The 144,179-nt window shown below is 34.7% G+C and overlaps 10 protein-coding genes and 1 long non-coding RNA gene across 15 annotated transcripts; 4 read left to right on the top strand and 7 right to left on the bottom strand.

Moving 5' to 3' along the window:
* Window positions 1-19,202: 19,202 nt before the first annotated feature.
* On the top strand, window positions 19,203-24,591 carry LOC122281442 (endoglucanase 6-like). 2 transcript variants are annotated; one of them, XR_006230221.1, is made up of 10 exons: window positions 19,203-19,676; window positions 19,839-20,051; window positions 20,359-20,559; window positions 21,714-21,803; window positions 21,915-22,079; window positions 22,579-22,863; window positions 23,040-23,388; window positions 23,497-23,568; window positions 23,743-24,097; window positions 24,190-24,591. XR_006230221.1 is itself a non-coding variant. In XM_043092913.1 (9 exons), the coding sequence occupies exons 1-9, from the start codon at window positions 19,452-19,454 to the stop codon at window positions 24,039-24,041; spliced, it is 1,899 nt and encodes a 632-aa protein (XP_042948847.1). In that variant the 5' UTR covers window positions 19,203-19,451; the 3' UTR covers window positions 24,042-24,591. The 2 variants fall into 2 exon arrangements, 1 of the variants encoding a protein (XP_042948847.1); XM_043092913.1 differs by having other exon boundaries at window positions 23,743-24,591.
* A 2,530-nt stretch (window positions 24,592-27,121) lies between these two features.
* Window positions 27,122-34,987, bottom strand: LOC122281604 (long chain acyl-CoA synthetase 4-like). The gene is made up of 19 exons (XM_043093252.1): window positions 34,637-34,987; window positions 33,859-33,922; window positions 33,668-33,757; window positions 33,484-33,540; window positions 33,026-33,074; window positions 32,731-32,807; window positions 32,470-32,509; window positions 32,234-32,328; window positions 31,791-31,958; window positions 31,528-31,638; window positions 31,344-31,431; window positions 30,713-30,779; window positions 30,186-30,261; window positions 29,833-29,950; window positions 29,474-29,719; window positions 29,238-29,377; window positions 28,526-28,708; window positions 28,312-28,431; window positions 27,122-27,419 (listed from the first exon to the last, which is right to left on the bottom strand). Exons 1-19 carry the CDS (start codon window positions 34,786-34,788, stop codon window positions 27,372-27,374), a joined length of 1,989 nt encoding a protein of 662 aa, XP_042949186.1. The 5' UTR covers window positions 34,789-34,987; the 3' UTR covers window positions 27,122-27,371.
* A 15,404-nt stretch (window positions 34,988-50,391) lies between these two features.
* LOC122281500 (mitochondrial inner membrane protein OXA1-like) lies at window positions 50,392-65,491 on the bottom strand. 3 transcript variants are annotated; one of them, XM_043093021.1, is made up of 11 exons: window positions 65,239-65,491; window positions 62,367-62,855; window positions 55,345-55,435; window positions 54,860-54,907; window positions 54,240-54,298; window positions 53,706-53,781; window positions 53,494-53,625; window positions 52,659-52,766; window positions 51,758-51,812; window positions 51,286-51,541; window positions 50,392-50,993 (listed from the first exon to the last, which is right to left on the bottom strand). In XM_043093021.1, exons 2-11 carry the CDS (start codon window positions 62,843-62,845, stop codon window positions 50,864-50,866), a joined length of 1,434 nt encoding a protein of 477 aa, XP_042948955.1. In that variant the 5' UTR covers window positions 62,846-62,855; window positions 65,239-65,491; the 3' UTR covers window positions 50,392-50,863. The 3 variants fall into 3 exon arrangements, with proteins under 3 accessions (XP_042948955.1, XP_042948956.1, XP_042948957.1); XM_043093022.1 differs by having other exon boundaries at window positions 50,392-50,943; XM_043093023.1 differs by lacking the exon at window positions 50,392-50,993 and having other exon boundaries at window positions 51,074-51,541; window positions 65,239-65,490.
* Window positions 65,492-72,284: 6,793 nt separating this feature from the next.
* Window positions 72,285-75,388, bottom strand: LOC122280741 (putative RING-H2 finger protein ATL21B). The gene is made up of 2 exons (XM_043091750.1): window positions 74,585-75,388; window positions 72,285-72,829 (listed from the first exon to the last, which is right to left on the bottom strand). The coding sequence occupies exons 1-2, from the start codon at window positions 75,258-75,260 to the stop codon at window positions 72,354-72,356; spliced, it is 1,152 nt and encodes a 383-aa protein (XP_042947684.1). The 5' UTR covers window positions 75,261-75,388; the 3' UTR covers window positions 72,285-72,353.
* An 8,895-nt stretch (window positions 75,389-84,283) lies between these two features.
* Window positions 84,284-86,427, bottom strand: LOC122282428 (zinc finger BED domain-containing protein RICESLEEPER 2-like). The gene is made up of 4 exons (XM_043094381.1): window positions 86,121-86,427; window positions 85,504-85,716; window positions 84,431-85,386; window positions 84,284-84,319 (listed from the first exon to the last, which is right to left on the bottom strand). Exons 1-4 carry the CDS (start codon window positions 86,425-86,427, stop codon window positions 84,284-84,286), a joined length of 1,512 nt encoding a protein of 503 aa, XP_042950315.1.
* A 5,054-nt stretch (window positions 86,428-91,481) lies between these two features.
* On the top strand, window positions 91,482-96,565 carry LOC122282007 (putative E3 ubiquitin-protein ligase UBR7). Of its 2 annotated transcripts, XR_006230362.1 has the most exons (7): window positions 91,482-91,725; window positions 91,835-91,996; window positions 93,152-93,310; window positions 93,896-94,156; window positions 95,320-95,988; window positions 96,051-96,124; window positions 96,227-96,565. XR_006230362.1 is itself a non-coding variant. In XM_043093915.1 (6 exons), exons 2-6 carry the CDS (start codon window positions 91,916-91,918, stop codon window positions 96,314-96,316), a joined length of 1,260 nt encoding a protein of 419 aa, XP_042949849.1. In that variant the 5' UTR covers window positions 91,485-91,725; window positions 91,835-91,915; the 3' UTR covers window positions 96,317-96,565. The 2 variants fall into 2 exon arrangements, 1 of the variants encoding a protein (XP_042949849.1); XM_043093915.1 differs by lacking the exon at window positions 96,051-96,124 and having other exon boundaries at window positions 91,485-91,725.
* A 6,193-nt stretch (window positions 96,566-102,758) lies between these two features.
* Window positions 102,759-103,345, top strand: LOC122281021. Its single transcript, XR_006230120.1, has 2 exons — window positions 102,759-102,914; window positions 103,002-103,345. It is a non-coding gene; the product is annotated as an uncharacterized LOC122281021 (long non-coding RNA).
* A 10,154-nt stretch (window positions 103,346-113,499) lies between these two features.
* Window positions 113,500-114,286, top strand: LOC122280745. The gene has a single exon (XM_043091752.1). It carries the CDS (start codon window positions 113,671-113,673, stop codon window positions 113,992-113,994), a length of 324 nt encoding a protein of 107 aa, XP_042947686.1. The 5' UTR covers window positions 113,500-113,670; the 3' UTR covers window positions 113,995-114,286.
* Window positions 114,287-137,620: 23,334 nt separating this feature from the next.
* Window positions 137,621-140,446, bottom strand: LOC122282427. Its single transcript, XM_043094380.1, has 3 exons — window positions 139,486-140,446; window positions 138,347-139,011; window positions 137,621-138,124 (listed from the first exon to the last, which is right to left on the bottom strand). The coding sequence occupies exons 1-3, from the start codon at window positions 140,444-140,446 to the stop codon at window positions 137,621-137,623; spliced, it is 2,130 nt and encodes a 709-aa protein (XP_042950314.1).
* Window positions 140,447-140,497: 51 nt separating this feature from the next.
* Window positions 140,498-141,721, bottom strand: LOC122282426. The gene has a single exon (XM_043094379.1). The coding sequence runs from the start codon at window positions 141,719-141,721 to the stop codon at window positions 140,498-140,500; it is 1,224 nt and encodes a 407-aa protein (XP_042950313.1).
* LOC122282425 lies at window positions 141,718-143,067 on the bottom strand. The gene has a single exon (XM_043094378.1). It carries the CDS (start codon window positions 143,065-143,067, stop codon window positions 141,718-141,720), a length of 1,350 nt encoding a protein of 449 aa, XP_042950312.1.
* Between the last annotated feature and the right edge of the window lie 1,112 nt (window positions 143,068-144,179).

Raw genomic sequence — 144,179 nt, 5'->3', positions numbered from 1 at the left:
AGGACAGTAAAACCTATACCCTTTGGATCTCTCTGGGTAGCCAATAAAGTACCCACTTACTGTTCTAGGATCCAATTTCTTTTCATGTGGGTTGTAAAGTCTCGCTTCTGCTGGGCAACCCCAAACATGCATGTGTCTTAAACTTGGTTTCCTACCAGTCCATAGCTCGAAAGGAGTTTTTGGAACTGACTTACTAGGAACCCGGTTTAAGATATAAGTTGCCGTCTTAATGGCTTCACCCCACAATGATTTGGGTAAGGTAGAATTACTTACCATACTTCTGACCATATCCAATAAAGTCCGATTACGCCTTTCAGCAACACCGTTCTGCTGTGGCGTCCCTGGCATCGTGTACTGTGCAACAATGCCACGTTGTTCTAGAAGTTTGGCGAATGGGCCAGGGTTACGACCCGATTCGTCATACTTTCCATAGTATTCTCCACCTCGATCCGACCTGATGATTTTCACCTTTCTATCTAACTGCCTTTCCACCTCCATGAGAAATACCTCAAGTACTGAAACAGCTTGAGATTTCTCATGTAGCAGATAGATATATCCAAACCGTGAAAAATCATCTATAAAGGTGATAAAATACTTTTCTCCACCAAAACATTCAGTGGAGAATGGTCCACATATATCTGTGTGAATTATTTCAAGAAGCTCTTTACTTCTTGTGGCACCTTTCTTAGTATGTTTGGTTTGCTTTCCTTTAATGCAATCCACACATACTTCAAGATTAGTAAAATCTAAATGCGGAAGTATCTCTTCTTTTACTAATCTCTCTAACCTTTCTTTGGAGATGTGCCCCAATCTCTTATGCCACAAGTCATAAGAATGTTCATTCATCATGTTTCTTTTAGTTCCAATACACATTTCATGGTTATGGGTATAGGTATTATGAATAAATGTATTATCGAGACAAAGTCGATAAAGACCATCGGAAAGAAACCCAGAACCAATAGATAAAGAGTCTCTGAACAAATTGAAACTACCGTTGTGAAATGAAAAGGAATAACCATCAGAGTCCAGTCTAGAAAGGGAAATTAAATTACGCCTCACAGAAGGCACAAAAACTGTGTTATGAAGGTCTAAACAATGACCAGTACTCAACACTAAACGAAAAGTCCCTATGGCCAAAACTTCAGCCTTATTCTCATTTCCCATAAAAATGAATCGCTCACTGGGGCTTGGTGTTTGGCTTGTAAGGTATCCCTGCATGGTTATAGAAACATGAACATTAGCACCTGAATCTAGCCACCAAGAATTAGTAGGAACATTTACAAGGTTTGATTCAAAACATACAAGGGCAAGAGGCTTACCCTTCTTTTCAAACCAAGCCTTACGTTTCTGACACTCAGATTTCATGTGTCCATTTTTCCCACACCAGTAGCATTTGGTACTACGATGTTGAACCTGGTTAACATTTCCAGGGTCCTTTCCTCTTGGTGGTCCAATTCGTTTCTTTTTACTATAATGGTGCTTTTTCTTTCCAGCTTCTTTGGTCACAAAATTAGCAGAGTAATGCCCTTGTTGTTTCAGTCTTACTTCCTCCTGAACTACCATACTTGCCAGCTCATTCACATTCCATTTATCTTTAATAGAATTATAATGCATCTGGAATGGACCATACTGAGGTGGCAATGAGTTCAGAATAAACTGAACAATAAAGGACTCCTCTACCTTCATTCCCAGGGTTTGTAATCTAGCAGCAAGATTTGTCATTTCAAGGATATGCTCTTGCATTCCTTTGGCTCCATCATATTTCATGGTGGTAAGTCTAGCCATCAGTGTTCCTGCTAAAGACTTATCTGCAGACTTAAATCTCTCCTCAGTATTTTTCAAAAAACTTTGGGCATCCTCAACACTAGGGAGTGAATTTTTAATATTTTCAGATATGGTCATTTTCATGAACATTAGACTCAGCCTGTTTGATCTCTCCCACTGTTTAAATGACTCTTTCTCATCCCTGTTACTCTCTTCAGTGATGGGTGGTGGTTTTGGACTTGTAAGGGATGAGTCCAGGTCAAGGACCCCTAAGGTGAATCTGACTCGCTCAACCCACTCAGAAAAATTAGAGCCATTCAAAACAGGAACTGATGAAGTTTGTGAATGTAATGAAGTCGGTACATTTACTGCAAGAAAATATTCGTCACATAATGCTTTGAGTTAGACACTTATAAACAATAATCAGAATTTAAATAATTATGGATGAACTAGTAGTGTCATTAAAACCCTCCTTTGGGAGTAGATCTTAATACACAAAGTGTTCTCACCAATATTAAATTCTGTGGATGAACTAAGCGTATCATCAGAATTCTCCTTTGGGAGTAAACTCTGACATACAATTGTTCCCTCCAACCTTTATTTTGATGGATGAACTAGTAGTGTCATCAAAACCCTCCTTTGGGAGTAGATCTTGACACACAAAATTGTTCACTCTATCATATCCACCTTACTATGGAATTTAATGATTGTGCACCAAAATTGAAGAAAATCTTGTACCTTTGGGCAACCAAGTTTTTCTGTAATTTTAATGAAAATCATTTGTCCACATTGGATAAATAATTAAATATATAACATGATAATAAGAGTCAATTCATACATGTATTTTTATGTATGTAATAATAACATGCACATGACATTTAATAAAATGTAATACATGTATTTAACAATAATATCATGCAAATAACATTTAATAAAATTTAATGCATGTATGTAACAATAATAACATGCATATAACATTTAATCAAACTTTTCATACATGTAAATAACAATAATAACATGTATAAATAAATAAATAAAATGCGGAATTTTTTTTTTTTATTTTATTTATTTATTTATTAATAAATACAAATATTTTAATCTGACCGGTCCGGGTCTGAACCGGACCGGTTCAGCAAATCGGTCTGGGACCCGGTTTATGGTCAATTGAAAGAGTTGACCTGGGCCGGGCCTAGTGTTCAGGCCCGATCCCATTCTCTCTTCTTTTTTTTTTTTTTTTTTTTGGTTCTTTTATTGAGCTGGGCCGTAGCCCACTTAACCCATTTGTTTTGCTCTTTCTTTCTTACTGGGCCAGCGCTCACAGCCCGGCCCAACAGCCCTTTTTTTTTTTTTATCTTAAACTGGGCCAGAGCCCACGACCCGGCCCATAAGCCCTTCCTTATGAGCTGAAAGGAAAGGAAACCCTAGTTTCCTTTTCTTCAACCTCCAGCCGCCGCTCATCAAGCCTCAGCAGCAACTTCCAGCTCAAGTACAGGCGTCGCTGATGAGGAGAGGCCGGCAAGGTTTTTCCGTCCACCCCCTACCTTCAACCTCCAGGTCATGTTGTTCCCCTATATATATATATATATATATATATATATATATATATTTTTTTTAGGGAACTGCCGCGGCAGTGGGCTTTAGAGCCCTCTGCCGCCGTTACAGAAACTCCGACGAGGAGGTTCTCAGCCTCCTCGAGACGCTGACATCCCTTCAGCCGATGGGAAGCTTGAACAGGTAGGGGCGGCACCCATTCGGGAATTTTCAGCCCCACTGTGCCGCCCAGCGACCTCCTTTACACCGTTGAATGTGGAACCACCGGCCACCATACACGGTGATCTGCCTCACACCCAGCAGCTGCCCCTACAGCTCACTGTTACAAGGCTCTTTTCTCCAACACAGAACCTCTAAACTTCCATACAACGCAGCCTCGGCGACTCATGGTTTCTCAATTCACAATAATGTTAAACAATACGCAGGAAAGTAAAATAAAACCCAATCAAGGAGTTGGAATCGTGAACAACTATGAGAGTTTTTCTCTTTCTCAGCACAGGCACAACACGGCAAAAGCAGAAATAAGAACACCGAAATGCATAAAAAAAAAACTCTCAGATCGTAAAACCAAAAGTTTTTAGTCTTTCGTAACACAGTAAAAACACAGTATACGAAAGCATATATTTACTGCATATTTTATTGAGATCATAAAATATCTATAACCTGTCTCTGATACCACATGTTAAATATTTTAACATGAACATTAATAAATGGATCTTCGATTTCATATGATCCACAATAATAAACAGTAATAAATAAATGCGTACCTTTCTCCATCAGTTTGATGAAGAATTAAATCTGGCTATGAGAGAAGGATCACCCTAGCAACTTCGCCTCACAAGTGTCTCACGATGGCAAAAGGCACTCTAATGTTGTAGGTGAGAACCCTTTAATCCCTCAGTGCTATTTATAGATTTCTGACCATCAAGAAATCTAAGAGTTTGTATCTGACTATAACTAGAGATAGAGTTTTAATCTTATCTCTTAGGATTTCTCTTATCCCGTTATCACCCATCTTGAATCTGATAGACTTGAGCTATTTCAAATTCTATTAAGATTGGTGTGTGGGACATAGAGTTTAAATAAAACTCTTACACTTTTGTCAGCTTAGATCTTCATGGTGGGGTAATATCAATACGTGCATTTGTTTTTAGCCAACATCAGTTAGCTAGACAACCAACATGCATGAAACATCAATGAGCTAGCTAATTACCACATTCTTTTTAGGTAATGGGCAAAGATCGATGGAAGTGACAGGTTGGATATTGACTCTGCAAGTTCTAATCATGTTACAGTAAAAGTTCTCAGGGAAACCATCTTCTCTAAATAATAAGAGCTTATTATAAGGGTAATGGCAGCTTCGACAAAAAGAAAAAGACACATAACTTGATTAATTATTGCCAGTATTAAGATGGATAGTTGAAACCAAGTTCAGCAAAAGGACGTGCACTTTTGTTTGCGTCATGCATGTCGTGGGGCAACGGACAAGCATGTTATTTTGAATATTTCATTTACAGCTTGCTGCAAAGTCAATAGGTTCGAGTTTTGTTCGAAATTTGAATATGACTAGCATGCATGCAAGTTATTATATATATGCTAACAAAAAGAGATGTTTAATTAGACAAATGTCGCTCATGTGAATGATCTTAATTACTAAATAGACACATCATGTGAATCTTATTAATAATTTATTGCTGTTCGAGCATGCAATTGCATAAGCATTTCAAAACAATCCCATATATCAGATCATGAGATGAATTTATGAACCAAAATCATGCAAACAGTGAGTGTAGGTAGTGGATTTTAGCAATTATTGGGCACCAGCTCGATCATAATTGACAATGCAAATAATGGAAAGATAACATGCATGGAAAACGAATTATTAGCAGTAGAGATAATTCATGGTTACAACCTGGGTGCATATATGCAGAATCGAAACTAAAAATTAAAGTCGTGATCGATCTATTATCCATCAAGGGAGAAAAGTAAACAGCGCCAAGCCCTCCCCTTATCCCCACCATATTCCTCCTTGATTGGCTCACTGATCGACTCACTGTGTAGGGCCCAGCCTGTACCATGCCCGTATATTATATGAATCTCATGCCTTGATTTACGCCTATATATAATTAAAAAAAGTCGTCCAGTCAATAATTAATTATCAAAGTAACGTGGAAAACCTGTTTTTTTTTTTTTTTTTGGGTCTTCAATTTAGTCGAGGTATATTGTCTTTGCCTCGGTTTTTCTTCTCGCGGATATTGATTTCTTTTTTCAGAACTCAGCTATGATCTGCTGTTCAACTGACAACTAATACGTAACCCCTTTCGCTTGCGCATAGACTTTTCATTTTCATGTTCATGTCAACTCTATATAATATGATATGGGAATCGGGATGAAGATATTAGAAAAGAATATGCATGAATAGGAAGCTGGATTTTTGGAATAAATTGATCAATAGCAGGCTAGGAATATTAGTCTGTCTGTAGGGCAAACACATGGACGTACTCATTTTAGGATGAATGCTATTGATGCAAAAAATTTCTTCGTAATTAAAAATATAATATAAACAATTAAAGAAAAATGATAGCTTGTACTCTCATTTTGTCACTTCATTTTGATGGTTCATATATTAATTTTTTTTTATTTAATGGTTAAGGAAATTATTATAATTAATATATTAATTTTTTATTCTTTTAAAAAAAATATTTAAAGATATTTAAAAAATGTGGAAAAGAGAAAGAATTAAAAAAGTGAGATTTAGCCTAGGAGCTAGGCACACCCAATGCTAGCGGTCACTACCATGCTAGTGGTCACTACTGAGCAACACCCTAGCAGTACCCATAATTAAATCTATTTATTTCCATAGATTTAATCTTGCGATTTCACATATTATCGTATTCTCGTTTTATGTTTGAACATGACTTTATATTGTTTTCCATTTAACTAAATATTTCATATGTTGGATCCACTAGTCATTGAGTGGGAGATTGACTAGCCGACACGTAAAAATGAGCATTGAGAATATAATACAAATAATTAAATTTACATATTTTCATTTACTTAAATTTTTAGGATAAGTAGTGATTTAATAATAATATCATTTTTCTCACTTGTAGAACACTATGGTAATCTCATAAAATATTAAAATAATTCCATTTTTAAAGTTTAAAATTCTTAGAAAATGCAACTCTAGCTAGCTAATATTTAAAGGTGATCTGCAATAGAAAACGTGGTGCTCACCCCATTATACATTTACCAGTTGCATTTTTGGAGCAAGGGAGCTAGGGAATAATTAAGGGTCCCCAATTTCTGCCATTCTAAATAAAATACGCTTTTTTTTTTTTTTTTTTTTTTTTTTTTTTTAAATTTTGTGCGCCCTTTTGCCCCCTTTTGTCACTTTAATACGTTGAAGCTTCAGTGGTTTGAGCACGCCTTGCCTTAATGGCAAAGGCTTCTCTTTCCGCTCTGTTGCATGCTGATAAAAGATACCTAGGTAGGGAGTAAGATAACTGGCACAAAGCTACACAATTATACTGTGGGATCTCAAACTTACACGCGATCTATCTTTGCTTTAATTAATGCCATAACTCAAAAGAGAGTTCTTCGCCAACGCCCCTACTTCACCCGCCAAAAGAAAAAAAGTTTCCGGTCTCTTCCTTTTATTTTTCCTGCACCCTACATTTGGGGTTAGAAAAAGGAAAACCCCAAGAGAAGAAAACAGGAACTTTTTTTTGATGAAATGGTAATTAGATCCTATTTCGCTGACAAAATTAATGTTACTTTGAAATAACAGAGAAAAACAATGTACGAACAAGTAGACATGCAGTGTAAATATATAATTAGGTGATTCTGCTCTTACCCAATTAAAAAACCGCCTACTTTGTATTATCTATATCTATTCCATTCGGATGTGGATGACAAGTTGAATCCAATGAAAATATATATATATATATATATATATATATATTAAAGATATGGCCCCAAGTATATAAATCACAATCTAAACCACCCGTACTGGCCTTCGATATAATGAGTGGAAGCTAGGCCCTTGATCTGAAATCCATGACATTAGGCAAACAAGCAAGGCAATCTCATTACCAACAGGCAACTACCACACCATTTGTGGAAGTACTTACATATTTTTAAAGCACAGTACTGAAAAGAGTGTCCCATGGCATCCAAAACCAAAGAGTCTCCCTGGCAAATCTCAACCACCATAATGTGGCCTTCTTAACTACTAGTCTGGAGTTCACAAGAAAAAGAGTGAGTTTCTGACCTTAGGTACGTACACATGAGTTCATCCCAAAAAGCAAAAGCTTAAAGTTTGTTAAATAAACGAAAGGAGAGCTAGCTAGGTAGCCGGGCGTTCAAGTTGATCATATTATGTCTAAAGCAGGAGACAATTTTGATCTTCTTTGTAAACAACCTAATCAGCCAGTTCCGTATTAAGATATCTTGCTTCGGTGATTTTGAAAGTTGCTTAGGATGTCGGCCCTTCTCAAGATTCAAGAAAGAGACCTTGGCTAGAGGATATGAAACATGATTTATGCCAAAGCAAGTGTTACCAGTCATTTGCCTATCGTTTCTTGTACTTTCCTAAATTTGTATGGCCCCCCGTCCTTATTTTGGTGTCCCATTCTTACTTTCTTTCTCCCATTTGCTTGCAATTTGCCGGTAAAGTGAACTAATTTCCCACTTTTAGTTGGGATCGAGATTGATACATGCTTCCATGTCTATGTAATGTATGTATGTGGTTGTGGGTAAATTTGTTCAGTTTGCACAAATACAAAAATATTAGAGTCCTTGAATAAAATAACATAGTCAAATCGGTTGAGATCACAACCTATGCTGAATGTTTGGCAGCATATATATATCTCTACCTTGTTCAAACCTAACACTTTTTAAGAGTGCAATTGGATCTAACACACTACCACTCAAATTCTAAATTCCCATCTACAAATCAAAATCAAGTAGCCAAACCAGGCAAATTAATGTCATCCTAATGTAAAATTCCAAATTCCATAGGCTCAAATCCACTAAGCCTCATGCAAATTCTTGTCTTAAGTGTGAACAAAGGGCTGTGAAGTAGAATTGGTTTAAATCAACCCTCGCCTAATAATTTTAGCCCACCTACTCTGAATGCTCCAAAATTTCAAAGAATAAAACGGAACAAAGAGCCTAACTCATAGAAAAGCTAGATATATGAGTTGTGCAACTGCCATACATTTTATGGGCAGGTTGTTTTGTTGAAGGTGCTATGCGGGAGCTCTTAAAATAATATCCGACAATCCGTGACTGCGCTACTGGGAATTTGTTTCCGACCTGCCGTGGCCGTGACAAAACCGGCGCCAACCGCCTATTCCGGAGCTTTGCCTCTTTGACTTGTCTGACGTGTCAGGCCATCCTGTTTTTCGACTTTATTATATGCCATATTTTACTAGGAAAAAAAAATGAAGGTTTTAAGATAATAAAGTAGTTTTATTTATCGTTTTAGGCGGAAACCGTTGATTGCGGTTGAGAATAAAAGCGCTCTGACACCAAGACCCCTATCTTTTCGACCACATCTTCTTCCTTTGCCATTTTTTTGCCCTTTTCTCTTTGTTAAAACTTTAAAGTATATGATAATAAAATAAGGAAAAAAGCTTGTTTGACGCCTGGGACCGCTCGCTGATTATAAAAATAATAATAATTTAATAATTAAGAAAATAATTTTAAATGTATTAATATATTTTTTTTATTTTATATAAATATTTAAATATATTAAAAATATATAAAATAAAATGAACTAAACGGCACGTTCAACGGTAAGAATCTAACTGTAAGAACTGAGCCGCACAATAACCCGACTAATAAAATAATTTCAAAACGTTTAGGCAGATATTACAGCTGAAAACCAAAACACCGTCCATGCCATTTGACATTATGTGACAATATATTCTTTTCTTTAACAAGCTCTGTCGGTGGACATAGACTATGAAGGATGAATGCCATTCCATCCAGTTAGGAGAAATTTAATGTTGGTGCGTGTTATCTGTCGGGTTGTCTCGCTTTGGAATCCTTATTACGTGTCAAATCTTATGTGACCTAGCTGTGAGTTGTTTTACTTTTATTTTTGAGAATTACCTAACTGTGAGTTTTGATCATCTTCCAGGACCCGAGAAAAACCAATACCAAGTACCAACACCTGTTAACGTACCCTTTTCTGGAAACAGGAAAAGAAAATCGATTTGCTTTCCTGCAGTTGAATGGAAAATACAATGTTAAAAAATATTAAATTAAAATTTTTGTCGAAAAACTAACGTAAATAATGTTATATTTTTTTTAAAAAAATTTATTTAATTTTAAAGGCATTTTAGAGAAATATTTATTAAACAATAAACAGTTTTTTAATAGTAAAATTTTTAAATAAATCTGTGCAATTAAAAGCATCGCTACTCTATTCCTACCACAATTACAAACAGGAGCTAAGAATTTTTCTTTAACTGCTGTGGATGCTCTAGCTGCAGTAATGACAAACTTTTTATTTTTTAAGCAGCCCGATTACTCCTTTTCAACTTTGTTTAGGACTAGTTTGGATATAGTTTATCTATTTTTAATAAATGAAAGGATAAACTAGTTTGGAACTAGTTTGATTATCATACTATCATTTCATTTCTTCATTTCTTAGTTTATTTTTCTTTCTTTAAGACCAAAAAAGTCATATTTACAGTTTTTCAACAACTTTTACGAGACACACATAGCACAAAAAGACTCATAAGCCGCAAATCGCTTAGAGGATAGTGGATGTTTTGTGGAAATCACCAAGCATAGTGCTCACGCACCGCTTATAACTATGCGTGGTCCTCACATGCTACTCATTTCAGCAGCTTTTCTTGCCACACACATTGGATCATCGGAATCGTCACTACCAAAATTTTCATATCTTACTTTTGTGGCTGAAAAGAGATAAATTTGTTACTTTCATGTGCCGTCAAAATCTACTGGAGTTGGTCTAAACTATAATCTATCATTTTTTATTTTTGTTTTCCGGCCATATTGTATAATAAAAATAAAAATAAAAGTTCGTCTCTTAGATGGTTTGTCCATAGAGGTTGAGTTCTCTCTTTCTATGAAGGGTGAGGTTAAGTCTCTGTTTAGGCAGAATGTTATTTCTTGAACATTTTTCTGTAGAAAGTATCAGTAGTAATGAAGTGCAGACTAGTTCGATAGTATATTGGTAAAGTTTCAATAGTTGATCTAAAATATTTTTACATGTATCTAGTTATGGATATAAATTTTTTTATACGAATGAATGAATAATTACAATTTTTTATTTTTAAAAAGATAAAAAAATAAAAATAAACTTTTAAGGTTAAAACGTGTCCTTATATCATATAGGTAAAAAGGTTTCAAATTTTGTTGAAATCTAATCAATCAAGTGATGTGTCGTACGTAGTTTGTTAGATAGATCGATCAGGTTCTTAAATCAAGTCGGAGCTGCTTGCTATACAGCGCGCTATTACATTTTCTAAATTATGTTAATGCTGTCGTTTAACGAGTTTATTTGACGTGAGTAACTAAAAGTTTGGCACAAAAATTTTAAAGGAAGGAGAAGTGCTATGATCATACGCTACAAGAAATTCGATCTTTTGCAACGATTTTTATAGTGTTGCAAATAAATTCGCTGCCAAAGGGGATTAATTACAACGAGCTTCTATTTCGCTGCAGCTTTTAATGTCAACTTTTTTGAAAATCCTTTTGCAGCGATTGTAACTCCTAATGTGACAGAAAAATGCGCTGCAAAAAGTAAAAAACTTGTTGCGACGTTTACAATCGCTGTAATTGCGTTTAAATACTTGAGTTGGCGCGTCAAAACGCTCGAAAATAAAAATTGCGCCTTCGATTTTGCCCCGTACTCTTCCAAATGCATACTTCTTCCCCATTTTCTCTCCACGTACCTGCACATTAAGCAAAACCCACCCAAAAATGTTGCTACACGGCTGTCCTCTTCCACCGAAAACCACCACTAACAACAATGCCCCCATCGATTTGGCGCCCGCAGAAGGTATTGTGCTATATTTCCTCTTAGCGCGATAAATACCAATTTCCTGGGAAAAGTAAACGGTGCAACCTTTTCCAGTTCAAAAATCCATCTTGAAGACATTTCCTAAGCCGCTAGTCGGCATCGAGTAAGCCCCTTTTCTTTTCTGATTGCAAACGGTTTTCCAACTGGCCCATATGAAGCTGTCCTCTCCTCCACTCGATTGTAGCCGATTAAAATGGGTAAGATACTCTGTTTTTTTTTCTTCTTAATGAAACCGTGCAGCATGCATCATTTCAATGCCCCATGTATGTTTAATTTTTTAATTTTTTTATTTGGTGGGAGTTTGTTATGATCCTTGCTATGAGTCACGGTATTGTAACTAAAGAAGGGAATGGAAATGGAATGATGGATATGGCTGTGAAAACAGATAATGAAACTGAAGTGTTTGTGAAAATGCAAATGAGAACCACAAGTTTCTATTGACCACGGGAATGCTTGATAATCTTCCAGTTTTTCCCTTTCTTCCTTGTGTTTTTCTTATATACATAAATACTACCCTGTAACTATGCTTTTGATAGGGTAAAATGACATCACCGATTGTAATTGTGATGACTCTTGGACTTTAGAAATGATTTGTTATGTCATTGTGATGAAGCTCTATTTTGCTCATCTTGTTGGTCATTTATTTTGCTTCCAGTTTTTGCCTCATGTTTTGCTCATCTTGTTAGAAATGATTAGCCTCATGTTTTGCTCATCTTTTTTTGTATGTAAGCTCTGTTTTCAGTTGTAGGATTTAGTTAATTGTTAACAGTTGAAGGTATAAAGCTCTATGTTTTTTTTGTTTGTTTAAGGGCTGTGTTGGTATACTTTCTTGCTCAAGATGTTTCATTGTACCATGCATTGTGGTTTTTTGTGCATATATATATCTATATATTACTGATGTTGTACTACTTATATTAGATTAGGATGGACACAAGCAGTATGTTGCATTCCTAAGATGCTTATTGTATTTCTAGCTTTCCATCAACTTAGTTGCACTCACTGTCAAAATTATAAGATGCTCATTATCCTTATCTTCAGAGAATTTAGTATAGGAAGTTGACATGAATAAATAGATCATATATATGAAGCTATATTATTAAAGATATTTTTTGGTCTTATATAAAACCTTTTTAATGGAAATTAGTTAAAATTTCCAAAACCCCAAGAATTAATTAGGCATTATTTTATAATTATTTAAGACATTTCATTCTGTTTTTTTTTTTTTTTCTTTTCACTCATTATCACTTTAATTATTATATATGGGGCACGGAGTGATTTGCATGCAGCTCTAATCTCTCAAACTACTTTAAAGATGATCACTTGAAAAGTGAGGGGTTAAAGTTATCCAACAAAGGCACATTTTTAGAAGGTTATTTTGACTATGTTTTTTTTCTTCCATGTGTTGTCTTATTTTATATCCTTTTTGTCACTTCTCATGGATGGAATAATATTTCACTTTATGCTTTAAGCAGAATCCTTCAACAATTGAACGAGTATTCTCATCACTCAGTTTGTTTATCTATTCTTCTTTTTTCTTATAAATTTCACTTTATGCTTTAATGAAATGCTCTTTTATATCAAAATTGAGTTTCCCTACTGTTAACACTTGATTTAAAGGATATGGAAATCTGTATCTACAAAGGTTATAACACTTAAAATGATTTGCTAGCATAAGCCTCTAGACGGAGGACATTAATTTCCACATGGTTTAATTGTGGATTATAAGTATATGAAACATAATAATGTTTGGGAAATTTTTGGATAAGATGTTCTGATAGATGTCAGAGGGCTGGGTGTTCCATTGACTGTTTTGTGGTACCAGGTGATTTTAGTCCTCTCTTTTTAGTCCATATCAGAACTTCATTTTTGTGTGTCGAATTCTTAAAAATCAGTTTGTAATTGTGAGCTATGTCCTGGAGCAAATAAGAAAAGTGAACAGCCAAGGATTTCTCCCAAACTTGTAAGTCTCTCTTTCATAATTTTCTGATTTTCCCACTAGTCCATCTCATTCTCTCTTTCATAATTTTCTAGTTTTTAAGCTAGTCAATCTCATTCTTTCTAACCATATTTGTACAACTTAGAACTATGTTTTCCTTTTCTTTTCCTTAATTATTGATCATAGGTAGTAGCATAAATTAGATAATTGGTGCTGCATTTCATTCATTTCCACCATTGAGACTATGTTAGGCACATAGAACACAACCACCCTGGAGACTAGGTAGTAGCATAAATTAGATAATTGGTGAGGCTTGCATGAGATGCATGGCCCAATCAGCACTTAGTCCAACCACCAGAAAAGCCATTGCTCTCTTAAGCAGGGTAACATAAATTATACTAATGGTAGTTTTTCCTTGTTAAGTTCAAATAGGATCATAGAAGGTACTTGGCCGAGCTAGAGTTTGAAGCACTAAAAGAACGTGTAGCTGGGAAGAGTAGGGTAACATTATCAAGCTTTTCAGATGACCTATGTGCTGCATGTAAGGTTTGTTTGCCTTTTCCTTTGTTTGTTCTGGCAAGAACTTTCTTTCTTTCGACTGTTCTTTTAGTTTTTTGGTGGTTTTGCATGCTCTTTGTATGCTTTTTATTGAGTAAAGTAGTATGCCCTGAGTTGAATCTCTCTACAAATGATGCTTATAAAATTCTGAGTCTAATATTGGCTACACATATTGGTATTAATAAATGTTGTACTTATAAGAAAAAAACATTTCAATGCCGATGGCACATTTCAATTCCAATGCTGAGGGTCTGTGCACCCTGGGAGATTGGTCGAGACTTTGTTCTGGACACCTGGTGCAATCCAAGAAAAAAAAAAACAGAATCTTAAGACATATTCAACCATGCTGGGCTGTAGCCATGTGTGATTTGTTTTTAAGTATCTGCAGTTCCTAGATCAGTTCCTTGGTGTCTTTACAAATAGGGATTTTTAGAACGACAGTGTCTTCTGTATTCTACATGCTGGGTAGCAAAGGGACCAACTCCAGGTTATATTTTGTCTCTTTTGATAAAAATATGTTATAAGAGTACAAATGGGGGTGCCACCTAAATGAAAATGGGGATTGTACAAGAGCAACACTAAAAGGAAAACTAAAACAAAGGAAGTACACAGGATGTATACAAAGGAAATACCTACTACTTTCCAAGAACAAAAGGAAAACTAAAACAGAAACTGAAAAATATCTTCCATTACAAAAACTTTATCCCACAATCTCAAAGTGCTAAAGAAAAAATCCCTAAGTTCTCCCAATGATTGTTCCTGCTATTTCCTGCTACTAATATGAATCAGTTGATCACAAGCTCAGGTCATTGTCATTCTGTCTGAGTTGTGTTGGTTTGCCACTGATCATTCTAATTATAAAAGTTTGTTTTTCATTGTGATGCTTTCCTTTTTGTTTCACTGGATTTTGCCTCATCTTCTTTAAGTTATCCTGGTAAAGATTGTTCCTTAAGCTATGAGTATTTGATGCAGGTATACAGACGAAAAATGATTAATTTACTGTAAGGAAAGCTTCACAACGAATAATAAAGATATGGCTAACTAGGGAGATCTACTTTTTGATAGTCATGGGTCCCCTACTGGATGTGTGAGCTGTATTTGCTTATTAGAGTAAAATACGATATATAACCAGTTAATAAAGTTGCAATCATAAAATGGAAACTTTTAATCAAGCTGATAATAAGAACCATACATCTGTCTGGTCATTATTTGTCCATGTGCTTATCAAATACCTTGTTTTGTGCTTTGATAAGACTGTGTATCCCTCTAAAAGTATAGCTAACACATCTAAAATTTCAGAGTTCAAATCCGCCATTCACATCAGTTGAATTGGATTACAATGATTCTGGAAGGGAAGGATGCATGTCACTACTCTTACAGTAACTGCAGAACCAAAGAATTGGCAGAGTGCAATTAGAGTTGCTGTCCAAGAGGTTCAATATTTCTATTAATCCCACTCTACTTTCTTGTTCTCTTCCATTTCTAAGTAAATTCCTATCATTTCTACATTCTTAACCCATGATCTTTATATATCTTTCATGTAGAAAACTGAATGGCCTTTATTGGACAACAAGCACGTTATAGTTGGAGGTGGCTTTGCTGGAACATCTTATTCATTTTTGCAAAGAATAGGTGCAATAAGGGTTGGATGATTAGAGAAATTTTAGCAGTACTTTAAAATGTATCAAGCTACCCCTCCGTCTATATAAATTATAATGTAAATGAATTTATAATTTGATTTGGGTAAGGATCCTTGAGTACTTTGTTGTTATTTTCTATGTAGTCATTGTATTATTAAGTAAAGGGAATTAAATCCTAGCTGATCTACTAACTTTGCTTCTAATACAATGAAAAAAATTACTGAAACTGTATGTTTATTAATGATAATTTTTTTTTTATTTTGTAATTAAGTATTTGCAGCGATTTTTTGTCGATGCAAATAGGCCAAAATTCGTTGCAAATCATCAGTTTCAGCGATTTTAGTCCTTGAAAAAAATGTAAAATGTAACAAAAGAAGCAAGCGTTGCTTTTGGGTTTTTGCAGCGCTTTTTGATTTTTTACAGCGATTTTAGTCCTTGCAAAAAGTATCAAAAGCAGCGCTAGAATGGTATGTTGCTTTTGACGTACACAAATTGCAGTGCTTATAAATCAATTAATTTTATGAGATTTCTTTCAGACTAAAGTATTAACTAAACTAAATTTAAAATATACAATAATTTTAAAAATATGAGTCACTCATTATGGATTTATACAATGTATTTTAGGTATACGAGTGAGAAACTGGCTGGCTTGGCTCCAAATAGTACTCAATAGAATCCATCGAGTAATTTCCGTTTTTTCATAACTCATGAAGATATACAACGCAACACAGAATAAAAGGACATGCGCAATACTTATAATATATTTAAAACTTCCATGATTGTTGGATGGGAGTAACAAAATATATAATAATGGTACGTCGATAGACCAGAATATTCGAAAATGAAAAAACGAAGGCACAGGCACAGGCACTTATATCTAACCCAAATAAATCGTTTCTGCTGGGTAGCGAGAAATTAATGCAATATACCTAAAAGAACAGACATTAACTATAAATGCGAGAAAGATATCTTGGATCAGCAATTAACAACAATGGGCTCTACCCTTCTGATGATAATGCACTCATTTCACATGCATCATGCATCATGTTCACGTTGGTATCTTAATTGCCACATGTCACTGCGGCCTGCATATTACGTTAGTCATGTCCAACTCTTTTCACATAAATTTTTATATATCATCAATGTGGACGTGCGAGAAATAAATATACGAAAATTAAAACCCTTACGCCTCAAGGTTACTTCTACAGACTAAGTACTCGTGTTGGTGTCCCTCATTATGATCGAGTAGCGATCGAATAACAAAAATAAATATCAATAATGTACGTGTGAATGCAGGACATTAAAAAAGTTATATTTATTTTAGCATAAAATATAAGGCACTTTAATTATTACATTTGCCAATGACAAACCGTCCATATTTATTTTAAAAATGATATATAGAATTTATTTATATTTATTGAATATATCATCTCGCTTGTGTTCTGTACAATATTTTCTGCGAAATCAGAAATTTATATCCAATAGTTTACCGTAGAGGCACGAGAATGTTGGCCAAAACGTCAAGAAAAGTGCAAAACGCGTCTAGAGTAGTGGATGAAAACCATGCAAGCGTGGTAAGGTAAAGTAAATTAAGTGAAAAAAAGATTGCGCAGCTCCCAAGATCTATGTACCATGGAACTTTAACTTTCACATTCATAGAAGCCTAGAAGGTCCAAAGGTACAAGCACGTACATATGTGTTGTGATCTTGGGAAGCGAAGTTTCAAAAAATGCTACTTCCCAACAATTTATATGGTACAGTCACATGGAGGAAAGATCCCCAAGATCCTTTAGACTGGGATTGGAATTTTGGGTGTATGTCTGATCACGAATAGAACAATGATAAACACAAACTCTTTACAATATTTTTCATAACATATGAGATAAAATGAGAGTATTTGTATACAGTGGTATTAATTTTATATAATATTTTACAATAATACTCCTCATTTTAAAATCATTTTTCATCAGAAATAATGCATGTAAATCAATATCTTGCAAGGTATTTATATATATATATATATATATATATATTTTTTTTTTTTTTTTGGGAGGAAGATTTCAAACTCTATACCTCTATTTTGAAAGTTAGGGATTATATCAATTAGACTACAGACCATTTTACATGGTATTGGTTGATAGTTTAAGAATCGATTTGAATTTTATACAGTTTGACCTATTAAAGTGAAACATAGGCACATAAAATATATAGTATAATATTAATTGAACATTTGATGTTGCTTCACAATCAACTATAAATATTATGAAAAAGTCTAGTTACAAGCACACTTATGTACTAATATGTGTATCAATTTATTGTGATTGGTCAAAAAGTAGATTTTATTAAAAATAGTGTTAATTTAAATTTTAAGTATGAAAGAATCAGTATTGATATACAGATTTGTATGCAACTTTACTTGTATGTAGCTAAACTCAAATATTATATGATTTATTTAACGTGTTTATGTTTTTGGCAAGCTAGGCTCTAAAAGTTTGGATAGAAAAGTTAAATAAAAAACTTAATTATATTTAAATATCTTTACAGTACACAACATCCACGTTAATAGTAAATTCCTAATATAATCTGGAGAGATATTAACGAGCACGTAAATTTTATTACATAGTTTGGTTCAATGTTTGAAACTCCATTATCTTAAAATATTTAAAAGATTATGTAATATTCAATCGAGCTACCTAAATTTTACTCATGCTCGGAGTGGTTGAGAACAAAGACATCATTAATTTAATCATAAACATGCGAGTCATCAAAAGTCATCTAATTACTTCATAAATTGTCGAAACCTTTTCTCTAAACTGCTTTTTGCAAGACATCCATCCTCCAACAATTTGCTAATGATTGCCAGTAAGACATTTTTTAGGCCCACCTTCTGATATTAACGTATATATGTTAATTTAAATGAAACTTAAATTTTCACATAACTATATATAAAAGAAAAATTATGGTAAGAATGTTATATATTTTTTTAATAGTTAAAGAAGTGATTATTAGTGAATTTTTATTTTTTATTTCTAAATAATTAAGGACATTTAAAAATAATTTTAAAAAAATTTCTTTATATTAGTGTGCATATTTGACAGATATATTTAATAATAACCCTATCATTATCCTAAATAAAATTATAGAAATTCCACGATACTATGAATAAGTTACCTCAAGAAGCTACGTTTCAAAATAAATATAAAAGTTTGATAAAAATAATAAGGAACCTAAGAATCTCCCTCAGTCTAAAGGGAAATGTGGAATGCACAGATGACCCAAGAGACGGGGGGGCCGGTCTGGGCACAGCATAGGTAATTCCTAGTGGGAACACCCGAAAGACAGTTTCTCCCGTCTCTGTCAATTTCTTCATTGACCCAAAAGAATGTGGAATGCATTTAACCTTTCACTTTCTTGTTTATTTATAATTTTATGGGCAGTAGTATTTTCTTTTTCTTTTTCTTAAGTACATAAATCCGCACCGACCCTTCCGATTTAGAGCCAGGGACACCCACATGTGACATGATCGTGTTCTTTTCTCAACCGTTTCCGGCCCTCAAAAAGATAAATATTTGGAAATAACAAATTAATATAAAGTTTTAATTTGATTTTTTATTTTTTATTTTTAATGTTTGGCCGATTTCTGTGCAGATAGCAGTACCCCTATTCCTCAATAAATAGACCCTTCGAGCTCCTCCTCTTCTCCCACCTCCTCCTTTCTCCCACCCTCTCTCAAAGCCTCTGTTCCTATAGCAGTCCTGTATCTGGGTGGGGTTTATCAGAAATTTAAGCTCTGATAAATCATATAACATTGCCATTTTATTCTCGAATTTATCCACATTTCTGCGTGGGGGGCTAGTGAAGAGCGAAAGTTTCCTCCTTTTCTTTTGTTTCACAACATAGCATTTCCATTTGGGTTTATCTTTGCTGAAATCCTTCGTGTATGTGTTCTAATACTGTTGTTATGGAGAGCTTTGTGAGATTCGTATCCATGGCTCCTCTGCTTCTGCTTCTTTCTCTTCCTTTTGCTTTGGCGGGCCATGACTATGGCCAAGCTCTAAGCAAAAGCATTATCTTCTTTGAAGCTCAGAGATCTGGTTACCTTCCCAGCACCCAGAGAGTCTCATGGAGAGCTGATTCTGGCTTGCATGATGGCAAGGCTAGTGGGGTAAGCTCTTTCTCTCACTAATATCGTTTTTCCATTCCACTTCGAAACTTGGGCATTGAATTCATAATATTTCAACTTCAAATTCAAGTTTAAAGCTTAGTTCTTGAAAATAATATCTATTTATCATTGGTTTGTTGTACTTTGTGTTGCATATACATGAAGGTGGATCTGGTGGGAGGGTACTATGATGCCGGAGACAATGTGAAGTTTGGGCTGCCCATGGCATTCACCATAACAATGATGTCATGGAGTATAGTGGAGTACGGAAAGCAAATGGCTTCAAGTGGAGAGCTCGGTCATGCCATGGATGCTGTTAAGTGGGGCACCGACTACCTCATTAAAGCACACCCAGAGCCTAATGTCTTCTACGGAGAGGTCTTTCCCTTTCAAACACTCTCTCCCTCCCTCTAACCCCTATATTTTTAATGAAGTACTTCTACTTATCTATCAAATTTTTTAAATTTCCAACTCTCGACTCTAATCAGATGATTCCACCATGAAATCACCCTTACGAAATTATTGCATAATCTGTGGAACTGTATAAAACTGTATTGTTATTATATTTCCATTTATTCAGAAATTGGACTTAAACCCATTTACCGAGCGTGCCTTTTCTGCGTAACACCCAAATGATTAAAAATGTTACTGAATCACTGATTATTTGGTGTCTGGATTGTGTTAGGTGGGGGATGGAAACAGTGACCACAACTGCTGGCAAAGACCGGAGGACATGTCCACCGACAGGCGTGCTTACCGGATTGACCCTAGCAGCCCAGGGTCGGATCTCGCTGGTGAAAGCGCAGCAGCCATGGCCGCCGCCTCCCTCGTATTTCGCCACTCCAACCCCGGCTACGCAAGCGAGCTACTCACCCACGCCACCCAGGTTTTTAACTAATCCTTCTCTCTAATTTTACGACGGCGTTTTTCGTTGTTTCCAATGAACAAAAAAGAACAAAAAGATAAAGCTGGAGAAGCTTCAAGGAAAGTACGAAAGGGAGCTACTTCCGACCTGCGTGAACAGATTAACAGAACAGCGTTTAAGACGGTGGGACCACTAATGACTCAGCGGCGAATATGCCTGTTTTGCGCGGCGCATGTTAGCAACATGAGGTGTCATGGGCTAAACTGATGGATTCAGTTTCGGCCAATGCTGCACGACGGTCGTAGTTAATTGAGGTGGTTACGCCGGTAAGTTTACGTCAGAAGTTTGGTCCCGAGTAACAACTGCGCATCTATGGCACGACACGAATCTGACACTCGAGCTCCATTTTTTTTCTCTTTCCGCAATCTTAAACTAACGACTCAATTTATTTAATTATTTTTATGAAATTATATCCGTTTCAATGATTACTTTTAGTATTATTAAATTATTTATTTTTAAATTTAAAAAATTAGAAGTGATTATGAACAGTAAGAGTTTCTGGTTAGTAAATATAGCAAAATAAATATATAAAGTGAGTTTTATAATATTATACATAAATTAATCGTTAGTATAAAATATAAAGAAAAATGATATTTCTTATTAATATTTGTGAACTTTGATTGGAAGAAAAAGAAAAAGAAAAAGAAAATAATTGTTATTAATGGTAGTAAAAAATGGTTTTAAAATGGGCTGGGAAGGTAATTAGGGTGGGTTCTGAAGAAGGCCTCCTTAATTTAAAAATGATAGGTCCGTGCGCACCATAAAAGAACTCCGAATGGGGAAACTGGACCTACTCCAGACGACGTCGTTGATTAGATAGGTTAAATTTTCGACATGCATTTTCGATCAGGGGGACACTGTTTCGCTTGTCGTCTGACCGTACAGCTTTGTCGTACCTTCAGATCTTAACCGACCACATGTAACGATCCGTGAAAAGCGCCAGAGTCATTGCCTTGACACGTGAGAACAACCGTCGGTGTACCCGTGCAGCGTAACAGCCGCACTTTCACACATTTATCTCCAAAGTGCCCTCTCGCTTTTCGCAATATTGCATGTATGTATTACCATATTGCATTCGAATTCTAATTTCCCAAGTTTATGTTTTGGGTGTTCAGCTATTCGATTTTGCCGACAAATACAGAGGCAAATATGACAGCAGCATTAGCGTGGCCCAGAAGTACTACCGTTCTGTCAGTGGCTATAATGTATGTTGACAGAACTCTTTCTTAGCTAACTTGTTTTTTTTTTTTTTTTTTTAGGTGTTTGGTAATATATGTTTTGTTTTCTGTATGTTAATTCGATTTGTGGGTTTATAGGACGAGTTGCTTTGGGCAGCTGCATGGTTGTATCAGGCAACCGACAACCAGTACTACTTGAACTATCTCGGGAAAAATGGTGATTCCATGGGAGGGACTGGATGGGGTATGACTCAGTTTGGTTGGGATGTCAAGTATGCTGGTGTTCAGACTCTCGTAGCCAAGGTAATCGACCATTAAACTGAACTTCGGCTACGCGATTTAGTTTTAAAATGGTAATTAGAAATGATGTTCTTCATCCCAGAGTTTGGTTTAGTTTTAATCTGCCAGTCTAGCTGATATATGACAGATTTTAAGTGGTTATATAAAAATGCTGAAAAATCATTTGAACTATGCCACAGCAAATGGTGTAGCTGGAGATCACAAATTCATGATGAAAAATTAGCATTGTTCAAATGTACATTTCAGTTTGGAATCATGTTATGTTTGACATGTTAAGGCTATGTCATTCCTTGTAGTTTAGCGGTTTAGGTGTTATGGTTACAGGACTTCATTATCTAATAATTCGGTAGTCAAACACCTCAATCATGTGACCATAGTCAATTTTTGAACTCCCACCAAAAGTGAAATGACATTCTGGTTCCTATCAAAGGTTGAGGTCCTTTAACAAGTTAGATGATTTAGTTGGGGAGCTGATTTGTTGGTCTTATCTCTTCCCTTGCAGTTCCTAATGCAAGGCAAAGCCGGTCGCTATGCATCAGTATTTGAGAGTTACCAGCAGAAGGCAGAATACTTCTTGTGTTCGTGCCTTGGGAAAGGGAATCGCAATCTTCAGAAGACTCCTGGTGGCCTTATCTTCCTCCAGCGGTGGAACAACATGCAGTTTGTGACAAGTGCCTCCTTCCTGTCCACTGTGTACTCCGACTATCTTGCTTCTGCTGGAAAATACATTAAGTGTGCTTCTGGCAATGTTTCACCAACGGAGCTTCTCTCCTTTGCCAAATCACAGGTAATGCAACTATACATATTTCTCCTCAAAGCAGTGGTTCTCAAGTACTATGGAAATTCGACTCTGTTTTATCAAACTGGCCTTGTTTAGTTATATGACATGGATTTGTACATATTTTCTTTTTAATCGAGGCAACCAAGCATACAACTGACGTTGTGCAATGCCAAAACACTCAGGTTGACTACCTTCTTGGGGACAATCCAAGAGCCACAAGTTATATGGTTGGATATGGTAACAATTTCCCACGACAAGTTCACCACAGGGCTTCCTCAATTGTTTCCATCAAGGTTGATTCCTCATTTGTCAGCTGTCGAGGGGGTTATGCCACTTGGTTCAGCAGGAAAGCAAGTGATCCCAACGTCCTTGTTGGCGCTGTTGTCGGTGGACCTGATGCCTATGACAACTTTGCTGATGAAAGAGATAATTATGAGCAAACTGAGCCTGCAACCTATAACAATGCTCCACTTTTCGGTATATTGGCACGACTAAGTGGTGGTCACAGCGGATATAACCAACTCCTTCCAGGTAAATGCTCTGAAAAAGAATCGTCAATTTTCTAAAATTTAGCATCTTAACTGAATTGAGTTTGTTATGAGCATTCGATCGGATCGTTGAAAACAAATTTTCTTACAGTGATTCCTCCAGCACCTAAACCCGTTACCCAACCAAAGCCATCTCCGCAACCTAAAGTCACTCCAGCTCCAGGTATCCCCTGGCCTCTTTTTTAGGATTTGTCTCTGTCATCATAATTTGCAGTTGAAGGAAGTCAAGTTTACTGTTACACATTGACCAAAAACTGAGGCACATTCACCAGTCAAGCTTTTACTTGTTAAAGTGCCTACTAGAAAATAGGGCCTAACTTAGATCATGTTTTTGTAGCATCATCTTCAAGCCCAATTGCCATAGAGCACAAGTTGACAACATCGTGGAATGCTAAGGGAAACACATACTACCGATATTCCACAACAGTGACCAACAAGTCTGCTAAGACACTGAAATCTCTCAATCTTTCCATATCCAAGCTGTATGGTCCTCTATGGGGCCTCACAAAGTCTGGTGATTCGTATGTTTTTCCATCATGGCTCAACTCTTTACCTGCTGGAAAGAGCCTCGAATTTGTCTACATCCATTCTGCATCACCAGCAGAAGTATCGGTCTCAAGCTACACATTGGCCTAAGAGAAGCAGCAGCCGAGATACACAGAAGAGGTTCACACAGTTTCTGGGGTTGTAATGTAAGAATTGTGCAGCTATACGAAATGCAGTCCAGAAAGGTCTTTTTTTTTTCGCCCTTTCAAATTTCCCATTTTCACTTCTTGTTTTTTAGGTGAAAGTAGCTAGTTAAATAAGGCTGAAAGTTGGAGGAAGAAAGGTGTGAAGAGACGGTTTAAAAAGTGTGCTCATCCTCTTTCACCTCCACTTCCTTTCTATATAGTGATTTGAGAAGGATATGGACAGAGGCAAGTAGTGGACGATTGAGAGTTGAAGAAAATGGCTTCACAACATATTTCAAGGAGTTTTCTTTCTTTTTTGTACTTTGAAGAAGCTTTGCATGTTCTGTCTTTTTCCTTTTTTTTTTGGTGATGTTGTAAACTTTGCAACATTTCTTGTTTGTCATTCGAATATAGTTGGAGTAATGACATTATATCTATATTTGCTTCTTGTCTGAGAAATTGCACCAACTTTGTGTATGGCTCTTGTTCAATGAAAACATCTGTTTGTAAGCTTATTTCTGTTTTGTTTTGTTTTTTTTTTTTTTTAACACATCCTAACCCCCCAACACACACGGGAGTGGATCCAACCTTTACCAAAGGTATTGGATTGGCTTTGTTGCAGATTGCTGCATCTCCGGTGCCTGTTCATTCCATGTGGAGAGTCATTGACGTGCAAATGCGTATGCTGATTCATAAATTGCTGGAACCACAGCCAAAAAAGGGGATCGATCATATAGCTTGTTCAGAGAATAAAAGCAAAATAACAGTTCAGTTTTTTTTTTTTGGTTTCATATACTCGGATTTTAGAAAAAATTTACAAATCCCCTAAAACTATCATGTAATTTACAGTGGCCCTCAAACTTTTAATTTTACTAATGTATCCCAGAATTATCAAACAATGATAATTAATGTACCCGTTTATAGATTCAAAAAAAATGTACCCATTTATCCTTAAAAATACCCCTACTATTTTTTTTTTCTTTAAAAAGCTAGTAAACTAAAAGCTATAAAAAATGAAAATAATATATATATATATATATTTCACACATTAAAAAAATATCATTGAACTCACTATAAACCTACAATTTTTGATGTATAAATTTAAAATTAAAAGTTGATTTCAACAACCAAGCCTTGGGACATGAATGTGGTTGGAGGTAACCAGAGTATTACACAGGTGAGAGATGATGTGGTTCCACTCAACTAGTGCGTTAATCATCGACGTCAAACCTGGAAATTCACCAACGGGTGTTTTGAGGATGTTGAAGGGCTGGATTTGTGTAAATTGTGTGAACTCTTAAATAATCATAAGATTTAAACGACATGTTTCCCACTGATAATTCCCTATGTACTATTATCTCGTTCATTCTCCTACGGGCAACCGAACTGCGCAACCATGGGGGAATCGGCTGACGTCAACTGATGTATTAAAAAAAAAACAAAACAAAACAGATGAAAGGGGAAGGAGGGAAGAAAAATCAAACATTTCATAAGCCAACCCTGACATCGTCTTCACGTCTGGAAGAAGGGAGAGTTCTGCGTGGGGTGTCTCCATGGAAGATCTCCATGGTACTATTACTAATTTATATACATATTTCTTATCTTCCTCTTAAGTATATAACATGGAGAGGTCTTGGGTTAGATGGCATTAAACTCAACCTTCATAAGAATGGTCTAGGTTAGATCCCGCTCCAAATCCTCAGAAGAAAAAAAAAAAGTGTATAACATGGGGTCGCCATGTTCATTAGTTGGATCAAAGTTACATGCATGTTGTATTTTTTTAAACGTTTTGAATTTAAATTTTTTTTTTAAAAAAAAATGGTTGAGAGTGTGGGAGAGACGCTAGAAGGTCTCTGTCCATGGGAGGATCCAGCCCGAAACCATATTTGTTTGCATGGCCTACCTTGGCTAGGAGGCCCATCTGACTTCGTATGGGCTGGTCTCTGTCCATGGGAGGATCCAGCCCGAAACCATATTTGTATGCATGGCCTACCTTGGCTAGATGGCCCATCTGATTACGTATCAATTGGGCTTTTGACCCAGCCCCGTGGAGGATGGGCTACACTTTAAACCCAAGGTGAGCCTACCCATGTGGGACTTGTGTTGGCTCGTCAAGTGCTTACTGTGCACCATTGCACCTGTTTATAGGGGCTCAAGCTCCGGCATCCATTGCAATTGAGAATCCGGCGATGATGCCGTGTTTAGCCGGAAAGCCCATTATTTGGGTATCCAATTGCTTCATCTCTATATATCTAGCTCTAAACTTCAAGGGGAGTGGCTTATTGGAATTGAGCTTTTAGATAAGATTTTGGAAGAAAACTTTCTTTGAGAATTAGCAAGCACCGTTGCAGTGGAAAGTTTGTTCGAAAACGAATTACTTGATAATATATCAAGAAAGAATGATAGTTAAAAAGATGAATATAAATAATATTTTTTCTATATATTCTTTATGTAGCGTTTCACTGCAAACTGCAATAAACATATTCTCTATCGTGTAGTTGAATGTAAAAGACAGAACCAGCATAAGATGTATCGTCGATCATTTGTCATCTCTGTCGTGTACCGTATGAGTTCTTGTAGTTTGGACATATCTCAAAGTCGTGTAATCTCATCGAACAGGACACAAGCCTAACAAATATCTTTTTCTCCTCACACGTGCCCTGAGAAACCATGCACTCGAGCAATACTACATACAGTTGTAAAATTACAAACGCCACATAATTACTTTAAAAAATAGTAAAATCCACAATTAAAAAGTTAATTTTTTTCATGTAAATCCCATATTAATTCATTTTTTTTAAAGTGACTGCACACCACTTGCACAATCACGACTGTAAATATCTTTTCTCTTTTCCTAAAACCTTTGCACCGCAGGAAAGGCATCCACTGAAAAAGCTCTCAACAGAGGTTAATTTGAGACATTTATGTCCTTTATAAGAACATTTTTCACAAAACTTGTCATCCCATCTGATCATTACTTCTTAAATTTTCACACAAAATAAAATAAACAATTTAACTTTTTCAAATCCCAATACAAAAATAATATTAAAAAAATATTTTCTAATAATATTTTATTTAACTTTCAATTTTAATCAACTTAAATTCATTTATACAGTATTTCCTACCCGTCATTTCCTGCAATGACCTCAAAGAAAGTGCTCAACATAAATTTTGATTTGAACTCATAAGCTGGTTTATGGATAAGTTATGTACAGTCAACAAGAATAAAATGACCAAACATAATGCAATGTCATTGCAAAATGAGGGAAAATTAGAGCTCCAGAAGTGATTCGCCTCACGCACCGGGCTTGTTTGCGCTCTTGTACATGCTGTCGATGACATTCTGTGCAACAAAGAGATCATGTCAGTAGCTTACCACCAAGAATTTTTTCTTTTATCATCAAATATAAATAAACAATCTCAACAATGATCCCTCCTTTACTGTGACTCGGCATACAATATATATTGATTGAAGAAGTAATGCATAGGCTAAACAACTAAACAGATAATCGGCAGGAAACTTTAATACTGCCAAGACTTTGGGTATATTGGCAGGAATGAGTCAAAACGGCCACAACCAAGTGGGAAAAGATAATGAATAGAAATTCTAATATTTGGTTTCTAGAGGCATCATGCTGACTTCTTGCTTGATGATAGCTATCATAAATGTAACCAAACTTCCAACCTTCTGATTGGACAGCCCATGCAAGAATGACAACAATTTTCAGCCTTCACCTTTCAAGTCACTACATTGAATAAGTCAAAGGACCCACATATAGGTGGGTCATCACCACATCAACATCTTTTTTTTTTTTTTTTTTTATTGGCACCAGGTGTCCAGGAACAACATTCCGATTAATTCCGGGGGTGCACAGGCCCTCGGCAAGGAGTTTCTCGCAAGTGCACTTCAGATAATTCAAAGGAAAAATCCCCCAGTCCGATGGCCTCTAGAAATTGTTTGCACCCAAGGGGATTTCTACATCAACACCTTGAATCATGAATTTGTTACAAGGGCTACATCTATGACATACAGCTCAGCCTATGGCCACAACATTCTAATGTAAGCCATGTCTGCTACTTTTATTGAGACTGTATATAAGATGGGTCATTCTTTGCAGCACCAATGTAAAATAGATCATCGTAACAGGATTTAGCCGGTAAAAAAAATACTCCGTTAGTGAATGGGAAGTTCACACAAAGCATGTCGCAGAGAGAGAGAGAGAGAGAGGAAAGACCTGATAATATTTAAGCAACTGGGGCCTCCTCTTCTTAAAGGTTGGAGTGATAAGGTCACGTTCCATGTCAAATGGCTCAGGATCAAGGTGAACGGCTTTAATATACTCAAAACCTTTCAACTGGCAAGGCACAAATTAAGATCACAGAGAGCTTAGTCATTGCAAGTCAGAAATTTAATAATTGGACAGGTTCTCAAAAAAAGTAAGCAGCAACCTTTTTTTCTTTAGAAATCTTTGCAAGCTCCCCAAGAATGTATTCTTTTGCCCTGGGATTTTCACAGACAGAATTGAAATCCCCATTGACACCATTTTCTTCAGCCCAACGCTCAAGTGCTTCCTTGTTGGGGTTCACAACAGCCACAAGGAAGGACTCAAAGCTGTTTCCATAGACCCATATCTAAAAATGCAAAGGATAATACAGTGTCAAACTAATATAAGATTTCACTGGGTAGATCAGAGCTGGAATGATGAACTGAGCCATTCCATGTGTGCTAAATAAAACTTTCGAAAACATATAGCCATAATAAGAAAAGAATAAGCATGCAACTAAATTGTTACAATAATTGCTGTCACTTATTCTGAATTGTCTCCACCAGAAGAGGTGACAAGAGAGCCTGCAAGTCAAAAACCCAAGAGCTAGCAGATAGACTTGTATGTCTGATGTGGTTCGATGTTGCATGGATATGGAAATCATAAGTAAAACTCAGCATCATACAGACATAATGACACTAACAAATTCTTTCAATTAGAACCATTTTTTGCTGTATTAAAAAACAAGTGTGCTACTTCGATTTGCACATGTTCTGAAGGGCCACAGCCATACAGCATGTATAGAAGAAGTATCTATGTTACCTACAGGCAACTGAAGAAAAAGGAAACCAGTATCATGAAAAAACAAATTATAGTTTGTTCACTGGAAAGTATACCGAATCTATAGCTGTTACAAGACCATAAATGTTCTCCAAGTTTTCAACGGCAACATATTCTCCTTGAGAAAGCTTGAATATATTCTTCTTGCGGTCAATGATTTTCAAGCTTCCATCTGGTTGCCACTCACCAATATCCCCTGATGCAAACATCATCATCAACAATGTTAAATGAGAAGACAATTAATGACCAGGGACTAATCTTAAATCTAAAAAACAGCATGGTTTAAACAAACCTGTATGGCACCACCCATCAACCATGACCTCTTTGGTGAGGTCTTCACGTTTATAGTACCCTGAAAACAATGTTTTTCCTTTTACACATACTTCTCCTCGTGGTGTGCTTGAACAGGCATCATATCCCATTTCAGGAACAGATTCTAGGCACACATCCACATTGGGTACCGGAGGGCCCACTGTGCCAAGCATAGACAGTTCATTTGGCAGTGAGACAAATGTCCCCGCACAAGTTTCCGTCAGACCTACAAAAGAATTGGTACAAAATAACATGGTCATCATGTAATTGCAACACAAGCATTAATGTAAGCTCAGAAGAGAAGGCATCTTAAGCAGAATCTTCTGAAGATTGGCATACCATATCCTTGTATAACATGAGCACATGCCACCACTCTTAGGAAAGTTTCTACATGAGTAGAAAGAGGTGCTGCTCCAGAAAGGATAAGGCGTACCTTACCTCCAAGCCCTTGCTTCACCTGAGGCAAATGAAAAACTAATGAGATTAAAAAGCAAACAGGATGTAGACACAGTCAATGCTTATTCACCTGAGTCAATGTTTTTTTTTTTTTTCTTTTTGATAAGTAAGAAATTAATCTGTGTAGACACAGTCAATGTTAATAACGTCTAGAGGCGAACCGGGGGTAGACGAACATATAAAATATGAATTTCTATTTGTTTATAAGTATGTATTAGAATGTGTATGTCCATCACCTGGCTAAAGACAAATTTGTCAAAAATTGGAGATGCCTGTTCATGTTTGCTTCCCTTCTTCATGTTACGAAACTTACTGCAGCAATCAAAGACATTAAAAGGTTACACTCAGATTAAGAAACAGCAATGAGTAATCAACCCAGAATGAAGAGCATTCTAGTGTCTGAATTTTAGCAATAGATTAAAATAAGTGACAATCAATGCATAACTGTCAAATAAAAAATAACAATAGCAGAAGTATGATTGTCATAAAAACAGCATTTAACAAGTAGAATATATTAAGGTGATTATATTGGTGAAACATCTCAAGGTCAGTTACAAAGTTATGCAATGACTTGATACTACAACCATTTTTTTCTTGGAAAGTACGGTTATTGAGTATATTTTACTGCTAAAACTATTATTTTTTTTTTAATGCAGGTGTAACATATTTTATCTTGATCTTAAGTAATTTCAATTCTGGTTGAAAATAAGTCCTCAAGATGGAAAGAAGATGGGGAGAAAATAGACATTTGGGTATAACTCACTGTTGATAGGCAAAATTGAAAATTGTCTTCTTCAAGAAGCCCCCAGAGGAAACCTTCTGATTTAAACCTGTACATAAGCAGGTCAATAATTATACATTTGCAATTGCAGATGAATAAAATTGCACTGGACTAAGAAGGTAAAAGATGAAATTCAGTGCCCCACTAAAACAACATACATAGAAGAAAAACATTTTCCTCATATGCCAAACTTCATCTGATTAGATTCCACACGTGCACAAAAAGATGCAAATAATTTTTTTTTTATAGGTAAGAGAAAAGTAAAATTATGTACGAGCATCTGAATGCAAAAGCCGTAGAGAAGAAAACGGCAAGTGCAAGCATAGGCTGCTTGCAGAGAACAACGATTTCGGCAACGAAAAGGGCTGAATACACTATCTATCACTCTGATTGATTAAAGCGCATCAGTGACGCAACTAATTGCCTTCTTTCGTTTCAATCAAAGAGAAAAGAAACAAACTTGAAATTTTATTTGATATCTGATCAACGAAGAAGAAACCCATTTGAAGGAAACGAGAGAGAATTTCCAGACATTTGAGGAAGAAAGAGGAGGATAGTAGGTCAGATGCAAATAATTAAAACATTACACATTCCGCCAAAAGAGGAAGTTTACCTGAGTAAATTCTATCTAACACACGTGGGACGGCACAGAAAATAGTTGGTTTTAGCTCCCCAATGTCTTCAATCAAAAGCTTGACATCCTTCAGAAATTAAAAAAAATAAAATAAAATAAAATAAAACAAACTGTTATGATATTGAATTTTCACCGGATGAAGAAAATTTTTATTCATGCTCACCCCACGCCAGAATCCAATCGAGGCACCATGTAAAATAAATAGCTCCTCAATCACCCGATCAAAGATATGTGCAAGAGGAAGATACGACAGATATACATCATTCTCATCCAACTGTAAGAAGATACAAAAATGTATGTGAGAGTTCAGTATTATAAGATAAAATAATAAATCAAATTTGATGGCCATATGGGGCCATTGTACCGTGCCAGAAACAAATGGAGTTCTATTCTATAGATAACAAGTTAAAATGAGCAGGAAATCACTTTTTCATTGACACTCTCTAGCAGGCGCTTCACCCCAGCTAAAAGAGCAATGATGCTTTCATTGGATATCATTACACCCTTAGGATCCCCAGTAGTTCCACTAGTATACATTATAGTACACACGTCACTTTTCTTCTTCACTGGAAGATCAAACTGCTTACCATCACCCTGCAAATAAGAGGCATCCAAATATTGTATAAAAATCAATACCTATGAACAAATAACAAGTAGATATTTCTCTGCAGTCATGATTAACAATGACTACTAGATAAAGAAATTGAATAGTGTTTGGTACATTTCAAAATATATATATATAAAACCAGACTAATCACAGAATATGCGATTTCCAGCTTGATGTCTTTGCCTCGAGTACTATAAAAAACTCACAAAATAGTAAAAGGATAATTCTTTTAGTAGACAAAACACCAAATAAAAAAACCTACCAGTCGCAAAAATTCATCCCACGAATATATTGCCAACCCAAACTTCTCAACTTCCTTTCTTTGTTCAGGTGTAACCTTGCCAAAGCTCACAAGCGCTACAAAATAATATATATACACACTTTCTGAATAAATAATATATGCACATATCTATCTATCTATCTATCTATCTATCTATATATATATGATTCTTATTAGCATATCAAGAACAAGAAATCCTAACAAGAAGTCTAACTTACTTTTGAGGTACTCTGTTGTTTTAGGAAAGGTTTTCAACACCTGAAAGGCCAAAGCATAAGCTAATAAGAAAGAATCTCCTCAACATATGAATTAGTAAAAACTCCGAGAATGCCAACTTTTCACTATTATAGCAACTCGTCAACTGAAAGGTGGCCTTTCCTGGTAATACTCTAGTACAGAATGACTACAATATCTTTCTGAAATGCACCCACAATAACTTTAGTCAGAACCATACACATAACACACAAAAAAATGTTTACCTCAGAAATCTTTTTCTCTTCAGAAAAAACAATAGAAACCTCTGCATGGCATATAACAAATTCTACGGCCCCAGCACCTAACCAACAAATCATTAGAATAAAAAAGCCATTTACATATTTCACATGATGCTTAAGATTTTAATGTTAATGCATATAGGTATCAAACATCTTACATAGAACAGACTAAAAGCCATATATTCTAACTGTACAAATCTTTAGAACCCACAGAAATTTCATGGGTTTGTATTTTAGTGAAGGTAATGTTGAGACATGCTGTTGTAATGGATATGCATACCTAGAGTGTCATATAACGGGACACAATATAGCCCATGCGCGTTGCAGGCCTGCATTAGATTTTCAGTGTTAAATCAAAATTTTACAGAGACAAAGCACACTGTTCAAGGAAGAATGAAAGCCATGACCATGGAAGTTAATAATGTAAATTTTTTAAATGTTCTATAACAATTTAAAACTGAATGGAGATTGAAGAGGGCATTGCATAACAACTTACAAAGAGAAATTGAAGAAATAGGTGAATTAAAGGATAGAACCTATGTGCATAAACAAATATTATTGTGGACCGAAAAAAAAAAATGATTTTAATAAGGAGGATAAATTTGGAACAACTATAGAACAACATAGGAGCTAAAGTCCACATCCCAAGCTTTTCCCCTTAAATTTGGTCATTATTAAAAGATACATCTTCCGTTGTGAGTGATATGAGGGAAATATCAAAGAAAATAATAGAGGCACCTCCATGCTTATAATCCACTCTGGAGAATTGACACCATAAATACCACATTTTGCTCCCTACAATTCAGCAATAGAGAAAGTTAAGGCGTCATGCACACATAAGTTGTTTAGGATGATACTTCAGGAAAAGCATTGGGTAGAAAAGTATATTTCAGGGAGAATAGATGGTATAATGTAGACTTACTTCCCCAAGACCACAACTTCGCATTGCATTTCCAACTTTAATTACTAAGTCATATACTTCTTTATAAGTTTGCCATACGTAATTGCCGGGCTGCAAAGATATGGACCACGATAGTACAGTGTACTACAGAATTAACAGATTATAGAACATAGACGATCAGAAACACAAACCATACACAAAGATTTACTTACCTTTCCATTCAAAATTTCACGACGACCAAGCATCGGATTTTCTGGATATCTCTCGACAGTCATGCTGTTACAAGTGTACAAAAAAGAATCGAGGGGCTATCATTTTTCTAAAGAAATATATGTATTCTCTATCAGCTTTCCAGTGTTAAAAACAGCTGTTGTGGTATCTTCTAAAAAATCTGAACCAACAAAACCCCGGGGAAAAATATTTTTCAAGGAAAGTAAAGAGTTTTGGAAAATAAACACAAAAGCTGAAGCTGAAGCACAAACAAACAGCTCATTTTAGCTTCTGCTTCTTCTTATTATTATTATTATTTTAATTTCAAACACTATGATCCGAATCAGTTAGAAGTGATCAAAGTCTCTAAAATCCTCTGCTCAACAGTTACAAAAATAATAAATTTGATTAAATACGAAATTGAAATCCTCGGAAATAAAAGTTGAGCAATCAGATTCTGATATACTCGAAAATTCCCAAACAGCAAAAGCACCAAACTCTAAAGCGACAAAAGGAAAATAAATCCAACATATCAAAATCCTAACGAAATAGTACAATTGGAGATGAAGTAAATTATCCTTGTTTTTGCTTTAGATTCTTCGTTACTATAATCGTATAAAAACAAACTAACGCACTCAACTTTTTCTTCTTACTTCGGAACCATTAAAAGAACAAAAAAAAAAAAAAACAGAGGAATAGAGGAAAACAAAAAGTCTTTTGCGTTGCTTTTCCCGGGGCATTTTTTCACAGCAACCAAGCAGAGTATAACGGGATTCGTACCGGAAAACATCCCAGCAACTATCCATTCCATCAATCGGAGGAGGAAATCCATCCTTGGCGAAAACGCTGCGGTAAACCGGCCCCATCGACGGCCTCCCATCGTTGGCCTCCTTGGCCTTCTCTACTTCGACTAGAAAATTATACCGTGCCATTCTTCAGTCAATTCCTCTGAAGAAAACAAATCTCAACAATCTGACAGATCGCTCTCTCCCTCTCTTCCTATCTCCGAGAAATATGAATGTGATGTATATATAGTCCCAAGGAATTAGGTGGCTGTGCGTAGCCGGAGTGGCAAAAGCAGTAAATACGACTTCTTTAGGATTATCCAAGCTGGTTTTATGAGGCTAAAGCTGGTTTTGACTTGTAGACGAAATCTACAACTATTATTAAAGCAGAGAGAGAGGGACAGATCCGTCTGTCTGGTGGTTTACGGGTTCGGTCAACAGTGCCGTGTTCGGTCGGTTCCCAATAATGAATTTTCACCGTCCGATCAAATCTGATTTTGTATCTGACCGAACCTGGACGGTTAATCTACGAGGATTCGTGTTCTTGTGAAGACGTATGTGCAAAGCAGTCTTCCCATGTGGCATCTAATAGTACGGAATGTTTTCATGAACAAATCTCAACTATTTGGTATTTACCATTAGGCTAATGTTAAATACAATTTTTAAATAAAAATTACAATAGAGATTTAGATAATTTTATTTTTAAAATTTTTAAAAATTATAAAAATATTTTTTATAAAATGATGTTTGTTCTTATTTAATAAAAAGTCTCCACATGCAGTCCACAAGTAAAGACTGCAAATAAAATTTCTCTTACAACTAAATTCACCTAATTCATTCCATTTTCCATCTATAAAAAAAAAAATATGAGAAATGATGTTTGTATTTATAAAATGTGTAAGTATATCGCATCTTTTAAAAAAATATAAATAAATATGATATTTATATAAAAAAATTAATTTTTTAATAATAGACCACACTTTTTTTTATGACGTTTGAACAATTTATAAGTGTATTTTAACATTATTAAATAAACACTAATACTTTGCACCCTAATTTGATTATAATAGTTAAAAGATGAATAAACACACTTTGCACCCTAATGTGAACTAATTATTGATGGAACTTATTATTTTTTCAAATCCCTATAAATAGTTAAACTCATTTCAATTTATTTCATTTCGTACACTCAAATACATATTTCAACCTATTTACGTTCAAATACATCTAAATAGAACATGTTAAATATTATTATTTACATACTAACTCAAATCATCTGAAATTACCTCAGCATCTAAATGTAAGTCTAACGCATTATTTTTTAAGATAGTGGATAGATATAAAACTCATGTAAAAAAATCATTTTTTAAATGGATTCTACCATTTTTTTTAAATGAGTACGCAAAACTTACACACACTATGACTATATTTAGCATTATTCTTATTTTAATAGTATGTAACTTCATCATTTAAGAACGTAAAGTGTATTTTTCGGATAATGATAGGATTACTACCCTCTTATTATCCATGTACTACTTATAATGTATTTGAAGTTTTTATTTTTTTATCATTTTCTTTTAAATATTTTTTAGACATTCTTAGTCATTAAGAAAATAATTAAAAAATATATATATAATTTTACTAATACTCACTTCCTTCACTATTAAGTAAAATTAAAAAATTAAAAAAATAAATATAAAAAGAGTAATAAATTGATAATAGGAGGATAGTAATCCTATTATTATCATTTATCTAAATCAAGAAGAAAACATAAAACCAATGAGAACATTTTACAAATTTAATTTAAATAAAAATTAAAACTTTTCAAGAGTGATGTCTGATGATATACAGCCAAGTAAACTCTTTTCCAAATAGAAAACATAGGTCCAATACTCATCATCCCCGTTATATTATTAAAAAGGAAAAAAAGGAAACTATAACTAAATTTTCGTATTATTTTTTAATTGAATCTGACTTATGCGTGTTTGAGATTTTTGTGGGTAAAATATAGTTATTAATTGTACAACATTTAACTAATAGGGCTTTATTAAAAAGTTTTACTATTTGGTTTAAAACGATTTTAAAATATTACACTTAATTTTAATTTATCGTCAGATGCGCATTTCAACAATAATTTTAATTTGAAATATTTTGAAAAAAGAGTTTTTTAGTTTTTTTTTTTCAATAAATTTACCAAATATGCTATCTGAAAAAAAGGAGATACCAACATAAATCTTTATGAACAATGCTAAGTATAATCTCTATTTAATGTTACCTATGCAATGCTACTTATAATCAGAGTAGTCAAATCATGTTAACAGGTCGTATTTGTGTCATGTTAAAATATGTATATTATATTATATAACTCAACTCTAACCCGACCCGTTAAGCTTATCGTGTCAAAATTTCAAATCCTAACACGACCAATTAAAATAGTGTCGTATCAAATCATTTTGACCCATTAGTAAATATTATAAAATAGGTTAGTACGATATAACACGACTCATTTCCAACTGTTAATGTAAATGAATTGAATATGTCTGAAATTAACCAGTTTGACATGATTAAATTTAGCATAATTTTATATAAATTTTAAAATCAAAATATTTATAAAAACTATAAAGCTAACTACAAGTCTAAAATTATAATCCAAACAATAAAAATATCGAAATTAAAATTCTAACAATTTTATTTTTAGGTATAATTGTAATTTTAACTTTCTTAACGTGTCATAACAGATTGACCCATTATCAACCCATTAAGTAATCGTATCTTAACGGGTTAACTCGTTTTGATCTAAACCTGTTAAGACTAAATATTAATCCGTTATTATCATATCGTGTTCGTGTTAGGTTAACGAATTGTATAACGTATTGTCACCCTTATATATAGGCATAAATAATTTTATTTTTAAAATTTTTTAAAATTATTAAAATATTATTCTTAAAATAATATTTTTTTCTCTTTCGATAAAAATATACAAATCATATAATCTTCACTCAGAGATTACGAATAAAATTTCTCAATCTTTACCTGCCAAAGCGCTTTTCGTACAATCAAAATCATGCAATAGTGCTTCGAAATCATGCAATGGTACGATCAAAGCTCATTTCGTACAATCAGAATCGGCATGAAAATTTCCCCCGTTATTATACTCCACCTTATTTTGGTATGTTTTAATTTAAAAAAAAAAAAAAAAAAACAGAAAACAGGTATTCGTAGAAATTTTTACCATTTCAATCCAAATGATTTTAAAGGTTATCGTTTGTTTAAGATTCCATGAAGGGAAAAAAAAAAAAAAAAACGTAAAAATCAAACAACTTTTAACAAAAAACGAAAAAAAAAATTAACTCAAGAATCTTTAATTCTTTGAATTAATTATTATATTTTATATAAGAATTTAAAAAAATTATAATAATGAGATGAGATGAGGTAAAATAAAATATTCTCTATACCCAAACGAGCTCTTAATTTTACATACCCACTTTCTCAAAACATAATTCAAAACAAATCTTCTTTTTTAATAAGAATTTTCAATTTGAACACAACATGAAATGAAATGAATTTTTTTTTTTTCAAGAATTCTAAAAAATTAGAGAAACCTTTACACATATTGGTTCGAATCTATTTTGAAGTCTGAGATAATCATAAGATTAGAGGCATTAAAGATGTTGAATTTACGTGTTGGTAATTTATTTAAGAAAATCGAGCTAGTGAGAGAAAATAGAGTATTTATCTTTTTTTAGTTGATTTATACGCAAATATTAAATACACAAACTCATCTCAAACTGCTAACTAATTTATAATCATTAACCTAAACTATACAAAAAATTTAGGGTACCCCTGACATAAAATAAATTGCCATAAATACCCTCAAAAGACTTTTAGAAGTTAAAAAAATAGAAAATAAAAAATATTTTGAGAAATATTCTCTATGTTGATTTAAAAAATTCCTAATTTTATTAAACATATATTTATATTTTAAAAATATAGACTCTTTAGAAAAATATTTTATTGAAATTTATAATTTATCTAACAGGGTTATTTTGTCAAGTGATGATATATTTACACCTTATTTACTACTGCTTTGCTATCCAGTTACTTTTTTTTTTTTCCTTTTTCTATTTGAAAAAATTTGAAAATATGACATTATTGCATAACCTAAAATAAAATAAACTCAATCAATTAACTAATCATCTAATTTAATTAAAAATAAATTCAATTTGATAAAAGTTGATTCAAAGAGTAAAAGAAGGTTAATTTTTATGAAATTAAATTACATGATTACGTTAGTTGATTAATTTAAAAAAAAAAATTATACAAAAATGTCATGTTCTGAAATTTTTAATTGAGATTAAAAAATTAAAAGAATAAAATAACTAAATAGTAAAAAAATAATAAAGAAAGTGTAACTATTTTCAGATGTCACTTGTTTTCATAAAAATATTTTGGCAAGAGATCTTATTTTTTTTATAAAATAACCATTTATTTAATAATTTTTTTAACAAAAACATCTCTAAATAAAATTAAACGAAACAATTAAATAAAGTTTATATCATAAAAAAATAATTTATTATAGGAAGTCTGGAATTTAATCAACTGCTCCAATTAAGTTTGACTTGTATGCTCGTACTAGTCGTCATGCTTACATGGGGTTGTTTAAAACTATAAATACAACTAAAATGAGTCGATGACTCGGTAAAAAAATAATCATAACGTAAATATTCTTAACATAAGATTTTTTATAAAATATTTAATACACAAAACTTAAAATCATGATAATTCATGTTATGCTTATGCTATACATATGACTGATTTATTTGAATTAATTGACTGATCTGATTTATCTTACTGATATAGCTAGTCAATATACTTAACTTTGTGTGGAAGACTGTGTATTAACTTTCCTTGTTTATGCAAAGGATGCCGATTGTGCAATACTTTGGTGTACTATGGTGGATCACGTTTGAGTTTATAGCTTATACGTCCATCTGGAAATTGCATTAATACCATACATTTGAATGGCCAATTGATTAACTGTTATGAGTTAATCTTATGAAAACTTACGTGTCTTATGCAATATGAGATGTGTGAGAAGCATAATATATACATAACTATAATATACAAAATAAAATATAATGAAAAATGTGCTTGCAAATATCATGACATGCATAATGCATAAACACTAGTCTTAAAAAAGCTTACTTTAATAATAATAATAATAATAATAATAATAATAATAATATATAACTAGCTAACTTATGTTAATTTTAATTTATTATCAAACTACTTATCTTGTTGTACAGCTTTTGAATTTTCATTTCATAATCTATCGCTTATACGAAGTATTAAACGTCATTAAAGTTTTTACAAGTGCGCATCATAAATTTGATTAAATTCGTACCATGGAAGGCAAATTAGTAATTATTCCGCCATGTCCGAACTCTAATAATTACTGATTTTATTTAAAGCTTGTAATATACATTATATATCCTGAAAATGCTCAATTATGGGAAATATTTAATTCCTAAATAAACTTAATAATACTTCAACTCTTGCAAACTATTACTATAATATAATATAATTTTAACTTTTATAAAATAGGTGTCATTCCTACAAAAAATAGAGTCCAAACTTAAACAAGTTTACCTAAACATAAACATGCTTCCCTGATTCGGGGGGAAGGGTAATAACGTAATTACGTTACAATTTTAGAAGTGACTCGTACGGTCATACCGACATCACGTGGAGTTAAAAAGTTTCACCTTATGGGAAACAAGAAAAGCTATCCTCTTGCTTGTACAACCCTGATAAAGTAACGTAGAGAGGGTAACGTAGAGAGGGGGTAGCCTCGGGAGAGAAATATTAGAGGAACGGAGAATATGGGAAGAGTGAGGATTTAAATCGGGATATACGGAAAGGGACTTTTAAATGGCAGTTCACGTAATTAACCAAAATTACGAAAGAATTAAGAATGCTTGACCGATGGGATTGAGTATCGAGAATATTTTATAAATAATAGAAAAAAAAATAAAAATTTAATGATAAAAAATTAAATAATAAAAAAAAAAAATAAATATATAATAATTAATAATAAAATAATAAATAATAATAAAGTATATTGATTCTTAAACCCAACGCCACTTTTCCTAAACGCAGAATCTCCTCCTAGAAACCAGCTGAAATTAGAGAGGTGCGTGAGAGAGAGGAATTTGGGACCCCCCGAGAGATGAGGCTTAAGGTGGTCAGAGTTTAAGATAAAAATTAGAAGTATATTTTAAGGGAACTTGTTCAATGATTTAATATTAAAAAACTTAACAAAATCTAGATTGATAATTTATCCCTTAAATAATAGAGAAAAGGTAAAGATCAGCTACTGTAGCAAAGAGCACAACACCCACCTTACGCTTTTTTTTTTTTTTTTTTTTTTTTAAATTTGAAACCGTCGCTTTCTCCAAAGTAAAAAAATGCACTCCTGAAATCTATGTCTGATTTTCAAATTCAAACTGATCCACGCCTCCACCGTCTATCGAATCCGATCGGATCCACTACTTTCATCTCTGCGCATGGAAGATTCCAGCAAAAGAAACGATTTTCATGTCTGATTTAAATCTTAAAACATGAGAATATTTCTTTCATTTCTCAAAAAATCAGGAACACGGAAATGCTGAGTTGTTGGACTGCAATAGAGGGGGAGGGCGTTCGTGTGATGGGTTAGGGAAAGAACCGGTTCACTTATTAGTGAACCCGATCTGCCAGCACAGGTTTGAGGTGTGCTCTGGAAAGACTGGCTGATGCCCAAGATTTTTCTAAATAATACTAAAATAAATAATGACATCAGTCACTATTTAAAAACACTCGAAAATACACTATATGTGGCACTAGGTAAATGACAAAATTCTCTCCAGTTGCCCCCGCTGCTTATTCCTTCCATCAGAATTAATCCATTTGATTTTGGGATAATAGAGCGCGAGTTCCTCTACCCCCGAACTCTATGAATTTTTTTTCTTCTTCTTCACGTCGAAACCCTCAATCCCGTCGTGACCCCTTCTTCTTCCCGATTTCCCCTCATCGTGATTTCCCCCTCCCTTCATCCACTTAAATTGTGATTCCTCCCATCTCAATCCCGCGAGCCTTCATCTTAGTCTCGCCAATGTTGTGAGTCCAAACACTACGAAACCACCGTCTTCAGAAATTTGCGGGAGAGGTAATCTTCTTCAAACCAACCCCTTCTTACTTCTTGTTTCTCTGTGATGCTAGGGTTTAGGAATACATTTCTAGACTTCTGTGTGTTTCCTCCTCTATTTTTATCTCTAGAGTTTAGGTATATTAGTTGTAAATTAATTAGGGTTTGGTTCAGGGTGATGGAATTTGATTCTAGATTTGGTTCTGTAAAATAATAGAATTTACATATGGGTGATGCATATCTTTCCACTTTCAATATTGGTTGATGTGTTCTTGGTTGATGACCATAACGCTTTCCAGGGAGTGGTGGCTATGTGCAGATGAAATGGCATGCTCGGTGTCACTAGGCAGAGAGGCGACGTCGCCGGTGGCGCTGGGTGGAGGAAGGTGACACAGAGGCGACGGAGGAGGGGTTTCGCGGGAGGAATTCTAAATGTTGTGTTCAACCAAAACATGAGGTTTTGTAAAAACACACGTTTTGAATTATTAAAAAAAAAATAGAAGAAGAAGAAGAAGACGCTACGTATGGTGTGCAAAGTGTTCACCTGCTACAGTTGTGGATGCGTAGAATAACTCATAAGATTAATGCTATTCGATAAATAAAAAAATATTTAATAAATTAATTATAACTAGAATAAAATTATTTTATAATTTTATGCCAAAAATCAGCTATCATAGGGTGGCCATGATCTTTATTCAAGCATCTTTCGATCTCAAAAATACATTTTTATTTATTTATTTATTTAAATTTTTCACCAAATTATTTACATAGATTTCAATGAAAAGTTAAGAAAAAAGTCCAAAACAACTTTTACAAAAACTAAAACAAAAATACGGTAAACAAATTTTATTAAATAATTTTATAAATTTACTCCTTGGCTCTCACAAATCTCAATGCAAAATAATTTTATTTATATTTTTCTAGCCACGATCACTCTCTCAAAACCTAATAAAAAAAACTAAACACATCCCATGTTTTTATGTCAAATTCTAATTTATTTTGTTTAAAAAATACAGATTTACAGTTACTATATGATTAAGAGTTTTTTTAATAAGTATTATAGTTACAAAAAGATTTTATAAGAATAAGGTGCCGTTTGAATGGTGAGTTGAAATAAAAGTTGAAACTTGAATAAAATCTTATTAGAATATTATTTTTAATATTATTATTATTTTAAAATTTAAAAAAATTAAATTATTTATTATATTTTATGTAGAGATTTAGGTTCTGCTTGGTAAGTAGAATAAAAATTTTAAGTTTAAGATGAAATATTAAAATATTTATTATTATTATTATTGTTTTGAAATTTGAAAAAGTTAAGAAAAAATTGAATTATATTTATTATATTTTGTATGAGAATTTAGAAAAATTGTAATAATGAGAATTTTGAGTTTGAGATAAAAATTTTTTATTACCAAATCATACTTTAGAAAATTGATAATAATAAGATGAGAAGAAACACTTCTTATATTCTAATCGGGTCTAAAATATACAAACTAACATAATTTTATATGATACGTTATATTTATTTTATAATAAAAAATATTTTTTAATCTAATATATTATATTAAATCATGTTAATTTATAAATTTATTTTTATAAAATTTATATGTGATTAAAGTATTTCATTACATTCACTTGACATCATATAATAAATTTAGAAAATATACACAACAGTATCATATTTTTTTCACTATTAAAAAATGAAAATTTATTATTTTATTATTTTATTTTATATTTTAAAAATAATAATATATTAGATGTAAGGCTGATGTGTAGATAGATTTATGAACAGTGAAAGATTTTCACGTGGATGCACAATTTATTTTCCTTAAAAGAATGGGTTGGAGAAGAGTAAGACAAATGAAATGAGAAAAATCTAGTTGGGCCCCCCAAGGGTTGGAAGGCTTCTCCCATCTAGATTCTAGACTCTCTCGAATACAAACAATGGAGTGAATGACTTTTGTAGGTCGCATTCATTGCTGCAACTGTGCCTATGCCTATCTAGAATCTCCCCATTTACAGCCACATTCCTGGCATATGACATAAGAAAGCTGGAATTCAAAGAAAGGAACCATTTAAAATCTCCCGAACTGTTCAAAGTCACATAAGAATTGTCAGCAGAAGTTGAGGAAAATTGGAATGGGTCCTAGGCAAATATCTTTGTTTTGTTTTGTTTTTATTTTTGTTGTTTTTTAAGTAATGACATACTACAATCGTTTTTATAAATTTTTAATATAATTAAAATTTTAATATATTTTATAAAAATAATTTCATTTTAAAAATATTATGAAAAATTAAAAGTGTGGTTATCATTTTAATCTGTATCTGTCTATGTCGGTAGTAATGAAGTGAACACTTGGAACTATCAAATCAAATATTTATGAATGGAGAGAATGTGCTATCGACGGGTCACAAAATGCATCAAGGCCAACTAACCAAAGATCAGCAGGCAGTACAAAAATTAAATGAATCAAGGTCAACTGCACAAAGATAAACAATGAGGGGCCTACAGTCTATTCTGAGGGTCTAGAATGATCGTGTTTATTGCTTAGCTTTTTTTATTTATAAGCCTCTAAATCACACAATTTTTTATTTTATTTTTAAATTTTTAAATTTTATTCTTCTTAAAATAATTAAATTCTTTTATTTATTATCTATATATCATATATTTAATAATAAAAATTTTAAAAAAAATAGTATGTGATATATAAGACTTATAAATAAAATTTTTAAATATATAAAACTTTTTTTTGTATGCTTATGATAGAAGTTAGTTACTTTCCTTTTTTATCTTTTGTATTAATTCAAGCTGCACATAAATATATATATATATATATATATATATATATATATATATATATAAGTACAGAAAATGAAATGAGAAACATAGAGAATTTTCCTCACTTGTCAAGCCTTAGTTTTCTCTCATTCTCTCCTTCATTCTTTTTCTTATTCAAGCTGTATTTAAGATGGTATCAAAACCAGGTTTGACCTGCTTCTTCCTTTTTTGTTATTAATCACTCCTATGTCTCATTCTTTATTACTCTATCTATAATTCTTTGCTCTCATAGCTGAAGCAAACCCACAACATCACCCTTCCCCATTTGAAGACCTTAACAGCCTTTTTTATCTGCACCACAATGACAATGTCAACACTTTGGTGATCACACCTTATCTCACATGCCCCAACTACCTCTCTTGGTATCGTTTATTCATCCTGGCCATCTCAATCAAGAACAAGCTTGGTTTTTTATATGGAACTATTGCAACACCTAAACTTTCAAGTACTCTTTATATCCCTTGGCTTCGATGCAACAACTTGATAATCTCCTGGATCCTCAACTCAATCTCAAAAGAAATTGTCTCTCATGTCAGCTCAGCTAAAGAAGTTTGGGAGAAACTTAAGGCTTGGTCTGCACAACCTGACAATGTACGCATCTACTAGCTGCAACAACAACTTGGATCCATCATTCAAGGAACACAATTTGTAAGTGACTATTTTACTCAACTTAATGCAGTGGAGGAAGAGTTACACAATTATAGACCATTACCTCATTGCTCATGTGGCCTATGCACTTGCAAAGCCTTAATATTCATAGGAGAAATTCAAAAAATAGACTCAATATTTGAGTTTCTAATGGGACTAAATGACACCTATGATAGCATTAGAGGGCATTTCATCCTTATGAGTCCCATGCCTTCATTAGATAGGATTTTATCGTTAGTTCTACAAGAGGAAAGACAAAGTTAGGCTAAGACCCTTGTCATGCCTCCTACTGAATCATTAGTCTTGGCTGCCTATCATGGCCAACCTAGAAAGAAAGAAATGATAGATATAACCTGCTATCATTGTGGAAAAATGGGGTACACAAAAGAGAAGTGTTATCGTTTGATTGGATTTCCACCCAATTTTAAGTTTACCAAGTCCAAGCCTGGATACTCAAGTGTTGCACCAAATACTCATTCAGTCAACCAAGTCACTGCCCAGAACCAAGTGATGAACTCCTTGAGTTATTCACAACTACCCCTGACTGAAACTCAAATTTAGCAAATAGCAGCTCTTGTTAATGCGCAAACTTCTCAGATCAACCTAAAGGAAAGGAACCTGCCAATTAATCAACCTGACACTCAGTTTTCAACTGCTATAGAAGTCAAGTTTCCCAGCCATCACTTATCCAATATGGCAGGTAAAATCCTTCAAACCCCTGCTGAACTTGACTTACAAGCATCCTTTTTTTTTTTTTTTCCTGCAAATCAAAACTCTCACTCCCTTACAAACAACAAACCTAATACACCACATGCTACCTAGTGGATCCTCAACACTAGAGCCACAAACCATATGGTTTGCTCCATCTCACTACTCACCACCATTACTTGTGAAAAACAAACCAAGGTACACCTCCCAAACAAAACTCATGCTGAGGTAACACACATAGGCACTGTTAGAATTTCAAGCAAGCTCACTCTCACAAATGTCTTGTGTGTCCCCACTTTCACCTTCAAACTTATATTTGCCAGTAAGCTCACTCAAGCCTCTTTTCTTTGTCTTATATTTTTTGAAAAATTTTGCTTCATACAGAACCTGTCTTCATGGATGATGATTGATCTTGCTGAAGCTTCCAATGGCCTCTATTTCCTCAGATCTCCATCCCCTTCATGCCGTGCTATTAAAGGTCCCTCATCAACCAAAAACAATCACAATCACATCACTCACTCTGCGAGCAGTCAAGACTCAAACTCTAGCTAGCCACAAAGATTTGATCTATGGCATTTTGGATTAGGCCATGTACCTCATCAGAGGATGAACATATTCAGTCCCATGTTCCTAATATGAAATGTAATGGTGAAATGCAATGCACAATTTGTCACTTGGCTAAACAAAAAAGGAAGCCATTTCATTTGAGTTCTATTTCCACTTCTCTCCCTTTGGAGTTAATTCACTATGAGATTTAGGGGCCATACTCTCATCCTTCCATCCAAGGACATCAATATTTTGTAATCATTGTGGATGACAAAAGTCAAGTCACTTAGATTTACTTGATGACTTGAATTCCAAATGACAGATTTCTATAACACTCGTGGCATTTTACACCAAAGAACTTGCATCTACACCTCTCAACAAAATGGGGTGGTGAAAAAAAAAAAACCAACATCTCATTTCTACTGCTAGAGCCCTCATTTTCCAAACCTCCATTCCACTGAAATTTTGGGAAGAAGCTCATCTCATCAATAGAGTTCTGACACCTGTTTCCAACAATAAGTCTGCATATGAGGTCTATTTCTCATTTATTCCCTCCTATGCTCACTTCAAATTTTTTGGATGTCTATGTTTTGCTTCTACCCTCAAGACTAAAAGGAGCAAATTGAGTCCCAGGGCCAGAAAATGCATTTTCATATGTTACCCTCTTGGTATCAAGGGTTATAAAGTTTATGATCTTGAGGATCATTCTTGCTTTGTCTAAGGGGATGTAATCTTCTACGAGTTATTTTTTCCTTTTTAAAAACAAAATTATGATCTCATTCCCTTTATTGATCCTCACAACCTGGTACTTCCAATGCCTATACCAAAATCCATCTCCTCATTCCCACATATCAACCTTTCACTCCCTCAACTTCACCTGAAAATAGTGACATTGAATTTGCCTCCCAAGAAAACCTTCATGCCACTAAATCTAACTCAGATAACATTGAATACAACCTACCTTCCTCTTCTCCAACTAAAAACAATGCCGCACTTTCAGACACTTCCATAGAACCACTTTCCTCTCCAACCATAAACACACCACATGCCACCCTTAGGAGAACTAATATAGCTCGACAGCCACTTCTTTACCTCCATGACTACCACTGCCAGATAGCTCATACCATTCAAATCTCACACTCACCTCCTGTCACCACTGCTCACACTCTCCATCAATATCTTCCTATAAAAATCAGTCCTCTCATCAAAAATCATTTGCTCTCTCACTCGAAGTAGGCTCTCTCACTGTCACTACTTCGAGAACCTCAAACCTATCAAGAAGCTATTAAGTCTAAGTAGTGGCAACATGTTATGAATGCTGAATTGAAGGCTTTAGAAGATAACGGAGCTTGGACAGTCACTATTTTGCCTCAAGGAAAAAAGGACAGTAGGATGAAAATATGTCTATAAAATTAAGCTCAAATATTATATAAAATATGTCTATAATGGAGCTAGGTTAGTGGCCAAAGGCTACACTCAAAGAAATGGATTTGACTACTAATAAACTTTCAGTCCAGTTGCAAAACTCACAACTATCAGGGTTTTTCTTGCTTTGGCTACTATATTCAATTGGCACCTCTATCAACTAGATGTGTACAATGCTTTCCTTCATGGAAAACTAGACGAAGAGATATAGATGGAGTTACCTCCAGGTTATCACAGTAAATGGGAGTCTATTACCGAAGGAAAACTGGTTTGCAAACTTTCATAGATCACTCTATGGGTTCAAGCAGTCTTCTCAGTAATAGCATTCAAAGTTTTCTGAATCCCTTGCTTGTTTTGGTTTCCAACACTCAAAAAGTGACTACTCTCTTTTCACCAGAGATGATGAGAATGGTTTCATAGCCTTACTTATTTATGTTGATAATATAGTTATAGGCAACTCTAGCATCAAGGTAATTGACAATGTGAAAGCCCACTTACATTCTCAGTTTAGAATTAAAGACCTTGGGATTCTCAAGTTTTTCTTGGGTTTAGAAATGGCAAGATTAGTTGCTGGCATCTATTTATGCCAAAGAAAATATAGCCTAGAAACTCTAGAAGATGTAGGACTCCTCAGGTGCAAACTAGCAAGCATACCCATTGAAATGAACCATAAAATTTCCCATTCCTCTCCAGATTTATTGAATGATCCCACAAGCTATAGAAGGCTTATAAGTAGACTAATACACCTCACCATAACTTGACCAAACCTCACTGCATGCAGTGAGCATACTCAGTCAATTCATGGACAGACCAAGTGAAGTCCACATGCAAGCTACCCATTGAATCTTGAGATATATAAAAGGATCAATAGGCCAAGGTATACTCTTCTCCTCCCAATTTGCTGTGCACATTAAGGCCTTTAGTGACTTAGATTGGGCAACTTGCCCAGAAACAATAAGGTCTATGACAGGTTTTTGTGTGTTCATTTGTGATTCTTTGGTCAACTGAAAATCTAATAAACAAGCAACAATCTCACGTTCCTCTGCTAAGGTAGAGTATCGAGACTTAGCTCACACAAGTTGGGAGATAGTTTGGTTAATCTCCTTGCTAAAGGACTTTAACATCATGCACTCTAAGCCTGCTCTTCTATATTATGATAACTAATCTGCCCTACACATCACTAAGAATCCTGTTTTCCATGAAAGGACCAAGCATATCGAATTAGATTGTCACTTTGTTAGAGAGAAAGTTCTGGCCAAGGTTATTACCCCTATACATGTTGCATCAAGATTCCAACTTGCAGACATTTTTACTAAAGCATTAAGCACTACAAACTTTCAATTTCTATTGTCTAAGATGAGTATTTTGAACATTTATGTCCATCTTGAGGGGGAGTCACAAAAAGTAAATGCATCAAGGCCCATGGCTCAAAGGCCAACTTCACTAAGGCCCATGGAGAGAAGAGTCAACTATGCTGCTATTACAGCAGAGGAACATGCAACCACTACACTATAAGCACCAAGACCAGCAGACAGTACACTAAGACAATTAGTGGCCTGCAGTCTGCTCCGAGTGTCTAAGATGATCGTGCTAGTGTATTGCTTATCGTGTAAGTGTGTATAAATTTTTTTGTATGCTTATGACAGAGGTTACTTACTTTCCTTTTTGATCTTTTGTATTCATTCGAGCTGTACATAGAACAGATAAATGATTTTTGTACATATTAGAGCAGTAAATGAAATGAGAAACACAGAATTTTCCTCATTTGTCAAGCCTCAGTTTCTTTCATTCTTCCCTTTAGTCTTTTCCTTTTTCAAGCTGCATTTCTAACAATGGGCAACGAAACAGTATGATTAATAGAAAGCAACTGTTCAAAGCTTTGAAGCATTCAGAACAGTTGGGAGTATCAACGCTCAATGCAAGCAAAATATGGCATTAGCCGCGCGCACACGACAATTGCTAGTTACTGTTTTTAACTTATTTCAATTCACGCTCGCAATTAACAAAAAAAAATTTATATACAGTTATTTTTACATATTAGATAAATGTTTTTATTTTTTTAATGTTCATACATATTTATTTATTCTTTTGATCAAATTCATACTTCTTCACGAACTAATTACTTATATTTTATGCTATATAACTTTACTGAGCAAACTTTATGTTTTTCTGAACATATTTATAATAATTTATGTGTATATATTAATGATCATCTGCATAATAATGCAAACACATATGGCATTAAAACTATGATTTTCTCTTTTCTTTTTGAATACTTCATTATACTTGAGACATTTTCAATTTGAAGTTAAAAATAATTATATGAAGTTATTCGAATCTAATTGAAATTGAGCTTTATGCAAGCTGTGATAATAATTTTATATGCACGATCAACTCATTTAATAAACAAACTTTGCTTAAGCCAAATTGGATCCGGATTGTATTGTTTCGTGTAGAAGGGAACTGAAATTTTCTCCCGATACATCATGTATATCATCTGTAAGAAAATTTCACGTTGAAACTTTCTCCTGAATTTCCTGTCGAAGTTTGTTCGGATCAAAACAATCTGAACAAACTTCACTTAAGCCAAATTTTCAATGTCGAAAGTCAAAAAGTGCCTGTTTCAAGCAATGCCAGCCAGCCACCACACTTCCTCCATGATCTTTCCGTGCCACCGCTCATGGCTGAGTTCCAAGTGCCAAATACTTTTATCATTTCCTCCAGCCGAAAAATAACAAATAGCGATTGACTTCTGAGAGGAGCTGACTATTCTTTCACTCCCATCCTCTCTCATTTTTGTTTTCTTTTTGGTGCGAGCAGAAACAAAGCAAATTAATTTAGTCTGTGTTCGACATGGTCGAGTTTCCTCAAGTTAGCCTCGGGAGCTGTCTTCTTCTACCTTGCGTCGAGTTCAACTCATGTTTTACTCGTTGACCGCAAAGCACAACTTTCAACAAGGCAAAACCAACAGAACAATTCAAGACTGCGAACACAGAACTGGAAGGGAAGCCCAGTAAAGTTAACAGATATTTTCACCCCCCAAAACATAGATCATTGCCCAAAAATTTCAACTGATCTAGCGAAAATTACAAACGCTCAGCTGTAATCTACTTTATTAAATAACCTATTATAGTGTGCTCTTTCTCAGGTATTAATTAAACCTTATCCCAACAAAAATTGAAATTGATTAATTATTTCAAAGAAAATTACAATCGTTTTAAAAGCAGTCAAACCTCATTAGTTATAATCTTGGTTGCATAAATTCTAACAATGGAAATTTTTTCCTCACCTCTTCTTGGTTTTCTTTCTTCCTTTTACTTGTTTCTCTAAACTTCTAAGCCTTTGACTGATAAGGGATGACGAAGAAATTCTCTGGTCTGGGCGCTTTACTGATTCAGGAGGTATTGGGGTGGGTTCCTGTTTGACCACTGTCGGACGTTGCAGTGCTGAAAACGCAGAGAAGGCAGGTTGTGGTGAAGTAGGTGGCTGCGCCACAGGTATTTCAGGAATACCCAAGAATTTCTTCACGCCAGGATTTTTAAGCGCTGAAAATTCAAAACAGTTGCATCATTTAGTGAATATAACCAGAAATTTTCATAACATCAATATCAGTTCATTCAACTTTCAGTTTTTCACAGCTGAAATCGATGCATATTGCTGCATAACTAAATGTGCATGAGACTCGAGAAAGCTTTGCAATATTCCCAGATGGAAAATGTGAAAACGAAGCTAAACTCAAAATTGAAACTGAAAGGACTCACCCAGCCCATATGCAAGCGAAAACAAATTGGACGTAACCCAGTAACAAAATATTGCCTGCAGTTTTATTAAAACATGTATCATCAGTTGACCAAACCATACGGTTAATTACTAAATCTACTAATAATGTCACTTAAAAAGGCGAAACAACCATCAAAATATGAGAAAAAAGAAGAAGAAGAAAGAAAGTACATCAACACTGATCAGTCCTTCTGTTAAGATGACACTACAAGCACCGGAAAATTAATATAGTAAACTGACACCTCACATAGTCACTTTGATGATGACCTTCATGAGCCTAAATGCCATAGGAATTAGGAGGGACAATTAATAATTCGAGTACCCTCGTTATCTATAAACTAGGCCACTTCTAAACAACTACATTGCATTTAAAAATCTTTTCAGCATTTCATACACAATTTTTTGTGGATGTAACCTCACTAAGGCCAAGCCCCCTGGGCCCACCATTGGAGCCCAGATACACGACCCCACCCACCTGAACTGTACATTAGGTAATCTAGCGGAACTCCTAGTGAGAAATTGAACCCAAGATGTCTTGAGTTCACAACTCATCTTCAGCCTGCCCTTTGACCACTAGGTTGTACTGGCAACATTTTTTACAGTGGGAATGTTATCAATGCCGTTGCAAGAATGGGACACCTGGCTTTATTTTATTTTATTTTATTGTTATAGGTAGGGGCAACTGGCTTTATATGGAGATAAGAATGCAATAATGCAAGCAACCGAAACAAGCTTCGGAATTCATAACTCTAAACCATGCATTCAATTTTTGGGAACAACCATTATATGACAAACATTTATTTCAACATTCATGTTCCTATTATAGGTGAACAAATAGTTCCCATAACATGTCTCCAAAGCGACTAAACAATGGAGAATTACCTTCGGAAAACTCATGGTAAATGGAACTGTGAGAACGGCAATGCCCCTTGAAACATTTTTCATGGTGCCAGCAATAGGATTTCCTTCCATACCCTCTTGCATATTGCACTGAGGAACAGTAAAAAATAAATTAATTCCAATCCGTTAGGCACAACCTCCCCCTCCCAAAAAAAGACAAATGAGAAAAAGGATAGCTAAGAAGAGGGCAGAACGAGAATAAAGATACAAGCTGTAAAAGTTAATAGTGCACAACTAGGGTAGCCAACCCAGAAGGAAGAAACATAACAAGACAACTTAATTATGTTGATTCAGCTACAAGTTCACACATTAATACTTCCTCAAATTTGATTTTTCTCCATGGAATGAGTGCTTAAAATGTACTTAAAACAACACTGGTAGAAAATGGCTAACTGTACACTATTAGTTAAAAGAAAATGACGAGTAGGACGGAAAATTATAACATCCAACTTCCAATCAACCTGGCAAAGTCAACTTGGTTCCAGGTTCAACTACAGTCTACTGGACACTATATGCCACCAATCAACAATCCTTGAATGTGTTCATTTTCCAGGTTCAAAGGCACCATAACTTTTATTTTAAAAAAGAGGCTGTCCAACAGCCTAGGTTAGATATCATCGATTTGAATATATGCTAGTACAACCTTATTTAGATAAAAAAGGTTCATCACCCTTATGATATGAAGGAAGCACAAAGATAGTGTTCAACAAATACACAAGTCAAGTTCATCATTGTAATTTGTAATCCCTCATTGGCCCTTCTTTAAACATAAAGAAAAGCTCAAATGAACAATTAATTAAACAAAGCAGGTACCTACCTCCACAGTTACTAAGAATGTCAGTGCTGTCAAAGCAGGCAAAATGTACAAACTATCTGGAGTTGTGAGATCAACAAACCAGTAGGCTCCACCACCTTTGAACGATGGCATCTTTTCTGCCATATTTGAAATCTGCAAAAGAAAATTTTATAAGATACATTTAAAAAAAAAAAAAAAACAGTTGCAAGGTACTCAAAAGAATTTTATCTTACTGCGAGGAAAAAACTGATGAAGACAGGGCCTTGTATAAAAAGTCCCTTCAAGGGAGTTAATGGGCTTACACCATATCTGCAGGTCAAATCACGATGACAAAATGAAGATATCAAGAAAACAGAGGGCATATAGGAGAGAATTGAAGGTTAGCACGCAGCTACAGGCTTGTAATTGAAATGAGAATATTGCACAAAAGGTTATTAAACTTCGGTCAATAAACCATTTGTATTGGCAAAAAATAGCAGGGGGCAATTCTCAAAATTTTAATAGCTTCTTAATGGTCTTGAAATTCACTGAAAAGGCCCTTTAGCGCGAATCCATGAATAAGCTTCACAACAAACTACCAAGTAATTGACTTGAATGATGACAATCACAGCATGTGGGGCACATTCATGCATTTTATCATTTAAAATAGTAAGTAATATTATCAGCATCACATATTGTGTGGACATAAAAAAAAAAAAAAAACGAGTATGAAAACCTAAACTTAATTGCCATGGTTTCCTCTTACAGGTCATGGAAGAGTTGCTTACTCCTTAAAAAGCTTCTGCATTTGTTGTTGACCTTCAGCTACAGCAGTGGGCTCCATACCCTGAAAAATAAAAATGAATGTTCACATGCTAGGCGAGTCATTTCTGCAAGTATCTACCTTCCTATTGCATTCATATCCCTAGTAGATACAAGCCTATCCCAAACTCAGTCTATATCAGTACTACAAGGAGAGATCCTTAAGCTGACTGGGGCCCTCTATTGGTTCAAGAATGCAACTGAATATTTCTCAGCACACAGATATGCCCAAAATGAAATGTACTTTCCAGCAGCATAGAGATGTATCCAAGCATGAAATCTATAGGTGGGTGACTGGTGACAGGCTAATTTTAAGTAGCATTCTATATCCTTTGTAGATTAACTTATATAGGAAACCTGAGCTAACTAATCATGCTTTACTTGTGGATCTTTGCATGTGCTAGCAAGTTGACCATATGCACCAATAAGACATCAACTAAGGGCTGTGATTAACAAGTAATAACATTCACCTTGTCCTAGGTAGCTGACACAAGACTTGCGGGTAATTTGTACAACACAGTTACTGCAAGTAACCAGAAATTAAAAAAGTGATACCATGACACAAATACTAATCAGGTAAGAGTACCTTATCCTGCATCTGCTGCTTTAATTCCTCCAAGTGCGGCCTCAAGAGCTGCAGAACATGCATGAACATTATTGATGCCTTGCCACTGTATACAAAAAAATTGGTGTATGCTTTGTGATAAAATGGTGCTTAATAAAAGAAAAAAAAATTAATGTGTACATTCATTTAGTTTTGTGGCACATAAAATAGATCTTTCCACACAATGTCAATAAAGAGAATTATAGATATGCAAAAAGATAAGAAGAAACTACATTGTACAAGTGGGGAGTCAACAGCGCATGTAACAGGCACATCTAAGAATTGGCAAAGACTATTATAAATTATCAAAAAATCTGCTTAAGAATTAGCAAAGCCTAAATCAATTAAAAACTGCTCATAGGGTTGAGTAGATAGAAGTGCATCAGATTGTCAGCGAGAATATAAGAAAATGATGTGAATGAACCACCAAAATTGTGCTGCAGTAACTAACAATTCAGGCCACATACGGTAAGTTTTGTAGTAGCTTTAAGTTGATTTATCAAAAGTGGAAGTGTTGCCCCTCGAATCAAAAGCGTTGTTAAAGCTATGGAAGCCCACCTGAAAGGAGGAAGAAAAAGTGAAATAAAATAGTTACATTTCCATCTTTAACATCGAATATCATCAAAACTTTGTGGTGGACCGGTGGTGTAAACTTAAAAACTAAGGATAAAAAATCATCTCTCTAATCCATTGTTTACTATATATATAACATTAATAATTTGCTAGTAGTAACTTAAAGCCTCGTACTGCAACAATAAATAGTTCTCTGCCATTTCTTATGACAACTAGTAATATGGTTGCTACCATCTAAACCATCATTATCAAATACAAATTGAGCCAATCCTCCCCTTTACTTTACGGTGTGTTTTGGAGTTTGTAAACGAAGGAAAGGATACGCTGACTCTTTTTTTTGGATAAATAAGAAACTTTATTGATCAAATGAAACTAGACGAAGCCCATGTACATAGGAAGTATACAAAAGAGACACCTAATAACATTCTAGAAAGCTGAAACGAAAACAAAACTCATGAACATTCCCTCCCTTGAGTACACAATAGCAGAAAACCACTGAACCAAAGAAGACAAAAAAAAAAAATCCAGATTTCCTCCACAGCTCGCTCCTTCTTGTTGAAGCACCTCTCATTCCTTTCCTCCATAAACACCACATTAAGCACAAATTAATCATCCTCCACGCCGCTGCGAATTGAGAATTATTAAGATGCCTATTCCAACATGCTAGAAGCTCTACCACACTCTTTGGCATAAACCAACTCAATCCAGCTCTAAGAAAAATGCCAACCCATAACTCCCTAGCCACCTCACAATGTAGAAGTAAATGATCAATCGATTCACCATTTTTCTTGCACATGAAACACCACTCTAATACAATTATCCCAAGTTTCCTTAAATTATCAACCGTCAAAATCTTCCCTAGAGCAGCTGTCCAAGTAAAAAATGCAACTTTAGGCAGCACAAAAACCCTCCAAATACTCTTCCACAGAAACGAAACATGTTGTGTCAACACCTTATAAAATGATTTAACAGAAACTTGTTGCTCCCCGTATGTTTCCACAGCATTCAATCTCTCCCATTTCCTCCCATTTTCAGGGAATACAAAAAGCTGAAAAAACCTGCTATCTCATCAATTTCCCAATCCTGCGCATTTCTAGTAAAAATCACATTCCAATGCACAGTCCCATTAGCACAACAACACCTCTAAGACAGCTGCCTGCTGATTTCCAACCAAACTGAAGACATCCAGAAAAACAAAATGAAGAGCTCTCTCACCACACCATTCATCAAACCAAAAACGTATTCTAGCACCCTCTCCAACCTCAAACTTAAGATGTTTTTCAAAAATGTTCCACCCCTTTCTAATAAATTTCCAAAGGCTCACACCATAAGACCCCCCTAACCTCCTTAGAATGCCAACCCCAATCACTTCCATACTTCTGATGAACCACCTCTCTCCACAACGAATCCCCTTCCAATTGATATCTCCACAACCACTTTCCTAATAGAGCTTTATTAAAGATATTCAGATTCCGCACCCCCAAGCCTCCCAACACAACCAGACTACTCAACCTTTGCCAACTCAAAAGATGAAATTTGTTCTCTTCCCCCACACCACTCCACAAAAAAGCTCTAAACAATTTTTTAATTCGATTTGCCACACCCACCGGTAATGGAAATAAAGAAAGATAATATGTAGGGAGATTGGAAATGGTACTTTTGATAAGGGTTAAATCTCCCCCATTTTGATAGATATTACCGCTTCCAAGTCGACAATCTTTTCTCAACCTTTTCTACAACATCATCCCAAATACTCTTTGCTTTGAAAGATGCCCCAAATGGAAGCCCAAGATATTTCATAGGAAGGGAAGCAACTTTGCAGCCCAACAAATCCACTAGAAGGTTAATATTCTCCACATCCCCCACCAGAACCAATTCCGACTTTCCCCACCTTGAGGCCCAAAACAACTTCAAAACACAATAGAACAGCTCTGAAAGCTTGAATCTGTCCACTTCAGCATCACAGAAAATAAGAGTATCATCTGCAAAAAATAAGTGCGAAATGGATAAAGCACCATGACTGTTATTTCCCACTGAGAAATCAGCAAGAAAACCTCCCCCTACTGCAGCCTCCACCATCGACTCAACGCCTTCATAACTATAACGGGAAAAAAGAGAGGAAATGACGGGTCCCATTGTCTCAAACCCCTCGAACTCTAAAAAAATCCACAAAGTTGCCATTAACTAAATCAGAAAACCGAGCGGTCAAAACAGTGTTTAACCCATTCACACCACCTATCTTCGAAGCCACATCTTCTCAGCATATAAAAAAGAAACTCCCAACACACGTGGTCATATGCCTTTTCCATATCCAACTTGCAAAGAACCCCCGGAATTCCTTCCTTCATTCGGCTGTCCAAGCACTCATTCGCAATCAAAACTGAATCCAATATTTGCCAACCCCGAATAAAAGCATTTTGAGGTTTAGAAATAAATTTATCCATCACCAAACTAATACAATTAGCACCAGCCAACTTTGAAATGAGGGCAATAAAAGTAGCATTGAGGGACTTCTCTTTTTTCTTTTTCTTTTTATGTCGGGGAACCTATCCAAGGCAAGGCCCTTCGAACCCACCCCTGCAGAGTAAACTCCGGTCCCATGCATTGCACCCTCGAAAGTTTCCCTACACAAAACTGGTTAAATTCCTGGCTTTTCACTAGGGGGTGTGGCCCCAATTGATTGTTTGCACCCATGAAGTGTTGAACCTGCATTGAGGGACTTCTCAAACTTATGACAAAGGTGAAACTCATGAGAAACCCATATCACATCTTCCTTCACTATGTCCCAATACTCCTAAAAGAAAGCAAAAGAAAAACCATCCAAGCCCGAAACTTTATCTTTATACATACCTCTCACCACCTCTGATGCACCTCAGATTCTTCAAAAGGCCTCCTCATCCAGCTTTCTGCACCAACATCCAGCTGATCGAAATTCAGGCCATCAAGCTTACAATGCCACTCCATTGTCTCTTTGAGAAGATCTTCATAATAATTCACAATAATATCATCAAGAGATTGAAAAACATTAGTACCGAAGTGAAGAACCTCAATCGCATTATTACACCAATGAGAATTAACCATCTTGTGAAAAAACTTTGTGCATTTGTCCCCCTCCTTCAACCAAATCACCCTTGATTTTTGCCTCAATGATATTTTTTCCATCAACAAAACCTTCTCAATTGTAGACACCACCTCATTCTTTCTCAACAAAGACTCCTCATTAGCCTCCCCAACCTCCAAAGTATGCAACTCATCTCAAAGAAGATTTTTTTACTCATCCGTATGCCTAAAGACTTCAATATTCCACTTCTTTAAATCAGTCTTAAAGGCTTTAAGTTTACCTGCCACAATAAAACTAGGGGTACCGTGAAAGGAATAAGAAGCCCACCAATTCCTTACCTTCACCACAAATCCATCAGATCCAAGCCACATATTCTCAAATTTGAAATAATGCCTCCCCCATGAATGCCACCACAGTCAAGTAAAATGGGAAAATGATCTGAACATACCCAAGGCAACCTCATCTAACATAAACCCGGATAATGCATCTCCCTAGGGGAAGAGACTAGAAATCTATCCAACATTGACCACCCTCTAGTGTTAGACCAAGTATAAACCCTCTACCAAAGCAAGGTCCACGAGATTTAGAAAAAAAAATCAACTCCGAAAAGTCTTCCATAGCCCCAGTCAAAGTAGATGCCCCCGCCCTCTCACTAGGAAACTGAACAATATTAAAATCCCTACACAAACACTAAGGTAAATCCCATAAGTAATATGGACCCACCAATTCCTCCCACAAAAATCTTCTATCACTATCTACGGTAGGCCCATACACTCTCGCAAGAGCACACCTCCACCCATCCTCAATATTCTCGAAAGAACCAGCCACTGAATAATTTCCAATGCAATCCTCTACCAACTCCACCACTCTCTTGTCCCACATCAACAACACTCCTCTTGAAGCACCCAGCGAGGCTAGATAACTGCACCCCACAAAAGAACAACCCCACAATCTAAGAATAATATTCCTATCAACGAGACACAACTTACTCTTGAAGACAAACAATATCGATTTTCCAGCTACGAAGAAGGGATCTAATGCGAAGATGCTTGTTAACATCATTGATCCCCCTTACATTCCAAGAAAGGATTCTAGGCTTCATATGATGAACAAGACCCCCGCCCCTTCAACCTATCGTTAACAACACTTCCCTCCTTGTTATCGTAACTAATAGAACATATCAATTGTTTCAACTCCCTTTCCTTTTTAGCTATTGACTTCAAAGCCTTTGTTCATCCTGCTTCAATAGCGACAAGAAGGCCTTAAATTGCTCTTCAAAACCTTCACAGGAAATCCCCACACACTCCTGTAACTCATCCACCTTTTTCAACACCTAATCCGAAGTTAATTTAGGGACTGACTTAGGGGGAATAGTACATAACGGAATCGGACTACTGAAATCATCCTTGTCTCCCTCTTCCTCATTGACAACCATCTGTAAGTTGGAATCTGCCACCCCCACCTATGAAGAACAGGCTATCTATGACTCACCAATCAACTCCTCTAAAGGAACCTCGAAACCTCCATCAACCTTACCACCCAATTTCAGTAGCCGACTCTCCACTAGCATAAACTACTCTACCAAGCTTGGGAATAGATCCCTCGTGGAAACACCAATAGAGAAAGGATTTAAGTGCACAAAAGGCCTAAGAATCCCCCATCTGAATCTTCCCCGCCATCACAAAACACTATTTCCTCCGGCCAATGAAATTGCATCAACCCACCAAGAGGCTCGTCGACAACCGGTGAAACTTTTGGTGCCAAGACTGGAGCTGGCAGGTCATGTATCCGCTTCGAAGAAGAATGAATGAAAACCTAATCCGAAATACCCAAACCCGAAATTTCGGGCAATACATGACCCTTCTCCTTTCAAACCCATTTTGGGCCTTTACCATGGCCAAGCCCAATGCCCTTTGAAACACTTGCCTCTCCGACTATACCCTTACGACCCACTTCAGAATCTAACCATGAGCCCTTCTGACCACCCATGAGATCCACATGGGCCTGACTCGAAAACTTCTGGCCCAAAAGGTCCAAATCCTTACCAGATTCCAGCCAATTCAACAAACAATCAACTTTAAAGTTTAAGTCCAACAACAACTCCTGCATGGCCCTCCACAACAACAACTCCCCTTCCCCTTCCCTAGACAGCACCCTCGTAAAAGACTATTCATCTCCCTTTGGAATATAAATAGACTCCTGTAATAAATTTAGTGGAGTCTTCCCTAAGACACCCCTGCATCCCCCATGCTCCTCCCTATTCGCCACCTACCCCGACGATTGAGACTTCCTCAACACCTCCGCATAGGAGCCTTTCCTTCCATCTACTACCCTTGAAACAGTAGTTGACCTAACTTTGTCTCTGTTATTCTCACTCGAAACAGAGGGCGGTGATAACATCTCCTTCAAGGGTTTGTCGAACTTCGTCCAACCCTCCCCCTTCCACCCTTCAAGTACCACAATCAGGCCTCGCTTTTTCTCATGACCAAATTCCAATAACGAAAAATACCTGCCATAGTAATTGTGACACATCTGCACCACCAGCACTTGATTCCCTTTTCTACAAGTTCTAAGAAACTTAGAGAGAAGCCCACAACGGCTACACATTCCCTCACCGTTGAAACCAACCACGCCATTGCTTCAACATCAATTGAAATATATGTCATAACACGTTGACTACTCTCCGTGATTCTCCACCACTTTTCCTTCTCCCTTTTGAACTCGAACAACTTTTGATCAATAAAGAATTTTGGACACGACCCCAACCAACCAAAGAAGCAAACTAAAATGGACAAGAAACGAATCAAATTGGAAAACGACAAGAACTCAAGATAGAAACTCAGGAAAAGAACTATTGAGAGAGAGAGAGAGAGAGAGAGAGAGAGAGAGAGAGAGAGAGAGAGAGAGAGAGAGTCATCTTGTTCAGGCAGATCAGAACAAAAAGATAGAAACAAAGGCATGTACACTTTGATCAGACGCTTAATACCTTAAAATCATCATCATATCTTTTGTGGCCACAAATGTTCCAGGATACGCTGACTTAAGAGGGAATGAACTTGAATTTATAGAATAGAACTTTTTGTTTTCATAGGTTATCGAAAATTTTGTTTAAAAAATGCAAAAGGCTTACCTCAGGTACACAAAACATATGAAATGGAATTTAGAAGGTAAAAAGGACATTTTTACTCATTTAATAAAGAAAATTCTAGATCCTGCCCAAGGTGGGAGGAATATATATGAGGTGAAGGAATGGAATAAGGGGTTACACTCCACCATTCCCTTTCCTTAAAAAATCATAAACAACCAAATGGTGGGTTCCCACCAATCCTTCCATTTCATTCTGTCCATAATCAAACCATCCAAAAGAGCTGACAATAAGAATCTTTGTATTCAAATATAATGAACGGTATAATCTCCTCTTGTCACTTATTCCATGACAGTAGCTATTTTCCAGCAGATAATGTTAGCGCTCGTGCAACATCAGCTTTATGCCAATACTAAATTCAGCCTCTAGAAACCTAAAGAAGTGACAGGTAAAAATTTCAGATTTTGAATGTTGGGAGTTTTTGTATTGTTATGGTGATTCATGCAAGGGGAAATAGTTTAATCATTACATATCTTTGTGATCCATACTTATAAAAAAAAAAAAACATATCTTTGTGATCCATTTTTATTCTTTGCGCATCATCTCTTTAACAGTGGGTAATTCCTAGTGCATTCTTTAGAACCTACACTCTATAAACAATGTTCCAGAATATCTGCGTATCTGAGCATCCAAGCTTACAAAACCATAGTGCTACAAAATATGTAATTAAAAAATAATAATAATAAAAAAGATTGCAAATGGATACTCGCCAGTTCAAGCCGGTAAAAGAATGTACAGCATCTATCAAGTATTGCAACAACTGAACAGGCAAGTAAGAATCAGCAGCAGCAATGGCAACTTCATTCACTGCAGAGGCCTGGGAAGCAACTGCTTCTATGGTTGTATCCGTCAAAACACCAGCAACATCACTCATTATTTCAATTTTTTCTGACCCATCACCAACTGTTGTTGACATATACCTGTGAAACAAGGGGCTGAAGCTTGACGGAAGAAGAACGTGGGAACATCCTCTATCTGGGAGAAAGGGAACAAACCCAGCCAACTTGTTGAAGCTGCTACTTCCAAATGGCCTCCTCCTCTGAACAAAATTATCAATTCTCTGGGGAGACAAATCTTCAACACTTGTGGAATGTTTACGATCATCATCATGGAGAACATAAGTAAAAGATGGATGGCATCTTCGAGCAATAAGGGTTGCTCTTGTGGACAGACTACGCATATAAGCCATTCACGATAGTCTGAAAATAAATGTCAATGAAAAAAATCTTAGAGAATAGTGGGAAGGAATCAGGGAAGAAAACATTTTCTAATAAAACATAAAAAGAAACGTATGAAAAATTTACAGATGTAACAATTATATTTGGCTATTGAGATCAAGATATAAGTCTATAAAGACTGGACTACTACAATGGGAAAGAAATTCTTAAACTGTAGAAAAATCCCAACAGCAAAGAAAAATCACTCGACTCTTCTTAATAAAACACAGGAGAAAGGGGAGAGGCTAGGCCGGATGCTGTGAATAAGGGGATTTTATACACTCCAATAAAATTTTGACAGTGTATTCTAGAGGGAAATAATGGAACTGCACACCAAGCAAGCAAATCCCATACAAACACAAACACCCCCGTCGCTCTCTCTCCTTCTACCCTCACTTTCTCCCCCCCCCCCCTCTCTCTCTCTCTCTCTCTCTCTCTCTCCCCGCAAGCCATCACAGCCCCGAAACTCTCTAAATGTCTATTGGAAGTTTTTGAACTTGAAAATGTTGTTCAAATGCAGAAATTGAAATGCATATCCATATACCTATGCATTGAATAGCAGCAGTGCAGCAAATTTGGTTGTGTGACATGTTCGATATAAAGTTCCATGGCTTTTTGTTCATTTTTACAATTTGGGTCATTTCCCTTTTCTCTAAATGAAGGGTTTCTAATACTGTGGCTTTGTTTTAGGCTACATTTGGGTAGTGAGGTGATCTCAGATAATCTGTGAATAGTAATGAAAAAGTGTTGAAAAAGTAATGATAAAATATTGAATAATAGTAAAAAGTAATGATAAAGTATTGAATAGTCAGATCACTCACCCAAACACAGCCTTATGCCCTGTTTGGACGTTGGACTGAACTAAGATCAGTCTAATTTAAGCTAAGTCTAACATCCAAACACCCAACTCTCAAATCACTAAACTTATTTCAACTCAAAACCTCTTTACACGTAAGACCCCCAACATTTTTCAACTCAACATCTCTTTACACACAAGACCCACAACTTTTTTCAGCTTTCCATAAATACATCTAAGAGCACTCTCATTGGCTTGACTAAAACCCATCTTTAACCAAATTTAGCTAACAAGACATTTAAAACACCCCACATTGAATTAGGCATGTCTATACAAATTTAGACATTAACTACAGTAACTCACCAAATAAGTGGGTATACAGTAAATTAGCCAAACACCGTAATATTCATTTCTCACTCTCACCAAATATGTAGGTTTTTTTTTTTTTTGTAATTAAGAAATTTGGTTCAATTTATTATTATTAAATATAAAATGTGATAAAAATAAATTAATTAGTTAATATTAATTAGAATATTAATTATTAATTTAATTAGAATATAATTATTATTAATATCAATATTTAATATTTAATAAATGTGATAAATATTAATATTAATTTAATTAGAAAATAATTATTATTAACATTTAATTGGTAGAACTACAATGTGATAAAAATAAATTAAATAAAAAAATTATTAAATTAATATATTGTATTATATATAGAGTAAATGGATAATCCAATGTGGGGATTGGATTTGAATGGAATATGCAAATGCAAACTTATGTGATATTAGCTAAAATTTGAATTTGCATTTGGCCAGTTCAATGAGAATGCTCTAAACTCATCTTAACATCCAAATATATCTAAACTCATCTTAGGTGAATCCCACAAAATTCAATCCACCATCTTAATTCACTACTATTCATAAAAGACTCAACTCATTTCAACTCAACTTAACATATAAACGGAGCCTTACTGTCCCCAAGTTAGGTTTTGTAGAAAATAAGGGTCTTTTTATATATATATATATATATATAAGTGGTTGTTCACTTGAAGATATCTCGAGTATGCATCTGAATTGCTAGTTCTGTTAAAGCTTTGGTTCAAATGAGATTTCAATCAGAACTAGCAAAGTTCAAATGCCATCGCAGCCCCCGATACTCTCTAAATGTTTATACTCTCTTGGAGAAGAGTATAACAAACTTAACATAATGCAACACTAAACATGGCTATTAAAGTTCGAGATGGAATTCAATAAAGATCGGGGTATAACCACGGATTGACCGATCAAGATTTTTAAACCCTAGCAAAACCCGAACACTATTTAATGGAAAGTAAAGCTCGGATTCAGCCTAAATTCCTGAATAACCACCGTTGCTTACACATCTTACTGCCAAACAAAACACGAAATTAATCCATATCCACAAAACCAACTCCATATGCATAACCTTAGTCAAAAAACAATGCACTATCTAAACGAATCCATAGAAAGTTCAAATCTCTGAGTTAAAATCTGCTACTCAAAGCAAAGATTACTACTACTGCGAAATTTTGGAAAAAGATCAAACCTTTACGTGACCTCCGGCGAAAGAGAGGAGGATAAAGTCGGTCGGCCTCTGAGGCTCCGACGGGTAGCCTGGTCCAAGAGATTGATAAATAGCTGAACTGGAGGAGACCAATGGCGGTGTAGGGTTTAAATGTTCAATTCGTTGCCTTCTATGCAGGCGGCTTTAACAGGCAAAGTACAAGCGCATCTTCTTCCTTCAGGCCATAACAACTCGCTCGTGAAGCCAGTGGCAGCCACATTCATTACGAGACAGTCTAAGATCATCTCACTTCAGAGCCCAAATATTCATTAACCCGTTACGTCCAGCGGATCCCAGACGGGTCCAGTCCACAAACCAAGCCCAGTTGACTCACTGTAAAAAATTGTTAAAATGGAGTGAGTTGAGATGAAAATTTTGTAAATAATAGTAAAATAATTTATAAATAATAGTGAGATAGTTTGAGTTTGGTTTGGTTACAAAACCAAATTATCTCATTTTCTTTTATATAATTATTACAATTTTCTTAAATTCTCACACAAAATATAATAAACAATTCAACTTTTTTAAATTTTAAAATAAAATTAATATTAAAAAATTATATTATAACAATATTTTATTCAATATTCAATAAAATATCTCATCTTATTTCATTTTAACTGTGTAACTAAACGGGAATATTTTGTGAGATTTTGAGAAGAGATAAAAAAAAAGTTGAATAAAAAATATTATAAAATTAAAATATTGTTAACATAATTTTTTAATATTATTTTTACTTGAGAATTTAAAAATGTTGAATTAATTTTTATTTAAAAATTTTAAAAAAATTGTAATAATTTCTTTGAAAAAGTTATAAGGATTAGATTGAAATTATTTGTAAATATATATAATTATATTATTATTATATAATATAAATATTTATTCAAAATTTATAGGAGAAATATTATTAATTATTTTTAAAATATGGACATTAATGATCCGACAGGAGTCCTTGACGACTACAAAGGTGTGATATTTCATTTGATCTCATACCGACAAACTATCATGTTTGAGGTGGTGGTTATTTCAGTCCAAAGACTTTCAGTTTTAGACTAACAATTTTCTCAGGCCAAGATCGGAGGAACAAAGAGAACTTAGGCGTTAATTAATATCGAGTCCTCAAATACAAATTATTGGCTAGGATTCACCTTTGAATCAGACTGGGTTGTAATGCAAGAGAGTTTAAGAACTTGTATGCACATGACTAAGGGCTTGTTTGAAAAGTGAGATAATCTCATCTCATTTTAAAATTTTTTATAATTTTTTTTTAAACATCACGCAACCAAAAATACTTTTCAATTTTAAATATTCGACTTTTTAATAATTATCTAATCATTATAATTTTTTTAAACTTATATACAAAACAAAAAACTATATAATTTTTTCAAATTTCAAAATAAAAATAATATTAAAATATTTTATTCTAACAATATTTTAAGTTTATAATATTTTTATTTAATTTTTTTTTCTCATTTTTCAAAATTCAATAGGCTCAAATCATCTGTGACTATTAGTAAACTATTTGTGAATAGTAATGACGTAGTCTGAAAACATATATGTTCTCTAACATACCCTAAAACATCTTAACTTAAATTATTTTACTATCATTCATAGAATTCTCATCTCATTTTATCTTATTATCTAAATATCTTCTAAACTTATCTATACGTACTGTTGCCCAGATGACTAACACAAGAGGAGAAATGAATTGAGTTGTATTAAAAATAATAATAATTATAAATTAAATATACAATATAAAAAATAAACAAAATACGAAACATCAATAAATATAAAGAGTAAGGGTAAGAGAGAAACAAACTCAGTATGTTAATGTGGTTCAGCCACATTGCCTACGTTCTCGCCTTAAGCTACCCCTTGAGGATCCCAAATTCACTATTAAACCTTCTTAAAGTGGAAATAGAAACTTATTACACATTTGAACGACACCGCTACAAAGAATCCGTATAGAACATCCTCTACACTTGCAATCACCTTACACTTGGTGATTCAATTATTCCTTGTGTATAACACTTTCTACACGCACAAGGGTTATACACACCCTTTTACTGATACAAGAACTGATAGTGAGTAAGTTATCAGAAAACACTCCTCAATAAGTGAAATAGGAACAATACAGCGCAAACTATATCTCTCTCAAAATGAATAAGGATTAAGACTCAATACTTAGAGAATAGAGAATAAAAGTTTTGAATGAATATTGTATGCTATTGGTGTTGTGAATGTGAAGCTCCCAAATGATATATTTATAGGCATATGAGACTGCATATTCAAATTTAAAAATATTCACATGTCAAAGACAACATCATTCAGTTTTTCAAAAATTTCAAACCTAATTTTTTACTTTTGACATATGACAAAAGAAGCACACTTTGCTTTTCAAATTTTTCAAACAAAAACATATATTTTTTGCATAAGTCAAAAAAAGTATCAATCACTTTTGAAAATATTTAAATAAAGCATGCACATGTGAAAGATGATAATCAATCATCTTTAATATTTTTAAAATTGTAAAATAAAATCATCTACTTGTTACGTAAATCAAGAAAAATATCAATCACTATTAAAAATATTCAAATAAAGCATGCATATATGAAAGATGACAATCAATCATCTTTAATATTTTCAAAATTCAAACCTTTAATCATGTCATTCACATGTAAAAGATGACAATCAATTATCTTTCAAAAATTTCAAATTTAATTTCAAAATATTCATGCATACGTGGAAAATATATTTTAATGTTTTATGATAAAATATTAATTTTGAGCCTTAATCTTAATTTTGAATTTTTAAGAGATTTACAATATTACTATATGACTTTAATGTGGATTTGTTCCCTTCTTACTCATGCTTGGTTTCTTGATGTACTTGACTCCATTATGTAGATAACTTAAGTTTGAAACTCCTTTATTATTTGAATTCATTTGTTATAATCAAAATCCATATATAGATATATAATTATACGAAACTTGAAATTTTGAGTTCAACACGTACTTAAGTCATGTACGTGAGAAGCATTTATTATAGGACTCATTTATTAGAATATATATTTTTTAATATTATTTTTATTTTAAGATTTGAAAAAATTGAATTGTTTATTTTATTTTGTGTAGAAATTTGAAAATATTGTAATGATTAGATAAGATGAAAAGTTTTATGAAAGTGAACGAAGCCTTAATTAGATGAGATTAAAGATGAGATGTGTTGAGATAAAAGTTAAAAATTGAATAAAATATTATTATAATATTTTTTTTAATATTATTATTATTTTGGGATTTGAAAAGGTTGAATTGTTTATTTTATTTTATGAAAAAATTTGAAAAAATTGTAATAATTAAATAAGATAAGATGTATTGTAAAAATATATAAGGTCTAAAGAAAAATGTGTTTTATATGGAGAGAATGCATACGGAGAAGGAGACGTTTTGTGTTTTCAGTTTTCACCATAGACGTTTTGGGGAGAAGGAGGCTTCCCTCTCGGGGGAAGAATATTTTAGGGCCAAAAAATAATTTAGTCAGCAATTGGGGCCAGTTAGATTTAGCCAGTCAAAGACTTTATGGATAAAATTATTCTAAATTTAACTAGTTTGATGTAGATGTATTTTAAGCGAATTAACTAAATATTAACTATGCTTAATTCACTGCTAGTACTCTAAGAGTATTCTCATTAAAATAGTTAAAGGTAAATAAATGCTACCTTTTAATTATTAGAGATAGAAAATCGACTGCATTGAATTAGGCAAAGTCACCTTAACCAAGTTTTAGCTATAATATATCTAAAATTAAATTCAAATTTGCTTGTAACTGTATATGGAACAAATCTTTATTTTATTATTTCTTTATAACACTCTCTCTCTTTTTTTGATATTTTCTCACAAAACTACCGTCAGTTTCTTTCCCTCTAATTTTTTTTCCACATTTATGTCTATGCTTCTTTTCCTTGTTTCGCCCCCATGAAATATAGTTGGATAAGAAATATAGAAATTTGATTTGTAATTAAGATATTTATATAGAATTTTAAATGAGTTTAATTAGATATTTGTGATTATTAGCATTAAATGACTATTGAAAATATGATTTTTTAACCAATAATTTAATTAAAATATGATTATTAATTAACATATAATCAATAAAATGGTAAAATATGATTAAATAAAATAAATAAATAATAGAAAATTTAAATTAATATTATTTTATTATTATATAATGAATAAATAGATAATTTATTATGTAAATTTGATGTGAATAGAACAGATAAAAATAAATTCATCTCATAAAACTAAAATTTAATTTTGGTTACTTCAATGGGAGTGCTCCAAGACACTCGCATACAACTGGCATGTCCCCTTAGGTGAGGAAGGCAATAATGCATTTTACTAAAAACATTGTCGCATGCGGGTGAGGCCGTCGCTGACCCACAAACCAGCAAGAAAAAAAGGACAAGACACTAGGTAGGCGGTGTTCTGTTATAAACAGAGAAATATTACACTTATAAAGTAATTATATACAAGTAATTTTATAAATTAATGTAATTTTATATTATTTGATAGATTATAAAAAAAATTATTATAAAATAAAACTGATGTGAGATTATTTTTGAATAGTCTCTTTGTAGCGGAAGCACTACTCCTATAAATATGAGAAGATCTTGTACTAAAGTCTTAAGATGCTTTGGTTAATCATGTGCTTGATGTCGTGCACAGATGAGTGATTTATGTAAGCGTAGATTTTCTGAATATTGCCATGCAATTTTTGTTGTCCGTAGAGTTAGGATTGCCGTCGCTGAAAGGTGATTTTCGTGTCAGGATCGGGCATCCCTTGTCTCCATTAATTGGCTTGAAAAATCCATGCATGTGTAGGGCCTATTACATAAAAAAATGAACACCCAGTGGCCACGTCAATGTTTTAGATGATTCTGTGTACTTTTTTTTCTAGAATTTCAAATACCAATTACGATGCCATATAAAGACTTCAACCAAACTGAATTTTGGGGAAATTAAGCAAAAGGGTTTAATGATAGAATATTAATCTGTGTTACGTTTTTCATCTCCATGTTCCATATTTCAATCCTTTAGTTATCAAACTGTTATAATCTATTAAAAACGTCAGATCAATACCAATAATTACGTACTTATGCGTCTTTCCACATTTCCTTAAAAACGAATTAAAGAAATTTTAAAATGGTAAAAATTCAACGATGGTTATTAAAAATAAAAATGCTTTGGTTGTCTTAATTATTTTGTAAAAATTCTATTTGAAATCACTTTAACTCTTTATGCACTTTACTAATATAATTAGTTACATCATTTTTTTAATATAAAATAATAATTTTGGTCAATCAAATCAATAAAATATATATAAAAATAATTGTATGTAACATAACTATTTATTTAATTTTATTATTTTCTAAGTTGATAGTAATTTTCCTTTTTTTTATAAAAAAAAAAGCGTTTACTATTTTTAACCTACTTTTTTCTTTACATGTAAAATTTGAAAGGGCACGTAGCATTCAACCATTGGTGTTGACGAGGCATTTCTAAGTAGGGTGTGCACTTGCACAAGTGATTGGATACTGAACGAGAAAAAATAATGTTACAGCTAAATTGATATGATTGTATGTGTTATGTTAAGATCAGTTGTTTGGATGGTGAGAGTAGATAAAATGATTTAAGATAAAAGTTAAAAATTAAAAAAAATATTATTAGAATATTATTTATTATTATTATTATTTTAAGATTTAAAAAATTGAATTGTGATTTTAAAAAATTGAATTGTTTATTATTTATTATGTAAGAATTTGAAAAAATTATAATAATAAAATGAGATGGATCAAAAGTATTTTTCAATCTAAAAAACCTCTAAATTTATTTTATAATAAAAATAATTGTATAATTTATCGACTTATGAGTTTAATTTTTTCAAATCTTTTAATGCCTAGAGCATTTCTCTTAATTTTTACTTTCATCGCTGGAGTGATAAACACGTGCTTGTCAGTAGTACTGATTCATACAGAACTAGAACAACTCAACATTAATTGAGTTCTTGGTAGGGTTCATCAACTTTATAACGGTTGAATTACATCTCATACTTTTTCATTAACTATTCATGATCAATTTAAACAAGAATAACATGTTTAAAAATGAGAATATGGATATCAAAAGAAAAACAAAATCCAAAACAAAATCCCAACAAGGCATTGCGTTTAGGTACTGAGGTGATCTCAAATATTTTGTTAATATTAGAAAAAATAATGAAAATGTAATGATAAAATATTAAACAGTAGTGAAGAGCAATATAAAATAGTAAAAAGTAGGTAAATAATAATAATAAAATAATGAATAATGTTAGAGTATACTGAAAATATTTCACCACCCAATTAGTGATATATGACTTACAAGCAAGTCAAGCTTTTTTTTTTTTTTTAAATGTTTCCGTGCACTTCATAATCTAGTAAATAGGTTTAAATACAGTTAATTGTCTAAGGCAGAAATCAAACCCCAATACATCCGCCAAAAAATTAAAGAAAAAAGAATGCAAATTGGGCGTGTAACTTCTTCTTTACTAAATGCAGTTAGATTAAAAAAAAATGCAATTAGTTAAAGTCTAAGGTACTAAAATAATTCCTAACATACCACAAGCTAGCTAGATTTGCTCAAGAAAAACTCAACCTATTTGAGATTAATGTGACTTCTTCTACACATACGACACGTGGCGTTCATATGCTTAATGCATTCTTTTGGGATAAAAAGCTTAAATCATTTTTTGAAAAAAAAAAATCCAAGCCATTATTATTTTTTCTCTGAAAATCAGAAAAGGCAAGTAAATTTGTAATATTGGATTAAACTAGAAGTTCATTAACAATAATTAAGAATTCTGCTGGTTCAACCCACCAAAATCGGAAAAAAGAAAAAGAAAACGACATGATCACATTAATTCTCTTTTAAGTATTTCTATATATCTCCTAATTGATATCATCTCAAGTCATCAAAAAAATAAGATGTACCTAATAATTATCACACAAAACAAACAATCCAACGACTTAATTGAAACAAATTCTATACAGTGGATTAAGCAAAAGCTTATATTATTGATACAGTCGACAATGATGACGATGAGGATGATGCCGAAGGGGTAACCAAAACGGAACCGTCGGGTGAATTCCGGCAAAGTGGGCAGGTGGCATTCATTTTCAGCCACTCATCTACGCAATTAGCATGGAAATAGTGATTGCAGTCGGGAATAGTTCTAAGTTCCTCCTTGGGCTGGTACTCGGAGAGGCATATGGGGCAAGTATTGTCATTAGGCTTAGGTAAACGTCTACTCTCCCCGAGCAAAGTCTTCGGGTATGATTCTATGGTGGGTCCGTCAAGACCCGTTGCAAACATGGTGCGTTGAGGAGTAATTGAGATGGAGGAGAGTTCTGTGTTTGGATGGCGTCTGCGGCTATACACCCGAACGAGACCGCATAGGTAGCATGTAAGCCCAATGATGCACACTATTCCGGGTATTCCTACGCCTATCGCCACGCCGTACTTCACGCTCCTCGGAAGACCACCTAAAACAAAATTTTAATAAATAAATTGTGAATAAAAATTAAAAATAAACACGTTCACTTTGTTTATTATGATAAATTACGACACATTTAAATTATTTAATTAATATTTAAATTTATTTAAAATATGTCAGATAATTCATAAACGTGATCATTAGCTGACATATTTTAAATAATTGTTCTTTTATTATATTGAAAAATTTTATTTATTATTATTTTATTTTTCATATTTTATAATGTGACAATAAATAATAAATTTATAAATAAAATATAATAAATAATTTTCAATTACCTGATATAACGATATAAAAAAAAAATATGATGAAAAGTATTACTCTGTTATATTTAAATCTACCTAAACGCCTGCGGTCCAAAGGCCTTAAAAGTATGAAAGATGACGTAGAAATTTTGTAGTCAACCTAAGGCCGATGCACTTACGTCTCTATAGTAAGTTAGTAACTACTACACAGAGAACTAGAGAAGGGGTTGGACAAGAGGGAATGCCGACACCGCCGCCTTTGACTACGACCGGCTTAAAAATTGAGTGGGGTCCCAAACTTCTAGCAAAATGAGTAGCAGCACGGTAGCAGTCGCGCAGCTCATCACATTTTTGTTTTGTGATGACGGTCCTACTCTTACCGACCTGTGTTTAATCTCTTCGTTTTTGTTCATATCTCGCTTTCTCGATCTCTCTCCGTGTGAACATCCTGTGAAGCGTTAGGAATTGTTCACAGCTAGCTCCTGAAGAAAGCGATCTCCCACCCCAAATCCATCTGGCTAGCTAGAATCGTGGTTTTTTGTTACATGATGAAGGAAATTGAAAAATATAAATAAACTAACCTAGAGCCCTCTGTGTGATCTGTTCCTGATGAAAACTGACAAAGATCTTGTTTAGTTATATAGGTGAAAAATATATGAATAGTAATGAGATAATATATTAATAGTAGTAAAATAATTTAAATTAAAATATTTTATAAAATTTAGAAAAATGAGATAGAAAAATTTGAATAAAAATATTATAAAGTTAAAATATTATTATAATATAAGTTTTATTTTGAGATTTAAAAAAGTTAAATATATATATTTTTGTATTTTATTTGAAAGTTTGAAAAAATTATAATGATTAAGTGATGATGAGATAAAAAGTTGAAAATAATTTTAAAATTAAAAAATACTTATATTTAAATGGTATTTGAGTATTGAGATGGGATTATATGATATGAAATAAGTTGAAACCATTTGTAAAACCAAACAAGTCCTTAATTGTTTACCGCATGGTTGTTCAAAGAAAGAGATATTCTACCACCCCTGAAAACGTGTCCAATGGAACCACAGCAGGCACTACATCCCTCTCTTCCAATTGTTAGACTTTATTAATTATGCTGGTTTTGATTTCCAAACCTAGCTCTGTTAATAAATTATTTTTTTTCACGTTATAGCTAAGGAGATAAATATACTAGACAGTGTAGTTCTAACTTCTAAACGCTCATTTCAATGTTTAAAGTCTCAAAGACTTTAAATGACTAGATAAATCACCAATCTTTCATAATTTGGACATAATATTTATTGTTTTCAAGCTTATCAGAATGGTGTTGATTTTCTTTCTCTCTTTCTTTATTTGGTTTCTGTTCTGTGAATTATCCTTACGGTGAATCAAACAACAAGGAAAAACAAAAAGGGCAACCAAACGCAATCTGCCATGTTAGCCCAAGTACCTGGCAAAAGTAATTGTCTGGGAAAGCAATTAAACGTACGTACCATTGTTATGATTGCTTGGAATATTGAAGCATCCAACTTCCAGACTCGAATCATTCTCGCGAGCACAATCTCCGCCGCTCCCTGCACATCCTTGACAATTGGGCACATCCCAGATCAACTGGACTGGTTGTGATTGTAAAAAAGGAAGTAGAGCCGTCGATATCATCCTACACGACGCCGGTGGCGGTAAGATATCAGTGTAAAAAGTCGATGTAACCAAGACCTTGTAATCATCCCCACTGAGGCAATAAATCGGCCAGTACAGATACATCATCGTCGCGTTGGACGAGCAGTTGAAGAAGGTGAAGTTCCCAGGAGCCTCGAACTGGAAAGGAGAGTTGGAGAGATTAAAGTTGTCCAGGAACCGTTTGGGAAAGCAGTGATTGGGGTCGCTGATGTATATGGACTGCCCCAGGTAATCGATGCCTTCGACGACGAAGTCTCCAGAGTAAGGGAGAGTGAGAATCGTTTGGCTTTGGTTGTTACACGAGAGATCGAATCCCGGATAGCCGCAGGATTTTGGTTGATAGCCTTTCAGTCGGAAAGGGAACCTAACCGGCGGGCTTTGGCTGCCTCCGCAAGATGAAGTTTTGCAGATGGTGGTGCTTGATGCTATCTGTGGAAGGAAGATCCAGATGAAGATGAAGAAGAAGAAGCAGCTTTGGAAGGAAGCCATTTGAGCGAGTGACTCGTGAGGTACAAAATATATTCGGCCTGTGGGGGATACACAATTTGGTAAGTTTCTTGAGATATGAAAGGTCAGGCGAGTCGGAGATTCCTTAAAGCCGGAAGGCCCTATACTTTCTCTTTATAGTCCTCGGAGGGAAAGTTGCCAATAAACTGGACTTGAGGGGTATAACGGGATTTTGACTTGGAACTTGGAAGCTATGAAGATTGAGGACCCTCGAGTCTTGCTCGCTATTAATATTTTTTTTTTTTTTGGAAATATAGAGTATTAAGTTATTAACCTTCAACTTCAAACTGAAAATCATTCCCAAAAAAAAAAAATTTCAAGTTGAAAATATTATTAAATTAAAAATTTTAAACATAAGCCTATTCATCACACACCACAATTTTTTTATTTTTTATTTTTACGAAATGTTTGGTATATAGATAAAGAGTAAAAAAATTCAATTAGTTTAAAAAAAATCCAAAAAAATTTAAAAAAATTATGGTATGTGGTATATGGGTTTATGTGTAGCAAAGCTTAGCAATGCAAGGCTGATGGAGGGAACAATGAACAAGTTTTATGGAGAATATTGGATAAATTGAAGTGACGAATCAACGATAAGTAAGGCAAGACAATCTGTGCGTAAGCGGAAGTGATTAGTAATTGAAATTGGAAGTGGTAGAACCAACAATTGTATCAAGAGATCAACATTTATATTGTGATATATTTATGTAAAGAGTAATGCTAAGCATCGTCACGTTGGACTAGCCACCTGCCACAAAGGCGTGGCCCAACAAGGCCACACCACATTAAAAGCAATAACGTGGTATCTTGTACGAGAGATGAGAATCTTTAACATAAGATATGGAATGACATCTCAACAAGTAATATAAAAGTTGGGCACTAGGTTAGAATACAAGACTTAAATTCTCTTGTTATTGAAGTTCTCTCCAACAAACAAAAAACTAATTTAGGCATCGGAGTATGAGTGAAAACCGACACATTCGGCGCGATTTTTGGACAAAATCAATGCCGATCCGAGGAAATATGGAGGATCAACTGACTAATTAATTGACGGGGAGGAGAAAAATGGACCGTATCAACTTTGGCAGTTCACATGCAGTTCTCGATTCTCCTGGTGGCGGGCTCTGTCTCAGAGAGAGAGAGATATGAATTGAAGAAGAAGAAGAAGGCTTGAAGAAGATGATCCAATTCTGAAACGATGTACTTAAATTTTTTTCAATACATTATTAATAAAACGACGCCGTCGTTTAAGTAATGTTTTAAAACATTGAAGGCATAAAAAGACTTAAGTAAAATGACGTCATTTTGAGTATAGTATAAATAAAATATAAATATTTTTTATTTAATCGGTCAGTTCAGCGATTTGAATCAAGTTCAAACCGGAACCAAACTGGCCAATATCAGTTTTCACTATTTGTTGTCACACACCGACTGGTTCTCCACTAGTTTCGGTCGGTCTAGCCGGTTTCAGTACAGCCCTATATTGGAAGTGACCCTTCGTGTGATACCCCGTTTTTACGTATATTTTTATTAAAAGAATATTTTAATTTAATTAAAATATTGGTTCTCTTATTTTAAATTATCGTATTTTAATTGGATTTATTTACTTGTGAAATTTATTTTGTAGAGCTTTCTTAATATTAATTTATATTTTGAGTTTAAATTTTTATTTAATTTATTTTAGCTTGTTTTTAGATTTAAAATTTTGTTATTAGTTTTTACTAGTTATTTATTATATTTTAGTTAGATGTTGTGTTTAAATTATTTTCTTTATTTTATAATTTTTAAAGTTGTTTTCGTAGGATCAGTTTCTGAATTCCAGAGATAAGGACTAGACTTCATTTATTTTTCTCATATTTTCTTTTTCTTTTTTTCTTTTTCTCCTTTTTCTTCTTTTCTCTTTTTCTCCTTTCTCTTCTTTCTCTTTTTCTTTCCTTTTTCTCCCACTTTTTCCCCGGTTTTCTTTCTCTCCCGCGTGCGACACTCATCTCTCCTCTTTATTGCTGTTTTCCTTCAGCCGCCCAGTCCGCCACCGTGCGCCGGCATGTAGCACACCACCCACCCAGATTTCTTTCCCTCTGATCGATGATCATCCTCACCAAATTTCACCTACATCCGAACCACCGTTAACCACCACGAGTTCCTCCAAGCCGCAACGTCTTTTCCCAAATCACCCATTTCCAGCTCCGATCCGTTGCCAGAGTAGCCCCCACGATCTCACTTTTCGTTTTGGTTTTTTGGCCTTTCACCACCGTTTTCGCCGCCATCCACGGTCAATCCTTATTTCCACTAGTTTCATAAACACCTCTAAGTCATTTCCTATCAATGTCAACTCTTGGTTCGTTCCCATTCAAAAGTGAGTATTTTACAACCCACGACTACAGTGTTTTTACACTGTTACGTTGCTTTCTCTTCGCCCTTTTCAGCTCGTTGACCCTTCGAAAATTGTTATAAAGTACTGTAAGTATTTTTCAAACTTTCTTTTAGATTTAAATATATTTTTTGCTTTAAAAATAATTTGTAACTTGTTGGTTATTCCGGACTGAGTCCGAGAAGTCGGAGATCAGATAGATTTGAGGATGGAGTTAATTATGTTTGTTTGATGTTGAGATTTATTGGATATTTTGTGTATTAATGTTTGCGTTGCATAGTGCATGCATGTTCATGTTTGAAAAGGAAAACTGAGTTTTCGTGTAATTGCATGCATGTACATGTGTTGGAACTTGAAAACTGGGTTTTCAAGCAAGAAATGATTTTTCGTACATTTGAACGATTGGATTGAATAGTTGAGTAAGAGGCACGTGTAGGATGGTGGTGAGCAAGGATGATGGTAGAGTCTCACTTGCGATTCCCGCCTACGGTGCACGTGATGTAAGGATGGTGGTAAGCAAGGATGGTGGTAGAGTCCCGTCTGTGATTTCCGCCTACAGTGCACGCGTAGGGATGATGGTGAGCATGGATGGTGGTAGCGTCCCGCCTACAGTGCTCTGATGGTTTGGTTAACGGGCCATTTTCTGAAAAAATGGCAAGATTGGTTTTTGGGCCATTATATGGGATAATGGTGAGGATATGTTTAAAGAAAATGTTTTGGGCCAAAATAGAATTTTTAGCGTGCGTGGACATTGTGGATTTTTGGGACATATGCATATGGCATCATGTTCATGCATATTGTTGTGGCATGAATATATTTTTATCTTAAGGTTTGTTTGGTTTGTTACTTACCTGCGGTACCCTTTTTGGTACCGTAAATTTTGATGCAGAGGACGAGGAGGCTAAGCCCGAGGAGGCGGCTTCGCCAGCTCAATCACTCGTGGCTTGTGGTTTAATTTCCTATCTTTGATTGGTATTATATTTTTACTGGTTATTTGTAATATTATTAGTACGTTTGTTTTTAAGCGAGTTTGTATTTGAACAAAATTATGGTACTTAGTTGGAATACCTTTTATTACTGCTACATTATTTTTTATGTATATGTGTTGCATGTACACATACTTAGCACTTGACGATGAGATGCGTGACTCGTGTTGTCATCATCCCGACGTCTCGATTTCCACATATCCATACGTGGGAGTTGGGAGCATCATACTTTAATTCCGAATCCTTCACTTTTCAGTGTTGTAGGTAATTGAGTTTAGTACCTAGTATGTGGAACACAACATCAACAAAAGCGATTGAGCTCGTGAAAGAAAGGAGAAAGGTAGACCGTGGATATAAGGTCCCGATTGCAAGGCAAGGAAGCACATAGCCCCTTAGATTTGTTGACAAATTAAAATTACAAAAATTACAAAAAAGAAAAGATATAAATTTAATTATTTGTATTATATTTTTATAACTCTTTCTCAAATGAGGATTAGATTTCTACTCAATAAGTGAGCCCGTTACATAAAATATATAATTATTAAATTTGAATATAAAGTCAAGATTTAAATTCATGACCTCTATTATGATATCATATAAAATCACAACTTATTTTATAAATTTATATTTATTTATATTACATTCTTAATAAAAATGTAATGATATAAGTAATAAAAAATTAATACGACGAGACTACAACGGAGTACTGAATCACCATAACGTTCAATAAACTACAATGTGGCATAAGAGTTCCCAAAACTGAGCATATCGAACGATGATTTATATAAATTTTGAACGTACAAATCTCCTACATGGATCACATTATAAAAATGTGTGAAAAATTTTACAGTTATAGAGTGTCAACTACGTACTCATTTTGAAAAAATGAATAAATATAAAATTAATATTAAAATATTAATTTTTTAAAAATAAATTATATTATTTTTCAAAAGGAATGTACATCATTTACATAAATACTATATGTAACATTACTATTTTCTAAATATGACTTATTTTTTTTATGAAAGACTTATACAAAGACTAGTGTATTTAGAAATTATTCCAAGCATTACTCTAGCATAAATAACTCAAAAAACAAAGTAAAAGGGCTTGATCTCTTTCACTATTCTCTCAGTCGAGAGCCACCGGCCTAACTCTTTCTTATTACTTGTATTAACATTGGGAAGGACTATAGCCACCGCTCCCAGCTACCGCTGGGAGCAACCGTTAGTCTAAAAATAATTTTTTTTTTTAAATTTTATATATATATATATTTTAACAAGATTAAATATTTTTTTTAAAAAAAAATTTATAACATCATTCAAAAACACTTCCTTAATCACAAACTTAAACAAATAATAATATATATATATATTTTGCAGCAACAGCTCCCAGGAGGAGCTGAAACGGTATGCTTCGCATTTTCCATTAACAATTAATAAACTTCTCATTGGTGGTGCTGTTTATTTGTTAACTGGAATATCTTTTTCAGGGAGCCAATCATCGTAAAATATATCTCGTTTGTTTATCCAATTTAAATTATTTTATTTTATCTCATCTCATCTCATCTCATTATTATAATTTTTTTAAAATTTTTATATAAAATATAATAAATAATTCAATTTTTTTAAATCTTAAAATAAAATTAATATTAAAAAAATTATATTATAATAATATTTTATTTAATTTTTAACAAAACATCTCATCTTATATAAACTATATAACCAAATAGTTAGTCATATATGGAGCCTGTGAAAATATTGACTAGATTGGGAAGAAAAGTAAAAATGTCCACAACAAAGCCAGCCGTTTGTGTGTTATCTCGTCTAATCTCTTAAATCAACCTTACTGCATCATTTTCTCTTTTGTTTATAAATTTGCTTAAACATTCAAACTGCTCCACTGCAGACCAGAAAATCTTTCAGCTTCGACGCGGTTTTGACTTGATAAAATGCCTAGAATATGAAAATTGAGAAAATCTATTTAGCACACTTCTTTTCAACGCATCCAGCACACTTCTCATGATGTACGTGTAAGTCTTTCACGTTAATTAGACTAAAAAAAATTGATTTTTTTATTTTTAAAAATTATAATAGATTTCACTATAAATAGTGTGTTGCACACCATACTTCTTTGTAGCAAAATTTAATTATAAAAATTAACAAACAAAGTGAAGTCTGATTTATGCACCCAGCTGAGGTGATGACATGATTGTAAATAGAGAACAGTTATAGATATAAAAAAATTATATAAACTAACGTGGCTTAATAGATTTGTTATATCTATTTTATAATAAAATTAATTTTATAATCTAATATATTACATCAAATCACATTAATTTATAAATTTATTTTTATATAATCTACTAAAATATTTTCCTTACAACATGGTAGATTTAGCAAGTACGGTAGCAGCCACATCAAATTACAAGCATATGCTGGTGGTTGCTGGTATGCTTTGAAATGTAACACAAGTTTCAATAGTTTTTTTTTTTTTTAATTTTTTTTATATAAATAAAAAAAATTGTAAGTTTTGGTTTTGGGATTTTTTTAGCTCTTTGGCTTAAATTTTATACTTTGAAATTCGTTCTCTCAAAGTAAAAGTACACCGTACAAATAGCCGGCTTTTGCTGTTCAAGAAATAGTTGCTGTGGTAGGTAAGTGAAGATCACATCTATTTATTGTTATTTATAAATTATTTATTATTATTTATTCACAAATTATCTATCATCACCTTAGTATCAACGTATCCTTCGTCACTTGCTTTTAACAAGTTGTCAAAATGCTCGAGAACATGTTCAAAGTTGAATTTAGAATAATCTTCAACACGGGCTTGACTTGATTTAAGGCTTGAAGAAAAGTAAGATCCAAGAGGAAAATGACCGTAGATAGCCTTGTGAAAAACATGGTTTGAACGTGTGTATCGTTCAGCAAAGTGGAAAGAAAAGTACGATCCAGGAGAAAATGACCATAGACAGAGTTCTAAAGTACATGGTTTGAATGTGTGTTTCGTACCCCAATTTCTCAAGCAAAGGACTCTAGCAAAATGGACATAAAATATAATATAAATATTTTTAGATGTTAAAATAAGTTTAAATATATTTATAGAAAATTAAAAAATATTAGAAGTCTCTCATATAAAAATATATTAAGTTAAAAAATATCATAAATTTTACGTATAAAAAAATTTAAAATTAAAATAAATTTAGTGATTTAAAAGCAAGCTCAATTTAAATTTCAAAAGTGACCTTAGTTAGGATTGAGGATGCAGCCTGCTGCAAGTTTTCTACCCATGCAAATAAGTAAAAATTTAAATTAATTTAATATTATATTAAGAGATGATAAATTCTTTTTAATAATAAAAGGTAGGTGGATTAAGTAGTTGGTTGGTCATTTTTTCAATGTAATATTTTGAGAACACTGCTATTTTCGATTAAATCAAATTTCTTTCTAAATTTATCTCGAGAGATTGTCTTTCCAAACATGGATGAAAAACTCCAAAAGTCGCTTTTATTATAAAAAAAACATTTAACAAATTAATATGTTTGAAACGTCGTTCTCGTCTTGAAATTTATAATTTTCAACCGAATTATTTTATAAATTTTAAATTTAAGAATTTAAATGCAACGACTTTAAATATGTCAAAATAATAGGTAATGTTAAATTTTAAGTGAAGAATAATATTTTTTCAGTTTTAATAATTTATTAACTACACTTATGAAAATAGTGATAATAAAAAAAAAATGTAGATTGATGTGCAGTTTGGATAGTGAGTTAAGTTGAGATTAAAGTTAAATAAAATATTATTAGAATATTATTTTTTAATATTATTATTGTTTTGAAATTTAAAAAAATTGAATTATTTATTATATTTTATGTGAAAATTTAAAAAAATTGTAATAACTAGATAATATAAGATGAGTTGAGATATTCTCTTAATCTGAATAGATAAGAACATTAGTAGTGGCATAGTCAAAATTTGGCTAAAATTTAACTAATAAATTCACTTTTATAAATTTAACCAGCTACTTTTCAATGACACCAAATAATAAACTTTTTAAATCTATTACTATTCTATTAAAATATTTATTTTTTAATTCTAATTATAATTTGAATTATAAAAATTTATTATTAAAAAACAACTTATAACACGATATTCTATGAATTCAATCGTAGAATTTTTTCTACGAATTAAAATTCAAATAGTAGGACAATTCAAAGAAAATGTAGGAAAAATTCAAATCAAGAGACTCGCTAACTTAGTATATTACTGTGTCACTTTCTTTCTCTAGCTAATCAGTGAAAATAAGAGTAATTTTTTACTTAATATATTACTATCACATGAGTAATTTTTTATGTCCAAAATAAGATTTTGTCAGTAAAAATAATTTTGGTTAGAGCATAGCACTACAGCATGTCAGCAAGTTGCTGGTAAGTCTGCTTAGGGCTGTAATTGAGTCGAGCCGAGTCAGTTTTTGAACTGTCAAGCTCGACTCGATTAAAAAAACTCGAGCTTGAGATTTTTAATTTTTTTTTGCTTGAGCTCGGCTTGATAAATCAAGCTTCCAGCTCGAGCTCGAGCTCGAGCCGAGTAGGCTCGACTCGAATTATGTTTTTTTTTTTGTTATTTATATAAATTAATAAAATAAAATATTAGAGAAATAAAAAAATGCATGTCATATAACTTAATTTTTTTTTCATTGTATCCATTTGCAATTTAAATAATCAATAAACAAACTAATGGTAGTAATTTAAAAATATACACAAGGGCCCTCAAAGAAAACCACAAAAGAAAAACAGTTATTTACTTTTAGAAAAAAGAAAAAAAAAAAAGAGAAAATATTGACATAGGAAATCCAATTAAATCAGGAATAAGAGTGCATGTTGAATATAATATTTGGAATTTTTGTTTTATAGTATCTCTATAAGCATCAATGGTTAAAAGATTATTTCAAATAAACAAAATACATTTAAAGAGACTTCAAAGTCTAAACTACATCAAACTTTGAAATCTCACAGAATTCTAAATACATAAACTAATAGAAGTTGTCATATATTTTAACTTCCTTACATTTTTTTTTTTTATCAAAATTATTTAACCATAGCAAATATGTCCAATGAGGTTTGACAAATAACAAATTTTAGTAGAAATCAATTTTGATAAACTCCAGTTCATGCTATCATCTTTCAATCATGTTCATAACTTTAATAAAAGTCAATTCGTAATATCACATTTCAAAATATTAATCATAATATGGAAGGACCCTGCATGTATGCCCAACAAATATTTATAAGTATTTTTACTCTCCTACATACACAAGCTTGAATTATACACAAGTATTGCATTGCATAGCATCCATCCATAATATCACATTTCAAAATATTAATTATAATATAAAAGGACCCTGCATGTATGCTCAAAAAATATTTATAAGTATTTTTACTCTCCTACATACACAAGCTTGAATTATACACAACTATTACATTGCATAGCATCCATCCATAATATCATATTTCAAAATATTAATTATAATATGAAAGGACCTTGCATGTATGTCCAAAAAATATTTATAAGTATTTTTACTCCCCTATATACACAAACTTGAATTACAAATATTGCATTGCATGGCATCCATCCATAAGCTTCAATTATGGCAATATAATTTCTGCCAATTCCAACTCCTCCTACAAAATAAAAAATAAAAATAATCATGTACTTTTCTACTCTAAAAATTAATTAAAGTGTTCATGAAAGTGATAGTTATATATATATATATATATGAAAACGATACTTACTTTTAGTTCTTTCTTAATTCCATGGCGTGCTCTAACCCAATTTGTTCCACATAGTAGTATTTGAACTGTTTCAATTGACAAAGATGCTCGATATGAATCGATAACTCTACCACCAGCATTAAATGTGGACTCTGAAGCAACTGTACTTATAGGAATTGCTAATATGTCACGTGTCATCTTAGATAAGATTTTATATTTAAGATTATTGGCTTTCCACCATTCTAAAGCATCAAACTTTGCATCAGTACCTTCCTCACATATGTAAACACCCTCTTCCAAATATACATCCAAGTCCAACTTAATAGGCTGAAAAGTGTCAACACTTCTAACGAAAGATTGGAACATTGACTGCCCACTTGGCATAGTTCGTGCAAAAATATTGGTAGATCTGCTTAAAGAACTTACATTAATATTTTTCTGCATAGTTTGGCCCATAGCTATTGAATTATGAACTTGGACATACTCATCATATAACTCATGTAAAACTTTAAAAACAAGATCAATATTCTGAGAAGTTTCAAATTCGGGATAAATTAAAGGAAAACAGAACTTTATCAACACCATTTTGTATCTTGGATCCAATACCGCAGCTATTGCCATTAACAAATTGCATTCACCCCAATATTTCTCAAATTTCTCATTCATCTTTTTTGTCATTGCTTGAATATATTCATTTCTATCAACATTTTTCGCAGTCAATACTTCTTTCATCCTCCATATCTTAGGAAGAAACAAATTAGAAGTTGGATAGACGCTTCCAGATACGATGTTGGTCACCCATTGAAAATTTTGATCCCTATCTTGAAATCTAGGGAACACTTCCTTGAATTCCATAGTAGTCACCAACATCAAGTATGTACTATTCCATTGAGTGGGAACATCTAATATAAGTTTTTTAGAAGGTAATTGTAATTGTTTCGTAATTTCACTGAATTGTTTCAATCTTCCATCGAATGCTACCAAATACTTAATTCATTCTCTAACACAATCAATAATATTTCCAATTTGGCCAAGTCCGTCTTGCACCAACAAATTTGTTATATGGGCACAACATCGCATATAAAATAATTTACCCCCAACAGTTAAGAGTTTTCTCAATCGAAAATCATCTTTGAGAATTCTAATGGCAACATCATTAGCTTTGGCATTGTCGAATGTCACCGTAAATACTTTATTTTCAATACCCCAATCAACAAAACACTTTTGTAAAGTATCAACAATAATTAAACCATTATGCGGAGGTGGTACATTACAAAAGTTTAAGACCCGTTTTTGGAGAAGCCAATCTAGATCCACAAAGTGACAAGTCAGCACCATATATGAAACCTTTTGGCCAGAAGTCCACATATCAGTAGTGATGTTAACCTTATCAACAACACTTAATAATGTTTTCAATTTTCTCTTTTCAATCTGATATGTGTCTATACAATCATTTTTAGCAGTTGTAAAAGATATTTTTTTGCCAATGGGGTGTATTTGCCTTCATAAACTTGTTGAATAGTACATACTCCACCATATTAAAAGGGTACTCATGGTAAATAATCACATGAGAAAAAAGTTCATGTACCTTTTTATGATCGTATGTAAAGTTTCCAATAGTGACGGCATCATCATTCTCCTCAGATTCAATACTGCTTCTTGTTAGATACAACATGTGCAAGACACATATCTCTGTACCTATGCATAGTACCAGTAGAACTTGATCTCGATATGGTGAGTAATACCTTACACCACTTGCACTGTGACTTCTTCTCACCACTAGGTAACTCTATTATTGAGAAGTCTTTCCAAACAACTGAAGTCTTTTTCCTTGTCTTCCTTTCATATGCGTGATCAAGGGGGTCCTTAGAAGTCACACTAGTTGCACTAGCCGTAGAAGTAGCATCCTTAATATTTTGGGGGTTACCATCTTCACGGGCAAAGAGTGTAGGGCTTTCAAGCAAATTCATATCAACTGACTCATTTTCATTTTCTACATATTGAGTTGGATCCTCCATGGCAATAGAATTTGTTCTAAAACATAACGGTGCAAACAAAATATTTATAAGTATAAAAACTCATTTGTTCTTAATTAAGAAGTTATAAAAGTGTAGAAAATGCACACATTATAAAAATAATAACGAATATTATATAACATTTAATCTATTTTATTTTTATTTCGTTCAAAAGAATTAAGTACATGGTTGTTTAGATACTACCCGCATGTATGTGTAAACTACTCTAAAAAGTTATTATCTTTTATATCATTTACAAAACCTAAATAAATATTTAATTGGATCTAATGAGAGATTCAAATTTCATAATAAGTTTGATTAAAAATAAAAAAGAAAATTGTATACAAAAAAAAAAAAAATTAAACATAACAATAACATAACTAATTATATACGTGTGTCATGAATTATATTAGCATTGCAAAAGGCAAACCAATAATCAAACCAACTCTTCAACAACTATATGTATTAAAGTTGCTTTGAAAATTCATAAAATTACAAAAAATAACACAAATTCATAAAATATATAAATACGTACCTATAGTGGTAAGATAAAAGGGAATCTCTGTCTTGTGGTCCAAACTCTGTGGAGTCAAGAGAATGAGACTCAAAAACTGAAATGGAACACAAGAGATAAATTACAAACTAAAAAAGTTACATCTTTTTTATATGTTGAATAAGAAAAATGATTACTTTTATTGAAAGTAAGAAGATCGGAGCTTTTGGTACTCTGAAATGGAAAACTTGTAGTGAACTCTTTGTTAGTGACTATGAGTAGTGCGCAGAGAAGAGATGGAAAAGAGAACTTTACCGTCGTCGTTTGAAGGGTCTCTGCTCTAACTTGTTAAACTAAATTCAATAAAATAAAGATTATCAGAAAGTTGAGAAGTTTAAAAGGCAATTTAAAAATTATATATACTCGATTCTTGCAAAAGCAATGAGTGTACGTATCTTAACATAAAAAAAAAAAAAAAATGAACTCAAATATTTATTCGTGCAGTCCTGCTTCTAACCGGTCGGGCTGTTTTTTGAAGAGTATCAACCCTCCTTTAATGAGCTACCACGTCAGAAATCACACAAAAATGAGAATAGATACAACCACACACGATAGAAAGTTAGGTCACCACGAGCCCCTCCCTTTTGAAACTCATGTCGCCTCTGCATAGTCTTGTTTCATCTCTTCCATCGAAAATTACTGCTCGCTACCCCTCCTTTAATCTCTCATGTCTCTCTGTACCACCGCCCAAGAGCAAAGTCAGTTCCCTCGCCACCATCTCAGTTCGACATCGACAGATTTCACACCATCTCACCCACACGGATTTCACACCACCGATCGATGTTCATGTGATACCAGATTAGTTATCTGGGTTTTACAAAGAGCTGTGATATCTTTGTGTTAGCATATTCAACTTCTCACTACACCACATCAACAAATTAACAAGTTTTTCCCTTAAAAAAAGAGAAACATTTACCCAAAAAAAAAAAAAAAAGAATCAATCATCCGATTTTATAAGAGAAAATATACAAATCTAAAGACCCACTTGTAAGCTGTTGTAATCTCAACAGTGTCTAAAAAGTTGGGCTCCTTGTAAGGCAAAAAGTGAGGGGATCCCACAATTTGTAGCATCTGAAGAAATGACATTTTCTCTTCCAACATTGGGCATGAAAAGTGTGGTTCTTGTTCCTCAAATTTCAAGATTTCTATAGGAACAAATTATTATTGCTCTATACAAGCTGCGTCTGTGAGGATGAAGTCGAAGAGGAAGGTCGAGTGCTCAACTCAAAATCATAAGACGAATACGCGTTGATCTAGCATGGATGCGGTGCGGAGCACACGCTGCTCAGTGGGCTCGCTTATAGTGCTATGGTTGGAACCAATATGGCCTTGTACTTTCGCATCAGCTTCAGTACTTCGGGTCTCCGAGATCACGATAGCCTCAACAGGGTCTTAGATCAAGGAATACAAATTGAATTTGGTAAACCCAATTGATTTACAGTCAAACCCAAAAAAAAATATAGATAGAATTTTCTCCAATAGAAAATTAGTGATTTTTTTGCCCAAAACAAATGCCGAAAAACCAAAAAATTTCTCTGAATACTGACTAGTGTTCTGGAATCAAAGAATAATAATTTTTTTTTTGGAACCAGGAAATTAAATTTTTGTGAGAGATGAAAGATTTTGGAGCAGTCAAAAAGAGGAAGAAATAGAGCTTTATGTATAGATTTACAGAAATCGAACACCTATTAGAGTTCCATCTTACAAGCACACTCTCGTAGAGAAAGTTAGCTGCCAAACTAGGAATCAAGAATCAAAGTTGGTGAAACTTCAGGCCGAGATGGGTTGAAAGGGGATGAAGAGGGGAAAAGAGATTTCTTTGTTTCATGCAATATGGGAATGAATTTTCGATCGGCTGATATGTAGTCTCACAGAAACTAAATTGTGAAGTCTACGTGGCAATCATCTATTAGTAGGCTGTTATTTTTGGGTTATTAACCCAACCGGTTATAAGATATTCTCTTACCCGTGCGGCTTCAAAACTGCAGTCATATACCAAAAAGCACTAAAGAGAAAGAGAATATCTTCCAACCGATGCAACTTTTTTTCCTTTAAAAATGGCATCCAATTATACTATGCCATGTAGACGTTTTATTTTCCAACCTTATGACTGCACTACAGAGTAATAATCAGTTTTCCATCTCCCTCTCTCTATCATTCCCTCCCTCACTTCGAGCTCCAATTTTTCATCTCTCTCTCTCTCTCTCTCTCTCTCTCTCTCTCTATCTCACCTCTCTCTCTCACTCCCTCCATTAGCACCATTTGACAGGATAGCAAAAACAAACCCATTTTGCAAAGTTATCTCCTCTCATCTTAAAACTCACTTGCAGGTAACAAATCGTAAGCTCTCTACGGCAAAAACCCACTTCTCTATTGGACAAAAAATCAAATAAATTTCAAACACTAGCCCAAAATTAAAGAATCTCGAATTCACTACACAACAAAAGCACAAATATATCAAATTTTAAGCACAAAATGTTCCAATCAACTGTAGGGAAAACATGGTGAAGGTGAGTAAAGTCTAAAAGAGATATTGGGGACAAGGGCATGATTCAAATGTGGAAATATCGACTACTATAACTCACAAATAAAAAGAAAAATGAGGAGGGGTGGGAGAGATACTGACCGATTCCGACCTTGTAAAGATTGACGAGATTTGATTAAGAGAGAGAGAGAGAGAGAGAGAGAGAGAGAGAGAGAGAGAGAGAGAGAGAGAGAGAGAGTTGCTCGTTTGGGGCTTTGAGAGTGAAGTGGAACTAAAACAAAGAAGGAATATGCATTTTTTGGTCACTCGCAAACACTATATCAGATGAGTTGGAGTTTGGAGGGGCAGGAGGGCTGCGATGGACATGAGAGTTTCACCGGGCTGCGACGAGCTGGGGATGTGCGGCGGTGTGGAGTATAAGCGAGGTGTTGTGCAAAAGAGTGCAAGTGTATTCGGTGGTTTCACTGAAGCAGTAATTGAGTATTTTATTTTGCTATCGTGTGTAATGTGGTTCATAGAATTTAGATGTGGATGACTGACGTGTCCATTTATTATTTGCAGTTGAGTGAGTGAGAACGGCATAACCGTCCAGAAGAGGCTCTGAAAAAGAAATCTTATTCATAAAAGGCAAAACACCGTATAATGTCAGAAAGACAAAACTTTCAAGGCAAGTTAGGCAGCATTTCAGTTGCTTTTTATAACAATTAAAGAAAAAGGAAAGTATATTATAAAAATATAATAAATAATATAATTTTTTAAATAAATAATGAGTTCATAATTTAAGAAAAATACTTATATAACTAGACTTATTAAATATATCTTAGATAGAATTAATAATATTTAACTATGGGCTATTAACTATGTCATAAACATTTTATACAAGATATAATTATAACATATAACTAATTTTTAATTTATGTAAGTATATAATTTATAGTTATTATGAATAAATGTTAACTAGTTACATATATATATATAAATATATATACATATACGTATATATTAGCATCATGGTATGTGTCTCATATTACATACCTTACATAATAATATATAGTAACATATCATATATGAAATTATTAAGTTATACTGATCAACTATTGTACAAATTATAATTTAATGACTCAAGAAGTTTTAAGTGATAAACTAAATATTATATATTGTATATTCAATATATATGCATAGGTGAATAGGTATAAGTAATTAGGCTATATATTATATATTTAAGTATAAAAGTAGATAGATATATATACACACACATAAATATATATATGAACGACCTTTAATCGAGTCAAGTAAACGAGTCGAGTTGAGCATAAACGAGCGAGCCTTAACGAGGTTTAACCGAGTTAAGTCGAATTTAATCGAGTATGTGCTATTTACAAATCGAGCGAGTATCTGCTTTAATGAACAATTTTTTTTTCCACGAGTCGAGTTCGATTCGAGTTTAATCGAGTGAATATCGAATAATCTTTCGAACAGACTGGTTCATTTATAACCCTAACTCCACTAGTTGTAATTTTGTGTGCGTGTATTTTTTTATATGTATTTATTAATATTTTTAAATATATATTTTTAAAAAATATAATAATATTAAAAAATACTTAATTAATTATTAAATAAAAAAATAGTAAAAAAACCCTACGGTAGCCCCTAGAGGAGCTGCCACCAGCATTTTCCTTGGTTAAAAATACTATAGATATACTGAGCCTATTGTATTCAATTTTTATACAAATTAATTAAGGTTGAGTTTGGATATTGAGAAGTATTGAGATATATTGTAAATAATAATAAAAAGATAAATAAAAAGTAATAATATAGTATTAAATATTAGTAAAAAATAATAAATAGTAATAAAAATAGATAAATAATAATAATAAAATAATAAATAATAATAAAATATATTAAAAAATATTGAGGTAATCAACGCCCAGACACCCTAAATTTTGATCAAATTAAACGAGGTTGATTACACTAACCTTAAAAAAAAAAACGGTTAGACAGAGCACAAGTCAATCCAACGTTTGGAGGGAACAGATTTCTTGCGCATTTTGATTTGAGCAAGTAGTGAAGAACACATCCACCGTCCAGGGGTTTCGATATGGCGGGAAAATGTCCCTATAGTCCTCGCGACATGAAAACCCTAACCCTTCTATCTCAGCCAGCATAATCTCTCTCTCTTCCTCTTTCTCTCTGAAACGCTCTCCTCTAGTTCAGTCTCATCGACCTGTGATTACCCTAGAAAATGTCTCATCCACGGCATCAGGTGCGTTTCTTCGAAATTCCCGTTTCGTCCATTCTAGGGTTTCCAAGAGCACCCAAAATTGCACAATTTTCACAATTTATTCACTAATACTGGTTCCTTTCGTTCTCAGTGAATCTCAGATACGGAGCTACACAATTGGTTACCAACGAGTTGCAGATTCTGCCTAAGTTATATATAGTTTGGGGGCAAAATGTCTGATGCGTTTGACGATGAAGCCGAGCAAACCGTTTCGATCCAGGAGTACCTCAAAGGCGTCGAGGAACAGGAGCTGGTCTGCTTCTTTCTTGTACATAATCTAGTTTTTTGTTTTGTTTATAGTTGTATAGGACTTTTACTCTTTTGGTTGCCTTAGAAATGATGAAAAGATGTTATACTAGGATTGCAAATTAAATGTTTTGTGCCGTTTTAGTTTTGCATTAAACTTCTAATGGCTAAGCCAGCTAAAATTGTTTGTACGAGGAAGAGTCGAGTGGGCTTTTGTCAAATCCAAAAAAAAAAAAATCTTTAATTCAAGTTATCATCTCTTCGAAAAGTACATTACTCGTAGATACCAGCGTTTAAGCTTTTTAATCTTGTTGGTCAGCTTGAACATGTCTGTAAATTATGAAAGGTAGTTTGTAAAATTAATCTTCTGACTTATCATTCGTGACTGAAAACTTGATTTTCTTGATGATGTTTTTGAGTGCAACAACAATCACATAGTTCCCATCGTTTACACATCTATCCTTGGTGCTGAACCTTCTTCCGAGGTCTAATTTAGTTATTTTTTTGGTCGAACTTTTTTGCCTGGCAGCATAAAGGAACGCAAATGTTGTTTCCGGAAACAATCGTGTACCTGAAAAGATAACCAAAGAATGTGTTTGCCTCCTAACTTAAACTTCTTAGTCTCTGAACCATTTTTCTTCATCATGGATAGATTATCAAACTTCAGGTGGCTTCTGCTGGGAGTATATACTATATATCTGACTGAATCTTCAAGGTTGAAAAAAATCATTAATTTATTCCATTTAAATCACCTGTAGGTAACAAATTGCCTACCATGCCTCATGATGGTGTCCACGTTCACTTCAGCTCATATTTTCATCACATGTAACTTGTTTTGCTGTTTCCTCCTTTTTCATAGTTAGAATGTCTTCTATTTCGGAAGTAGATTGCATTGATGCCTTCACATAATAGGACATAATGTCTGTGAAACATACATCTACTTTGGGCATACAAAGAAGATTTAGTTTCTGATCCTTATGATGTTTATATCATTTCAGTTCATTACATAAGGAACTTGTAACAAATTCATATTGGGCCCGAGCTTTTATTGGAAGTTCAAGTTTTTATCCCCTCTTCTATCTTCTATCCCCAATCACCCTTCCTCTTATGTTATAAAATTCTGTTGCCTATTCATTGACTTTCATTAATTTGTGGCACATAGGAAGCAGACCTGGTTTTGGGAGGAGATGAGGGCAAGGAATGCACTTATATTAATGGTTATATGAAGAGGCAGGCAATTTTTTCATGTCTAACTTGTACCCCAGATGGAAATGCCGGAGTTTGCACGGCCTGCTCCTTGTCTTGCCATGATGGCCATGAGGTATTCCCACTCCAATTATTTTCAGGGTAGAGAATTTATTTATCGATAAGGGGAGAGATTTAAGTTTTGAGTAAATGCTCAACTTTTGACTACTAGGCATTGGATTTTCACATGGATATGGTTTCTATCTTCGTGATGTTTTGAGAGCTGGAATTTATGTTGGAAATTAGAGTCTCTCTGCTCCTCTCAGGGATTTAATGTAACTGCTTTCGTAATCTTTTAGAAGCGTGGATGCATTAAGTTTGTTTGACATACATTTCCAGCCACACTCTTTGTTTTTTACACTTTGAAGTTTGTCTAAAAAATGCGTTATTGCTTTATCTTTATCTGAACCAGGGTTGTTAGTTTGGATCGGTTGCTTGGGTGGATTACAAATTCATTATCAGATCATTGGATGGATCTTAGAAATGATCCCTATTATGCTAGGAACTCATATCTTCATTATTCCTACTGCAGATAGTTCTTTATTTTCATTTAAACTTGTATATCCAATTTAGCAATCCTGTAAAGCATTTCTCCAAGGATACTTTACCTTGTCAATATGCTTATGCCAATTGGTGGCTTCTATTGTTCTACTGGAACTAGATTGTGGAGCTCTGGACCAAGAGAAACTTTAGGTGTGACTGTGGAAATGCAAAATTTGGGGAGTTCTTCTGCAAACTTTTCCCAAATAAAGATATTGAGAATGCTGAGAACTTGTATAATCATAACTTCAGAGGTTCATACTGCACATGCAGTAGGCCCTATCCTGATCCTGATGTTGAAGAGCAAGAAGAGATGATACAGTGCTGTATATGTGAGGACTGGTTTCACGAGGAGCATCTCGGTCTTGAATCTTCTGATGAGGTTCGTAGCTTGTGCTTTCACAATGGCTCTCAATTCTGTTTTTTTTTTTAAATCTTTGTTCTCTATTCTCCTTACTTTTGATGCAATTAGTCATGGAAATATTACTATCTGTTGCTCTAATATTACAAGTCCCAAGTCTTGCTGTCCAATTGGGCGGCTGATTATTGCATGTGAGTAGCTAAATTAAAATTGATGGGTTTGGATAGAGAAACTGATGAGTCACTTCATTACCTTTTATATTGACAATGTGACATTCTATCTGCTTGCGCTGACTGGCTGGGAACTGTTCAATCTATGTTGTTGGGGCTCACAATCTGCCTTGTGTGGTTTTTCTTTTGTTGAGAAATGGTGTTACTGCAGTAGCTCTACCTTCATGCTGTCCTGTTGGAATTGGTCCCACCCAATGCCAAAAAATAATAGTTAAGCCATGTGATTTATAAGTCATAGCTCATTAGTTGAGAGGGTTCTTTAATTGATCCTGTCCTGGAACCTTGATTCTCTGATCTCAAACCTGATAAAAGTAAACCTTATTAGTATATTAATGCCTTTTTAAGTAAACGAAGTTTTTATTAAAACCTGCAAAAGGCAGAGCCCAGGTGCAGTATTCGTATATCAATATTGTATTTTATCATTCGTAAATCCTGTTGATCACTTATAGACTATCTGCTATAGTGGCATGCCTCTCTTTTTCATGTAGGCTTTGTACGTAAAAAGACAAGATTCAAGGAACATTCTTTCTCAAGCTTTTGTGTCAAAATTTTGAGTTACATGAATTTGTGCTTGCCATCCTTGAATGAAGGATTAACAAAATTGAAGCATTCACTTAATTTTCTTTGGCTGTCATTTATTTAATACTGCATCTCATACACGTGTGAAATCATATGCAGAAGCTGAAAAATTGGTATCTGCATTTTATTTATTATTGTATATGTGAACTTTAGCATTATTCCACTTCTTTTCCTGTTGAAGTAGTTTGTTTGTTTGTTTAAAGATTTGTAAGCATGACTTCTCTCTCTGAGTTACTCCGAAGTCTATTGTTGATGATTTAAAAGTAAGCCACAAGTTGTTAACTAGTGCTACCTAAATTGGCAACATTTTCTTTGCATGCAATTTTTCATTATTTAATTCCCTGGTGCTGTGCATATCTTTCTACCCTACTGCAGGTTCCAAGAGATGAGGAAGGTGAACCTCTTTACGAGGATTTCATATGTAGGGCCTGCTCAACCGGCTTTTCATTTCTGGGGTCATATCCTCTGTCCATCTGGGCAGCGGGCAGACAATGTGATGCCACTGTGGATACTAATAAGGATAAGAATGTGTTGGAAGATACATCCTCAGCTGGTGGATCTGGAAAAGTAAAGAATGATGTTGATGCTCATAATAATCCTGAAATTGATCATACTAAATCGAATTCTGAGTTAGCATGTGATGGGGATGGTACGTCTCTTGGAGAAAATTCTCAGAACAATGTGGGTTCAGATCAATGTGTAAGAACTAGCAGTCCTTTGACTACCTGCGTTCTTGGAGTAAAGCCGGAGAACACATCTCCTGCTTTGGAGAATAAACCACTGTTTCTTTCCAAAAACTGGCGTGATGTCCTCTGCAGATGTGAAAAATGCTTGGTTATTTACAACGAGAAGCGTATTGCTTTTCTGCTTGACAAGGAGGACTCAATTGCAGAGTATGAGAAAATGGCAACGCAGAAGAGGACAGAAAAGCTACAGGAACGGGAGGGTGCTGAGCTAAGTTTATTCAACAATCTTGGTCATATAGAAAAAATGGAGATTCTAAATGGCATAGCTGATATGAAGAATGAGATCCATGGTTTCCTGGTATGTCCTTGAATCTGTGACTTCTTAATGGGTCCCATTTTTATCACTTCCGGTACTGGCAGGGGCAATTACCATGTTATTAACCGATCGAAGCCATAGAACAACCTTTTTTGAAGCAGGATGGGGCAAGGGGAAGGCATGGAATTTGGCCTTTTGTTCGTTCCATTTTTTTCTTGTTAGGGTAACAGCGCTCACACTATATTATTTCATTTCTCTTCTCCTTCTCTTTCCTTCGCAGGAATCCTTCGACTCAACAAAGCCAATCACAGCTGCTGATGTCCACCAGGTGTTTGAGAATCTAGCAAAGAAGCGCCGCCGCCTAGACTGAGTTTTTGTTGTCGAGTAATTGCTACGGTTGAATGCATGTGTAACCGTGGACTTCCTCGTTGACAGCGGAGACATCCGTGTTCAAAAACAATCACAAAACGTGCATGACATGGTTTTAGGCTGCTCTTTTAAGTTAGTATAAACTTACCAAAATCAACTGCTTTGCCTTGTAAATTTATTTGCTTATGCACTTCGAAACTTAACTGGGACGTTTATTATAAACTGCCGGCACTACTTTAGAACTTGCTTATTTGTATTCTCTATTCCTCTTTTTCTCTTTTTGTGTATTTTCTCCGTCCCTCTCCTTCTAACATCTTATGGTGAAAATGGTTTGCTTTCTTTTCCACAAGTGGCATCTTATTCTTCAATTTAATGTCACTTTCATTATTCTAATAGTAATAATAACATAAACTTCGTCAACAATATTAATTAACAAGAATGAACATGGTCAAGGCTCCGTAGGAGGACCAAAATATGGACACCGAGGATTGGAGGACCCAATTGCAGCCCGATTCTCTTCAAGAAGTGTCGAGTGTATTTGTCTCTCTAGCTGCTGGCAGGCAATAGCAATATGCCAATGGCCCAATAATCCCCCCTCGGATACGGGATAAAGCCAATGAAGAGTGGTGTATGACGATATGTTTTTAGAGAGTCATCATACTCTTGCTTGTACTTTTTTTTTTCTTTTTTTTTTCTAAGCAAGCTTGCATACTCTATATAAAAAAGTATTACAAATGTCTAAGGATGATCTTTTCCACTACCAATATACAGAATATTGGTAGGAATAATATCTAAAGAAATACTATCAAACAAAGAATTTGTAGCTGCCTATTGTGCTATTGAGTGTGCAAATCGATTTTGAGATCAATCAATTTTGTTAAAACTCCAATCTCTGTGAGATTTCATCGAGTTTGTAATATCTTTAGAGATTGAGGATATTTACCAAATAGCCTCCTCTCTATAGATAGAAGAAATAACCAGCTGAGAGTCTCTGACCAATGAGATGGATGGAGGGTTGAGATGTTCCGCCATTTTGAAAGCCAACTTTGGGCTAGAGATTTTGCAATCACCTGGATTGTAGCAGAATTTTCCTTAGTCCATATTTCTATAACCTTCCCATTTGAGTTTCTAGGCCATTGAGAAGGAATTTTTAACGGCAGCATCAAAGGAGATACAAATTTGGTTTGTGAATGGTTTTTGCCATTTCTTTTTCCACTTTAGTGTTGGTCTTTTCTTGCCATGCATGTAAATTTTCTTGATATGAGAGGTTCAGCTACGGTGAAGCTTTGTGCAAAGAGAACTCCGTTTGATTATGAACTAGATCATTTTGAAGCCGCCATAGAAAATCTAAAATCAGAGTTGCAAAAATTTTGAAAGGATGCTCAACCTGGGAACTAAGCTGAGTTTGAGCTTTGGGTTTAAAATGAAAGGAAACCAGTTTTTCATTGAATTTATACCCAAGGAAGAGAGATTTAATGGTGATTTACTTTGACTCCATAGAATTCTAGTTATAGGGCATTCGATGAAGATGTGTAATAGGGTTTCTTCTTTTTCATCACAAAGTGGACAATTAATGGAGGGAATGTTTGGGATAAATCTTTTTAGGCACTCTTGTTGGTAGAATGTCCCAAAGAAATTTTCATAAAAAGAACTTATGGTGGTCATGGATTCTAAGATTCCAAATCTTCATCTATGGGATATCTGGAGTGGCTTCTCGAATAGAGTTTGCAAGATTGGATGCAAGGTGGTTGGCATTTTTACTAAGAATCTCCCATTTTGAGTTTTGGTCTAAATGGGGCAATCCAAACTTTGAGTGGAATGGTATAAAGGAATTTTTAGGATTTCATTGATGCTGTCTTGTTGGAAAAGAGATGTTAAGATTGGAAGATTTCAAGAGCTTTTAGTCTGATTAATTAGATATGAGACTTTGAGAGTAGGCGAGAGATTAGCTGTATGGGTTAGAGGAAGAGGCTTGAAATTTTCCAAAGTAGGAATCCAGGGATCAAGCCAAGATCTCATAGACAAACCATTTGCAATTTTGAAACACATAGTTTTTTCCAGCAATGGTCGAGTATTTTGGATTCATTTCCAGAGGTTTGAGTTAGTGACCTTTGGGAGTGCATTTGCAATGACGCTTGTTTTCAGATATTTTTTAGATAAAAGCTTATGCCAAATACTATAGTTTGGTTGGCTCATTTCCCATCCCGTCTTAGTTAACAATGTTACGTTCATATTTTCCATCAGTCGTAATCCCAAACTACCATCTTTTTTTGGTTGACAAATAGTTTTTCCATGATTTCAGTCAAAATTTGTGATTTTGGTCTTACGAGGTTCCTCACCACAAATTTTTAAAACTAGTATTCAATGGCTTACAGATAGACTTTGGAAGCATATGCGTTGACATTTGGTATATGGGGATGATACTTGCTACAGTTCTGATGAACATAGTTCTACCAGCTTGAGAGAGCATTTTTGATTTCCAACCTTTCAGTTTATTGTTTATTTTTCCTAGAATTTCTTTGTAGTCCTCTTTTTTTAATCAACTAAAAGTTGTCAGCATCCCCAGATATTTCATTTTTGAGATTGATTCTTTCGCCAAGATGACCATTCTTGTTGTCTAACTAGTATTTTGGATAATGAAGATTGAAGATTTGCTTTGATTGATGATTGATACGTTGACCTAACCAAGTTTGATATTTTCTCCAGAACATTGTTAATGGCCTTAATCGACTTTTCATTTGACTTTTCTTCAAAAATAATTAGATTTTCAGCAAATAGAAGATGGGAAATTGGAGGGCAATCTCTTCTGATTGTAATACCTTCTAGTTGTCATAATGCTTCTGATCTAACCAGTAGTCTTGAGAGTACTTCTGTGCATAGGATGAATATGAACGATGAGATAGGGTTACCTTGCCGAAGACCCATTGGAGCTTTGAAAAAACCCCTTGGGGATCCATTAATGAGGACAGAGAAAGAAGCCATCGAAATGCATTCCTTGATAAGATTTATTCAGGTCGAGTTAAAGCCCAATACTTTCATAACAGCAAAAAGGAAATCCCATTCGATAAAGTTGAAAGCTTTTTCTATGTCAAGTTTTAAATCTACTTGACCTTTTTTTCCTTTGTGATGCTTTAGCTGTTAGGAATTCATTTTCGTCTTTTGAGATAACTATAAAAAAGATCCTCAAGAGTCTTTGGAAAACTAGGTGTCGTGGAGGTATAAATGGATCTAAAATAGTTTATGAAGGTAGATTTAATAATATCCTTATCCATTATCTAGTTACCTGGGCTCAAATTGATGGAATCGATCCCGTTGCTTCTTCCATGGATTGTTGTTGACAAATGGTAAAACTTTGTGTTTAGATTTGTTGTGGTGAGCCAGTTTATTCTTGATTTTTGTCTTTAAAGAATTTCCTCATGCTTCAGTTGTTCTTGAAGTTTGAGACAAAGGGATTTCTCTCTGTGTAAGCTCCATGGGTTTGGTGGATAGCTCTGAAATTGGCTTAGCTCCATCTTAAGATGCTAAATGTTGGTTTGAATTTTCTCGAAATGGATTTTGTTCCAAAGCTTGAGTTCTTTTTTAGTTTCCTTGATCTTATTACAGAGGACGAAAGCTGGATTCCCATTAAATTGTTGGCGCCATGCTTCTTGAATTATAACATGGCTGAGTGGTTCTCGAGTCTAGAATTCTTCAAATTTAAAGGGAGAAACAATCTTCCTTATCTTCATACTATTAAATAAAAGAGGATTATGGTTTAAAGCCAAAGATATTCTATATTGAATAGAAGCATCCGAGAAGAGTAGGCGCCATTGTGCATTTGCGATACCACGGTCCAAACGTTCTCTAATCATCGCTCTTCCATTTTGATTATTTGTCTAAATGAAAATGCGTCTCGAGAAACCAATATCAATGAGGCCATGAGAATCTAGTAGGCGTTGTAAGCCATCTATAGATGAGGATGTTATTGGCCTTCCTTCAGATTTATCTTGTTGGTTTAACAAGTCATTGAAATCACCTATACAAAACCATGAGCTTGGAAAGGAACTGTGAGTCGAGTTCATATGAGTTCAGAAATTTGCTTTGTGTTGCCATTTAGCTAGAGCATAGAAAAAAGTTGCTAACCTAGGGTGATTAGGGGGATTAGAGTAAACCAAAATAGAAATAGCATTAGTATTAGCATGGACTGGTTCAATATCCCCACTTGGTCACCATAATAACAAAAGGCCTCATTTTGTTTTTAAGGCATTGACGTTTACAAAATGGTAGAACCTAGTCCATTTACAATAGTAGGGGTGCTATCATTAGACACCATGGTTTCCAATAAAAAAATAATATCCGGGTTAAACTTGTTAATAAAAGCCCTTATACTTCTTATTGTTTTGGGGCTGGCTAGTCCACTACAATTCCATACCAAAGACTTTATGGAAAAATTGGAGGCATGCTAGAGCTCACTTCATCAGCTTTTTTGAGTTTTCTAGATGATGATGCCTTTGGATGTAGCCTTGCTATATGGTTTGGATCTTGCAGCTTTCTTACATTTTTTTAATTTCCTCGAGGGCTTTGATTTGATAGATAAAAGCATGAGAGCCACCTCTTTCCCTTCATTGCTAATTTTTTGGATAATAGTTTCTTATTGCAGGTTTGCTTCATCTGAGATTTTTTGCACTTTTGATCTCGGTGAACTAGCATCCTCAACACAAGGAGGAGCAACCTTTTTCGGTGGAGCTTCAATCTCAGATAGGAGAACTAAATCTACTGAGCTCTCTAATAGAAATTTTGATTAAGTATGGGCTTAAAGCCTGCTTGGATTGGAGGATTTGTGTCTTGCCACAGTTTAGATGGCGGGCCCAGGCTTCTTTGTTGGTAGAGAAACAGACTGATGGTGAGAGCCTAAGTTGGGCGAGCTCAATTGGATTGGCTAATATGTGATAGTGGGGATGAATTTTTAGGTCCTTTTTTTCCTTTTGCAAGGGGTGATGGGCATTATAAGGAAGGCCGAATTTCTAATTACTACGCTGGGTCTATTTATTTAGTTGGGATTGATCTGTTGGAGTGCCTTGCGAAACTTCGGGCTTTGCCAATGGGGCTAGAAAAGATGACCCAGCCTTATTCTGCTGTAGAGCTCTGAGGTCCTTTTGCTGATGAGTTGACCTGGTCAAATGGTTTTGCAAATAAACCACTGCATTGGCCTTCATCCAATGAGAGACCCATTCCTTTGCATTTATCGCTGATGGGAAGGCTAGGTTCTGAGTTGCCAACTCTGTGACGTTGCTGTAGAGGGGTTGTGGTACAATCAATTGAGAGGTATGAAGATTTTGAATAACTGATGAGGAAGGGTTTTGTGAAAGAAAGTTATCACTCGGGTTGAATGGAGAGACTTTGGTAGGTGGTGAGCTATTAATATCTTGAATGGAGCTACAGTAGTCTACAATGGCTAGGATCATCTCAACCTTTGGATCTATGGAAGCTTGGTAATTTGGTGCTTCACCATGAGAGGTTGAGGAATTTTGCGAAAACATCAAATGAGAACCAGCATTCTTCTGCTAGATCGAACTCCAAAAGGCGAGGTTGCTATTTTCCCTTCTAATGCTATTTTTTCTTCTTGAGGCTTGAGTTGATTATCCTGAGGATTTATGCTTGAGAGAAGTCCATGAGGAGACTTATCTCTGATCGGTCGCTGCAAAGGAATTATAGCTTCAAAATTAGTCTGAGTCTTTTCTTGAAAAATTTGCCAGTTTTTTGCCAAATTTTCCCCATACCACCCCTAATGAAAGGAATTCCTACTATAACTGGGTTTTCTTCTACTAGAATGGCTTTTCCCTTTCCAGTCAAAGTATTTGTTAAAATTCCTTTCCCTTTGTCAATCGAAGGAGACATAAGTAGAATCAGGGTCGAAGTTCCAAAACTCATATTTTCTCAATCTCTGAGTTTGTATGGGGGTTTTCATAACAAGTTTTATCCTCAGTAATGTTTTCCATAGGATGCCTAGGAATGATGTCTTGGCCTTGCTGTGGTGGATGAAGTGACATGAAGATTGGGGATTTTGCACAAAGCTAGGGGCCAAAAGGCAGGTGATCAGGGATAGAATTTAGGTAAGTGCAGAAGATTTGGGAGTGACCAATTCTGCCACATGCATAACAGAAGTCAGAGAGACGTTCGTATTTAAATGATACCCATGTGTTGATGTTGAAATCCCTTTGGCTCCCAGAGTCCTTGTTTCAAAGGTTAGGTAATGTCAATCTCAACCTTTATTTTAATGAATTTCTTACATGCTAGACCAAACAAAGGACCAACATCCACTCCTAGGAACTTGCCAATAGCTCTTCTGATTTTAGAGGCATTTTTTTCTATCATATAATTTTTGGTTAAACCGTGTCTTTGGACATGAAATATAGATGTATTGAGACTTTTCTCTTGTCATGTGGATCCTGTAGGACAGCTTTTGAGGATGAGGAGATGCCTCTTGAAGTTCAGAGGAATTTGGTTCAGTATTCCTTGTTTGTCACTAGTATTTTGGAATGTGAAGAGGAAAAAGGTTTACTCTATATCTTCAATGTGGAACTTACAAATGAAGTTTCAAGGTGCTCTGAATAAAGCATGTAAGGAAATCCTATTAAGATGTCGAGTAGCGACTATCATCCCAATGAGTGCTGACTCAGAGTTTACATTTGTTGGTTCATTTTCAGGCAAAAGGTTCAAATCCTCCCAAGGGCTTCAATCTGGTGGATCAACTTTTCCATATTCATAGAGAGTGAGAGTTTCTGAATAATGATGTGCTTTCTAAAAAAATGCAAAAGGAGTTTGTAAGAGAAATGGGGTGGAAGAGTGTTTGATCTTTTATGGAAAAGTGGTAGGATTAGTGGGATGATGATCGGGCTTCACTATTAGAAGTTGTAGAGGAGAACTCACCTTCGGAGAGAGAGTAGGGCAGAAACTCACTACTAGGAGCTATTGCTTGTACTTTTGGACTACCTAGGAATTTGGGAAAACATGGAAGCTAGTGATTTCACTTAAAGGTTGGGATTGGTCATTTGGCTTGGTTTTACATTGTTTAGAAAAACGATGAGTAGTGCTATAGCTAGTGCATTTCATTTTTAAATTTTTTCATTTTTTAACATTTTTGAGTATTAAAGGAAAAAAATGTATGACTTTACTAACACTCACTTTTTTAATTATTAAATAAAAAAATTAAAATAATCGAGCAATAACTTTGAACTAGGGCTCCACTGGAATTTTCCTAAATGATTTTTTCATGCTAATTGTTTTTTTTTAAAAGTATGTTTTGTATATTTTTAAAACAAAAAAAATACTAAAATATAAAAAATACGATATTAAAAAATAAACAAACACAAATGTTAAAAAAAACACAATTCGATACAAAAAATGGGTACTCCCTCGGAGAGTCTATCATTTTCCATCTACTATATCTCCACCAAAATAGAAAACTCTGTTGTGTAAAACGATGACAATGAATTGAGAGATAATAACGAACGAGAAAAAACAATCACACACGCAATCACACACGACACAAGATGTACGTGGTTCGACAAATTGCCTACGTCTATGGGAGCTGCAGAGGATTTTATTATTGAGGAATATCACACTACAAGATGGATCTCAACACTGTTCGTCCACAGTGTTTTCATGTCTACAGTAACCAGACATATGAGTCAAAAATCGTATATATAGTTCAAACGGCGGAATCCCTAAAATCGCATGTTCGCTCGAGCAGCGTGTCGAGCGCGCGTCGAGCGAACTTCCCTTCCGCGTCCCGCTCGAGCTCACTATCGAGCTGACGTCGAGCGTTCGACTCTGCCTGACTTCGCTCGAGCGGCCAATGCCTTCGCTCGAGCGAACTCCTCCCGCTCGAGCTCACTGTCGAGCTGACGTCGAGCGTTCGACTCTGCCTGACTTCGCTCGAAGGCCAATGCCTCCGCTCGAGCGGCGTGGACCAGACTCCACAGTACTCAACAATTCTCCCACTTAGAGACTGGTACACTCGCTGTATCGCCATCTTCCTCAAATATGATATCCTCCACCTCTGCAACTCACTGCTCCTGTCTTCATTCTAAAAGACCAACTGAAGTTGTGCACAACTTCAGTTTCTCAAGCGTAACACCCTTTGTCAACATATCAGCAGGGTTCTTGCTTCCACAAATCTTCTCAAGTAACAACTGTCCGTCATCTAATAATGACCGTATGAAGTGATACCTGATCTGAATGTGCTTGGTCCTGGAATGGAATGCTGGATTCTTGGCTAGGAATATGGCACTCTGACTGTCACTGTAGAGAGTGCCTTTCTGATTCTTCTTACCCAATTCTTCCAAGAAGCCTTGTAGCCATACCATCTCCTTTGCAGCCTCTGACACTGCAATATACTCAGCTTCTGTTGTAGACAAAGAAACTGTTTTCTGTAGATTAGAACCCCATGACACTGCAGTACCACCAAGTGTATAAACAAAGCCCGTGGTACTCTTTCTGCTGTCAATATCTCCAGCTAAATCAGCTTCAACATAGCCCTGCACCTTCAAGCTCTCTCCAGAGAAACATAAACAGGTTTCTGAGGAACCCTTTAGGTACCTCAAAATCCACTTCACTGCTTCCCAATGTTGCTTTCTTGGGTTACTCATGTATCTACTCACAACTCCCACTGCATGAGCAATATCCGGTCTTGTGCAAACCATAGCATACATAAGTGAACCAATGGCTGAGGCATAAGGAACCTTACTCATGTAATCTTGTTCCTCTTCTGACTCTGGTGACTGATTCTTGCTGAGTCTGAAGTGACTTCCCAAGGGTGTGCCAACTGGTTTGGCCTTGTCCATATTGAACCTGCTGAGTACCTTTTTCACATACTCAGCCTGTGAGAGTCTCAACGTACCTCTGACTCTGTCTCTGACAATTCTCATGCCAAGGATTTGCTTTGCAGCTCTCAAATCCTTCATTGCAAAGTGCTCTGACATCTGCTTCTTCAGATTATTGATCTCATCAATACTAGCCCCTGCAATAAGCATGTCATCCACATACAATAGCAAAATAATGTAAGAATTGTCAAAATGCCTGACATAGCAACAGTGATCTGCCTGACATCTAATATACCCTGCACTGTGCATGAAGTTGTCAAATTTCTTGTACCACTGTCTAGGAGCTTGCTTCAGGCCATACAAGCTCTTCTTCAGTCTGTAAACTGAACCTTCCTTTCCCTGTATCACAAACTCCTCAGGCTGGTGCATGTAGATGTCTTCTTCAAGGTCTCCATGAAGAAAAGCTGTCTTCACATCTAACTACTCAAGAAATAGATCTTCAGTGGCAACCATAGCTAGTACCATCCTGATAGTTGTGATCTTTACCACAGGAGAAAAGATCTCAGAGTAATCAATACCCTGCTTTTGCTGAAAGCCTTTTACAACAAGTCTAGCCTTGTACCTCTTACAGACGTCATGCTCAGTTTTCACCCGGTACACCCACTTGTTGTGTAATGCCTTCTTCCCTGATGGAAGTTCTGTCAACTCCTATGTCTGATTTCCTAGCAGGGAATCCATCTCGTCTTTCATGGCCAGCTCCCACTTGCTAGAATTCTCATCTTGCAAGGTTTCTTCATAACTTTGCGGTTCTCCACCATCTGTCAACAAAATGTAATTCAAAGTAGGTGAGAAGCGCTGTGGAGGACGTATAGTCCTAACTGACCTGCGAACTGCAACTGTAGGAGTAGACGGTTCTGAAACTGCCTGCGGAATAATAGGAATGGGTGCACTGGACCCACTCTCCCCGTCACTCACATCTCTACATTGCACTGTGACCTCTAGTAGGTCATCTAATCTTACAAATTCGGACTCCTGAGGAGCTACTGCAGAAGCTGTGCTCGACTTATCCTTGTACATCATTTTCTCATTGAAAATCACATTCCTGCTTCTTATGATTTTCCGACCCTGATCATCCCAGAAGCGATAGCCAAATGCCTCGTCTCCATAGTCAATGAAATAACATTTCTTTGACTTAGCCTCAAGCTTACTACGAGCATCAGAATCAACAAGCACATAAGAAAGACAACCAAAGGTTTTAAGGTGAGAAAACTTAACCTCTTTCCCGCTCCAAACCTCCCCAAGCAATCCACAATCCAGTAGAACTGATGGCCCTCTGTTTATCAAATAAACGGCAGTGCTGACTGCATCTGCCCAGAAAGTGGGTGGTAGTCCAGCGTGCAACCTCATGCTTCTAGCACGCTCATTAATAGTCCTGTTCATACGCTCAGCAACTCCATTTTGCTGTGGTGTCCCAGGAATGGTCTTCTCCATTCTGATATCCAGAGCTGCACAATACTCCTTGAACTCGCCATCAACATACTCACCACCATTGTCAGACCTCAAACACTTCAGTTTCAAGCCTGTCTCTGTCTCAACCATGGCTTTCCAAATTTTAAAAACATTAAATACTTCAGATTTATGTTTCAAAAAATAAATCCATACCTTCCTACTATGGTCATCAATGAACGTAACATAGTAGCGAGAACCTCCAAGAGATGCAACTGGGGAAGGACCCCACACATTTGTGTGCACAAGATCAAGTCTTCCTGTCTTTGGCGTCTTGCTACTTTTCAAGAAGCTGACATTCTTTTGTTTTCCCATAACACAACTCTTGCACAAACTGAGATCAACTGTCTTCAGTTCTAGTAGCTTGCCTCTAGACAGAAGTTCCATCATGCCCTTTTGACTCATATGGCCAAGCCTGCAATGCCACAAATCTGCTGTGCTTTCTGCAACGGTAGTAGTAATAGTGTCAATTAAACCAGTAGTCATATATAGTGTACCAATTTTCTTACTCCGAGCTAATACCAATGCCCCTTTTGTGACCTTCTAGGTGCTATCTGAGAACACCACTGAATGACCACACTCATCAAGCTGTCCAACAGAAATGAGGTTCTTCTTCAACTCAGGAATGTGCCTGACCTTTTGCAAGGTCCATTTGTTCTTGCCAGGGAGTGCAATGTCAATGTCTCAGATCTCCACTACGTTCAAAGCCTCACCATCAGCCAAATATACCTTCCCAAAATCACCTGCAACATAGTTCTGCATTAGCTCCCGGTGGGAAGATGTATGGAAGGAAGCCCCTGAATACAGTATCCAGTCATCAACTGGACTATGAACTGCAAGCAATAGTGCATCCTGTACTTCTTCAGTTACCACATTAGCACTATCATTCTCCGTCTTCTTTGAGTTTTTGTAGTTTTTCTTTATGTGGCCAGCTTTGCCACAATTCCAGCAAGTTGCCTGCTGACCAGGCCTCGACTTGCTCTTGCCCTTGTACTTTGATTTTGATCTTCCTCTGTTTGAGTTCCTGTCATGTGATCTCCCTCAAGAATCAACATTTAGGGCTGAACTCAAACCCGAGGTCTCACCTGAATCTTTCCTGCGCACCTCCTCAGCCAAAATCAAATCACGAATATCATCATATTTCAGTTTAGTTTTACCAGCAGAATTACTAATAGCCATTCTCATGGCTTCCCAACTATTTGGCAATGAAGCCAATAGTATTAGTGCACGTATCTCATCATCAAATTCAATTTCAACAGACGACAATTGATTTGTGATAGTATTAAAATCATTCAGATGTTGTGCAACAGACGTACCATCTGCCATTTTTAAATTGAATAACTTTTTCATCAGATGTACCTTGTTATTCGCTGACGGCTTTTCATACATACCTAACAAAGCCGCCATGAGATCCGCAGTCGTCTTCTCCTTGATGACGTTGTATGCAACGGATCTCGACAGGGTTAATCAAATAATCCCCAGAACCTGTCGATCCAACAGGTTCCAACTAGCATCATCCATCTTTTCTGGTTGCTGCCCCAATAGTGGAAGATGAAATTTCTTCCCATAGAGGTAGTCCTCTATCTGCATCCTCCAGTATCCAAAATCCGTGCCATCAAACTTATCGATCCCCGATACCTTCAATTCATTTCCAGCTATCGTTTCTCCTTAGACCCGAACCTTGGCTCTTGATACCAATTGTTGTGTAAAACGATGACAATGAATTGAGAGATAATAACGAACGAGAAAAAACAATCACACACGACACAAGATGTACGTGGTTCGGCAAATTGCCTACGTCCACGGGAGCTGCAGAGGATTTTATTATTGAGGAATATCACACTACAAGATGGATCTCAACACTGTTCGTCCATAGTGTTTTCGTGTCTACAGTAACCAGACATATGAGTCAAAAATCGTATATATAGTTCAAACGGCGGAATCCCTAAAATCGCATGTTCGCTCGAGCGGCGTGTCGAGCGCGCTTCGAGCGAACTTCTCTTCCGCGTCCCACTCGAGCTCACTGTCAAGCTGACGTCGAGCGTTCGACTCTGCCTGACTTCGCTCGAGCGGCCAATGCCTCCGCTCGAGCGGCGTGGACCAGACTCCACAGTACTCAACAAACTCCTGTACCAAAGATCGACTAGCGAGGAACTAGTACTTCTTTAAATGTTTGTCCCATTATGTACCCATTTAAGATTTGAAAGGACATAGCATAACTTAATAATAAGGTCATGTTATTTGTTATGGCCGCAACATGCTATTCAGTTGGACCTTAAGGTGTAATCGGTCCAGTTTGGTTCGTTTCTGGACAAATTTTAATTAGGACTGAATCGGTATGCATCAATTTTGAAAAATTCAAAACCGATTACGCACTGTTTATTCTCCTAAACTGATAATTCGATTTTACCGGTTTTCAGTCCGGTTTTACCAATTTTAATGTACTATATTATATATTATATAATATATATAATATAGTATATTATAGTATATAATACTATAGTGATAATATATTATAGTATATTATATATTATAATTACATTATAGACTATAATGATATATTAATATAATATATAATATAATTATATATTATAATATATAGTGATATAGTATTAGTATAACTATTAATACAATAAATAAAATGATATAAGATTTTAAAATTTAATATTATATTAATTAGTAATTTATCATATAATACAAAACTATTTTATATATAGTTATATATTATATATAAATATAATATATAATATAAAAAATTAAAATATATATAAATCGGTCTGATTTAATCTGGTCCAGTTTTAGAAAAAGAAAAATGAGAATCAGACCGATTTTGACCTATTTTAAGAAAAATAAAACCGGTACTGGATTGAACAAAACTCGAAACTAGACCAATCGGTGGGTTTGGTTCGGTCTGGTTTATCGATTTTTTTTTTTATACCCCTACATATGGTCATTTTTTTTTATACACAATTTTACCAAAGTCAATGTAATCAAGAGTTTGAAAGACTCATTCATAGAATTATAGGTACTCAAACTATTGGTTGGGTGGTGACGGAAATGCATAAATTTGAGTATATTTGGTAGTCTCTTAAGTACAAGTTATAAGCATGTTTGGCTAAGTTCTTGATTAGACCTGATGTTAGGGGTGAGCACTGACTTAATCGGAGTTTGATTCTCCTAAATCTGACTCTGACTCCAATTTTGTCGGAATTCAAATCTAAACTCTGACTCTGATTTCGACTTGAGTCGGAGTCAGATTTGAACTTTCAACTTTAGTTAGGTTTCTTTTTTTTAGTTGCATATTTAGCCCATTTGAAAAAGAATTTTTTGTGGACTTTCAAATTTTAAAATTTCTAAAAAATAAAAAATTAAGACTAAATCATTCACTATTAATTTATTGCTATACTAATATTTAACTGATTTTTATACTAGACTTATACTATAATGTCTAATTACATGTTATTATACTATAATATTATATGCTATTATATTATACTAGTGTCACTAGTATTTATAACTTATTTCAACACTAGACTTATTTTTAGTATCTAATTACATATTATTATACCTTAGAAAATTAGTATATTTATTATTAACTTATTATATTAAACTTATTTAAATACTAGCGTCTAATTTATTTCTATACTTTATTATGCAGGGTAGTAATAATATAATGTTTACATATATTAAACTATCATTAGTCTATTTACATTATAGTATAAATATATTATTTTATAAAAATTAACTCATATTAACATATTATTGAATTTAACTATATATGTTCTAGTTATATAGCTATATAATTATACTAGTATATATATGATAAATATATAGATAAATATATATTTTTATAATATATATTGGAATTAGATTAGAGTCGGAGTTGGAGGACAAAGTAAGAGTCGGCTTAGATCGGAGTTGAAGCTGTTGAGCGATATCTCCAACTTTAACTCCGACTCCAATTGAAAAATTAAAAACGAAATTCAACTCCGTTTTGTCGAAGTTTGAGCAGAGTCGAATTTAGAGTCAATTTTCGATAATTTTTCCAATGATTTTCTAATTAAACTCACTAAATCCAAGATCGACCCAATCTCGTATTTGACTGGTACTCTGCCAAAATGTGTGAAATGAAATTGTCCACATGCACACTTCAACGCCCAGCTTTTAAGAAGTAGGGACAAGAGCACTACCAGTAGGTGGTTGCTCCCATTGAATAATCGGGGGGGAAAAATTAACTTAGCTGTGTCCATGCATGTGTTCGATCCACCAGTTTGGATGTGGAAATTTATGAAACTAGCCACTCATATTCCTACCTAAACTTTGGAGTTTGTCGAGTAAACATTACTGTTCCACCGATCTTTGAGAGCGATCGAAATAATACTCTTAGTTTTATTCAGCCAAAAAAATAATAATCAAAATAGCTAGTCCTAGCTTATCCTATTTGTTTGTTTGTTTGTTTTTTTTTTTTTTTAAATATATTATCCTGACCGTTTGTCACTCTTACGATCATGCAAGATCCTATTTAATTTTGATAATCTTTTTGATGTACAGCATCATTTGTTCGTCATGGTTACATCAATTCCTAATCAAGAGTCTACGTACAGCTACATATATCAAGCTAAGGCTACCATCCTTAATTTCTCAGATGATTAATTAAGAGCTGCATGCAGCAGCTAGCTGTATATATACATATTTATGTTGCAGACAATTAACCCTAACCTAAGTTAAAAGATTACCCATACAACTAGCTAGGCATGCATGAATTTAAATCCTTATTACATGCTCCGGAGAAAATATCGCATTACAAAAAAATTAAATAGTTATTATTATTTAATTTTTGTAAAAGTAATTATTTTTTATCAAAATAGGTTTATTTTAATAAAAATTAATAATTTTTATAAAAAATAAATGATAATAACCACCTAATTTTCTTATAGCGCATGAAAATCCAAATTCAACTACGATATATCCATGCATGCATCTAAGTTATAACCTTGAGAATTATATATGGTGCTCATGAGTACTCTATCTTCATGTTCACACATAGCTGAACAACTGCAGACAGCATGTGTACGTTGACGACGTGTGGCTGGCAGGTAAGGACTTGCAGAGCATTAAACTTACGCTACAAAAACGTCAAAATATTCATCATGATTATGACGAGTTGATCGCGCAGAAAAAAGTTGTAAAGCTTAATTTATATTTTTACGTTTTTATTTTTATTTTTTTATGAACAACATGAATTTCTTCAGGGAGAAGATGTTGTAATTTCTTAAAAGAAAAAGGAAAAACAAACCAATATATATATATATGGTGATTAAATTAATTAAATAAATAAAACACATAATTAATTAAATAAAACTAGTGCACTATAATATATATATATATATATATATATATAGTACTTTAAATTTTAATGTTAGCTGTGTAGTGGTAAATGGTACTACTGGTAATATATAACGATAACATCCCCAAAGGAAAACCAGTAAAAAGGACTGAGTCCAACTTTGGGTAGAAAAATAAAGGACAGAAGGAAGAAAAAACGTAGAAAACTTATATACATGTATATATAGCAAAATTAATATTGTACGTTGCATGCATGTGATGAGTCTTGACTATTGTATATACCTTAATTTACTTTTGAATAATATCGTCTGTCACCCAACAAAATGAAAGGAAAGTCTAAATTAAAGCTGAAAATTATATGTCAATATAATATATAGCAGCCGCAATATTCCAATTAAGTACAGTACAAAGAATTTTCAGCTTGGTTATAGTCTTCGATCAATGTTATTAAATTCTAAAGTGTCAAAGAAATTAATGGTAATTATAGTCTTCGATCGATCGGTTATATCTATAAATTCTGTCATTAATATATATTAATATTGGTTAAGTCTAGTGATCTTTGTGACAGCGATTGCATGCACCCATGTGTTAGCTGTATATATATATTGATACTCGAGTCACGAGCATTAATCATGCTCAAAATTCAAAGTCGTTTAGTTTCCGTTCATTCACATGCACGACTAATTACGTTTTTGACGATAATATATATATATATATATATATATTTTATTTTCAAAAATATTTTATAATGATAAATTTGCAAACTTTATATATTGCCCGTGAGTCGTGAGGGATATCATCTTTAATTAGATCACAATCACGGCTATTTATGAACTTGCGCGCATTGCATGAGACTTTGATTCGGTACGAAACCCTACTTGCTCGGCAGCATGTAAGAATATAGATGGTGCTTCTTGCTTCAGAAAATGGTGTCGTGTTTAACTATATATATATATATATAATATAGATGTACGTATGGGGTTCCTTGATTGAAGGCAGATTTAATGGTGCATTTTCAAAGATTAAGAAAAATCTTATGATCATGATCAGGACTACAATAATCTGAATTAATTTCCAGTCAGAAATCAAATCAAATTGAAATTTGAAAGGTCACAAAGCAAGTTACCGGTGCTGGCTGATATACTTTGAAATGATGAACTTGGTAAAACTTGTTTATTTTTGGGACTTTTGAGCGCATGCGACATGTATGCTTTATATACCTTTGTCGTGGTCCAGAATCGTGTGGCACACGAAAGACATCAGTACTATTGCACATACTTAGGGAACGAGTTTTGTCACTTAGCAAGTAGACGATTCAGGTTGCTCGGATAATGAAGTCATGTCAGATATTTTGTGAAGAGTCGTAAAAAAGTAATTAAAAAATTAATAAAAAAAATATAAAATAATAGTAAACTATTCTCACAATACTCTAATAAATAAACTAGCAATCTCCGCGAACGCAGCAAGTCCTGTGTTTATATTATTATATATATGATTCGTTCTGGTTATAACTTATACGTCTTTAGCATTATAAATGCTCTGCCCTCCCAACTCCCACCCCCCACCCTACATGCATTAGTTGTGACCTCCAAAAGTAACTTCTACATACCAGAGTGGTATTCTGTGTCCCAAAAAGTACTGTTTTGGGACCAATCAGATCTACCAGAAGGGTAATTTTTCTTGCAATCCGGCCACAATCATGGGAAATTGCATGGAGACATACACACAGAGGCAACAAGCAGAGGGAATGCAGCAGCAGCAGCAGCAGCAGGAGGGATATGTGGGAGAAAGAGCAAGTGGGTTGGTGAAGGAAAGCAGTTTTAAGCAGGGTGGCATAAGGGTTAAGATTGTGCTAACAAAGGAAGAGCTGGAGTGGTTCATGCTTCAGCTGAAAAATAAAGAAGGGAAGGTGTTGGAAGATGTTTTCAGAGAGATTGAAAGAGGAAGAAGCAAAGTTGAGGGATGGAAGCCTTCTTTGGAAAGTATCATGGAGAGCCCTGAAGTGCTCGAGATGGACCGATGAGTGTTTTCTTTTTGCTTCAATTCTGCTTTTGTTTCTTTCCTCCATAAATAGTTTCTAGACTTTTGGATTTTGACATGGGCTATGGTCCAAATCTCTGTAATCTATATAGTTTTTCTCAACTAAAGGGCACTATATAGATATATAGTGGTTGAGATGGATACTTTTTATCTGTGCATGATCTTCTTTAGATATGAATTTAGATCCCTATTCTCTTTCTTCCTCTCAAATATCAGTGTGATCTGTGTTGTAAAGTATGAATATGCATATATGATCAGTTGTGTTCATTTAGGTAGTTCAATCCATTAAATATCTGCAATATTTCTTCTGATTCATATCATTAGCAATGCTTTGTGTCATGTGTTGAAGTAGCTGAGAATCAACACAGGTCCCTATTCTCTGTTGGCCGGGAGAAACCAAAGTATATTTTGAGTTCATCTTGGTACACAGGAGCTTCAAAGACGAAGACCCAAAAAGGAAAACGGTTCAGTTGGTTTTGGTTAGTAGTTAAAGATAAAATAAGATGGATATTTTGTTAAAAATTAAATAAAATATTATTGTAATATAATTTTTTAATATAATTTTTATTTTAAAATTAAAAAAAAATTAAATTATTTATTTGATTTTAAATTAAAATTTGAAAAAATTATAATAATTATATGAAATAATTTTATTTTGTGTAAGCAAATCAACCGTAATTCACAGCGCTTCGAGGCCGACCATTCAGAGACATAAATGTATCCGGAAAGCCTTTGGAGACGCTTCATTCAAGTCATTATCATTGTGAACGCAAAACCATTGCTTTCAAAACAATGGCCTTCAGCTGGCCTGACCCTTACTTCAGAAGATTGATGAGACTCCCATCACTGAAGAAAAAATTGACCGAAAACTAAAGTCTTAATTTTTGCCACGAGCATGTGCTTTAGATGGCATGAGATCCATCAAGAGAAGTCTTGGTTCCATCCCCTTTCTCAAATCTTCTTAAAAAACAAAAAAAAGCAACGGTAGATTACAAATCTTGCCTATTCTTTTGTAAAAAATTAGATTTATTATTAAAAAAATTAACTTTTTTTTATTAAGATTTCAGATTTATTTATTTATTTTTTAAATAATCGACCTATACATTTTATAACTGTAAATATTATTTTTTTATGTAAATTATGCAATATTTCCATGTGAAGCTCTAAAAGTAGAGCAAGACATTTAGCTGCAACCACATCTAAATAACTGAATCCTAATAAATTGAAGACAAGATAAATTGATTAGTTTTAAGCAGAATTGTTTATATATGATGCTATTGGAAGTGTGAGGGAGGTTTAATATATATGGAAAATATGTAGATATAAATAAATTATATAAAAATAAATCTGTAAATTGATGTGACTTAATATAATATATTAAATTATAAAATTATTTTTATTTAAAAATAAATCTAAAAGATGTTATAAAATCATTTTAATTTATAAATTTATCTTTATATAATTTCTTTATACACGCAACACTTCTCTTAATATATATTATTAGTAATGAAGTTTGAAATTTGCATGAGAGGCCAGATTGTGATTTTCATTCATCATCATTTGTATTTTATATTTGCTTGATTTGTGATTTTGAGATGAACTCGGGTGTCTTTTTCGAGAAATAATATGCAATTTGTCAACACGCTTTAACGAGTAGGGACAAGATTAGGTTACTGCTTAAATTAAAGAAAAAAAACAATGAGAAGGTTGTTTGCATGTGTCCCACACCTAAATTTGGGAGACTGTCGAGTCACGAGATTGCAGTAAATCCCGCAAAATCTGTGAAATTGACGAACTTGAGCTTGAAATATAAATTTCTTTTGTAGTGTAGCAAAGAATTAATTTCTGATCTTAAACGTAACGTATTTTATTTAGAAAAAATTTAATTGTAAGTATAATTATATATTAATATATATATTAATTTATTATAATTAGATAAAAAATAAATTTTATTAAAAATAATATTAATTTAAAATTTAAATATGAAGAAAATTAATATTAATATGTAAATTAATATAAAATTTTATTTATATGTAATAAAATTGTTTTATTTGTAAAATATATTTATTGAACTACTTGCATTAAAAGCATTGGTTAAATAAAAAAAATCTGTCGCTGACCTAAACGAGAATGAAAAAGACAAAAAATAAATGAATAAATAAATAAATGAAAAAACGTGATCTCTCAAAATTTTAATCTCTGAAATTCCCTGTTGAACCTTTCTTTTGGTGCATGTCATATGTTGTCACGATTACATCAATGGTAACGATTTTTTTTTTAAAAATATTTGGATGTGGTTTTTAAATTTAATTATGAAACAACTTTTATCTTCTTGACGTTGGATTTGGCCATTAAAATTTTTTATTTAAATTTAAAATTTTCATCACATTATTATAATTTTTTTTAATTTTTATATAAAATATAATAAATAATTTAATTTTTTTTTATTTTTTTTAAAATTTAAAATAATAATATTCATCTTCAAATTTAAAATTCTCAATAACCAAATCCACCCTAAATCGTGTCAGCTTAATGATGATTGTGACATATTTCCACAATGGTATCAACTGTTATAACTTTGCTTTGCTACCGTAGACATTTTGTGTAGCCGGTTCTTTATCATAACGAATGGATTTAGAATTTCCTAGATGTTTTCCATCTACGGGTGCTACCCACCTCCGCATGGTGGGGTGAGTTTGGTCCCCAGGCGGCTTCGTTCGGATATCGAGGGCAAATTGACCTACGGTCTGTCTGCGCACCTGTGGTCGTAAGCGACTGACGGTGACAAAGCATAAGACAGATTCTTACCTGAGGGCTGAGAGTAGAAACTGAATAACAGCGAAGAGTTACGGTGACGAAAACAACACAACTGCAACTGAAGTTGAAGAGCCTCAGAGTATAGACGGAGATGATTCCAAGGAGATGGGGGATAAGGGAAGAAATGGGGGAGTATATTTACATATATATTTTTTAAATAAAATAAAAATATATTATATATATTATGACTATTAAATTCATTTCAATTCATCTCATATAATCATTACAATTTTATTAAATTTTAATATAAAATATAATAAATAATTTAATTTTTTAATTTTAAAATAATAATAATATTAAAATATAATATTTTAATAATATTTTATTTAACTTTCACACTAACCTCAATTCATCTCGATTAATTTACTATCAAAATCCAGCTATCGGAAAAAACTACCCACCGGCCCATTTGATGCGGGCAAGTGGCCAGTCCGCTTTATGCGGAGCCGGGTGCTGGTGCCCGCTAAACACCCTTATTTCCATCCATGCATTTTTTACAATACGATGAAATATAAAAACATGCACAAATTCCATTGCAAGTAATATATATATATATACATATATTTATTTATGGGAAATATTTAATATTGTCAGGCATGTCATAAATTATGCCTATCACTCTCCTCACCATTTTTTAGATTTATATAATTTTTTTTTTCAATTTGCCCTGTTTTTCTATTTTTATCTTTAAAGAGTGGTAGTTTAAGGATATTTAAATTAAAGATGACTAGAATTCCAATCTAATCAGGTCTTAATTAAGTATCCTTCTTCCTTTCAAACATGAGCATATGCTCCATAATTGTTATGCTTGCATATTTAAAAGCTCTAGCACTTCAGCGACTGCTGTTGCTATAAATGTATGGATTAAAGCTAAGAATAGGATCTTTGTGGTATCTACAAAAGGTCCAGTGGGTCTTTCGTTGCTCCGGCGTTGTGGCTGATCTATGGAATTGGGTGCTGGAGATCTTTAAATTTTGGAGGAGGTGATTGCATCTTTCTGTGTTTTGTGGATGGAGTTGCCAAACATTTGATGGAGGTGCATGCAGCCACATAACTCACTTGGAAGTTGGAACACCAAAATTGATATTTTGAACATTGTAGGCCAAGGCTGGCTAGGTTGAACGAGGTGTGCCATCCGGGAAGGCAGGATTGCATCTATGCATGGTGGCCCTTTACATGCTTATAAGACTTGAGTTGGGCCTTAAGCCCATCAAGCTATTTGATTTTGGAGTTAAACAGCAGCCACTGTAGCAGTAGTGCACACAACGCACACCTTATGTGGCTTCTATTTTCGTAAGAGTTTTGCTATACAATTACCTACTATACACTCAACCTTTGCACTCCAGCCTCCGTGACTTCTTCTTCTTTTCTTTTATTATTATTTTTTTAAGTGAAAGCGTGCGTTTTGGTCCAATGAGGTTGCTTTCAATTCTACCGCCCCGCCCCGCGGCCGCTTGTGCCCTTTCGCTGGCCTCACCCATTGCTTGCACTGTGTGGTTCCATCACTCCAGCACCGTGTAACCCTCTAGGTTCATCGTTTCCGTATGGCTTTTTCAGCTTCACCATTTTCGTACGGCTTCAGTTCTCCGTCCTTCGCTGGTATTGTAGCTGTCGAGAGCCACTGTCTGTCGTGTTACAAGGGTAAGAAATTAAAGAAAAGGGTTTTTATTTTTCTCTTTTAGTTTATCTCTCCATTTCTAGCATTACTCATATTTTGTGTTATGGATTGCAATTTTATGTCCATTTCTTCTGTGTTTTGTGGGGTTTTTGGGTTGTTGATGTTGTATGTATGCCACTGATTTTTTGGTTGTTGATAACATCTTAAATGAGCGAGATTTATTGGTTGGGGCTGGTTGGAAGGGTAAAACATAGAGGGAATATACCAGAAATTTGTTTCACAGGCTTGATATACAACATGGTATAAGGTTCATAAGCATGGTCTCAAATTCTTGAAGACCTAAATATTTATACCTTTTACTAGCTCCGTCAAACAGAACCATACATCCAAGATAGCAAAAAGATCTGAAAGTGGCTTGACCCTGCTGTTTTCATAACTATTTAGAGGCATGGTTAATGCAAAAATTCATATGTTCATAAATGGAAAACTAGTTTATAAATAAGAAAAACCATAGGCGAGTATGTAAGACAAGATGCTTAAAATCACATCATCAAAGAAATAATTCTTTAAAGGTACACAAACCAAAGCGATAATAAATTGTAGAAAAAAAGGTGTTATTCTCACCATTTTGCTTTGCACGGTCAAAGCAAAGTAGCACAAATGCTATAAGAAGAGTCAAGTCTGAAAGTCATTAAAAAGAAATTCATGCCTGCTCGTTGACTTCATGTAACTGTAAGAGTACTGCAGCATATTGCTTCTTAAAATGTTCTGAATCCTTGAGAGAGTTATCCCCATCTTTCTGGTTTTCAAAAACCGCATCATTCATGCACCTCAGCTAAGACACCACGGCTTTCTACAAGTTTTAACATGATCCATCAGCTCAAACTTGTAATATAAAACCCATTCTTCTGTATATATATATTATGCAGTACAACCTTTTTGTTAAGAGAAGAAGTCAATATGGAAAGAGCCTGTACATCAGCTTCCTTTGCCTGGATCTGAGCAAGAAGTGAAAGCTGAGAATTTGCTGCTTGTTGAGTATTAGTGATTTCCAGAGTCCTTGATTTGGGGTTGCAAGCATGCAGATTATAGGATTCTGATCTGATCACTTGAAATTCTTTTGTAATTCTTATATGAAACTGATCTTAATTGACTTGTAAAAGTTTAGATACACTGATTTACATCTTATAAAAGATAATAAAAAAAAAGGACAGAATAATTACATCAATGAAAACTTTTTCAAGTTTGTTTCAGTGTGTTTTGACAGCAACTTGATACACTGAATTTCAAACCACTGTCCTGTCACTACGAATTAGCCTTTGAAAAATTAGTCAGGTACTGGTCCAATTTCTTCTGTAATTTCTTAGTCAGTTTACTCTATTTCCTCCAATCAGGATTACTGATTGTTCAACTAAGATTAATTTGAATTTCATCAGAATCCTAAACCCAAAAAATTTCGTTAGCAGCCTGATGAAATATGAAGCTTAATCATCATTAAGGTCACTTTTTTTGTACCCATTTCTTTCTTTTCTTGGGTATACAATAATTTGTGATCATGACCATCACTATCAAACTTGAATCCAATGCATCATGGAGAGAAGAAAGAACTCCTTTATGTAAATCAAGAGCATGTCCTTCCTGTAATTGTGTAAATGCAGCACCAAGTAATCGGGCCCCAGAAAAATCAAATCACAATACAAAAAGGGATCATCTCACTTGAGATTTGTGCTTTGTTTCCTTAAGGGGGCCTACCATATCTCTTTATTGTAGTATTTACTTCTTTTTTCATGCGAATCTCCACCACTCTTTTTTGTTTGTGTGGTTAGCAGGTTCTTTTTCCTACTGCTTTGACATCATATATAAACTTTTTTTTAGCATGCTGATATGATATTGTTGTTCTCACTACTTAGTTCAAATAGCGTGATGGACAAAGAGGAAGATGGAAAGCCACCCAGGCCTTCTACATCAACTTCACCGACCTAGGTATGATATACATTGGTTATTTGAAAATATCGCAATGTCAGATATTGTAGCATTTGTTAAACAGCACAGCTCAGCAATTACTGGAGCTATCATCGGGCAAGACAACATAGGCTGATTACGTTAATTCCTCTCCAGATATTTAGTTCTTTCCATACTTAGTCCTTTCCTTTCATGTTTGTTATTTTCCTGCTGTATCACCTTATACTTAGCATACTGTAAAGAGCTTTCCTTGTATGTAAAACTTCCTTGTAAATATATCTTCTATAAATGGAACATACAGAGTAGGGTGTAGTCATTGACTACGACACTCTGTTTTTGCTCAATCTTTCATGGTATCCAGAGCTACAGGCTGACGCCCTTTCCTGCGTACCTGTATACTTCTGCAAAATGTCTTCCTCATCCATCATTTTTAATCCCCCGAACATCGCACAATTGATTTCGGTACGGATGGATGGAACCAATTATCTCAATTGGGTTTCTCAATTACTTCCGGTTTTACGGAGTAATGACTTGCTGGGTTTTGTGGATGGTACGGAGCCATGCCCAGCAAAATTTCTTACAGTCCACTCTGATGACAATGCTGGCACTCAAGAAATTAATCCAGCATTTCTTCTCTGGACAAAGAAGGATCAATTCGTCCTTAGTTGGTTGAATGCAACTCTGGCTGGGAAGGTTCTGTCAACAACCTTTGGTCTTGATACTTCTCGTGCTGTTTGGCTTGCATTAGCCAACAGGTATGCCTCCCAGTCTCGCTCACGCATCAATTATCTCAAACGACAATTGCAGTCGTTATCTCAAGGTGGCAAAAGCTGCGGCGAATATCTTCAAGATGCAAAATCCTGGGCAGATCAACTTGCTGCTGCAGGACAGCCCATAGAGGAAGACGATTTAATACATCATATCCTTAGTGGTTTGAATTCATCTTTTTCATCTTTTTCGATTTCTATGGGTATTGCTTTACGTGATAAATCAATGAGTTTTGAAGATTTTTCATCTGAGCTCCTGTCGTGCGAAATTCAAATTACAAGCCAGCGGCCTGTGCATGATGAGGGCACCTTTGCTATGATGGCTCGCAGACTTGGTGGCCAGAAAAAGCAAAACAAACCCTTTTCACCCAGGACCTCAAATTTTTCTGGACAAAATCATAACCAAGGCCCTCCTCGGTCTCAAGGCAGTTTTAATCAACAAAAAAATAATCAAACCCAAGGGAACTTTCAGGCATTTAGGAACAATCAACCTCCAAATGGTGATGCTCTTAATCCCTATGCTTGTCAAATTTGTCACAAGGAAAACCACACTGCCCTGGATTGCTTTCACAGGTTTGATTATAGCTACCAAGGTCGTCACCCACCTTCTCAACTTGCTGCCATGGTAGCTCACTCGAATTCTGTCCTAGAGGATAACACTTGGCTGGCTGATAGTGGAGCCAAACACATCACCAATGATAATGGTGATATGGCCTCCTTGGAACCTTACAATGGCTTAGACACTGTGGCTGTTGGTAATGGTAATGGTTTACAAATTTCAAGCACAGGTTCTTTTACCTTAAACACTCCCTGCTCTAAACTGTCTCTACACCGTGTCTTACATTGTCCAGATGCTCTAACCAAATTATTGTCTGTCAACCAATTTTGTGTGGATAACGATTGTTATTTCATTCTAACCAGTTATTCTTATTGTGTCAAGGACCGCAAAACGGGACAAACACTCCTGGAAGGGCCGAGTGAAGGAGGACTGTATCCCATTCGTTTGTCTCACACTTCTACCAATAAAAGTCGACCTCATGTTGCTCTTGTAGGAATCAAAACTTCCTTTGATATTTGGCATGCAAGGCTTGGTCATCCATCCCTACAAGTCACCAAGAGCGTCATCAATTCTTTTGGTCTTCCCATTTCTGGAAATACTCAATGTGATTTTGTTTGTTCATCTTGTAAGCTAGGAAAAAGTACTCAACTACCCTTTGTTCCCTCGGACAGGATATCTAAATTTCCTCTGGATCTTGTTCATTCGGACGTGTGGGTGTCACCAATTGTGTCCACTGGTGGGAGTCGCTACTATGTTTCCTTTATTGACGATCATTCAAGGTTCACTTGGTTGTACCCCATTGCTAATAAATTTGAAGTTTTCTCTTGTTTCGTCCGCTTTAAACTGCTTGTTGAAAACATTCTTTCTTGCAAAATCAAGCAAATTCAGACTGATAATGGGGGAGAGTACTTATCAGGACAGTTCAAAAATTTTTTGACTACAAATGGGATTCATCACCGTCTCACATGTCCTCATACTTCCCAACAAAATGGCATTGCCGAAAGAAAACATAGGCACATAATGGATATGGGATTGTCTATGTTAGCTCAATGTAATCTTCCTAAAACTTTTTGGGTGGATGCCTTCTTTACAGCTGTTTTTCTTATAAATAGACTTCCCACTGATGTGTTACAAAATAAATCTCCCTACCATGTTCTATTTGGAAAGACACCCGATTACACTAAAATTCGTGTGTTTGGTTGCGCTTGCTATCCCTTACTTCGTCCTTATGCTCAAGACAAATTAGCCTATAGAAGTAAAATCTGCATTTTTCTAGGCTATTCATCTCAAAATGATGGGTATAAATGCTATGATCCTATATCAAAGAAAACTTACCTTTCTAGGCATGTTGTCTTTGATGAACATGTCTATCCTGCCCGTGAGTCCTCTGTTACTCGATCTTACAGCAGTGCTACAACTGAACAAAGTTCTTTACTCATCTTGCCCCAATCTAGACCAACACAAACTATAACAACATCCATCCCAACTACCATAACATCTGAACCTGCAACTACAGATTCTACTCAACCATCTCATGATTTACCTCCACAAGATACCTCTCAATCCCTTTCTAACCCGACATCTACACAACAGGCCATACCCACTATATCTCGCATGGCTACAAGATCTCAAACAGGTTCCTCACGTCCCAAACAATACACTGATTATCATCTCTTCTATGCCTCTAAACATCCCATAAAAGCCCTTCACACTGTGCTTGAAATTTATGAACCATCATGTTACTCACGTGCTGTTGTTTCTAGTGATTGGTGTAAGGCAATGCAGGAGGAATATCAGGCTTTAATAAATAACGAAACTTGGGAGTTGGTTCCACGACCACCTAACCGAAAGGTCATTCCAGTACGCTGGGTATACAAAGTTAAACAAACTTCATCTGGGGCCATTGAACGGTATAAGGCAAGGTTGGTTGCAAAGGGGTTTCATCAGATTTCTGGGATGGATTTTTCTGAAACATTTAGTCCCGTTATAAAACCAGCTACAGTTCGGATTGTGTTGGCACTTGCGGTACATTTTGGGTGGCAAATTAAACAATTAGATGTTTCTAATGCTTTTCTCAATGGGACTTTACAGGACGAAGTTTATGTTGAACAACCACAAGGTTTCCAAAATTTAGATTTTCCAGACCATGTTTGCTTCCTTCGAAAGGCACTTTATGGCCTTAAACAAGCTCCTAGAGCATGGTACATGCGCTTATCACAGAGTTTATTAGCACTGGGTTTTGTTGCCTCACAGGTGGATACATCTTTGTTCACCTATCACAAGCAAGGCATACGCATCTACTTTCTCATCTATGTAGATGATCTGCTAGTTACCGGAAATGATTCAATGCTCATTGAAGTTCTACTCACCAAACTAAAGGTAGAATTCAAGATCAAAGATTTGGGCTCTCTTGGTTACTTCTTGGGAATAGAGGCAAGTCGTGATAGCAAAGGTTTGCATCTTCGGCAAACCAAGTATATCTTGGATATTTTGCACCGTAGTAGAATGGTGGGAGCCAAGCCTTCTAGTGCCCCCTGTGTTTCTGGTCACAAGCTATCAGCTCTATCAGGAGATCCTCTTGACAATGTTACTGAGTATTGGCAGCTTGTGGGTGCACTCCAGTATTGCACGCTAACTAGACCGGATATCGCATACACTGTGAATCAGTTGTGCCAACACCTTCATTCTCCAACCTCTGAACATTGGATTGCTGCAAAACGAGTCCTTCGCTATCTAAAGGGTACACTTGATCATGGTCTCTGTTTTACTCAAGGTGCACTTGATCTTCGTGCTTTTTGTGACGCTGACTGGGCTGGTGATCCAGACGATCGAAGATCAACTACGGGATATGGTGTTTTTCTTGGTCCGTGTCTAATTGCATGGTGTTCTAAAAAACAACCTGTGGTGTCCTGTTCAAGTACAGAAGCCGAATACCGTGCTCTTGCGATGGTGGTGGCTGAGTTATATTGGATTCGAATGGTATTACGTGATCTGCAGATTGTTCTTCCAAGTGTCCCTACTGTGTGGTGTGATAATGAAAGTGCACTTGCTCTTGCTGCAAATCCAGTTTTCCATGCACGAACAAAACACATCGAGGTTGATTACCATTTTATTCGAGAGAAGGTCATTAATCGAGATGTTGTTTTCCATTACATACCATCTGCAGATCAACTAGGTGACATTTTTACCAAGGGTCTGTCCTCGAATCGTTTCCAGTTTCTCAAGTCCAAGCTCATGATTCAAGAACCATCATTCGCTTGTGGGGGGGTGTTAAACAGCACAGCTCAGCAATTACTGGAGCTATCATCGGGCAAGACAACATAGGCTGATTACGTTAATTCCTCTCCAGATATTTAGTTCTTTCCATACTTAGTCCTTTCCTTTCATGTTTGTTATTTTCCTGCTGTATCACCTTATACTTAGCATACTGTAAAGAGCTTTCCTTGTATGTAAAACTTCCTTGTAAATATATCTTCTATAAATGGAACATACAGAGTAGGGTGTAGTCATTGACTACGACACTCTGTTTTTGCTCAATCTTTCAGCATTTAGTTAATCAATTGTTTATTTGTATATTATAGGGGTATTATGGTACTATAAATTCATATAACCGGCCATATATGATGCCTCCAAATATATATCCAAATCTATATTCATATACTTGGAGTAGCCAGGTATGTTATTTTTGTATATATATATATATATATATTTTACGTGCGTGGGTTTGAGTCATTCTAACACAGTGGATAATTGTAGCATCTGGCAATGCCACCCTTTGGACCAACCATGCCATCCCCTCCGTCGAGTAATCTGGAGGATGAGTTGAGACAAGGTCAAGATACAACCCAAGTAGTTCATTTGAGTCTCTTTTTATGGTTTTTTTTTGTACCTCCGTATTTTCTTTACTGAATAACACAGTAAGAAAAATTCAGCATTTGGTGATGCCACCATCAAGACCAACTATGCTAGACCCACATTGCGCAAGTGATTCATCAACTATGCCATTTAGTGTTGAAAGTGAGAAAAATGTTGGAGGTAGGGCTGTTCATCCGGGTTTCGAATCGAATATCCGGATATATCTGGCCTGGAATCCGGATTTCAAACCCGAGCCAGGTTTTGACCCAAGTATAGGTAGGTTATGACTCGGTCCGGAACCCGGATGTATTCGGATTTTAAAAACTTGGAATCCGGGTTGTACTTGGTTTTTTTTTTTTTTTTTTTTTTTTTTTTTTTTTTTTTTTAAATCTGGAAGCCTATATTCTATTACAAATTTTTCCTCAAAAAAGTTTGAAAAATATATTTTTTATATATAAAAAAACTAACCATTTGTTTTTAAATAAATGCATCTAAAAAAAAGATATTCAATATTTATCATATAAAATTCATGCAACACATAATGCAACTCACTACTACATATTACATTATTTGATATTTTATACATTATATTACAAAATACAAAATTACAAGCCATTGTCATGATTGATCATGAGTTTAATTAGGAAGAGCTTCTGTAATAGTTGGTGCCAAATCTCCTTCACTGCTCTCCTTGCACATCAAGCTTCTATTACAATTCCAAAACACATCGAGCTTCTAGAAACTAGAGGCATGCCACAACATCCCCTTGCACATTAATATATATAAAGCAAAAGACATGGAAATCAGTTAAATAAATACTGATTGTAACCCCACAACATCCTACAAACTCCCATAAACTCCATCTCAATCCACTTTGAAAATACTCCCAGAGAGAAAAACAAGCAAAAGGCATAAGGAATATGAAATCTTAATACAGAGTCCAAAATTAATCATAATATTCCACAATATTACTAAATAATGTAGAGAAACATTGCATGCTTCCTACTTATATTAACATTTTACAATGGCTTATGATCAATATAGAGTCCAAAATTGATTCTAGGCATGTTACTAGTTATTTTTAAATTAGCAACATCACCAAAGTTGTCCTGGATAAAAAATAATACACCCTTCATTAATAATTAATTCTCGCAATGACAGCTTAGGGAAAAAAATTAAAAATTATTCTCTTAAATAGATGTCCCCATTTTCAAAAGGTCTCTTGTGGTCAATTCTATATAGTTGTATTAATGCAAAACAAGTAATGAAAAAATACACATTGTATCAACTCTTATGACAGAATAAGAATAGTATTAATTTTATCATTATTAAGCACACACAGAAGCAATTCTGAAAAAATTTTGAGAAAGGAAACCAAATTAAACAACTGCATGTTTAAGGCATTAGAGAGAGACATGTGAAACCTAGCTTTTCAACAACAAAAGAATTCTTAAATATCACACTTTATATAATTAATCAATGAAATAGATATTTGTTCAAATGGTACCTAACATTTGGATGGATGGATGGATGATAGAATGCTCAGTAACAAACAGAGCTGCAATTATAAAAAAAGTTCTACTTAATTCTGTGAAAGCAAACAAATTAAATCAAAGGTTGGCTGCCAAAGAAACATAATAAATCTAACATATTTCTAAGAGGATACACATTAAATCCTATTATTTAAGATAAGCTTGTTTGGGTTAAGCAAAATCAAAATGCATTTTGCTCTTGCAAATTACAATATCATCATAGATATATTGATGAGCCAAGTCAGATCTATTATAAAATCATCACAGATCTCTAAAGATGATATACTTTATACTCATGTTTATCATAATAACACAAAAAACCCAGATATATCCAAATAACAGCATATACATTATACCCATGTTTAACAAAGTAACAAAAAATACCCAGATCTATCAAAGTAACAAAAAATACCCAGATCTATCAAAGTAAGCGAGAGAGAGTTATCTAAGTGAGAGAGTTACCATTTTGGGCCAAACAAAGAGTAGGTCTCTGACCATTCATTTATATGGCTATTAACAACAAATCATGAGAAACAGAAGAAACAAAACGTAAACTCTCAAAAACTTAAAAAAAAAAAAAACCCCATGGTTAACAAAATAACAAAAAATACCTAGATCTAGAAAAATAATAGTATATACTTCATACCCACATAAGATTTGTTTAAACGCATTACTAACAGATCGAGTTCAAGAGAGAGAGAGAGTTATCGAAGTGTGAGAGAGAGTTATGAGAGAGAAGGGAATGGCAAAACAGATGAGAGAAAGTGAATCGGGGGGGAGGGAGACATAGGGCATCGCGGGTGAGATACGGCGTACTCGTTTTCACTTGTGAGGAGTGAAGAATGATGGAGAGATATGGTAGCTAGGGTTTCTGTCTCACACAGAGAGAGAGAGAGAGAGAGAGAGAGAGAGAGAGAGAGAGAGAGAGAGAGAGAGAGAGAGAGAGAGAGAGATGGGACACGAGAGAAGCAGACGGCTAGGGTTATTTTTGAGTCTGTTATATACAACCCGATTAACCGGGTTATGGATATGGAACCCGGGTTTCATACCAGGGTCCAGACCAGATAAATCCGATTTTAATGATGCGGGTTTCGGCCCGAATTCAATCGGGGCCAGAACCAAAATCTGGGTATCCAGGTTCCGGACCGGGCCGGATAAAAATTCAGTTTGGATGAACAGTCCTAGTTAGATGTACACTTTTAACCATATAATTTAACATCCACTATATATAATAAAAATGCTAATCCTAATCATGCAATCTTCTTTTTCAGAAATTTCACTCGACATAAATATAAAGCTAGATGCGGAGGGAATGAATGAAGTATCAGATGATGATAATAAAGTTGAGCCTCCCAAATCTGGTATGCAATTTGCTATGGATAAAGAGGTTTAAGTCTATTACAAACGATATGCTAAACAAAAGGGTTTTGGTGTTATCATAAAAAGGATGAAGAGAGGTCTAGATGGGAGTGCGAAATATGTGACGATTGGCTGTGCATGTGGCGGCATGTACTGTCCTAGCCATAGTAATTTATCAAAGCCACGACTAACGACAAAAGTGGATTGTAAGGCGAAGGTAAATGCTCACTTTGTGAATGGGGTATGGGTATTGACCAGTGTTGATCTTGATCAAAATCATAGCACTGTTAGCCCACAAAAATCTAGATTTTTTAGATTTCACAAATGTTGAGATGAATATAGTCAAAGGATGCCCGACTTGAATGACAGCGGTATTCAAATGAATAAAAATTTTCAAGTACTTGTGACTGAAGCTGGGGGGGGGGAGGTTTGAGAATTTAGATTTCCAAGAGAAAAATTGTAGGAATTTTATTGACGGAGCTAGACATTTAAGAATGAGTAAAGGAGGTGTTGAAGCACTAAATGACTACTTTAAGAGAATAAGGAAAATGAATGATGGCTTCGTGTCCGTCATGGATGAGGATGATGAGTTTAGAGTTAGGAATGTGTTTTGGGCTGACGTACAAATTTGAGCGGCATATGAGTATTTTGAAGATGTTATCACATTAGATACAATGAACCTAACAAATAGGTACGGGATGCCATTTGCTCCCTTTGTTGGTGTCAATCACCATGAACAGTCCATACTCTTAGGGGCATGCTCGATTTCAAGTGAGGACATAAGTACTTTCGTGTGATTGTTTGAAGTATGGTTAGAATGCATGAATGGATGGGCACCCCAAGCCATCATAACAGACCAAGACCGAGCAATGAAGAATGCGATTACCATTGTATTCCCGAATAGCCGACATAGATATTGTCTCTAGCATATAATGCGAAAACTGCATGAGAAATTAGGATCCCACTCGGATTACAACACTGGATTGAAGACTGCTAATGAGTGTGCAAAAGTGCACTCTAAATACCCTATTATTGGACTAAAATGCTAAAATGTAAATAGAAATCATAGGAATTAATGTGTATTCTTAAATTGAGTTTATATTTACGTTGGGATACTCCTAAGTATTTTTTTATGTTTAATTTTAAAGTTTATAAAAGAGCAAGTCAAGCCCAATCAAATTCAAATGAGGACATTCTTTTAAAAGCAATTTGGAAGAAAAGAAAAAGAAAAAAAAATCACAAAATGAAACTACAAGAAGTCCAAGTCCGAAATTCGCTAGGAGACAGTCTGGACATATTTTAGTCTTTTGACTGTATTTTTTTACTCATATATCGGATTGATACGATTCTTGATGCATTAGAAAGCTATCTTAAAGGGATATAACTTTGTCTCTAATAAAAATTTTCAAATTAGAACTCTTATGTGGCTACCAAGATAAGTCCTAAAATTTAAGTATTTTTTTAATGCAAAAATTAAGAGGACATTAAGATTTCTTTCCTACCATATATAAGTATATTATTAGCACGAAATAGAGAGGAGGAGGAGGCACAAGAGACAGATCTGAAGAGAGGAGAAAATAACTTCCATAGACACCGTTCGCTTCAGTTTTGTCTGGAGATTTTTATTGTCCAGTATATTTATGGGTAACTAAATTCTCAAGTAGGGTTAGGGATGAACTTGCACATTAGATAGTATTTTTAATTTATTTTTAATTCATATATTTGATTTTCAATTGATAAAACTCTTTTATTTTATCATTCTCAATTCATCGTTGATGTTTTCTTTTCCGAATAATCATAGAATTTATTCTGTTTATGGATTCAATCATGCTTTTTCTATTGAATGGAATAGTTCTTTGATTATGTTTGGATCAATTATTTATCTATATTGATTTAGTTTTTTGCTGCAATATCGCTCTATGAGTATATTGTCGTCATTGGATTTTCTCAATATGGGTAGTAATTTACGTATTTTAAAAGTGGTGAATGATTTTTCAAAGGGTTAAATTTGATTTAATTTTGGTTTATAAATCTATACTTTCCGATTGAAAATTTCGTAAATTGAGTTCCTAATTGAGTTATCCAATGAATTAAGAATAATTAAAATACCGAATTTGTGCAAGGGATTCCCGACACTCTACTGTTCGTTAAATTTGAGTATTTTTTCCTTTAATCACTTTGCTTCACTTTAATTTATATTTAAAATTAATTTTTGTTCTCCATTACTTATTTAATATTTTTCTTTAGTTTCTTTGTTTCTCTTACTATTCTTTTAATTTGTCTCCCTGTAGAATTAACACTCCAAAACTGTGATACAACTACTGCGCTATTCTTTGGGCGTAATCAACTACCATTCAGAGTGCAATATATGATACATAGAGTTGTGAAGAATTTGAGGAGAAGTGGGGGCAACTAATTCATAAGTATCACCTTACTGATAATGCATGGTTGCAGGGGTTGTACACCGAGAGGTCATTTTGGGTACCAGTTTACTTGAAAAGTGTATTTTGGACTGGTATGAGCACTACTCAACGGTCTAAAAGCACGAACGCCTTCTTTAACAGATTTGTGCATTCCGGTACGACATTGAAAAAATTTGTCAATCAATTTGATAATGCTCTTAGGAAGAAAGTGGAGATGGAGACAACAACTAATTTACAATCGTGAATCAAACGATCCCATGTGTGTCTCAATTCAAAATTGAAAGACAGTTTCATCATTGTACACAAATGCAAAATTTAAAGAGGTTCAAGCAGAGGTTTGGAGATGCTTTTATGTAACCATTCACTTGTCAGCACATAAGGTAGCATTTCCATATTTGATGTTTTTGAAAAAATTTCCACCCCTGATGGACAATCCAAAGTTGTGAAGTACATAGTTTACTTTAATGAAGAGTAATGCGAAGTTAAATGCACGTGTACCCTGTTTGAGATAAGAGGTTAATATGTAGGCATGCATTTAAAGTTTGTCAGATGAAGTACATTAAGGAGCTACCAGAGAAATATGTGTTAGATCGATGGAGGAAAGACTTAAAGAGAAGATACACATTGGTTAAGAGTAGCTATGATGATTTCGGGTCAATGTAGATGCACGACGGTATGACCTTGTGGTTAAAAGATGTCTAAGATTTGCGGCATGTGTATCTCGAAATGATGAGCATGTCAATGCATTCTTCAATCTTTTGGATGAGTTTTAGCAGACTGTAGTTGGATTAGAGCCTGGGTTTGGTTCAACAAAGTTGGAAGAGAACGTGGTCGCTGACAAGAATAAGAAAATATTAAACTCGCACGTTGTTTGGGGGAAAGGGAGATCACCAACAAGAAGAAAGGTCCCGATGGTTGAGAAAGCTAGAAGGAAGAGAAAGAAGAAACAAGTATTACATTTTGCATCGTCAGTTTTGTATATATTGGACTGCATACATATTTGTTCATAATAGATGTTAGTTTTTATTTTTCAATTTAGACTTACAGTAAAATATTTGATGACTAATCACAGTATAGTACTCTAACACAAGTAACGCCTCCGTCCAATGATGAGGTGTGAGGTTATTTCGACCTTGTTGCATTTATATATTTTCCTACAATGTTCCATTTTTTTAATGTCTTCAAAGTAATTTTGACATTTTGAATATCTTTAGGCTACGCCAAGCTTGCCCTATGGAACTTAGCATAGATACCGTCCCTGAGTTTGAGTTGAGCATTGGCCTACTAATTGTGTATTTGTATTTTGGAGAACTCAGTCTTTTGTGAACTATGGTGGAAGATAGATATTGGGCATTTTGTCGATGTCAACTATGGTGGAAGCACTCTGATGCATTTTGTTTAAGTTTTTTAGCTACCTTGGCAGTGCAACTGCTACAAATGCCAAGTATTATTGCTGTTGGTAAGCGTGAGAAGCATCAAAATTGTATGAGTTTTTTGGTCATCTGCTTCATTACTAGAAACAATGTTTGTTAATTTTCTTCAATACAAGACTATCATATAGTTCAGATAAAAATGTGATTGCTAATGTCTTTTCTTTATATTCTTCAGCATCACTCTTGGTAAATGAATGACTTCATCTATTGTTTTCTTTTAGGTCTTAGCATTCTTCAGCAAAAATTGGGAGAATTTTAACTATTTTAAACTTCATATTGATGCTATAACACATACCAATAGAATTTGACATTAGTAGTTGTGACGCCCCCAAATTCCGTTTGGGATTGGACGGACATTTGAAGCGTCGAGACATGCAACACAAGGTTACCTGCCCCCGTTCATGACATATAAGATGCAATAATCCTAACATGCATCTAACATTATGCAATATTCGCAGCGGATAATTTTTTTCTTTAGCAATACTATGCACCAAACTGAAAATATCCCAAAGTACTGGAGATGCAACTCCATCGTACAAGTAGTAATTTAACTACTATATTAACATTAACGACGCACCGTCCTTCAGTCGACTGTGTCTAATTGGTCAGCTCCTGATCCTCCTTCAGGTCCTGTAACAAGATCTACCATTCGGGGGGAATGGTAGTTGGGACTACCACAGTGAGATTTGATTACAAATCTCAGCAAGTTAACAAAAAACTTCCATACAGACTAATGATGCATGTATGACAGTAAAAGCATAAATGCATAATCAAATTCATAAGTAATTAAAGCATAACTTAGCGTACAACATAGCATAATTGACATAGCTTAAATTGAATCATGAACTGAACTTGACTTAGCATGAACTTGCTCTGAAACTTGAATTAACATGAAAAATACATACTCCACAGTTGTTGTAGCCCCATGTATTCTACGTGTAAATACATACTCCACAGTTGTTGTGGTCCCATGTATTCTACACAAACTTGACTTAACATTAAAAATACATACTCCACAGTTGTTGTGGCCCCATGTATTCTACATAAACTTGACTTAACATGAAAAATACATACTCCACAGTTGTTGTGGCCCCATGTATTCTACGTGTAAATACATACTCCACAGTTGTTGTGGCCCCATGTATTCTACACAAACTCAATGCAGTTAAATACATACTCCACAGTTGTTGTGGCCCCATGTATTTTACATAAAGTTGACTTGAACATAACTTGAAATACATGACCAACTTGAGAGAGAAACATTTCGTAACATGGCATAACATATAATAAACAACATATTTAACATGACATACTTGCAACAATGAATATTACATGACTTGACATACATGTAATAGATGGCATACTTAGCATGACGTACTTGTAACGTACAATAATACATGACAGAATATATTATGTAACAGATAAAAACTGATGACAGAATAAATTCTGTATAACAGACAATTACGTGATAACTTAGCATGGCATGACATATATAATAACACATATACATATACTGTAGTTCCTTTACTTAGCACACATACACAGTAGACTGCTAGTAAGTTAAAAGCTAACTTACCTCGATCTCCGCGTTTCTTATAAAACCTCAAGCGCGATCACGAGGAACTGTAATTAGTGATTCTAAAAGTTAGTACTAAATCACTAATAATTTGAAATATGGAAAAATACTAACTTAAAGAGTAAAATTTCCATTTTACTTTCTACATGTAGGAAAATGACCGTTTTACCCATAACTTAAGGATTTTGCATACTAACTCCAAAAGTCACCAAAATTTACATGCCTCATGTAAATTTTATCCTCAACTCAAATATCAATTTAGAAAAATTTAAAACTAATCACAACTATTAAAACTCCATAGGGCCGAAATTCTCATATGCTATTTCTATTGATTTTTGTTTCCAACTTGTTTTGATCAACCTTTTGATCTATGACTTATAAATATGTGATCTTCAAACCAAACCATCACATGGTTTAAAAAGATGTCCTAAAACATATATAAGCTTTTAATTAAAGATCACATGGTTAAAAATTAACCAAAACATAAATTTAGCCAAGAACATCCACACTTTGGCTTATTTGAATATCTCTTTGCATAAAATTTCATATCTTTGAAACTAATATCAAATATCTTCAAAATAATAATATAACATGTATATAAGATGCTTAGGATCCTCCAATAAAATTATCAAAGTCATTAGAATAGGTTTAGACCACCAAAGAGTTAAACTTTCTCAAAATAGAAACTGTTTTTCTTCTTCCAGTTTCTAAGTTTCTAAATCTAAGCAAATATTTCATCAAAACCTTCAATCATGCAAAAATCCTCAACCAATAGTCATATATACATGTTAACAATACTCCATAAAAATTTCGGACCAATATCTATCCATTAGCTTGGTCAAAAACTCCAAACTATAACATATTCTCCAGTTTATCTCCCAGAATGACCTTTCTATAGTTTACACAATATTTGACTGACCAAATGATCTTCAAATGGGGCAAATAAGATATCCATGTAAACTAGACTCAAAAAGGAACAACTTATATGCAGGAGACTTTATGATAAAACACTTACAACAGCTTCGAAATGGGCATGCAAAAGAACTCCTAAAAGCTGTCCGAGAGAGAATGTTTGATATTCTTTTAAAGAAACGTGTAAATGAAGATAAGTTCGTGGGTGATGGCTGGAGATGCTTATGGAAGAGATAAGGGAGATGATAAGGCTGGAGTTGAGAGTTGAGTGTGGTTTTCTCCTACCCAAAATATCTATAAAATATTATCTCAAAATATTCTATCTAATAATATCTATAAAAATCAGTTCAATATATTTTCCAAATATGGAGTAGACTTGGAAGAGTAAGGTGGCTAAAATCTTTCTATGTGTATTTTAATTCTCTATTCTTAAGATATTTTCCAAATGTGTATTTTGCTTAAGTGTCATGATCTCACACCTTGATTTCCTTCACAATTCCATCTAATGGTTTCTCTTTATGCCAAGTATCTAATACTATTCATTATATGTGGTTAAGATCTTGCCAAGTGTCCAAATAAAATATCGCTATCCTAATTTGGACATTTCACACTATGATTTTGAAAACACTGCGCTCAGTACATTTACCGAGGTTACTATTCACTCCAAAAATAAACGTAATAAACTTAGTACTGAAAAAATTCTAAATATTCAATTAAGTCTAGTGGTGTAGACTATAATGTATTCTAACACTTTTAACTATCTCAAATAATTAAAATCGCATTTCTGGCACCATAGTGAGTGATAACACTAACTATGTTGACAGGCTAAAATTTATGCGATTAGTCGATTCGTGTAAACTTACAGAGTTTTCACGAGGTTCCTAAAGTCAATAGAAATTCCTTAATTGAATTTCTAGCGGGCTGTTACAGTAGTGGTGCAAAAATGCATTACTGGGTGGATAAGAAAATTAGATGTGGCGGATTTGAGTTATTTTAATTTTTCTATGCATATATATATAATCTAAGTTGTCTCTGGCACATTAAGAAATTCCCTTAGTGTTGGTAACTAGAATTTTCGCTCTTTAACATATTTGTGGTTGTGCACATGCAGTTTTGTATAGGGGGAATGCTAATGATCATCACCATCTTGGTCTTCTACCATTGAATTGTAGGGAGTGTAGAGAATATTATCTCGACGTAGGACCTATATGAAGTGAAACATAACATACCAATAAAACAAATCTTTTATTTATTTGGATTTAGTAGCTTGCGTTCACATCCACTATACTATGCTTTCTATATTTGTGAAAGTCTAAATATTTGTGAAAGTTTATTATATATGTGTAGGAAGTTCATAAATGTTTCTATTTGCATTTAATATCTTGTTGATCATCTTGCAGAAAGGAAATGGGTGCTTTTTGATCCTGATCAACTCTCTGAAATGTGTCAAAGTTTTGACTTTATTTTGGGGGATATGGCCATGATAACAAAGTGAGCATTAGCCAGATTGTGCCAATGGTCATTACCCAGACTGTTAGGTAAAGGAAGTTGAAAGGAATGTTCAACATGAAAATGACACAGTTCAAGTCGAGTGGAGAATGACTTTTGTAAAGAAATTTGTATAACCACTTGATGAATTTTGAAGTTACAATCTTGAGAAATTTGTAAATAAATTTATATATGAATAAATTAATATATGAAGTGGAGAATACTATGATTTAATTAAGGTTGTGTTGTAGATGAAAATATGTAAGTTTGTTGTGGAAATTTATACACACGTAGTTGATGAAAACGCAGGTAGTCCAAAATTGATGGATTCCTTACAGATAACATAATTGAACAAGCACTACATGCAACAAGTATTATCATCCTAATTTGTCTGAGGTAAGTTGGCTCTATTTTATAATGACCTGAGATAAAGAGCAACTCAGAACAAAATTAATAATTATATGAGCAAAGAAAAATGGAACACCATTGATCGGATCTCACTATCATAAAAATACAAGGCTTTCTAGTTGGAAGAATCTCATATGCCACCAATTTTAACAAATGGAATGACAAAAGCTTTAGAACAAGACTTGCAGAAACGAACACATATTTGTTTTAAAGAAAACAAGAAACAAATAATTTGTAGGTTATGATCCATTTGTCACCTACAGTTGTAGACATAAATTATCTCGGAAATATTGGGTCTAAATTTCAACTCCAAAAATATTGCCAACTCCAAAAATGCCTCCAAAAAATCTTGGCAATGCCAAAAAATAATCCAAAAATATGCCAACTACACATGCTGAAAAGTGAACTTAATATCCACAATAAGCTGTCATAGTTAATATTCGTAGAGACTATATCATACATATTAGGATCCGATAAAGTTATTTACATTTAAAATTAACTTGATACATCTATATTTAGAACCAACCAAAAACTATTATAAGAGATACAATCCAATATAGACACTATAAAATACGTATAATCCTATTCTCTACTAATTTTCATCCCAGTTTGTCCTCTTGCTTGTTAAGCATATTCTCTCTCTCTCTCTCTCTCTCTCTCTCTCTCTCTCTCTCTCTCTCTCTCTCTCTCTCTCTCTCTCTCTCTCTCTCTCTCTCTCTCTCTCTCTCTCTCAGTTTATCATTTTCTTTTTGAGTTTCATATTCATGCAACAATAAAGCATCATCCATCTTCTGAAGTTCATTCTCTCTTATCTTGTTTACATTCACGTACTACTAATTGAAGTATATCTTTTTTTTTTTTTTTTTGATAACCAGTAACTTCATTAAAACCACCAATACATCAAATGTTATCAAACCATAAAGAATGGTGAACAAAAGAAGGAATCTGATCCCACCAAACATTAATATCCTCAATATTCCATGCATGTCTAGCTAGAGAATGTGCTACCCCATTACCCATTCTATTAACATGTATTACTTGTGCTTCCTGAAAACGCATCATAAGATGATTGATATCAGCAAACAAGTTCCCAGCACTAGCATATGACGCTTCAGAGGACTGCAATTCTTGAACTACATGAAGACAATCAGTTTCTATAATTAGTTTTGGAATACCAAGTGGAAGACAGAGTTGTATTCCTCTCAAAATAGCAATAGTTTCAATAGTTGCTGCCCTGTCCACCTCCATCTCAATTTTGCTTGCAGCCATTAGTATTGCTCCATTGGTATCCCGTAATACAACACCAATGCCAGCTTTCCTTTGATCCGCAAAGATAGCTCCATCAACATTAACTTTGAGAAACCCCTCTGGTGGAGCTTGCCACTTAGTTAGCTGTTGTAGTTGCTACCATGATGTAGCATCTCGAACATCTTTATAAGCTTTGCAAATTGATATGGCATGTCCAGTAGCGTGCAAAGGTTGGATGATATTCTGCTCCATTTGCATTTGATTTTGTCTATACCATAAGCTCCAGCAAAGAACAAAGAAAAAGGTGAATTCTTCCTCACTACCTTGAAGCTGGATGTTTCGGACAGTTTGAAGAAAGGTGAAAGATGAGTTAAAAACCTTGAATAAAGGAAAATACTTCTGCCAAACAATTTGATTAGTAGGACAGATTAGCAAAGCATGATTAAGATCTTCCTCATTATCCAAACAAAAGCAACATAAAGATTCCTCCACCACCTTTTTCCTCCGTAGATTCACAAGAGTGGGCAAAATATCCTTACAACCTCTCCAAGCAAACATTTTGATCTTCCTTGGAACTTTCATATGCCAAATTTTCTTCCAAAGATGACTATCTTGTACCTGCATAGAAGTTTCCCCATTACTGCAAGTCATGGTATTATGGATCAATTTGTATGCACTTTTTACGGTGAATCTGCCATTTGCTTCCCTATCCCATATCCACCTATCAATACAAGGAGTTGATGATAGTCGAATTTTTAGTATCTCCTCCGCTGTTCTTGGATTAAAGAGAGCTCTAATATGCTGTTCCTTCCATGTTCTGGTTGCCATATCAATTAAACTATCCACTGTTGCTGCTTCATCAAATTCTGAATTAGTATTTATGTCCAATTCTGGCTGTAAAGTTCGGGGTCCAGGTAACCAAGCATCCTTCCAAATTTTCACCATTTCACCATTTCCCACCCGCCACCTGCATCCCTTCATCAACCATTTCCTTGCTTCAAAAATTCCTTTCCATGCATAAGAAGGGTTATTTCCTAAAGATGCTTCAAAAAAAGAACAATTGGGATAGTATTTGGTCTTGAAAAGTCTTTGTAGTAGTCAATGCTCAGGTTGCAAGAGTCGCCATCCTTGCTTAGCTAATAAAGACATGTTGAAAAAGTGTAGATCACGGAAACCCATCCCACCTCTAAATTTGGTCACGCATAAATTTTTCCAACTTGTCCAATGGATCTTCCGCTCCTCATTTCTTTGTCCCCACCAAAACCTAGCCATCATCCTTTCTAAATCTTGGCATAAGGTCAAAGGTAATTTAAAGCAGCTTATAGAGTAAGTAGGTATAGATAATGCAACTGCTTTGATAAGGATCTCTCTCCCCCCTTGAGATAGGAGTTTCCGTTTCCAACTTTGTAACTTAGACCAAACTCATGTCTTGATTCCTTCAAAGGATCTATATTTAAACCTCCCCATGAAGCTTGGCAATCCTAAATATTTGTCATATTGCTGAAAAGTCCTAATACCCCATAACTGCAATAACTCACGCTGCTTATTAGCATCTACATTCTTTGAAAAGACCATAGAAGTTTTCTCTTTATTCACCTTCTGCCCAGAGGCCATCTCATATTTAGTTAACAATCCTTGAATAAAAGCAGTTGTTTCAACATCAGCCCGACAGAAAAGAATGCTATCATCAGCAAAAAGAAGGTGAGTTACCATTGGAGCCCCTCTACAGATTTTTACACCCTTTAGATTCCTTTGAGCCTCAGCAGCTTTCAATAAAGCTATTAACCCTTCTGTACAAAAGAGAAAAAGGTAAGGAGATAGTGGATCCCCTTGCCTAATACCCCTTGTAGGTGAAATATTTCCATGAGCATGTCCATTTATTAAAACTGAAAAAGTTACAGTTTTAATACACTCCATAATAAGGTTAACAAATCTGGGATCAAGGCCTAGCTTGAGCATGATTTTCTCTAAAAAACCCCATTCAACTCTATCGTACGCCTTGCTCATATCTAATTTAATAGACATATACCCCTTCTTGCCATGGCGTTTATTCCGAAGGTAATTTACCAACTCATAAGCTATCAACACATTATCACTAATCAGCCTTCCCCCCACAAAAGCACACTGAGACTCAGAAATAATGGCAGGTAAAAAACCTTTCAATCTATTAACAATGACCTTAGAAGCAAGCTTGTAGACAACATTACACAAGCTAATGGGGCGATAATCAGAGACCAATTCACAGATTTTCTTCTTCGGAATTAAACAAATGAGTGTGCGATTTAATTGAGATGGTATGGTACCTGAATTGAGAGAATCCAAAACCGCCGTTGTGACTGAATCTCCTACTATATGCCAATAAGTCTGAAAAAATAGAGCAGACATTCCATCAGGTCCCGGTGCCTTTGTTGGTTGCATTTGATCCAAAGCTATCTTGACTTCATTTGCAACAAAGGGCTTGGAAAGTTCAGCATTCATTTCTGGCGTAACTCTGCTATCGACAAAACTTAATACTTCTTCTTGATCACCCTATGTAGTAGAGGTGCAAAGGTCTTCAAAAAAATCAACAATCAGTTTATCCCTTTGTGCACCTTCAGTGAGATGTCCTTGATCATCTTTGAGACCTTGTATAGTATTCCTCTTCCTTCGCATAGATGCAGAAGAATGGAAAAAACGTGTGTTTTGATCTCCCTCTTTTAACCACTGGATTCTTGATCTTTGGCGCCACATCACCTCTTCCCTTTCAAGCCACAATTGTACTTTATTTATAGCTTGACTAAGCCCTTTAGGATTCGGGTCATGAGAATGACTAAATTGTGCCTTTTCAAGCTCTGCTCTAGCTTCATTCAGCTTCTTCTTTACCAACCCAAAGGAATGTCTATTCCATATCTTAAGCTGCTGGCCACAACCTTGAATAAGATTAAGCAAATCTTCCATACCCCGATTGCCTCCTCTCTCACTCCACACTTGTTCAATAATTCTTTCACATTGTTCCTCACCCACCCACATAGCTTCGAGATGAAATTGTTTAGGTCTCCTCGGCATAGGCTGGAAATTAGAAGACTCAAATAAAATTGGTATATGATCCGAATGTGCAACATTTCCATGCTGAACCACCAGATGTGGAAATAAATGTGTCAACAAATCATTTCCCACAAACCTATCCAAATGCTCAAAAATATGAGCATTTCCACCCCTTCCATTCCACCAAGTGAACCTTTGCCCTTTATACCCCAAATCCCTCAACTCACATTCGGTTAGCACCTCTCGGAAAGCCTCAATTTGAGATACGGGTCTATCCCTTCCACCTCTTTTTTCATGCGGGTGTAAAACTTCATTAAGATCTCCTCCCACTAACCATGGAAGTTGCTCAATAGAACTAAGAGTTCTAATAAGGTTCCATGTAAAAGTTCTACGCGAAGTATCTGGATGTCCATATAAACCCGTAAACCTCCACACCATTAAATCATCGATTTTAATATGAACATCAATGTGGTATTGTGAAAAAGACCTAAGTTCTACCCCCAAATCCGAATTCCACAACAAACCCAATCCCCCACTCCGCCCCTCAGAATCAACAGAAAAACAATTCACAAAACCCAGTTTACATTTAAGAGCATCCATACCTTTTGTTGACAGCTTCGTTTCTTGCAAAAACAGCAAGTCGGGCCCTTCTCGTGCGATTAAATCGCGTAATGCACGAATTCCCGATGGGTTCCCAAGCCCACGGGAATTCCAACAAATGGTTTTCATGGTTTTCGGCAGGGCTGAAAATCAGCCACTGCCGATGAACAAACTGGAACCTCATGAAGATAGCAAATCTGGATGTCTTCAGAAATACTCCTTCCTTTTTTTGCTTTAGCTTCCTTCAGCTTAGTAGTTGAAACCCTCTTACTCGGCTTCTTATGAGAACTGCAGCTATCGTCTTTCCTTTGTTTTCCACGAGCTATTTTCCTTTTCCAGACAGATGTTGATGGGCTGGACGTAACTGGCCTTTCATTAGATGGCTCATTATGGTGAGAGGATAGACCCAATTCAGGACAAACTGAGCCCAATGCAGAAAGACTATCTTGGCCCATATCATTTACGGCAACCCTAGCCAGTTCATCTTGTACCTTCGTCCGAGTTTCACTCCCACCATTAACTGTAGCTTCAACGGTCATTTCCACCTCCTTAATGGCATTAATCTTCTCATTTAAAATTTGCACTGATTTTGCAGCTAACAGCTCCCCCGGATTAACTCTCCTCTGAGTAACGGCCGTGTCTTTTCGAGCTTCAGTCCTCTCGTTCCCAGAACTCGCAGCAGCACGGTGAGCCGCCGTTGATGGTTGTTGACGACCAAACGGGACCGATGAAGAGCTAGTCTGGCCAAGATCTCGCAGCCATTGTCCATAAGGTAGACTCCCATTTAAAACATCCCTCTCAACAGCCTGCTCGCAATCTCTCTGAACATGCCCAATTCGGCCACATAAGTAACAAAATTCAGGCAAACGTTCATAAGAAAATCTGACCCAGTAAGTCCCTAACCCTCCCAGACTGACTTGCTTCCCCCGTAGTAGTGGCTTTGAGACATCAATACAAATTCGAACCCTCATGAACTCCCCCCATTCACACTCCCCATCAAGCAAATCCACCTCCAAGACTTTTCCCAAAGAAGCCCCAATTTTAAATCCAATACTCTGACTACGTGCCATGAGTGGAAGATCATGAATACGTACCCAGAAAAACGCTTTTGTGAGAGTGATTTGATGAGTTTGAAGCAAACCATCAAATTTCTTAAGAAGAACAAGTTGCTTATCAAAAGACCAAGGACCATCACGCAAAATCCTCTCCTGATCTTTGACATCCTCGAACTCTGCAATGAGAAATTTGGTCCCTAACGACTGCAAACGCAAAGGCTGAAGAGGACGCCAAATCTTCCTCAACACCTGCTTGAAAGCCTCCTTGTTATAATGTTTGGTAGTGAGAAGTTGCACTATCAAACATTTCTTTCCACGCACAAGATTCTCTTGTACTATTTCATCATCAACCGCAACGACTTCCTTTTCAGTCTCTATTAGAGACATCTTTCCATACAAGAACTCCAAATCTTCTGCCATAGTGAAGAAAACCCAACCCCGCACAAGACGGGAGACCAAACCTCTACTCGTAGGAGACGAGAGAGGACCAAACCTCAATTGAAGTATATCTTTTCAAATGAAGAATTGACATCTTGTTTCTCCCTGTGTACAATTCAAGAATTTCAAGCTCCATTACTAAATATTTTTGTACATGCATTCAAAAGCAATACAAAAAAAGGGCAGGTTAATTACTATGTAATAATTCGGACAAGCGTAAAACCTCATTCCAGGATTTTTGTGGGTGTGGGAGATTTTTAATGGCGCTTTCAAATCACACCAACAACTCGTTGATTCAATTTCAAGATCATTAACTACACACGATGATGATTGACTCGATGCCATAGTTAATCTACATGATGATTGACAAATGATCCCCAGAAAAATTAAGGAATATCGAACGCAATGACTACTTTAAGTGCAAAACTGAATTATCAAGTACACGATTCATTATCAGAATTATTAGAAGGTAGGATCAGAATATCAAACATCATATAAACCACGAAACAATTAACTGAAAATTTGTAGACTGACTAGGGGTATGGGAAGAAAAAATCTAGGTGCATCTATTGTTCACATCAATTTGACATTATTTTTTAAACAAATGCAGTAAAAATCTATCTAAAGTCTCGATTCCTATTAAAAACAGCTAAATGCATGTTAAAATGCTAACAAGTAAAAGCAGTTGAAATGCGAACAACAAGTGAATTGTATTGCATTATGGGAATCAAAGCACGACACCAAAAACTATCTAAAGTCCCGATTCCAGGATTCCTATTAAAAGTTTGTCTTTCAAAATGGAACAAGGCATGCTACTTGAGTCAGTTCCCAAAACACCACAAAACCTGCCCATCACCTCATTCTCTAGATAAATCTAAGTCGACTTTTAAATTACCGAAATTTAAAGATCCAGTCCCAAATTCCCAATTTCAACAAGCTCTTGTTTGTTATCCCATCTAAACTCCAAACTGACTGGAAAAATAAGTATTGATCCAACCTTACTTCCATTCCTGCTTTAGCATACAAATAATAATAATAATAATAAGCCAAAAAAATTAAGTGATATAGAACTGAATAGCAAAAATATCATGAAA

This window comes from Carya illinoinensis, chromosome 11, assembly GCF_018687715.1.
Source record: "Carya illinoinensis cultivar Pawnee chromosome 11, C.illinoinensisPawnee_v1, whole genome shotgun sequence".
In the NCBI taxonomy this organism is placed as follows: domain Eukaryota; kingdom Viridiplantae; phylum Streptophyta; class Magnoliopsida; order Fagales; family Juglandaceae; genus Carya; species Carya illinoinensis.
Note: the sequence above shows the minus strand (reverse complement) of the source record. Positions and strands in the feature narration are given on the sequence as shown.

Bases quoted from the DNA above. Each gene is read 5' to 3' on its own strand.
- LOC122281442 (XM_043092913.1), top strand. From the start codon at position 19,452: ATGTGTTCTAATACTGTTGTTATGGAGAGCTTTGTGAGATTCGTATCC. The intron at 21,804-21,914 runs GTATGTTGACAG...GTGGGTTTATAG, and splicing joins GTTCTGTCAGTGGCTATAAT to GACGAGTTGCTTTGGGCAGC. The intron at 23,569-23,742 runs GTATCCCCTGGC...ATGTTTTTGTAG, and splicing joins TAAAGTCACTCCAGCTCCAG to CATCATCTTCAAGCCCAATT.
- LOC122282427 (XM_043094380.1), bottom strand. From the start codon at position 140,446: ATGAATGCTGAACTTTCCAAGCCCTTTGTTGCAAATGAAGTCAAGATA. The intron at 139,012-139,485 runs GTATTAGGACTT...CTTTTTTTGAAG, and splicing joins TGAGTTATTGCAGTTATGGG to CATCTTTAGGAAATAACCCT. The intron at 138,125-138,346 runs GTTTTTAACTCA...ACATCATGGTAG, and splicing joins AGTATTTTCCTTTATTCAAG to CAACTACAACAGCTAACTAA.
- LOC122281604 (XM_043093252.1), bottom strand. From the start codon at position 34,788: ATGGCACGGTATAATTTTCTAGTCGAAGTAGAGAAGGCCAAGGAGGCC. The intron at 31,639-31,790 runs GTGATTTCCTGC...ATCTTCTTACAG, and splicing joins TAGAGAGTGTCAATGAAAAA to TTGGATGAGAATGATGTATA. The intron at 28,432-28,525 runs GTTGCTGCTTAC...GTGCCTTGCCAG, and splicing joins AGATTTCTAAAGAAAAAAAG to TTGAAAGGTTTTGAGTATAT.
- LOC122282428 (XM_043094381.1), bottom strand. From the start codon at position 86,427: ATGGAGGATCCAACTCAATATGTAGAAAATGAAAATGAGTCAGTTGAT. The intron at 85,387-85,503 runs GTAAATTATTTT...AGTATTTGGTAG, and splicing joins AAAACTCTTAACTGTTGGGG to CATTCGATGGAAGATTGAAA. The intron at 84,320-84,430 runs GTAAGTATCGTT...TTTATTTTGTAG, and splicing joins GAATTAAGAAAGAACTAAAA to GAGGAGTTGGAATTGGCAGA.
- LOC122281500 (XM_043093021.1), bottom strand. From the start codon at position 62,845: ATGGCTTATATGCGTAGTCTGTCCACAAGAGCAACCCTTATTGCTCGA. The intron at 54,908-55,344 runs GTATGTGGCCTG...CATGTTCTGCAG, and splicing joins AAGCTACTACAAAACTTACC to CTCTTGAGGCCGCACTTGGA. The intron at 54,299-54,859 runs GTACTCTTACCT...TTTATTTTTCAG, and splicing joins AGCAGCAGATGCAGGATAAG to GGTATGGAGCCCACTGCTGT.
- LOC122282007 (XM_043093915.1), top strand. From the start codon at position 91,916: ATGTCTGATGCGTTTGACGATGAAGCCGAGCAAACCGTTTCGATCCAG. The intron at 91,997-93,151 runs GTCTGCTTCTTT...TGTGGCACATAG, and splicing joins GCGTCGAGGAACAGGAGCTG to GAAGCAGACCTGGTTTTGGG. The intron at 95,989-96,226 runs GTATGTCCTTGA...TTTCCTTCGCAG, and splicing joins ATGAGATCCATGGTTTCCTG to GAATCCTTCGACTCAACAAA.
- LOC122280741 (XM_043091750.1), bottom strand. From the start codon at position 75,260: ATGGCTTCCTTCCAAAGCTGCTTCTTCTTCTTCATCTTCATCTGGATC. The intron at 72,830-74,584 runs GTACGTACGTTT...ATTTTGTTTTAG, and splicing joins TCCAAGCAATCATAACAATG to GTGGTCTTCCGAGGAGCGTG.
- LOC122282426 (XM_043094379.1), bottom strand. From the start codon at position 141,721: ATGAAAACCATTTGTTGGAATTCCCGTGGGCTTGGGAACCCATCGGGA.
- LOC122280745 (XM_043091752.1), top strand. From the start codon at position 113,671: ATGGGAAATTGCATGGAGACATACACACAGAGGCAACAAGCAGAGGGA.
- LOC122282425 (XM_043094378.1), bottom strand. From the start codon at position 143,067: ATGGCAGAAGATTTGGAGTTCTTGTATGGAAAGATGTCTCTAATAGAG.